At 38.1% G+C, this 139,708-nt stretch overlaps 13 protein-coding genes, 1 long non-coding RNA gene and 1 other non-coding gene across 27 annotated transcripts in view; 9 read left to right on the top strand and 6 right to left on the bottom strand.

Moving 5' to 3' along the window:
* The window catches only part of Gar1 (Gar1 ribonucleoprotein), a 1,115-nt gene extending 357 nt beyond the window's left edge, over window positions 1–758 (bottom strand). The window contains exons 1-4 of the mRNA XM_089861975.1: window positions 468–758; window positions 267–415; window positions 129–188; window positions 1–66 (exon numbers count right to left, since the gene is read on the bottom strand). The exon at window positions 1–66 is cut by the window's left edge and continues 357 nt beyond it. Coding sequence (XP_089718101.1) covers window positions 1–66; window positions 129–188; window positions 267–415; window positions 468–636 — 444 coding nt within the window. The 5' untranslated portion in view covers window positions 637–758. The remainder of the gene's footprint in view (window positions 67–128; window positions 189–266; window positions 416–467) is intronic.
* Window positions 759–2,061: 1,303 nt separating this feature from the next.
* Septin1 (Septin 1) lies at window positions 2,062–5,441 on the top strand. Its single transcript, XM_089861959.1, has 7 exons — window positions 2,062–2,082; window positions 2,919–3,024; window positions 3,100–3,186; window positions 3,255–3,378; window positions 3,456–3,708; window positions 3,772–4,019; window positions 4,095–5,441. Exons 1-7 carry the CDS (start codon window positions 2,077–2,079, stop codon window positions 4,375–4,377), a joined length of 1,107 nt encoding a protein of 368 aa, XP_089718085.1. The 5' UTR covers window positions 2,062–2,076; the 3' UTR covers window positions 4,378–5,441.
* A 133-nt stretch (window positions 5,442–5,574) lies between these two features.
* On the bottom strand, window positions 5,575–5,648 carry TRNAI-AAU (transfer RNA isoleucine (anticodon AAU)). Its single transcript has one exon. It is a non-coding gene; the product is annotated as a tRNA-Ile (tRNA).
* A 297-nt stretch (window positions 5,649–5,945) lies between these two features.
* LOC149588900 (septin-2-like) lies at window positions 5,946–14,542 on the top strand. 3 transcript variants are annotated; one of them, XM_089861963.1, is made up of 12 exons: window positions 7,478–7,801; window positions 11,430–11,514; window positions 11,608–11,694; window positions 12,038–12,161; window positions 12,227–12,361; window positions 12,469–12,586; window positions 12,665–12,766; window positions 12,830–12,926; window positions 12,999–13,155; window positions 13,223–13,304; window positions 13,411–13,571; window positions 13,653–14,542. In XM_089861963.1, the coding sequence occupies exons 1-11, from the start codon at window positions 7,712–7,714 to the stop codon at window positions 13,531–13,533; spliced, it is 1,200 nt and encodes a 399-aa protein (XP_089718089.1). In that variant the 5' UTR covers window positions 7,478–7,711; the 3' UTR covers window positions 13,534–13,571; window positions 13,653–14,542. The 3 variants fall into 3 exon arrangements, with proteins under 3 accessions (XP_089718090.1, XP_089718089.1, XP_089718088.1); XM_089861964.1 differs by lacking the exon at window positions 7,478–7,801 and adding an exon at window positions 5,946–6,472 and having other exon boundaries at window positions 11,428–11,514; window positions 13,411–14,542; XM_089861962.1 differs by having other exon boundaries at window positions 13,411–14,542.
* A 5,850-nt stretch (window positions 14,543–20,392) lies between these two features.
* On the top strand, window positions 20,393–56,443 carry Lnk (SH2B adapter-like protein Lnk). Of its 2 annotated transcripts, none has more exons than XM_089861954.1 (7): window positions 20,393–21,937; window positions 39,452–39,553; window positions 41,276–41,391; window positions 41,758–41,837; window positions 46,262–46,402; window positions 53,938–54,179; window positions 54,852–55,118. In XM_089861954.1, the coding sequence occupies exons 1-7, from the start codon at window positions 21,011–21,013 to the stop codon at window positions 54,966–54,968; spliced, it is 1,725 nt and encodes a 574-aa protein (XP_089718080.1). In that variant the 5' UTR covers window positions 20,393–21,010; the 3' UTR covers window positions 54,969–55,118. The 2 variants fall into 2 exon arrangements, with proteins under 2 accessions (XP_089718080.1, XP_089718079.1); XM_089861953.1 differs by having other exon boundaries at window positions 20,403–21,937; window positions 54,956–56,443.
* Ppt2 (palmitoyl-protein thioesterase 2) lies at window positions 56,385–64,027 on the bottom strand. Its single transcript, XM_089861974.1, has 9 exons — window positions 63,137–64,027; window positions 62,629–62,782; window positions 62,321–62,416; window positions 62,180–62,234; window positions 62,039–62,091; window positions 61,885–61,968; window positions 61,385–61,469; window positions 60,983–61,037; window positions 56,385–56,874 (listed from the first exon to the last, which is right to left on the bottom strand). The coding sequence occupies exons 1-9, from the start codon at window positions 63,275–63,277 to the stop codon at window positions 56,731–56,733; spliced, it is 867 nt and encodes a 288-aa protein (XP_089718100.1). The 5' UTR covers window positions 63,278–64,027; the 3' UTR covers window positions 56,385–56,730.
* Window positions 64,028–69,729: 5,702 nt separating this feature from the next.
* Window positions 69,730–70,455, top strand: LOC149588897 (uncharacterized). 2 transcript variants are annotated; one of them, XM_089861978.1, is made up of 2 exons: window positions 69,730–69,889; window positions 70,009–70,455. In XM_089861978.1, the coding sequence occupies exon 2, from the start codon at window positions 70,020–70,022 to the stop codon at window positions 70,359–70,361; it is 342 nt and encodes a 113-aa protein (XP_089718104.1). In that variant the 5' UTR covers window positions 69,730–69,889; window positions 70,009–70,019; the 3' UTR covers window positions 70,362–70,455. The 2 variants fall into 2 exon arrangements, with proteins under 2 accessions (XP_089718104.1, XP_089718105.1); XM_089861979.1 differs by having other exon boundaries at window positions 69,731–69,889; window positions 70,012–70,455.
* Window positions 70,456–70,711: 256 nt separating this feature from the next.
* Window positions 70,712–71,811, bottom strand: LOC149588896 (uncharacterized). The gene is made up of 3 exons (XM_089861976.1): window positions 71,674–71,811; window positions 71,378–71,601; window positions 70,712–71,309 (listed from the first exon to the last, which is right to left on the bottom strand). The coding sequence occupies exons 2-3, from the start codon at window positions 71,592–71,594 to the stop codon at window positions 70,816–70,818; spliced, it is 711 nt and encodes a 236-aa protein (XP_089718102.1). The 5' UTR covers window positions 71,595–71,601; window positions 71,674–71,811; the 3' UTR covers window positions 70,712–70,815.
* A 115-nt stretch (window positions 71,812–71,926) lies between these two features.
* On the top strand, window positions 71,927–73,011 carry LOC149588895 (uncharacterized). Its single transcript, XM_089861977.1, has 3 exons — window positions 71,927–71,945; window positions 72,027–72,158; window positions 72,220–73,011. Coding segments are annotated over exons 2-3 (672 nt in total). The 5' UTR covers window positions 71,927–71,945; window positions 72,027–72,156; the 3' UTR covers window positions 72,890–73,011.
* Window positions 73,012–73,722: 711 nt separating this feature from the next.
* AP-1-2beta (adaptor protein complex 1/2, beta subunit) lies at window positions 73,723–80,107 on the top strand. 3 transcript variants are annotated; one of them, XM_089861944.1, is made up of 14 exons: window positions 73,723–73,868; window positions 75,752–75,923; window positions 75,992–76,127; window positions 76,189–76,434; window positions 76,496–76,756; window positions 76,826–77,287; window positions 77,356–77,547; window positions 77,624–77,979; window positions 78,047–78,269; window positions 78,328–78,593; window positions 78,672–78,801; window positions 78,888–79,059; window positions 79,536–79,690; window positions 79,769–80,107. In XM_089861944.1, the coding sequence occupies exons 2-14, from the start codon at window positions 75,781–75,783 to the stop codon at window positions 79,841–79,843; spliced, it is 2,817 nt and encodes a 938-aa protein (XP_089718070.1). In that variant the 5' UTR covers window positions 73,723–73,868; window positions 75,752–75,780; the 3' UTR covers window positions 79,844–80,107. The 3 variants fall into 3 exon arrangements, with proteins under 3 accessions (XP_089718070.1, XP_089718068.1, XP_089718069.1); XM_089861942.1 differs by having other exon boundaries at window positions 78,035–78,269; XM_089861943.1 differs by having other exon boundaries at window positions 73,741–73,868; window positions 75,769–75,923; window positions 78,035–78,269.
* On the bottom strand, window positions 79,695–107,341 carry LOC149588890 (uncharacterized). Its single transcript, XR_016379753.1, has 2 exons — window positions 106,918–107,341; window positions 79,695–80,346 (listed from the first exon to the last, which is right to left on the bottom strand). It is a non-coding gene; the product is annotated as an uncharacterized LOC149588890 (long non-coding RNA).
* Zdhhc8 (zinc finger DHHC-type containing 8) lies at window positions 80,876–85,612 on the top strand. 7 transcript variants are annotated; one of them, XM_089861951.1, is made up of 8 exons: window positions 80,876–81,612; window positions 81,683–81,804; window positions 81,869–82,026; window positions 82,100–82,272; window positions 82,585–82,687; window positions 82,741–82,844; window positions 82,917–83,047; window positions 83,105–85,612. In XM_089861951.1, the coding sequence occupies exons 1-8, from the start codon at window positions 81,521–81,523 to the stop codon at window positions 84,397–84,399; spliced, it is 2,178 nt and encodes a 725-aa protein (XP_089718077.1). In that variant the 5' UTR covers window positions 80,876–81,520; the 3' UTR covers window positions 84,400–85,612. The 7 variants fall into 7 exon arrangements, with proteins under 7 accessions (XP_089718077.1, XP_089718078.1, XP_089718076.1 ...); XM_089861952.1 differs by having other exon boundaries at window positions 80,877–81,612; window positions 82,920–83,047; XM_089861947.1 differs by having other exon boundaries at window positions 80,901–80,994; window positions 81,223–81,612; window positions 82,917–85,612.
* Window positions 85,860–88,812, top strand: LOC149588892 (prolyl 4-hydroxylase subunit alpha-1-like). The gene is made up of 10 exons (XM_089861955.1): window positions 85,860–86,193; window positions 86,256–86,613; window positions 86,678–87,061; window positions 87,128–87,321; window positions 87,391–87,564; window positions 87,658–87,882; window positions 87,945–88,010; window positions 88,084–88,152; window positions 88,215–88,311; window positions 88,376–88,812. The coding sequence occupies exons 2-10, from the start codon at window positions 86,283–86,285 to the stop codon at window positions 88,444–88,446; spliced, it is 1,611 nt and encodes a 536-aa protein (XP_089718081.1). The 5' UTR covers window positions 85,860–86,193; window positions 86,256–86,282; the 3' UTR covers window positions 88,447–88,812.
* Window positions 88,791–89,987, bottom strand: mip40 (Myb-interacting protein 40). The gene is made up of 2 exons (XM_089861973.1): window positions 89,849–89,987; window positions 88,791–89,735 (listed from the first exon to the last, which is right to left on the bottom strand). The coding sequence occupies exon 2, from the start codon at window positions 89,693–89,695 to the stop codon at window positions 88,826–88,828; it is 870 nt and encodes a 289-aa protein (XP_089718099.1). The 5' UTR covers window positions 89,696–89,735; window positions 89,849–89,987; the 3' UTR covers window positions 88,791–88,825.
* kat80 (katanin p80) lies at window positions 90,091–134,485 on the top strand. Its single transcript, XM_089861945.1, has 19 exons — window positions 90,091–90,683; window positions 94,276–94,406; window positions 112,199–112,316; window positions 113,398–113,498; window positions 113,611–113,652; window positions 114,250–114,333; window positions 114,477–114,592; window positions 116,531–116,599; window positions 116,684–116,837; window positions 116,922–117,088; window positions 117,167–117,226; window positions 117,555–117,685; window positions 118,204–118,251; window positions 118,430–118,776; window positions 119,082–119,513; window positions 119,840–120,087; window positions 120,195–120,269; window positions 127,655–127,771; window positions 132,573–134,485. The coding sequence occupies exons 1-19, from the start codon at window positions 90,638–90,640 to the stop codon at window positions 132,703–132,705; spliced, it is 2,619 nt and encodes an 872-aa protein (XP_089718071.1). The 5' UTR covers window positions 90,091–90,637; the 3' UTR covers window positions 132,706–134,485.
* The last annotated feature ends 5,223 nt before the right edge of the window (window positions 134,486–139,708 follow it).

The raw sequence follows: 139,708 nt of genomic DNA, 5'->3' as shown, positions 1-139,708 counted from the left end.
GGGTGCACCTGGCGCTTTTGGTAAGAAACGGTCCTTAGGCAGCAGTTTCATGGGGTCAATGTAAACCTAAAAATAAGAATTCTCCGTTAAAAAGAGCGCCCGCATTTGGTATAAGAAAATTACGGTACTTTTTGCTCTTTGTTGAATGAACCGGCTTTCACTTCGTCAAGTAACGTTACCGAAACAAACTAATAATTAGTTTAGGTTAAGTGAAATAAGAAAAAGACTGTTGTTTGTCCTCGCGTTTGCTTAATTTAAAAGGATACAAATTCTTCAATTCGTCCAAATATTTCGTCTACTTTTCCAATGTGTTGTTTGTTGTCTAAATAAACTGGTGCGTTGAAGTACGGAACTTTGGTGTTTGAAACTCTGCAAACTAACTGGTCCTCGCATGGATGAGTGTATGATCCGAGTTCTAACGAATTATTTTGGTTTCATTAAGATACTTTCGGCAAATGATTACTTACCAACAACTTCTTCGGGCGGTCCTTGATCATAGCCAAAACCACCTCCTCCACCCCCTCGTCCCCTTCCCCCACCGCCTCGGCCACGAAATCCACCACCTCCACCTCCTCTACCCCGAAATCCACCTCCCCCGCCTCGACCACCGAATCCACCGCCTCCTCTTCTTGACATTTTAATTAATAATTAAATACTTCTAATTATAATTAACGCGGTATTTCGTTGCCAGCATTTGCAGACGCGAGCGAGCACGTGTACCGATCACTACTTATGGGAGCGAAAACGTAAGGCGGGTCATCTAGCGGTAGATTTATTTTGGCGGGAGTTTTAAAAGCAAAGAAGCGCGGAGGGTTTTATACGTGGAGATACGTTTTTGAACGATTAACTATTATCAACTCTGAATGAATTTAAGTATTAGGTTAATTTAATTTAATTAACTACTTTAGGGACCCTATCCTATATTTTGCTCACCCTGTTGACTGCGCGATAGTTATCTTGTGAAGTTGTGAATCCCATGGTGATGGCGAAACTGCGATACAGTCCGCCATAATGACGTCATCATTCATTACCCATGAATATAGAGTAATGGCACCACCCTGCCTTTGACCTTATTACGCTCTATGGGTATTTAACAAGGCGTGCCACTACTCTATGAACCTACTATGAAACAAGGTCAACAAATTACAATCACTTCCGTAAAAATTGAGCACGAATAAATATATATTTTTTTCAATTTAAACTTTTAAAGGTGAACGTTCGTGATTGTTCCTTATTCTTAGGTTATACTCTCGTGTAACCTTTCGTAATGTTTATTTCACGTTTTTCGCCAGAGAGTTAGGAAAACAAACCTTTATAATCCATTAGACGAAGGTAAGGTACGGTACACCTGTTCCCATGCGTTACTAACCGAAAGAGCTCATTAATTTCCGTAAGTTTGGGGTTAGACCGTATAGAAAAAAAACTCGTAAAGGTTCGTGGAATTAATTTTTAATTATTTTACGGAGAGTATTTTTTTTTCTATATATCTAAAACCGTCCCTGTTATTTAAGAGCATCGCGTGGCCAAGCGAGTTTGTATCCAATCTTTCTGAGAACTTTTAAAACTATAAAACGGTTTATTTTTAGTATCTTTTATCATTCACTATAGTCAAATTTACAAAGACAATGCCGCGCGTCATAACTCGCTCTAAAAAGGATTGATATCGTAGCTAGGTTTTTCAGAGCGGTTTATCGACTATATTTTGGCGTGTAAGCTTAGCTAGGTAATGGCCGGAAGCGGCTTTTAGTCTCCAGGTATGGAAGGGTAACTTCCTTAGGGAAAGCTTCTTTGATTGACATTTATCACGTGACGCTCGTGATGGGATTACGAAGACCCTGGCCACCTCCGCCGTTGGGACTGTCAACCCAATCAAGCTCTTCCTCAACGACGATGGTCAGAGAGGATCAGACGGTCAAGATGAAGGGACATCGTGAAACTACGGGGGCTGGAGGCAAATCGCCAGGAACCAGTAATCCTTACGCGATTACCACTTATTCAACTACACCCAAAATGAGTACGTTGAAGCCGTACACTACAAGATTCACCGTACTTTTTGCTAATTATTGGACATCGAAAATGGAGGTACGTAATGTTATCTTCTTGAGTTTTTAAACACGGCTTCCGCCGCGGCCATTTAAATGGCTTGGTTAGGAAGTTTGGACATGATTCAGCTGCTGACTTTAGTTAAATTGGAAAATGGGGTAGAGAAAATTTATAATTAATCATTTTCGTGAATCGTGACTCGAGTAACCGTGATTTTTTATAAGTTTTTGTTTCGTGGTTTACTGGAAAAAATTATTTCAAACCATCAAACATTTTGGGTTAAGTATATTTCATTGTTTAACGGGATATATAACGGTTGAGCGCGATTATTAGGCCTAGTCGGGAAAAATTAAATTTGAATATTAGTATAGCATTCGGACACAAGCTATTACGGAGCTAGTTACGTTTGCGTCTGTATAGTTTGGTTAGTTAAAATTATTTCCGCTAGTCTTGCGTTTGGAGTTGGTACGGTGTAGTTTTCGTTACGCTGATAAGGAAGACGTGAGTTTGCATTCTTTTGTTATCGTTTTGTTATTTTTCGCTTCTTTTAGGTATTATTTGAGATAATTTTTATTAAGAGTTATTTTAAACATTGTACTTATTTTATGATTTAAATGGCGGCGCATCCTAAACAGGTTTGTCAGGGGGTTTGATTTGAGATACGCTGTTTTGATTAGGCGTTGTCAAAAATATGGGCCTCTGTCATTTTTCCGAGAATATTCACGGTCCGAATTTTCCTTTTTTATCATTGAAATCTTTTGAATACCCTTTTTTTGAGTCATAATTCATATAAATCTTGAGTCACGCACGATATGTAGCTCTTCATTTTGACAGTTAGAAAATTATACTTACAATAAGTTACGTTTTACGTATAGTTTACAAATCCAGAAATGCCAGGCTATGTGGGATTCGCTAATCTCCCTAATCAAGTACACAGGAAATCCGTTAAGAAAGGATTTGAATTTACTTTAATGGTCGTTGGTAAGATTCCTCCCCCTTCTTAGTCTACCATGCACACATCTCACCAACGATTTTATTCAAATGTGTGGCTTTTAGGTGAATCTGGCTTAGGAAAGTCTACACTTATAAATTCGCTGTTTTTAACTGATTTGTACCCTGAAAGATATATTCCCAATGCTTCGGGTAAATTATCATAAAATTCCCAGCGTAGATTTAAGAAAAATATTGAGTTTTTAAGTAATGTTATTCAGAGAAAATCAAACAAACCTTGAAACTTGACGCATCCACTGTTGAAATTGAGGAAAGGGGTGTTAAACTTCGTCTAACCGTTGTTGATACTCCGGGTTACGGAGACGCGGTTAATAACACGGATTGGTACGTTACGGTCAATGTTTAACTGGTAACTAAGTTGGCTATCATTTTTCAACTAACACATCAGTTAAATTTATCAGTTTTCGTTCAATCATTCATTACATTGATCAGCAATTTGAGAGATTTTTGGCGGATGAAATGGGTTTAAACCGACGCAATATTACCGATAGCAGAGTTCACTGCTGTTTCTATTTTATTTCACCTTTCGCGCACGGATTAAAACCCTTGGATATTGAATTCATGAAGAAACTTCATACCAAAGTTAATATTGTTCCAGTCATTGCTAAAGCCGATGCTCTTACTCGCAAAGAAGTTATGAGATTAAAGAAAAAGGTTTCGTTTAATTTTTGTTACAGCCAAAACCCGGGACTCGTTAACTTGAAATTTCTTTTACAGATCATGGAAGAGATTCAAGAAAACGGGATTCACATCTATCCCCTTCCTGATTGCGAATCTGATGAAGATGAGGAGTATAAAGAGCAAGTTCGTCAATTGAAGGAAGCCGTTCCGTTCGCGGTCTGTTCAGCCTCTCAAATGATAGAGGTTAAAGGTCGCAAAACTCGAGGTCGACTTTATCCGTGGGGCGTTGTTGAAGTTGAAAATCCGGAACATTGCGATTTCATCAAACTTCGCACAATGTTGATGTAAGACACTCGTAACTCATTTTTTATCATTTCAGATTGTGTCGTAACGCTTAATTGTATTGTAAAATTTCGCAGCACTCATATGCAAGATCTGCAAGAAGTAACTCAGGAACTGCATTACGAAAATTACCGGGCTGAAAGATTGGCTGAACGCCCTGTCGCCATTGGTTTCAAAAAATCGGCTGCCGGTGACGAAAAAATAACGGAACGGGACAAAATCTTGCAAGAAAAAGAGGCGGAACTCCGTCGTATGCAAGAGGAATTGCAAAGAATGCAAGAGCAAATGCGTGCGCAAGATGATCCTTCCGCTACACCTTCCCCTACTCCCCAATTTCCCAGTTCCGCTTCCAGTTCATAAATGTTTTTATATATTATTTCAATATTGTTTTTATTACGTATTTTTTGAAAAAAACAAAAAAAAAGAAAACAAATTTGGTCAGCATTTCTTTCAGCAAAAACAAATTGCCTCTAGTCGTCTACTTTATCGCTTATTTATTGAATCCCCGGAGATTTTAAATTTTAATTAGTCGTTTTTAGTAAAGTGCCAAATTGCTGCACTTTCATAGCTAGTATATTCAACGCTAACGTAAATTAGCCTTATTCCTGATCAGCGCCACCTACCCATAGCGGTGACTTTGAGAACTACTGTAAGCGGCAAGCCAATCAGATGTCGCTAAAATCTGGTGACGTCACTGACTGGCACTCTCGGGTCTTACCAAAAATGACGTCACCAGATTTTAGCGACATCTGATTGGCTTGCCGCTTACAGTAGTTCTCAAAGTCACCGCTATGGGTAGATGGCGCTGATCAGGAATAAGACCGCTAATTCACTATTAATAAAATTGAAATGAAGGTTTAGGTCAGCCAATTTTAGCAATTTGGCGACCTTTGGTTGAGACTCAAGAGCGTAAAAGGAAGAATTTTAAAATATGAGGTTTCATAATCACTTATTAATTAATTTATTAATTTAAAGTCATTACTTAAAAGGAGGGAATGAAATTTTAAGGTCACACAAAAAGTAACAGTCCATTTAATAGCACAATCAGATACATATAATTTAATCAATACTCCGTATTTGTTTTGAGGACCAATATATTTCATAAGCTATCATTTTTTTCTGACCTTAGTTTCTGACCAAGTGTGCCTTTCCTAATCTTCTTTAATTTAATTTAATTGAGCATACTCCGTTTTGTTCTATTTCCATATATGCCTAATAAAGTAAATATTAAAATGGTCTATTTTTTATCTAAAGGAACGTAAAAAAAATGAAAAAGAAGTATTGAAAGTATCGGAGGATATCTCGGGAGAGTATTATTAACTACGCGTTTAGTGGTTTAATTAAAATTAATCATAATTTATAATTATACATTTGGCAATAATTATCCATTGTATTTCCTAGTAAAATGTGCGATTTTTTAAGTATGAAGGTGTCTTGTTTTGATTTAATTCAAAAAAATTAATTTCCTTTAATATTTTCAGAATTCAGAGGTAAGGAAAACGCAACGCGTATTAATTATTTAATTTATTTAACCGATATTTAAAAAAAAATTTTGTATGGCCCATGGGGGGATCGAACCCACGACCTTCGCGTTATTAGCACGACGCTCTAACCAACTGAGCTAATGGGCCACGAGAGATCGTGACGTTATAATCGTACCTATACCGAAACCTATAGACACACCCTTCCGAATAACCAATCAGCTTACAGCCTACGTTTTTGGCGGGAATTCAAATATAGTGATTCCATAGCCCACTCGATGACGCGCATCACGACGCAAGCTGCTCGCAAAATAAACTACGATGCGATTTAGTTCTATACTTTAGGTTATAAAACAACAACCAAGGGGGCAAATAAAAAGATTAATATATATATATATATATAAGAGTTAAAAAGAAGAACAACGTAAAATACAAATTACATTTTTAATTTCTACAAATTTAATTATTGGCAAAACAAAACAAAATGGCGGTCACTCGCGGGCGGATGTAAAGGTAATATTTAATTTCCACGTGACGTGATATTATGACTCATTTGGCCAATATTTTCAGTAACAAGTTTGCGTGTTCCGTTATCACTCGAAAGTACTTTAACGAGGCCTCGGAACTGGGAAGGATCATCTGGAGGAGATTTCAACGATCACCTAGCATCCGGCGTGTATCGTGGGCGGCGGCGAATGAAAGCGCCGTTGAAGGCTGCCATGGACTTTCCCGCCCTACAGCGGCGTTGTAGGAAAAGCCGCCCATTTGGAAACGGATCGATTTGATAACTGTGAAAGGCTGATTCTTCGTCTCTCTCTCTCACTAGCGTCATATTTTTACCGACTTCAAAAGCCAGTCTAAAATAATAGACTTAATATTAATTTATTTAACTACGGTGTTTATTAAAATGAAAACGGTTTAAGTAGCGGCGAGAAGCACACGGCGTAACAAGATGCATCATTCAGGGATGTCAGGTAAGCTTTTCTTTTTCCTTTTAGTAATGGTATCCCTACGCAATCATAATATTAAAAGTTTTAGGCTTAGCTATTTAATTGAAGTATACGTTGTTTTTATACAATTTAAGTTAATGTTCGAGTAACTAAAAATACTAGTGAAATATATGAGAATGTTAATAACCCGAAAAGTTGTTGTTACTCTTAACCTAATGTAATTAACATTAATTCTTAATTTAAATTTGCGTGCAAACAACAAATGGAAATTATATAAATACAGAGGTAAGTTTTTAAATTATACATTCTCTACAATATTTTTGGGGTTAACGAACGTCTCTCTGTCAGTTACGACAAAAGGTCTGTCCGCTTGTCAATTGCCTCCAATTTTTTCTTAAACATAGACGACAATTGTTTAATTGAAAGATAACAGTTATTAAGAAAGCTGACGTATTTCAATGATAGTAGAGGATTAATTTTTGCCAGTCATATTCTTTTAAATTTGGGCCAGAAGGACTCGAAGCTACTTTACATCTGGCCAACCGGAACGTCTTTTTCAGTCCCCTAGCTAAGCTTTAATACAGGAATCAGGGGGTAAAAATATCTAAACAAGGCGAGAAAGTGGTATCATAGTTTGTTATACCTAAAAAGAGACGCGCTTGTCGGAAGGAGAAAAAAACTAGCGCACCTTGAAATCCTTTCTCGTATCTTTAAAAAATGCTTATCAATTCTATAGGGTATTTTATTTTTTTAATTTAATTTTAAATAAATCCCAAATCAAGATGTTCCAGTTTCAACTACGTAACTAAATTAAGTATGCCAGCATTTATAAAACAGAAACAAGTTGGTTTTCCCGTTCACCTCCCAGTTTAGCCAAATGATCCCTTTCAATTGCTTATTTTCTACACTTATCTTTTTCGAGTCTTTGTCTACAGCGACAGTTTTTATTAATAATATTAGTTTCAACTGCGCAATCTCGCGGGGTGAAGCTTAATAAAGGTGGTTTGAGTTACTACTACTAGAACGGGGAAACGAGCTAAAAATCCATCTGGCAGACTGAAATCCTCGTATCAAAAATGCCGAGTTGGGTTAGGAATTTAGTCGTAGAAGCGAGCGGGAGTGTTTTTATTACATCGTCAGTGTTTTGGTAGTCGCAGCCGTTCGTTATTGTTTTATTTAACTCGGGAAGTTATCGTTTCAATTACCACGGCGTTGAGACGTATTTTGGAGGAGGTCAGCCCCCAGAAAGGCTTGACCTTAGCTATGAAATTAGAAAGGACCAGAGAACAATTAGCCGCTTTTCAATCGGAAGCCGAATATTTATTTTGTAGTAATGAGAATGCCAGTCATCAGGTATGGACATTGAACTCTGAACTTTTGGACCAGTTATACAGGGTGTTTCTGAAAGTCTACGACCATTTTCAAGATATGTTTGCGGAGTATTTTGACCCCTAAAAATTTAATGAAGACAATGCTAATTCAATTCAGGGGTCATCCGTAAACACTCCAAACGTAACTAGAAAATGGTGACCCGCGGTCGGCAATATATCATCATGGAACATTTTCAGAAACACCCTGTATATCAGAGTTGAAACTGCTAAGTTGTAGATTTAAAGAATGAACCACCACGTGGCTCATGAATTAAATAGGGCCTTGAAGGTTTAGTCAGTCGGCTAGTTTTAGAAAGTTGTATGATAGTTTTCTTGACCCCAAGGTCATAAGTGCAATCCCAATTAATTTTTTTAGCCCAAGTTCAAAACATAATAACCTAGCTTAACTAGAAACTTGTCAATTCCTCAATATTAAGTACTTAATGATATCAGAAGTATATAATACTTCTCTTCGGGAAAAGTGTGCCACAAAGTGGGGTAATTGTAACACTATTCTTTCCAAAAGCGCAATTGGTAATCTCGACTATCTAACATAAAATGTATAGGGCTTTCTCGAGAATAAGGTTGAACTTTGACTTTAAGGTATCCGAGACACGTACGTTAATAGGTGTAAACTTTTGTAAAGTAACTGTAATCATTGCTTAAGTAAGCGTGTAATGTTTATTGTCGTCTTCATTTGAGCAAAAATTCTCGGGAATAAATTGAAAGGCAAGAATTTAACTCGGATTTATTTTAGCTGCGGCGTGTTCCTTTTTTGAATGGACAATGTAGCGAGAAAAAATTTCAAGAATGTTGAAAAATGAGAATTCTTTTCGCTTAATTCGAAGGCGCTAGACTATAAGAAGGCGAACAACATAGCGACCCTCTGTTTACTGCTAGAAACATTTTTAAGATATGAGCGGGTATAAAAAAATTTCGCGACGTAACTTTATTCATTTTCGAGCATTGCCCCTGAGATGTTAGTAAAGAATCTGGTTAAAAAAAGTAAATCCACTTTACCAAATAGAATAAAAAGGACCTCTTTGTCCCACAAAATGATTTTTTTCCTTCTTCTTAAAGAAATTAACCGTGGGAGATCTCGTATCAAACCCAAGTATCTGTTTGCCCTATAGGACACTGTTGGTTTTACCTACCATTATAACCGCAACTCCTTACGTTTATTACACCAAGTTGCGTATATGGGACCTTACTTTATTTTAGTAAAGATTTCTGGCGCCAACTTTTGGATGCGCGTAGACTGTGGGTGCAAAAAAGAGATCAATTTGAAATAGATTCGATAGGAAAAGTGATTTTATTTTTTTTTCTTGGTAAAACTTTTTCTACGTAAGACCTTTCTGTACTCTGTATTGTCAGCCTCCTTTTATCGATTTGCTTGTAAAAATCGCGTCATATTGAGTTAAACGAACCAACCATTTCCTTGAGAAATACACAAAAACAATATTGTTGACAAAGAACTTTTTTGTGTGTTTGTTCGTTTTTTACACTTCTATGTCTTAGATGTTTCACACATAACCGAAACTGTCAAGGGTTTTTTTTTCCCGTTTTCTGGGGGTGATGTCAAAGAAGGGTTTTTTGTTTTAGGCCCTATAGTTTTGAGTTAGATGCGTTTAGATGTATTTCAGGTTTATGACCACGAAATTTTAAGAATTTTTCAGCGATGTGACGTGTGATATATTTTTTTTGGTATAAAGTATGATTCATATGTTAAATAGCCTGTAAATTTGAGAGGCCTGGTTTGAGAGAGAGGTTTTTGAGATTTTAACCGAGGGGTACTCCGACATTTACACAAAATCCCGTAAGCATCTCGCGATATCTTTCACGCAAAATCACGAAATATTTGAGGAAATTCCGAAATCTTTGGCGAAATTGCGAAATCAAGAAGAAATCACGAAATCCCGTGCGATTTTTTTTTTGGGAATGTCGGACCCCTCGTTTTTAGCCCTAAAGAACCAGACCACAAAGTTTAGTAAGGAATGTGAAATTTCCAAGTAATTATGGTAATCGCACTCTCTTTTTAAATTTCCAAATTCCCTTCATTTAATTTATGTCAAATTATCAAAAATATACTGGGGCGTGTTGGGAAAATTAAGGACCAGATTGTAATTAAGCTAGACTGGCTGCTGGAATACGAAAACACCAAAGTTGTCAAACAAAACTCAACAACAAAAATATCTCTCCTAATAGTTTTTGAAAGTTTGCCAAAAAGTATTTTAAAACTTTTTCTCGGCTGAGAATTATTTGGATTTTGCTGATCTTGACATATTTATTGCGTTGAGAAATTTGATCTTTATAGCGTATGGCGGCGCCTTCCAAAACTTACTAAAACTAGCACGTGTCGTGCGTTTCCCGCTTCTAAAAAAAACCGCGAAAACCTAATGAGAAAACCATGCCGGATGAAAGGGGCAATATTTATCACGTCTGTTACGTAAGTTAAATACGCGAGATGCCCCTTGGGTTTATGGGTAATAAAAGCGGACGTCATTTAAATAACATTATCTTAATCTTCTTCACGCTCTTTCTTTAGAATGATGGAAATACTCGTTTTGAATTTTACTCGAGAGCCATTGTTTTCGGAAACTTTGTAGACAGCTTAAAAGTTTATATACCCGTTTCCGGTCTTTGTTTTTGCTTCGTAATTTGAGGCGGTTTTTAAATATAATTCATTTGATATACCACGACTAAGTTGTTTTTGAGAAACGGCGATTACAATACGTAGTTTCTACTAAGTAGGGTTTTTTCCCCCAGTGTTGCCAGGCCGTTTGTGAGTCAAGATCAAGAGAGAAAGTATTGTAGTTCAGTTTGAATCAGTATTTGAGCTCCATTTGACTCACAGAGGGGTGACAACGTTGCATTTAAGTTTAACCTGAGAGAGGGAGAATAATTTTCTATATTATACTATTTGAGCGACTTGGAAGCGACCAAACTACCGTTTTACGCGTTCAACTTCTTGAAAACTGATTTATTTTGCTCTTTTTAAGCTACCTATAGAACCCCTAAAATTTTGTCTATGGAAAGGAATGGTTCTATTTTCCGCTAGGTATATTTATATAAGCTTATCACGTTTCAGCAGGGATGCTATGATAAATTTAACTACAATATAAATAGCTCTCAGTGGAGTAAAAACATTAATTCCCTGGCACGTCTCACCAGCACCCCAAGATGGTAAACACGGTGTCTGTGTTTTTTTGGAGTTTTGCGGCAATATTTTTTCAAGTATTTTAGTAAACGAAGATGATCAAATTTTCTATAGTGCATTGTGATTTAAGAGAGGGTGCATACAATGACATTTTGACCTCGTTTATCAAGAAAAAAGTTCCGATATTGATAGGGTAAACCTTCTTTCCCCTGAGGTTCTGAGCTCCCTTTTCAGCCAAGATTTCAACTTTTTTCTCGTTAGGGTATCGCGAGGGGTTGGTCACTGTTGAAGAAATTAATTACTTATTATACAATAGTTCATGGGTAGATATTAGAAACTTATAGAGTGAATTGCCTCTTGTCGCCTCGCGTTGCCCTCAGGGGTATTAGTATAACTTGTTTAATTCTTTTCATGTCCTGGTTTCTGAATATTCATGGTGTTCATCTACTTACAGGGAGAGATCGGGTTTTCCACGTTACCCGAACAGGTACACAGGAAGTCCGTAAAAAAAGGATTCGATTTCACTCTTATGGTTGTTGGTAAGTTTCTTAAAAATAGCATCATACAGTATAATTAAGTTGAGTGTCCTTGATCATACCTTAGAATAAATGTAATATTCGCGTGTATTCAAGGTGAATCGGGGTTAGGTAAATCTACATTGATAAGCAGTTTATTTCTAACTGATTTATACAAGGAGAGAAAAGTACATAGTGTGGAAGGTTAGTGAAGATTTTGACGTAATTACATTCTGCCAATATTATACCATAAGTTTATAAGATATGTTCCATAAGTATGACACTTCCTATACATCGTAATGCTAGAGACTTACAACTCGAGCTAGTTCTAGAACGACAAGCTAGAATTGACTATACACTCTATTAGTTTTGGAGTCCATCTTACTATTTAGTCTGTCATAAGCCTTTGACAGCGCTTTACCTCGAATCTATGACCTACGTCGCTTCGTGACAAGCTCCAGTTTGTAACCAGAATTTACAAACTTATGGAAAATCTCCTATAAGCTTATGATTAGGCCTACACTGAAAGGGTATTTTTACTTTTAAGATCGCATTGACAGAACTGTAGACATAGAAAAGAAAACTGTAGACATTGAAGAAAAAGGGGTCAAAGTTCGATTAAATATCATTGATACGCCCGGATTTGGAGACGCTGTAAATTGCGAAGACAAGTAAGTCAGTGGAAACGAATTAAACTTCGTGTCTTGACCAACATGCATTGGTTCGTTGTACGTAGCTGGAAAACGATCGAAAGGTATATCGACGAACAATTCAACCAATTTTTTAAGGACGAAAGTGGGTTGAACAGAAAGAACATAGTCGATAACCGAGTCCATTGTTGTTTGTACTTTATTCCTCCATACGGTCACGGGTAATTACGATTCCGTGGCTTCATAGAATAGACCCACGATTTTAATTAACCGCAGCTAGACCAATTTTTTGCTTTTTTGTTGTCTTCTTAATTTGGCCTTTTAAAAGGCTTCGTCAAATAGATATAGAGTTTATGAAACGGTTGCATCAGAAAGTCAATATAGTACCAGTTCTAGCCAAAGCCGATACTCTCACTTCGCACGAAATTAAGAGGTTAAAAGATAGGGTAATTATACCAACGTTAATTGTTTCTTAATTAAGCTTACTTTAATATTAAGCCAATGAATTTTTATATTTGAAACAGGTTCTATTAGACTTGGAGGAAAACGAAGTAAATATCTACCAACTTCCGGAGTGCGACAGCGACGAAGATGACGAATTTAAAAGACAGGACAAAGACCTTAAAGTAAGTTGATGACGTTTCATCCGGTAGGCCTAGTCACTCCCTAAAAAAGATGTCCTCACTTAGGATTCGATACCTTTCGCCGTCGTGGGCAGTTCACAGGTCATCGAAATCAATGGACGAAGGATACGGGGGCGTAATTATCCGTGGGGAACGGTCGAAGGTATTAATTATTTAATGATAATTAAAACTATAGCCAAGGCTTAAGAAATTAATTAATTTAAACGTTTTTCAGTTGATAATCCGAAACACAGCGACTTTCTGAAGTTACGGACGTTTTTAATCAGTACGCACATGCAGGATCTGAAAGACGTCACGAGGGACGTTCATTACGAGAATTACAGAGCGCAATACATAACGAAAATATCTCAACAAGCAGCTAGAGAAAGAAAGTCAGTAGAATTAATTAATTATTTTAATTGATAAGTTGAATTTTTGTTAATGAATCAATTTAAACAGTAAACTACGACGAGATTCGGGTGTGGGTAACTTAGAAAACCCCACAGAAACGGACAGACTACTTCAACAGAAAGACGAGGAGGTAATGTGTGTCCATTTTAAACTGACCCCCCGAAACTTCTACGGATAATTATTAATTCCAGCGCCATTTAAATTAACAAAGCGTGATTAAATTAAATTTAATTTAGATTCGAAGAATGCAGGAAATGCTGAATCAAATGCAAGAGAAACTTCGCGCGACTGGCGGCACACCCGGAGAAAATGGCAACGACTCGGACAGTCGGAAAGATTCGGACAGTATCAATGTCTAACCCAAGCCAAAGAACAGAAGTGTATGAATACGAAAAGAGTACGTCGAGTGCCACGACAAATGATTCGCGTTCCAAGTATATTGTACAAGTTGACTGACTTTTTTCATATATATTTCCAGTAATCGCGTAAAGAAATTAATGGACTCTTTGTTAACGCGTTTCTTCAAACACTCGAGTTTAGAGGATTATCAACGTTTTTTGGGCCTAAACGTATAATAATAATTAAGTTATTATATTATATTATACTATAACAAACCCTACCCTAATTAATAATAAATTAATATTAATATTAATATTACCCGGTGTAAAAGAAAATATCAATACTGAAATTAAAATTAATGAAGAAAAAACCAAGGAGGATCTAGAGGATATATATTCGTAACTGGAGACGATGAAATAAATAAATAATCCTCTTTGCTTAATTAAACCTTATCGTAATTGGCTCTCTAGAAATTAAACGTATGACGTCCGTAATTAATTAATTAACTAACGTGGTGGTTTTATTAATTTAATTTGCACTTGGAATTACAAACAAACAAACGTAATAAGGCCTAAAATGTGTAGACCGATATCACCTGCAATTCGTTTAATTTATTTGCTAAAATGATATCATCAAGGTAAATGTGATATCGGTCTATTTGAAGTGACGAGATTTATTTCGAAAGTAATTAAGTTATAATATACTTATTAATGGCTGGGCCAGTGCATTTCTCGCTATAACCTATATACAACTTAACAAGTTGGGTTTTTTAAATAAATAACTAATTAATTAATTATGAATAATAATTTAAAAGTTTCGTCCATAAATAATTAATAATTAATATTTTTTACGTTTTGTTATATTTTTAAATCCCCCCCCCCCCCGAATTACCGGTAACAAAAATAACTTTAAATCATTTAAAAACGTCTAATCAATATAGATCTTAATTTATAACGCATAATTTTTATATACAAATTGGCCTAAAATAAAATTGTCTTAACTTTATTGTCATTAAAAGGTTTTAGCCTATTTTTGGTCTATTTTTTTTATAACACTCGACGTTGAGTACGTCACTTGAAGCTAGCTGCGTGTGTGTGGGGGGGGGACGGAAATTAGTTGCGCGCGCACGCCTTTTAGAGAATACCACGTGACAAGATCGAGTCAGTCACTTTCTTAGTTGATTTGACCTGACTCATTAGGCCTTTGTTTTTTCACGATGCCAGTTCGGAACTTCGGGTCACGTGATGAGAAGGCGCAACGGGTGTCGTCACTGTCGTGTGTGTCGCCGGTTGAATTTTGATGTCGTTACAGGGGTAATATACAGCGATCTGGATGGAGACTGCGGTCACGTGTGTGTTGGTGTACCAGGACCAGTACCAGTACCGTAAGGTATGTCCGTTTTCTTTTTTTCAAGTTGAAAAATTATTCATGTATGCGCTCGAGTAGCCGAGTACTCGCTGGTAAAATTGCCCGTAAGGGATTTGGAAGCGTCAAGGGGGGAATTCTTTATTGGTTTTGATATTGGTTTCGAAATGACGAATGAGAGTGGTGGCCCAAATGGGGGGATTTCTAGAAGCCAATATAACGAATTTCCATAAATTTTCTTATAGAGTAATCTGTCTATTCGTCGATCAATAATTCCGATACCATGCAGTTAGGGTACCCGGTCAGCTAACCCTATTTTTGAGGGGTTAAACTTAGAAATTAATATCATCTGACCGCCATCAACGTTATTAGATTTCCTGGGACGCGATTTAAATTTGGAATTTTGTGTCCCGCTTCGATGTTACCGTTCCCACTTTTACGGTCATTTTTCTAATAAATTTTAATTTGGGCTTCTGTCAAGGGTCTCTCTCACGTTCGTTGAATCGTTGACCACCCAATAAGAATTAGCTACCGGTTGAAATTGAAGGGTTAGGCCTACATCGCATTAAGAAATTTCCGTTCATAATTGTAATTTTTTGTGGAGGGTGAACGGAAATCTGTCCCTGCTTTAAATAATGGAAAGTAGGCCATTTTTAGACGAGTTTACAAATGCGCGAAGTCGTTTTAAACTTGATAACGCCGCCGTGTATGTTTTTTTATCTGTCAAAAAATAGTTTTCGTTAGTCGCGGGTCAAAGTTGAACTTCGCAGTCGATTTTAAAGTTTTTCCATTGTTAAATTTTAAACCATAGTGTTTACAAAGTTATTGACCCATAGGTTATATCTACTTATACATATTCACGGTACAACTTTTAGAAGATACAGTTTAAAAAAAAAAAAAAAGCGGGGAAAACAAATTCTCTCGAAACTGAAACAGGCAGTTTTAAAGATAACCCCCACCAACAACCAAAAAACAAAATGTATTTTAGACAATTCTAAAAATTGGTTTTTCACAAGCTCTGAGAATTTCGTGAGCGTAGTTTCACCAAATAGTCAGGTTCCTCCCCCCCCTTTAAAGAGGTTAAAGGTCACGTCTTTTTAACTGTGTATCATTGCACTAATTCCTGAAGAGAAGCAAAAGGGCCTTCTTGGGTTATTTTCTTATGGCCAAAAAGCACCGCTAGAGGCAGTGCGAGTCGGCTAGCTTCCCACGTGTAGTGAACTTGGGCTCCGTCTGGTGTTACCTCTTGGTGCCAGGGGAAATAACCTAAGATGGCGGCAGCCCGCAGGTCATTTGGTTACTCCGCGAGTTTTTTAATGGAATGGTCCAATTGAATTCGTTATTAACAGCCTGTTCTCAATGATAAAGGAAAAGTAGTCATAAATAATTGTAAAACGACACGACACTGTCGCCCACGAAATTGAAAGGACTTTGGGATGAAAGGACTCGTAACTCCGTTCGCTAGTCGCATTAGAATGATAAAAATAAACAACAAAGTCTGTTAAAAACGTTCGCCTTCTTTAGATAAACCATACGCATTTTCGCAATTTGTCAGTGGCCCTCTACCATGTCACTGAAAAAGAAAAAGATCTGCTGGAAATCTCGCAGTCAAAAACAAACATTCGGTTGGGTTCCCCATTTTCCGAATTAATTGTTCGTCCGCCATGCGAAGAGCCAGCTCTAAATCAACGAGTAGAATTTATATCCCCGCTTCTACGTCCTCTATAAATCTAGTCTGTGCTTTTTTTCATTCTTTCGGTTCTTTTTACTTTTCTTTGCTTCACCGAGATGCTTTGCAGCTCGTTCACCACCTTCTTTGGTCTTTGGTATAGGGGTCGTTTGGGGGGGGGGAAGAAAAGAGTCGAGGTGTCATTAACAGAGCTCCTCTTCATTTTCTGCTTTCGCTTTTACCACCATCTACCCTTTTTTCGGCCTCGTACGTCTTTTATTCGCCTCTCTCTCTATTCTTTGGACGCACGCGGCCCCTCTCAATGTAATCGAGGCTATACAAAGACTAATGACTCTGACTATCTAGAGATGGAATAGGACACCCTGCTCTAAGGCCCTCGCTCACTATTTTAATCTTAACCCAAATACCAGGGTTTTCCGGGGTTTTGATTTAAACAAATGTAACACGTAAATCGAAACTTTGTTTAAAGGGTAAAGAATAACCTTTCACCTTCGATTTCACGTACATATTCTGAGATACTAATCAAAACGCCCCACTTGATTGAATTCTCGATTTCTTTACGAGTGTAATTAGAGGTTGGTTCATAAGATATCTTTCGTAAGTTTGTCACTGGTTACAAACTGGAACTTGTCATGAAGTGATTGAAGTAGGTCATAGATTCGACGTAAAGCGACGCCTGGTGAGGCACTGTCAAAGTCTTAGTACAGACTAAATAGGAAGATGAACTGCGAAACCGAATTAGTAAATGCGCGAAAGAGTGCGCTGTGTGTCTTTAAGTTGGCCTGAAGATCTTGTTCCTTTCAGTTTCTAATCCGATCGATTTGACTTATTTTAAAAAGAGTCCTGAAAAGGGATTTTCTTGTAGACTAGGATTAAAAATTTAATTCGAAAAGTTCTTCTTTCGCCTATGGGGCATTTCGTTGCCTTGCCAACTGAAAGAGACGGTATAAATCATTTAATTTTTAATGCACTTTTCTCCTTTTCATTCTATACCACTCCTGAATTTGAATCGATGCAATTTACACTTCCAGCATAGAACTTGGGAAGACATTTTTCACGAGAGCTTTACGTCTGAATATATTAACAAAAATCCCCAAAAACGTGATTACCTACCGACGCTTTTATCGCGTATAGTTAGCCAATCAGAAATGGATGGAAAAGTTACCCAAAATTGCGCTTTATGATCTAACCAACCTTCATTTGGTGGTAGTAAAGGGTTATATCGTTTTACCACGATGTAAAAATTCAGGGATCTTTGTAATAAATAACTGGACGATGCGAGCTCGGTGACGCTCCATCATGCACTTATATTCAAAGATGCGGTGTTAAAGAATAGGAATTTTTTTTTTTTTGCATCTTTCAAAGACGTGACATATAGTCAATTTCCCGGCCTTTGATTGACTGCCAGACGTTGGTAGTATCCATTCTTTGGTTCCCGTATCTTTTATAAAACCAAAGTTAGGTTCTTCCAGGAATCAATAATGTTAGCACTGCGGCTTGATATAACCCTGGATATTTTAATAAATAGGACTAAAATGTACTCAATGGAATATGCTACATCGCGAGTAATGTTCTTCCAAACTGCGCGTGCTTTGCAAGGGAGAAAGGTGGTAAGATGGAGTGGTAATGATGATGGGCTACCCGCGGCAATGAAACTCTCCCCTACCCTTCGCTAGGCTATTGTTAGGTGCTGCTGTCGCGTAGCGCTATTGTATCCTTTATTTTTAATACGCGGGGTCTAGCTACCATACGACCCTACGCCCTACCTAACCGCTGAGGATGCTGGGAGAACTTCCGTTGTCGTAGATGGAGGTTCAGAGGCAACGTTATAGGTATGATACTTACTGCTCCATCTGTAACTCCTTCAAGGTTTTGCAAATAGGTTAGTTTTTGCGTCGCAAGTCCGTTAGAAAGTCAATAATTAGGCCTTAATGAAAGCAACATTTCGCGTAATATATTGAATTCGAAACTAATTAACATATATCGAGATAATTAATTAATTAAGTTAAGAAGATTCTAATAAATTAATAACGTATATTAATTTTAATGAGCCTCTTGATAAAAAAACTGTCTCCCCCCAGAGGGTATGTGAATTGCGATAACTCTATTCAGATTTCAACTAGAGAGAGAAAGTAACTGGGGAATAAATCAACTTCCAAGTTTTTTCTTCCGCTGAATTTTTTTTTTCGGAAGTGAGGAAGGGTAATAAAAAGGATAGGGACTAGAATAAAGAAGAAAAGCTTTAAGGGATGAGCTTGGGTAATACCAGGAGCTGATGATGAATTCGAGATCCATTCGTCTCTCTCAAGAGACAACAGATGGCGTTACAAACGTAAATGATCCATCAAACTTTTCGAGTTGGTTGATTCGGAAACAAATTTTATTCGGATCAATTCCTTCAAAAAAACTGATGCGAAAGTTTTTATTTTAGCAACTTCCTCATCGTCAAGATTAGTTCTCGCTATTATCGAGAAAAAGTTCGATAAAGAAAAAAACTCTCCCTCAAAAATTCGCGATGAAATTTGATGGTGATAACTTGATATCGGGGTACATTGGAAAAAAGAAATTAATGATGAATTTCCTTCGATTGACGGTTACGAGGCTGTAGGCCTATATGTTCCGGTTCTAGTTGTATATATTTATTATTAGATTTAACTGGATTTTCTGGAAACTCTACAGAAATGATATTTGAAATACAAACATTAATTTTGTAATAGAATTGGAGTTATAAGAGAACATCAAAATTGTTCTCTAGACATTTCATTCTCCCTTTAAGGAGAAAATGTTTGTAATTGGTTGTAAATGAGTCTTAAGTTGGGTTTCACCTATTTCACGACACGCTTAACACGGCATTGATGATGCTAGGGTATCAATCGGAATTAGAACTTAGCGTAGCCTGAGCTATGCTCTTAGTGCTGCAGCTTTGAACTGTACTGATTTAAGTTGAAGTCTATGCCTCTATGAAGAGAAAGAGATCCTCCGGAAAAAAAGCTTGTCCTTAATCCGTGCAAGATACTCTAGTCAATAGCGCATCCGAAATCCATTAAGTCAGCTGACGGAGTGAGGGTAAATACACATTGTTTAACGTTGAAGATCGCGTTACGTTATCGGCTCCAATAAGTTATTATGAGCGGGGGTGGATATATCTTTTATAATAGTGTCTTCTTGGAAAGAATTCTTCAATGACGGTTAATTTCCTCGCCATATTAAGGCCAAGCGTCAGAAACAGTTGGACGGACGATTAGTTTCGTTTGTGATGTTACTTATAACGCGTCCTGTTTGTACTTGGTGCGTTCCTAAGTATATCCAGAAAGCCTATGCCCTAGATAGACAGCGTATGTCTTGGTTCGTCGGAAGAACAGTGTACTATTTTAATTTCTTATCGCGGGAAGTTGCCTATAATGAAAATTATCTGGAAACGTATATTAACTAAAGGTACCTACGTAGTGTGGGTGTTTCCGAGAATAAGCTAGGTTATCACCCAAATCCGATAAAAGTTGCCAAACCAAAGGCGCACCTAGTTTCACGTGGGTTTATTTAGTTTATACCGTTCGTCACTCGTGAAGTTTTGTAAACAAAGGTAAATTAATATTTTCTACGCCTCTGTCATTATGCGTATAGTTTTTGGGGCTAGGAGGATTGATACCATTTACAGTAGGAGGCCCGGGTACTTGGCGGACAAAGCGCGATACTAAGTAGCCTGACCTCCTGCAGTGTAAACGGTATCAATCCTCCTAGTCTGAAACTATATGTATACCTAGAGAACAATTACTAGGAGAAAAACAAAAACAACTTGTTTTTAAAAACAGGATTGTTTATTCGTCTAGAATTGTGACATAGTGGGTGTGAAAGAATGTGTCACTAGTTATCCTCCCATTGTGTAAAAGTACGGGTCATGGTGTTGTCGCGGTTAGCGACAATGGTTTTAAGATATTAAGAAGCAAGGAAGTGGTGTATGGAAATATTTACTAAAATTTTGCAATCACGTAAAATAATACGAAAGAATTATCGTACTTTTTCATTCTGAAGGTGCAGTAGTATTGTGTAGGGTATTCCCCCGCTAAAATTACTATTGAAGAGCGAGAGACGCAGTTTTGGGAGGGAAGAGAGTAGGGGGGTGGTTTCTCTTTCATTCTGGCATATTTCGGATTTATCTCGAGCAGGAAGCTAGTGGCGTCTGCGCAGATGCCTCGGATTTTGGTCAAAAGAGCGTAGAGAGCGCGGGATGATGGCTGCTAGTAGGGAGTTAGAGTTCGTCGGCTCTTGTCTCTGGTCATCCACCGACGCCAGTCCTCGCGGTACCGACGTCGGAAGACTGTTATTTACAAAGTTCGAATACCTACGGATAAAACCGGAAACGACGAATGACCTTTGGAATCGCGTCGGTTCCTCCTTAGTCTCCCCGAGTTAATCGAGTCGTCCGGGCCTCGGTCGCGCGGGACATGGCTGCTACGACCAACGGGGAAGCCGCCACCGCCGCCGCCACGACAGGCGATCGAGGTGGAGGAGAGGAGCGCGCGCTTTGGGTGGAATTTTGCGAAAAACGTGGACGTCTCGCCGCTCAAGAATTCGCTCAAAGCTATCGGGTTTTCGTTAATTCGCACTCGGGCTCGCGAAAGAGCTTCCCTTTACAAGAAGCTTGTAAGAAGTTCGTCGACGCCTTCGCGGAATGTTTGGAAAGCGAATATAGGAAGAAGAATGGAACTGTCACGTTGTCTCTGGTGGAAGGAAACGCGAATAAGAACTCGTCGAACGGAACGGCGCAAGACGTCGCGGTTCCGTCGTCGGCTTCGTCGTCCGCTTTACCGTCTTCGTTTAGCTCGTCTTCCGGCGGTATGACGGTGACGAGCCAATCGCCCGCGCAACCGCTAATAAATAGCGCGCCGCTGGTCGTCGCCGTTCCACCGGTGTCCGAAAGCTCCGGCGGAAAAGCTAGAACTATTCCTAAAAGTCACGACGCTTCCCAAGAGAATTTGAGGGGGGCCGTAGCCAATCACGAGGACTACAGCGATCTGTCCGAAGCGGAAGCCGAATCGCCCAAAGTTCATCACCGGCCCTTCTTCCGTCGTCTGTCTTTCAAAGGCTTAAAGAAAGGTAAAAGCCTCTTCCACAAGCAACACTCTGACGAAGTGGAACTCTCTCATCACTCGCACCACTCTCACCATCACTCGCACCACCACCACGAGCGTCGCGGCAACAAACACGAGAAAACTAAATTGGCCAAAATAGTCGTGGAATGCGTCAAAGAAGGCATCGTCAACTATTTAACCGGCGATAACATGGATGGCAAAGAAAAATGGGAAAGGTGCCGGCTCGCTCTAGTCAAAACAACCGGTGGTTACATGCTGGAATTCTTCTCTCCCCCTAAGGTGAGTTCGTTACCCATCCTCTTTCTATAAATAAACGCACGCTCCCGACACTTCCGCTAATTCCAGCCTACTCACTCTACGGAGCCAAAACAAATTCGACAAATATACCTTAATATAAATCCGCTCCACCTAAAAATATCTGTACGTGTAAAAAACCATAAATATACCTTTAGAAATACTTGAAACGCTTCAGAGAGGCTATTTTGACTGCAACCGTAAACAATTTCAGAGTTCCAACTGCAATGTACCACTTGACATAACCCGAGAACCCCGATTTTATAGGGTTTATAAGATCCTCTACAAGAGCTTTTAAAGTAGAACTCGGGATGACTCGGATAGCTCTCGGAATATCTTTGACTTTAGTTTACCCTTTGTGGTACTTGTCCTCGCTTTAATTCCATTGTCACTTCGATAGTTATGTCCTCGAACAACAACATAATCCTTGTAGAAACACGTGACAACATACGATGAAAAGCCAAGTGGACCCCCTCTAAGTCATTTAGTCGGATCAATACTATTGACCCCGCGTGTGCTCTTAATCGAATTAGTGGAAAGCTAAGTTTGTAATTTCCACCCCGTTACTATAGCTGCAGTTTGCCGCCCCCCCGTTCCCGTGTTCTTCCCCGCCTTCGTTAATATATGCACTCCTGAAATATTAATTCTACTTCGGCGATGCACCTGCACCTGCGCCACGCATCGAATTCAAATAGGGTATTCCCATTTGAGTGCATTGCATGCGTGAATATAACCTAAATTAATTAATCATAACCATCTATGTATATAAGAAGAAAAAAAAAATATTATTGGCCCATTTTCACTTGAAAATACATATTTTTTTTTCAGACTAGGAGCGTTGATACCTTTTACACCAGGAGGCCTGGCTACTTGGTACACTGTACTTTGACTGCCAAGTAGCCTGGTCTCCTGCGGTGTAAATGGTATCAGTTATCCTAGTCTGAAAACTATGTATAAAAATTAAACAAGCGCTAATATGGCAATGATGAGGGGGAACTATTTATCGCGTATGTGATTCGGTTTAGTAACCTTTTTCTAAATGTAAAATGATGTTGAGAAGAATCGTGTCCCCGTTTTGTGCTGGTACACTTCTCTCGAGGAGAAGTATTATATACTTCCGATAAAATCAAACCCTTGGAATCGAATAATTGCAAAAAAATTAACGAAAATTCACGCGTACATGCTTTGTATTTTTAAACAGAGAAGCGAGGCGTAAGGATACATAAATATCGGTTATTGAAGGACACGCAAATTCTTTATAAACAACTTCCATATAATAATTTTATATTTAATGTTTATTTAAAAACATGTGCCTCATATTTTTGTTATTCAATTGAATTAATCACGCGGTCTAGAAAAACCTTGAATCCGGACGTTCGTATTAAAAATAGTTAAAAAAAATAAAACTCGTAGGGTTTATTCTCCATTGATAGAACCGGTTTCGAGTTAAATTTAGCTTTAAACGCCAAATAAAAAGTAGATCTATTATGCAAATTTTCTTCTTTCATATTATAATAAAAAAGTTTTTATATTCGGAATTTTACAAAGAGAGGTTGCGTTGAATATTTCAAAGGAACCCTTGTTGTAGGCCTAATTATTTTCGAGCTTTTCTTCGGCTGTTTTGGACAGCAAAAATTGGCAAGGAATTTGCAAGCATAGTCAGCACGCGGTTAATTAATCAAATCGTATAGGGTAAACCTTGAAAATGTTTTTGTCAAGCGTTGACTGACATTTTTTTATCCAGGTGTTAGTGACGGAATGTTTAAAAAAAACTTATTTTCCTTTTTAACCATTCATTAATCTTTCGTAACTTCATGTAACCTTGTGAATAAGTCCTGGCTGGTTTAGTTGAAATTGTCACTTAAATTAAGGGTTGCGACATAATATCAGGTTTTATATAAAAAATAAATACTTTCCCTGTGGAATGTAATTCATTTTGGAAAGTATTAGACTTTTTCTGACCACTAACACCTGGAACGGAAATAAGTAAATTTATTCCTTGGCTTTTCATACATTTCTTATAAACTTATGGTATCGTGAACTAATATAACGGAGTACCGCGCTGTGGTTGGGATAGCTTGAAATCTTTTCTAATGTGAAACTTTTACACTATAATTATAAACTCCTGAAACTATAGATGAACTCAAAAAATAGAATGTCGGAAATAAGCCAAGTTTTTGTTAAGTACCGACGGGAAAACGTGGTATGAACGAAACAGTCCCGTCACAGTCTATTTTTAATATTTCAAAACAGTTGCGTTTAAGGACAACCCAACCTCAAAAACAAACATTTGCCTAGACTAAACAATTCTTTATTTTGTTTTTCCTGCTGATGCAAATGTTTTTATTAAACATCCGGATTTTCACGTTAATTATCATACGCTTTAATCAAATTTTGACAAAGGTTTTTCCCTATATTTTGAAAAACATCGTTGTCGTTCATTCGTTTTAGTCATTATATTGTTCCTCATTCATCTTCTGAATTAATGTAAAGATACCTTAAAGGTGAAGTCTTATTAATGCGAAGTAGATAGCTAGACTTGGCCTTTAATGATCATAGGAATATATACGACGATACGAGATCAATGAACTTTCTTTTTTCCCTCTCAAAACACTTGTAATTTAAGATACTGTTGTTATTATTTTGTTGCGAAACAGAAGGGCGCAAATATTTGTTATTTCCAAATGGCATTATGAAATCACAAAGGTTCGTTATCGGAGAAAATCTAGTGTTTAAAACAGGGTTAACTTCCAAAAAAGATAATATTTCGTTTGAAATATCTGTAAGCAAATAGCCCTTCGTTAAATTGATGTGAGTAGATTTTTCTTCCGAATCAATTTCAATCAACCGCGCGTCAAAAACGTAATCGAACTAATTTCATTTATCTATAAGTTATAATAAAAAGAGAGGGTATTTGTTGGGCGTTAGTTTAAGATCTGTGGAGGATTAATCTCTTGAAATTCCATTTTCTAAAGTAATAGCGTCCCCCCCCCCCTTCTTTCAGACGTTGCACTCCCGGCTAGCTCACCGGTAATCTTACTTCCAACTATAACAGGGGCGAGACCGGGCTTCTTTCGCCTCTATACAAATAACAAGATAAGCTATGATATCGTAATATTTGTAGCTACGTGTGTCCGCTAAGTTTTCTATTTACTCGGGCCCTGATTGTTATAACCAGATATATTAAGTATCATTGTAAAGTGGAGAAATAGAGTTACGAACTTCTGCTCCAATGTACCCCATCTTCACAGACACACACACAATGACGCGGTTAAGTGCCACCCAAACTCCGTTTGTAAAGTTTACGTTATGGTCGTTTAATCACGCGTAGATATAAAATGGATCTCTAATATCGAGCTAATACAGTTTATTTTTCGACACGCTAAGCGCTTAAGAGAAGAAATGTCTCAGACGAGAGAAGAAAAAAAGCTGTTTTTAGAAAGGCGTAATCCCAAAAAGTTCCAATATGTTTCCCCGTTCCCCCTAAGGCCGATTTAGAACTCGCTCTTAATCGTGAGTTTATTCAATTTTCTCCGTAATATTTCACTTATATGGCCTCGGTAAGGGATTTGATCCCAATCGCGTAACTCCGCCAAGTAGTCGCGTAATAAAATAAGAGTATTGAATTAATATTCAAGGGTGAAGTAAATAAACTCTCTTTTGGATCGGGGTATTAACTATCTGAGCGAATAAAAAGCTGGAAGCTCCAAAATAAAAACATTTACACCCGGCTTATTCTATAGAACGAAGCTATGGTAGCGCTTGGAGAATCCCGAAAAATCCGTTGATAAATTTTGCTCTCGGCGAGACTGATAGGTTCTTTTCACTGTTCTCTCTCTCTTGCCATTCCTTTTCAAAACGTCTATGGAACATGTTCAACCCTCCTTGACATTTTTTCGCCCAAGCTTTTTATATTGACGATGTTTTCATAGTTTTGGTGCTTGCTTGCACCGAGTGCCAATATCTGGAAATCGGGTTTATGGAGCCACGTAATTCCTAGTCTGTCTGGAATTCGAAGAACGCGTCTTTTCTATTTCTAATTCTTGTTAAATTACTTAAGAGGATTTTCACATCATGCTCGGAAACAAATAAATAACACGTCAGATTTGGTGCGGAAAAAACCCCCTCTAAAGCTTGATGTACATTGATCAAGATTGATTTCCAAATGTTTGAAATTCGTCCTAAGACACTCGTTAAGTTTTCCGCCATTTTGAGGGAAAGGGGAGGAACCATTTTGTTGGGAAACGCGATGGTCGCTACTTCCACGTGGAGATACGTCAAAATTAATTTCGTTCAGTAGTACGACCACGGTTACTGATCCTTTATAAGGAATTAGTATCAAATTTCTCATAAATTGGATATTTCTCTTTCCATCGGAATCGTTATAAATTTGGGTTAACAAAGGCTTAGATTAAATTGGGTCCAGCAAATTTTGCTGGCGTTTTCAATTTGCCAATGTATGTAGTCAAGCTGATCTCTGACTGTAGTTGCGGAAGGAATCTCCATGGTAACATGAGCGCGGAAAGACGGGCTAGCTCTTAATTCGAATTAGGGAGCTAGCCGCATCTTGTTTGACCAGTTGCTATGGTAACACGGGGGTTTTTTTTTGTCCCCCAACGGTCCTAGTTTCTCCCAAACAACATAGAGTTATCTTCCTTGCCGTGATATGGATTAGTCAGTCGACGAGAGCGGGGGTGGCACTCTAAACGATCCAAAAGCGGCGCTATAATGGGTTTTTGTTGGCGCGTCAATGAGGGAGAGCTATGGTCGCTCGAGCTCCAATTAAAAACAGGCAGTAAAGTTTTCTTTCTCCGTTTGCTTTTTATATTAAACCCAGAATGATTAAACAATACTTGAAATAGAGTAGTGGCACTCCATGTTGGTTACTAATAAACCGTAATATAATCAAAGGCGGGGAAGAGCCATTACTGTAATCATAAGTACAATATCATCTTGGATTTGAATGTGTAGGCCTAAATAAAAAAGTGTCAATCGTGTTCTAATAATTTATAATTTGGGTTATATAAAAAAAAAGTCACAGCAGCTGTGACGTACGTGACTCCGTAGGCATTTCCTTTTTCATATTTCGTGTCGAGCAGAGCGACAACCGCTACGCCAACCAAAATTTGGCTCCCGCGCAGTCATTTCAGTTGGCATGGCGTGCCGCTACTTAGCTTGATTATTCCCCAAAGCTTTCAGGCTCGCCATCAATTTTGGAGCTAGTTTATGACTCCCATTGAATAGATACAACGTTTGCCCACCACGACCGCGGCCGTCTCACTCTAGACTGGTGGTGCTGTGGTAATCGCGTAGTTAAGGGAGTGTCGGAACGTACTCTCTTAAAACCGGAAATAGCTTATGGAATGCCATTCAGAAAATCTTCCAGGCGAAAACGGGGGACGAGAGAGAGCGTAGAGAGTGGTTGGTTTGAGAGGCGAACGTTCATTTCTAATTTGACCTTTTCCAAGAAGTGGCGGCGACTAAGCTTGTTGATTTCTTAATTACGTCGGAATGAAGTTGCTCTTTTGTTACTCCCCTATTATCTTTCTCTATCTAACGAATTCCGCTTCCATTTTCGGAGCTTTTCAGCGAGAGCAAAACGCGTCGCGTCGCCAGACTTTGTCCTCGAACCTACATGGGCTTTGTTTTAAGGCTCTCGTAACATTAGCGTAGGTTTTAAAACTATTTTAGCTTATTTAGGTCTTCTCGCACGACTGACGTTCAATAGAAAGCGCTCTGCTGGTCGGACCAGTAATTACTTTATCTTTAATACAACTATACTATTTCATCTCTTTGCGAGCTACCAAAATTCCATAGAAAAACCGGTTTTTCATAGGGGAATTTTCATAACCCCCGGGGAAAATTTTTGTCGTAACGGTTGCTGACTATTTTTGAATGGTTCTCTTTTGACCTTTCACCTTGTTAGTTTAATTAAATTCTATATTTGGGTGAGGCATAGTGAATAAGAAGTCTTTGTATGACAGAGAGAAATGTTATACAGGGTGTCTGTAAGAAAGTATGGGGGTTGTTGTTCGTGTCAAAAATGTTCCTTGACATTTTTGTCGTTCGGACCACCCTTAAATTTAATGAGAATTTAGTAAACTTTTCTCAACAAAATCTTAACTTCAAAACGGTGACCCGATCTTAAAAATGTCATAGAAGTTACATTTTCGAACGAAAACGTCTTAATTTCTTGCAGACCTTTTAGAAACACCCTGTATAGTCTTATCTATGTTGGCAGTTCCGAACTACATCGGGTTCTTTGACTCTTCGACGGCTTCCTTTAGATTGCGAGATATCTAAAACAATAGTGAATACAACATTGTACCATTTCATACAGGGCCAAAACTATGACGTGGCTAATAAATAATTGTTAACTTGATTTATTGACCTTAGTGATGTTTTAAGTATAAGTTAACTAAAGTAATTAAAAGTACATCATTCGAAGTAAACGCGTGAGTTGCAGGCTTCTACTTTAAAACATAATGACAAAGCGATTGTTTCCTAAGATAAGATAAAGTTACCGCTCGATCGATATTTGTTATTTAATACGAAAAATATATATGTAGGGTGTCCGTTTTGTGTTTGCGAAGGGTACACAATTACAGGGGTATTAAAACTTTAACTACTACTATGACCCCTATTACTTACATTCAATCTCACCAGGAGATTATTATACGGGGGTTACGAAGAGCGATACTTTATATTGTGACCAACGTTGGTGATGAAACTCCCAGCATCCTCAGCGTTTAGGTAGAGACGTACAGTACGAAATCCTAAAGTTCTCATACAAATACAATGAAAGTTTAGGTGAACAATTTTAGGGACTTGTGATGAGAACTTCGGTTGGGGTTGTGTGCTCCTGAACTGGCGCTATCTCTTCCAATCGAGATGTAATCCCTTTTTCCTAAGTCCTTTCCGAATTTATATGCCTTGTAGTTTCGATAAGCTCGTATAGTCGTAAAGCTTTTTCTTCCCTTATTCAATGGTGTGAGCTAGTGGGTGTTACGAGCACCTTCAATTAGACGTCGTTTCATCTCGTACGAAGGAGGCTACGACAGAGTGAGTGGTACACGTCGCGAAGGGAGTTTTCTACGCGTCTCAACATCTCCCTTGTACCGGTACTCTGTTATTAAAAGAAAACGACCATCGTCCGTTAGATCTCGTGTAAGATTCTTATACCCTCACCCATTTGGATTTCCCCCTTTTTTTCCAGGCGGTCGTCTTATAAACCTAATTACCAAGCCACTCAGCGAGACTAATTAGGGAATATAATTGAGGAGTCTCTAGCTCGCTCGCTTGCTCTACGATATTTCAGTACCCCTACCTCACTCCCTATCTATTTCGGTACATGTCAGTGTTACAAACTGTTAATGAGTCATTCGGCAGACGACAGTCCAACGCCCCTTTAACCGTTCAACAGCCCGAATAGAAATAAACTTCGACCCGAGGATTAAGTTTAGGAGGTTATTTGTAATTAACACTAGCTCGTTTTACTCTTTGTTATGTTCAGACATCTCCAAATTGTTAGTTTAAAATTTTCCAGGCCTTATTTTAGTGGTCGGGAGGGTTAAAGAATTCAGGGTTCATACTAACCGGGAAAACCTGGAAAAATCAGGGAAATAAATAGTTGACAAAAACCTCAAGGAAAATTCAGGCAAATCAGGGAAATTTGCGTCAAACAGGGACCGAGTAATTAAGCAAAACGTTCATAAACATCCCCTCCATTACACTATACTTTGGAGGCTCGTAACTCTGGTTATATTTGAGATACGGGGATGTCCTTTGAGTATGTTATAGTCATATTTGCCCCCCCCTCCTCCTTCGTTAACATTTGCTCCATAGGATACTCCATATACGGCGGGAAAACCTGGATAATTCAGGGAAGTATATGGGGAAAAACCTGGAAATCTCAGGGAAATAGGTTTTCCAAAAGTTGTATGAACCCTTGAATTGTCTAAAATTGTCCTCTTCTCAAGTCCAAAAAATGACTTCAAAATCTATATTACCATTTCGGTTCCTTGACCAATGCCGATGTGTGAGACCATCACGCACGCACTCATCTCAATTTTTCACGTCACTCTTTTTTGGAAGATGTATCGCGCAATTTCTTGAATTACCTCATCAAATCTCCCAAAAAATTTTTTTTTTACTTTGGTAACTCGAGAGGCGGCGGTTCAATTGGATTTTTCGATTTAGCTTTGAAGTTTATTCCGGCAAATATATAGGCCGTAGTATAAGAAAGAAAAAGGAAAAAATGAATCATTTTCGGAAGAAGAAAATTCGATTGGCTCGACGAGTTCGAAACGTCGAAGCTTCGATTTTAAGTATAGAGATCCGGAGGAAGAAAAGGTTTTTCTCCGATGTTTGAATATAAAATTTTTTCGAGAGTGCTTGCTTGGTGATGGGGATCGGATACTCGCCTGTATTTTGACCACGGGCTAAGGTTCCATTGTGGAAAAATCACTGCCAGCTAGTGCCTGACACCCCTTTTACGTAGTCCAATGTGAAATCTTTAAAAAAAGATTCTTCAGAACCTTGGGGAGTCTTGTAAGAACTCGCGAAAAGAGAAACCGTCGGCGTCGAACCCAACTCCTTGATAAAATTGCCGACTTTTCGTCTTTTTTTCTGGTATACCTTTCAATAGGGAATATCTACGGTAGTGTCTACTTAAATATTACAACCAATATAGCTATCTTTTCGCCCCAGTTTTCTTCTATAGCGCTATCAAATAACGTTGGATATAAAAAAGAACCAGTAGCGAAATTGTTGAAGTAGACAGTTTCTCCAAAGGAATCTGTGTATGGACCGAGTTTGAATACACCACCGTATATGTACGTTTGATCTCCTAGTATACATTATAGAGAACCCCGATATCTAATTTTAAACCTTTGTGTGGAAATTTCGCCCCCATATCGGAACTAGCGAGTTTCGTTTCAATAGCGATGAAAGAAACCAAAGAAATGTTTCAAAACGTATTACGTGCCTTTTCCGGGATCTTGGAAATGCATGCCGCGACTTCTAAGTGGCAAATACAAACTTTATTGAATTATTTACACTATGTGATAGATTTTAGACGCCAATGCGTGGTTTATTAAGTTAAAAGAATCTGCAAGTTGTAAGATAATTCTGTTCAGATGAGGCACGTAAGTTCATAAGATATGTTCCGTAAGTTTGTCACTGGTTGCTGCGAGCTTGTCATGAAGTGACGTAGGTCATGGATTCTTCTAAAGGCCTGTCAAAGGCTTAGTACAGACTAAATAGGAAGATGGACTGCAAAACCAAGTGTGGTCAATTCTCGCTTGTCGTTCTCGAGCTATAGCACGAGCATTACGAAGTGTCATATACTTAGGGAACGTATCTTATAAACTTATGGTATAGTTTTTAAATCAAATTTGTAAGCAAGCTGATGTAAATCACATTAACAACTCTACAAAGACTGGCTTTTTAAGCCCCGCTCACTTAATTACATTTTTGGAAATTTTATTAAATTTGAAGTTTGTATAAACCTATATACAAACAAATTAAGAAATTCCTTATTTCAAATTTTAACTTATTTAAATTAATATAGCTTGAGCTTTGTACGCTCTCTCTGCGTCTCTCTTTCGTCAATCCTAGGGGCCCAAATCTTATTTTGGAATGTTAGCTCTCAGAAATAAAGCTCGCGTACAGCGTAACGGTGCGTGGTAAAAGGGGCGCAGAGCTAAACCGCGCTATTCTGAAATGACACTGACAGATTTTCGTGATTCTTAATCAAGTGAAGGCCTCCCGTTGTTGTCTCTCTGTACGCGGGCCCGCAGTTTCAGTGTATTAGTAGTATCGAAGCGGGCAGGGGCCCTAGCTCCATCGCCTTCCCGAACAACTGTCATAACTTGACTCTCGACCGTCCTAGAGTCACGCGATAGTACCTCGTGTCCTCCGGCACGATTGTTGCTCGAGATTCTCTCGGCTTTCTCTCTCTCTAGAAGATGGACGAGAAAACTCGAGTGCCAAGGATTTTTTTACATATCAGAATATATTATCTCGGAAAGTATTAGTCTAATACAAAATGGCTGGCTGTCCGCATTCATTTTAAGTAAAATAATCCGATATTCTTTCTTCTTTGCACCAAAGCAAACCGAATTACGCGCTGTAGTTCCGCATTTTCGTTTATGCAAAAACATGGAAGAGATTTAGTTTGTCTCGGTAAAACTGTACCAATAAAACGCGCGATAATACACCATTCTTTGTAGCCCTTCTAATAAAAACTGGAATTAGCTAACTTTTCACGTCCTTATCATGACTTGTTGAGCGCGAAATGCGTCTGGAATTTGAGTTAGCGAGGATGTTCTTTGTTCTCCGATAGGTTTTGCGTCTCTTGTTTGGTATTCCCTTCTCTCTCGGGGTTCTTATTGGGGTAGAATAAGTCGTCGTCTAAATCTATCTGCCAAGGATCGATTTATTTTCGGCCAAGACTCTCTTCTCTAGCGGGGCTTCTTATAGATTCTTCAACACGCCATTGGCCTTTTTCTATAGATGGCCCCCAACTTCCTAGAGGACTTAACCAAACTTTGATCGAAAACGGAGAAACTAAAAGGAAAGGGGGCCGGGGGTACGAAAAGAAGCGCAAAGGAAAAGGCGACTTAAGGGTCTCGCACTTACGAACGTATATGGTTGGCATAACGAATCGCTGGGTATCGTCCTTACGTAGTTTTCAGACTAGAAGGATTCGTAGCTTTTACACAAGGAGCCCTGGCTACTTGGAGGACCAAGAGTTCTGCCTCCAAGTATTCTGGAATCCTTGTGTAAATGGTATGAACCCTCCTAGTCTGAAAACTATCGCGTTTGCAACTTCAATTCCGGTAATGCTCTTTCAACATTCTTCAATGTCAATGTACCAACGATATAAGCTTACTCATCTTCTAACTTAGCTAATTTATGAGCCTTATGGGACGCCCGTTTATTTTAAAGATAGACTTTTCCAAAGGAAGCCATTTTTACTAAAACAGGGGCGTCCATTTTCCCTGGTTGATGTACCAGCGCGTGAACCTTACGCAGTTTCAAGAATTTAGTTTTCAGTTCAGGTTACTATAGACTTCGTAAGTTTTTTATATTTACTTATGATTTACGGTACGTTAGATTTCTTTTTTATATGATCAGGGGCATGGATCGTATAAGCCTTTTGTCGTTTTTTAACGCATCTCACGGAATCTCCGAATCTCCCCTAAATCGTGACTACCGGATACTCTCCGGATTTTATTTCTGTAAATAATTCACGCAAAGGCTTAGGTAAGCTCTTTTCGGGGGTCTAGCCGAGTTTTTTTTATAACGGTGTTATATTTTCGTCAAATCAGGTTCTGCCCCGCTTTTTTCCGAACAACCCTTTCCATAGAGGAAGTACTGAAATTCGCGGTTCTGTTGTGGTGAATATTAAGGTCGGTTAGGTCAATAAAACATGGTAGAACAGGGTTTGTACACGACCTGGAAATCCTGAAAAACCTGGAAAAGTCAGGGAAATTGAAAATGGGCCTTAAAGGTCAGAGAAAAGTCAGGAAAATTGAAAATGGGCCTTAAAGGTCTGGGAATAGGCAGGATAATTGAAAATGGGCCTTAAAGGTCTGGGAAAAGGCAGGGAAATTGAAAATGGACCTAAAAAGTCGGGGAAATGTCAGGGAAAAATATATTGGAGGGAAATTTAAAGTCTGAATAACATAAGGGTGACCAAAGATGTGTTGTCTGAGACTTGAGCAGAACCGCAAATTCGCGGAGCTCGCTTCGCTCGCTCCGGTTATGCATATGGTCAAGGAAATTTGTGGAATTTAGTCAGGGAAAACCTGGAAAAGTCAGGGAATTTCATTCCAAACATTTTGTACGAACCCGGTAGAAAAGATTGGACAACTCTTACTCCTTGTCTAAAAGCTAATCAAGAAATTGTACAATGTTTTTTACGAGTTCAGTCCGCGTCGATAACAACTATCGTAACGTTTATGAAGGGTGTATTACCATCTTGTTTTTATACTTCGGCTTAGGAAATGGGTTCGGTTAGTAGCTGCAGGTGGCTAAGCCTAACGCGGTGGATAATATAAATTTCCAATGATCGATTGATTCGCTTCTTTTACTTTTCCTACACGACTTTATACTTTCAAGAAGCAGCACCACACGTATATGGTTTATTTGACGTGTCAAATCTGTCAAAGAAAAAAGTTTGAGTCGCCGATCGGGGTCGCCGCGTGGGTGGATAGGTGACTCCCCTTGTTCCCAAATTCTTTACTCGGCGGCCGACCGACATGCCTAATCGATAAATCTATATATTAACTTATATTAATCTCCGCAATTTTAGGTTGATTTCGGTTTTATTTCTTATCTATTTATAGTATCTGACGAAATATTCCGTCGAGAGATAAGGACTAGTTTTACAAATTTAATTCGATATTGGTTTTTTTCTTCTCCTCCTTGGGGATGTGTGGAAAGAGTTATAGCTCGGGCTGCTCCGAGTAAATCGTTTTTCAAATTCAAAAATGGACTCGGAAGCTATCGGAGATTGCAACCTCGTGATAAGATCGATTTTAAAATAACCCGAGAAAAGAATGAAATTGTTTCACTAGCTCTGAGAAAAACGCGCAAATTCTGTTTTAACTTGGAAGAGTTACGAAAGAAATGGGTCTAGCTTCATCTCGTTCAGTGGCAATGCTGCCGAACCTTACGACAGACTTATACGACGCATCATAGGGCTATGGCCATCCTCAAAACACTTCAATCGTAACTCGTAAACGGTGTCCCTTAGGGTATATTTCGGTCCTATAATTAACCTTTTTGGAACATAAAGTAAACGATATCGAATTAAATTCCCCGGATAGGTCAAACATTGCCCGAGAGTCTTTATCATCGATGGATGACCTTAAGCGCGTTACCTGACGCTGAACTGCGAAAAATATAGTGCAGCCCGGGGGTTAGATAGGCCGACACGATCTTCATCCTTGTTGACATTATTGGTTCTTTTTTAAGAAAGCCTAGATTGAAAAGGTGATCTTTTTTTCTGGAAACTCTTAGACAAAGGACTGATCTTGTTCTTAGCGAACATAAATCCAAAGCGCTCGTTGTTTTTTATCAGACATCGGCAGCGCCGGCCAGGGTATGTATACGCTCTGGGGCCAACCAAAATCCATCTTCCCCGTTAGACGTTAATCTCGAAAGCCCAGCACGAAACCCTTCCTTTTGCCGCGACCCCTATCTTTCAGCCTAGCACGCGGTTAAGTGGAGTTCAGAGTTCTCTACCGTCCCATAAAGCGAGTGGAAACTTTGTCTTAGGGAGTAAACAACATTTATATAGATTCTTGTTTTATTTTAAGAAAAGAGGCCGCCGTCAGGGGGGCGTTCTCCCACCTTCAATTTGATGCTCCTATATGGTATTACCTCGCGAGAAGAAAATGTTTTTCACGGACAAACGTCAACGGAGAATGCGGTTGCTCTTCGTAACAGAAGTTCATATAAGGAAAAACATTGCCAAGAAAACCTTTCTCCTTCTCTCATACCATGCAGCGGGCTTACGTGTCAAACGTGATATAGATCTTGAACTGAATTGAATTGAAATTTCTCCTCCGCAGAAATTCTCCCTCGTCATACCTATCTCTCGGTCTGCCTGTTTTTCAGTTCTCCTTTAACTATTGCACTTCTGGTATTAATCTAAGCCTGAAGATCACGCCTTTTTTTCTGGCAATACACGGGAGTAATTTAATTTCGGAGTTTCTCGTGTTTTTTCTCCGTGTTTTTTTGTTTAGTTTTCTTCTTGCCAATATCGAGAAACGGTTTTCCATCCCTCGAAATCGGTTTCCCAGCTTTTTTTCTCGTACATTTTATAACGTTGCGAGTTTATTATTATTACTGCGGGGGTGGAATCCAGAGTTTTGTATGGCGGATGATGGTACGCGCTTGAATGGCGCGGTTAGCTTACGGTGGTCCCGCGCGAAAGGCATTATGGATCATTAAGGAGAAGGCGGTGAAGGAATTACGCGAAATTACGAAGATAATAAAAGTTTCTGCTATGTGTTTTAAGAGTCATAAAGATCAACCAATTGACCCATTTTTGGAATTACGGCGGGCGGACCATTTTTATCTTTTCTTAAATTTCACGATGAAAATAGTTTAATTAGCCATTAACTAACTGCGTTAGTGGGATTTTTCAAGCCTCAGTAGGTAATATAAAACGAAAATTGAATGAGTCATTTTAAGGGTGTTTTAACAAACTTACTTTATCCCTAAAAAATTCACTTTTTTTACAATAATCGAGTCAAACATTCTGTAGCCTTCGAGTTATATTGACTGTCCTTTTAAGAGACATTTATTTTAGAAAAGTTGTGTCGTCTAGCGGCGAACTACCGTTGGACATTTATCTTTTGTAGAATACCTATATAATTTATAGGATACGCGGGCAACTTTTGGTGAACTTCATAAATAAGCTATGACAAGTTATACGTCTTGCTATAGGCCCTAATTTAATAGTGGACGAATTTTGGAGCTCGCGCGCATTTATTTCATTTTATATAAAGCTGCGGAAAAAGCTGGCCACGCAAGGACTTCTATCACTCAATGTCATTAACTCCTTCCCAATTTTAGGAAAAGGGTACTAAAAGTTTCCGCCCTTTATAACGCCGTATAGGTCGGGCGCGTTCAGGGTCTTCTACCGGAACCTACATAGCTGTACACGGTACTATCCGTGGGGAACGTTAAATTTTATTGTCCAATACGATCCGTCGTCAGTAAAGGACGATAAATACCTATTTCGGACGTCGAGAAGGGAAGTTTTTCATTCCTGGCTGTGAGCTGGCCCGAAACTTCTGGCGCCTTGAAAAATTGGGTCCTTCTTTTCTATTAAGGCGGCAGATGCGCGACATTCGGCGACAAATGAAAATCCCGTATAGAATAGTATCTCGAAGATGCTGTTCGCTCACCCTTCTTCGCCATCGACTATACGCGGCTCCATTTATAGTGGGTACCTCTATACTTACACAAATCTACTTAATCTATAGCCCGGATGTTAGTCTGTGAGATGGCCTGTGTCTGTTTTAATATATTTCATCTTACAACTTCATTTCCTGCGTGGAAACAGTCCCACCTTAATGTATAAATAAATGCTCTAGTCTTACCTGCAGTTTGATTAAGGTAAACCAAGGTTAGCTGGTTTATGTAATAATGTTACGTCAATTTGTCTGTCTTTTATATTCGACGTACTACCTTTCGATCGTGGTATAAGAAAAGAATGTACTTAAATCATTCGACCCCCAAACATTTGAGAAAAATATGTGGTTGCTGAATTCTGGCGAATGGAAGATTATCCAACAGAAACTGAACACACACACACACACAGTCAATACGAAAGTTACTTTTTCCGTTCTTGTTATTTATACTATATCTCCCAACGGTGTGAATAGGAAAACTGTCTCACCTTTCTGGTAGTATTGAGGGGGGGATATAGGCGACAGGCCTGGCCTTTTTAAAGATTTATACGAGGGATTCTAGCTTGTTTCCTTTCTTATACGCACTTCCTTTTCATCTATTATTATTTATCCGCGAACCGAGTTTCTACCGGGACGCGGAAGAGCACTGGGAGTTTGGAAGAAAACTTTTTATACCTTAGTAATTTTTGATTCTTATAGCTAGCGCCGGCAACCCCGGAATTCTCCTGTCAATGAAAAATGGGATGGCACGTTGCATCCTTTAACATTTTTCGATACTTCTATGTAGTTGAAACTTTTAGGAATGACTTTATTTCAATATGTCTCCACGGCTAATACCGGTATTTACGACTCTTCTTATTGAAAACTGAAAAGATGTGTCGTTAATATATGTGAATGGATATTTACGCGACATGGAACATGATTAATATTCAAAATTAAGTTTAGTAATTACTAAAGCCACGTTCACACTTTCATGGGAAACTGGTTCGAAGCGATTTAAAACGCGCTCCCAAAGTTTAGTGTGGACAAAACTGTTCAGGGTTGTATCACCTGTGGTGGATCACCAGCCTTAGCAGACAGACACCAACGGAAGCGTTTTAAAGTTCGAAAGTTGAAATCGCTTCGAACTGATCGTGGAAGTGTGAACGTAGCTTTAGGCAACCGCGCTGAAACCATATTAGACTTGATTAAAATTTCAAACTCTCGAAATTTGGATATTACTAGTTTTTAATAGCGTACCTATATACTTTTGTATTTTCAATTTTAATTCCCCGTGATGAATGGAACGGCACTATTTTAACCCTTCTCATATATTTTTCCATGCCATATTTCTTGGAAGAAAATGCTGTTGGAGGCAAAGTTATTTTGATAAAAGCTGCTTGCTGGTGGATTACCTAATTCCATATTTCTAGCGACGCTTACTATTTTTCCTCGTATAGGGAAAAAGCCACTTTAAGCTATTCAATAATTCAAAACTCTTTCCCCCCGGCTGTCCGGCTGGCTTTCTTATATGTTAATAGCTTACTTAATATTAACTTTACCGTTACGGTATGCGTACCAGCTAGGTGGAAGCGTTTTCTTATACCGTTGTATTCTTTTTAAAGTATTCCGGGGCTCTCATGGAAATGAAAAAAATATATATGTATTTTTGGCCATAGTTTAACTGCGTGGGTTGAAGAGTTTGGTGGATTTTTCTTGCAAAGTTCCGAAATGGTTTTCTCCTTAATGTAGATAGAGTGCTCCAAAAACGTATTTACATGAAAAATATTCTTATTTTTTATTTTAAAAAATATATACGTGGAATATCCTTTGAATATCTAATGGTATTTTCTTTATCGCTTATTCTTTTCCCTGAAATTTTACGTATAGGAAACCTCCGCGCCCCCTTTTCAACCAACGGGGTGATATTATTCTTGTTGTTTATCATTTGATTAAGTTTAAGTTGTATATTGTTTTCTAAAAATGTTACGAACGACGTACATATCAAATTCGGTTTTCTTTTTTTGATCTACGTTTATATTTATGGACTTCCAAAGCTTACTTTATTTATTCTTGGCACAGTTTGAATTCGCTTAAAAAATATACTCCATAAAACACGAGTATATACCAAAACAAAAACATTATTTAGGCCTATAGTAAATGTCATTTTAGATTTGCGTTAACTTTTAATATTTTGCTCGATGAAAAGTTTATGACCGTAAATAAGACGAAAAAAAATGTATTCGCTTTGCGAGATTCGATTGACCAAGTTCAAACAAAATTTATATTTATATTATCAGAAGTATATAATACTTCTCTTCGAGAGAAGTGTACTACCACAAAGCGGGTAACATAATTTGTCCAACATCCCTTAACATTTGGAGCCAGGTTACTTAAACCGAATCACATCCGCGATAAATAGTTCCCTCATCATTACCCTCCCTAAGAACACATCCTTTCAATTATGGCAGACTTATCAGAAACACCCTGTACAGGAAACTTTCACTGTTTATACATATTTGACGAGCTTTTGTAATATCGATTGTGCCGCTTTACTAATAGCAATGTAAATTTTATCCTCTTACAGTCACTGAAACCTCGGAGTGGAGTTTTCTGTTTTCTAATCAACGAAGCGAGAGAAACGACGGCCCTGGAAATGCCCGATCACGAAAATACTTTTGTACTCAAGGTAATAACCAAAGTTACTTTGGGGATTAATCGCGTGAAGAGAGAAGTATCAACCAGATATCATCCGAGGACCTCGAAGCAAACTGAATTACAACGAAAGTTAATTGTACCTTCGGATCAGATACTAGTCTATTTTTACAAGGAGCTAGATGCTCATATGTGTGTTAATTAAATTAGGGAAGGTGACTTTGACGTTTGGTATGGGCAGTGTACTGACTTCCCTCAGAGGTCAATAGGTCACGTAACCATGGTGGGGAAACCTTTGAGGCTGGCCATTTGGGTGTCTTTTAGGACAAAACTTTAACAAAAGTTGATTTGATCTTGTCTCGTAGGGTGAAACTTTAGAGGTGCATGGTGTTCACTTACACCCTGGTAGATCTGAAGTTGAGAGATTACTGCAGGTTACTTAACTGATTAACATAGATCAACCGTAACTATAATTCCCGAAAGATTTAGACCACATAATCTAAAAACAGCGCGAGATCTGGGAGTGCTTTTATGGAAAAGTTTTCGTTCTCGTGGCCATAGCGGCGAGCTAGCTGGTCATCCGGAAGCTAGAGGCGGTCTCTTAATAAATCCCGTGGAAAGTAACTTCTTCCCAGAATCCCTCTTAGTTATGTAATGGAGAGCAGCCGAGCTAGGTTAAGATGGAGAAGAGGGAAGGTCTCTTAATGTATCGTATAGAAGCATTTCGCGAACACAAAGGCAGGCCTGACGCGGGGGCAGGGGGTGAGCGCGGCCGGGACAGGCCGTCCTGGTTCCTTTTGATCCCGCTAAGTTGGCGTTAGGGACTGCTAACAACAAAATCTATAGATTTATTACCGGCTGTTTTTATTCTTCCTTCGTGTTTCCTGTTTATACGAAAAGGCCCAGCTCCCCCCCCCCGATCCCCGCCCAACTAAGCCTCGTTCACACTATTAGTCATCGGCACTAGTGCCTTACATTACATCACGGTCGGTCTCAGCTGCCGCTACTCCATGCATCCAGCTAGCGTCCAAGCTGGACCAGCCCACTCCGTTACCGGTTATTAATGAGGGTTTAAAAGGTTTTAAGCCATAATTCGGGCCTCTAATATCACGGCTTGTTTCACTTTGCGGTTGAGCCAGATTATAAATCGGCTAAAATTTCCGACCCGCTTTTAATTTGTCAAACTGACACCTATGATAATTAAGGCTTCGCTCGACTTTGATTAAATTTTTGCCAATTAATAACTAGGATTAGAGCTTTGTCTCGCGGTGATTTTACACTACGTAATTTTGCAAAAGGAGTTTATATAGGCCTAGGGTTTTTGCCGCCCCGGTTCAAGAATGGACTGTAGCTACTGAAGATTTGACCATGGTTCATTGCTCATTGCAGACGGCAAATCATTAATGAAATCTTGTCTCTATGCCAGATTTATTGTTCAGTTGCGCCGACTGCAAAACATACCGCGTGTATTGTCAAATTATTAACATTGAATATATATTTATCAATGTAAACGGGGCCACTGAACACGCGATGGAAAAAAAGAGAATGAAATGGAGAGTTTCCTGTTTTTGAGTGCTATCACGTCGGGGCCCCCACTTCGCGCCATTATTTCTTAATCTGGTTTAAGAGCCCCGGTTCATGATTATGACGTACCATAGAGTTAGTCTCGTTATTAGTATGAAGAAGAATTTTGTTTGCTCGCTTCGTAAAAAAGGTCATTTGTATTTATATTCTTTTGGGGTTATTTTTATTACAGGCGGAAAACCATATGGAATACGTAATTGAAGCTCACGATTCGGGGGACATGAAGTCCTGGTTGTCGACTCTCAGGTACTGCATGAGGCATCTTGGAGACACTAGCGAGGAAAACTCGTAAGTAACCTGTAGCGTTGAATGAGTCATTATACTCGCCATAGGTTTATAAAATATGTTCCATAAGTATGACACTATACTTCGTAATGCTAGAGACTTACAGCTCGAGCTAGTTCGAGAACGATGCTACACTCGGCTTCGCAGCCCATCTTCCTATTTAGACGGTACTCAGCCTTTGACAGCGCCTCGCCAGGCGTCGCTTTACATCGAATCTATGACCTACCTCATTCACTTCGTGACAAGCTCCAGTTTCTAAGTTACCAGTGACAAACTTCTGGAACATATCTTATGAACTTATGACTCGCGAAGAAACTGCTTTTAGCGTTACGAAAGACGGCCGTATAATATTTAAATAATTCATTATAGGCCTCGCCTGCAATCGAATAACTCCAACAGTTTACCTCGGTTACGGGATCGACAAGTTTCTTCCAATACCACCGCTAAAAGTAAGTCTTTGTTTTTTGTCTTAAGTTCCACCTATCTTAGATTTTTGGGCTCTCGCGTCACACACACTCTTTATGGCCTAATATAAAATTCCACCCATTTCGATACCAGTATAAAGAAAGGTTTGAAGAGAAAGGCTGGCCAAATCCAAATAGGAATTTTGTTTCTCGGTTCGACTTGAGGTATATATATTGGTAGAAGTCCATTAAATTAGCCTAGGAAGTAACCAAAAGCGGAGTTTGGGACACACTCTCTTGTGTAGCAATAGTGAAGAAGGGCGACACATTCGCCACCTCCGGTTTAGGCGCGACTCTTACGCCAAAATTTGCCCTATTGGCTATTGGCGGAATATAAACACTGGAACTTTAAAGGGACTGGAAAACGCCCACTTCCACTGTAGTTGCGACACGCCTTATTTAATAGACCAAAATGTCCTCTTTAAACTAGTGTTCTCGAATTTTCCCTAATTGCAAAGCATTCTCCCCAAAACTGTCCCAAATAAATCAAAAAAGCAATCAGAAAACGGAATATTTCCATAATTTTTGAAATTCCTTTTGTCATATCTCCGGTTGTAAACAAGATGGCTCCTTGCAACACGCCTTATTTCATAGACCAAAATGTCCTCTTTAAACTAGTGTTCTCGAATTTTCCCCAAATTGCAAAGCATTCTCCCCAAAAGCTGTCCCAAATAAATCAAAAAAGCAATCAGAAAACGGAATATTTCCATAATTTTTCAAATTCCTTTTGTCATATCTCCGGTTGTAAACAAGATGGCTCCTTGCAACACGCCTTATTTAATAGACCAAAATGTCCTCTTTAAACTAGTGTTCTCGAATTTTCCCTAATTGCAAAGCATTCTCCCCAAAACTGTCCCAAATAAATCAAAAAAGCAATCAGAAAACGGAATATTTCCATAATTTTTGAAATTCCTTTTGTCATATCTCCGGTTGTAAACAAGATGGCTCCTTGCAACACGCCTTATTTCATAGACCAAAATGTCCTCTTTAAACTAGTGTTCTCGAATTTTCCCCAAATTGCAAAGCATTCTCCCCAAAAGCTGTCCCAAATAAATCAAAAAAGCAATCAGAAAACGGAATATTTCCATAATTTTTCAAATTCCTTTTGTCATATCTCCGGTTGTAAACAAGATGGCTCCTTGCAACACGCCTTATTTAATAGACCAAAATGTCCTCTTTAAACTAGTGTTCTCGAATTTTCCCTAATTGCAAAGCATTCTCCCCAAAAGCTATCCCAAATAAATCAAAAAAGCAATCAGAAAACGGAGTATTTTCATAATTTTTCAAATTCCTTTTGTCATATCTCCGGTTGTAAACAAGATGGCTCCTTGCAACACGCCTTATTTAATAGACCAAAATGTCCTCTTTAAACTAGTGTTCTCGAATTTTCCCTAATTGCAAAGCAGTCTCCCCAAAACTGTCCCAAATAAATCAATAAAGCAATCAGAAAACGGAATATTTCCATAATTTTCAAATTCCTTTTGTCAAATCTCCGGTTGTAAACAAGATGGCTCCTTCCGCCACGCAAATCTAATAGACCAAAATGTCCTCTTTAAACTAGTATTCTCGAATTTTCCCTAATTGCAAAGCATTCTCCCCAAAAGCTATCCCAAATAAATCAAAAAAGCAATCAGAAAACGGAGTATTTTCATAATTTTTCAAATTCCTTTTGTCATATCTCCGGTTGTAAACAAGATGGCTCCTTGCAACACGCCTTATTTAATAGACCAAAATGTCCTCTTTAAACTAGTGTTCTCGAATTTTCCCTAATTGCAAAGCATTCTCCCCAAAAGCTGTCCCAAATAAATCAAAAAAGCAATCAGAAAACGGAATATTTCCATAATTTTTCAAATTCCTTTTGTCATATCTCCGGTTGTAAACAAGATGGCTCCTTGCAACACGCCTTATTTAATAGACCAAAATGTCCTCTTTAAACTAGTGTTCTCGAATTTTCCCTAATTGCAAAGCATTCTCCCCAAAAGCTATCCCAAATAAATCAAAAAAGCAATCAGAAAACGGAGTATTTTCATAATTTTTCAAATTCCTTTTGTCATATCTCCGGTTGTAAACAAGATGGCTCCTTGCAACACGCCTTATTTAATAGACCAAAATGTCCTCTTTAAACTAGTGTTCTCGAATTTTCCCTAATTGCAAAGCAGTCTCCCCAAAACTGTCCCAAATAAATCAATAAAGCAATCAGAAAACGGAATATTTCCATAATTTTCAAATTCCTTTTGTCAAATCTCCGGTTGTAAACAAGATGGCTCCTTCCGCCACGCAAATCTAATAGACCAAAATGTCCTCTTTAAACTAGTATTCTCGAATTTTCCCTAATTGCAAAGCATTCTCCCCAAAAGCTATCCCAAATAAATCAAAAAAGCAATCAGAAAACGGAGTATTTTCATAATTTTTCAAATTCCTTTTGTCATATCTCCGGTTGTAAACAAGATGGCTCCTTGCAACACGCCTTATTTAATAGACCAAAATGTCCTCTTTAAACTAGTGTTCTCGAATTTTCCCTAATTGCAAAGCAGTCTCCCCAAAACTGTCCCAAATAAATCAATAAAGCAATCAGAAAACGGAATATTTCCATAATTTTCAAATTCCTTTTGTCAAATCTCCGGTTGTAAACAAGATGGCTCCTTCCGCCACGCAAATCTAATAGACCAAAATGTCCTCTTTAAACTAGTATTCTCGAATTTTCCCTAATGCAAAGCATTCTCCGGGAAACGCTTTTAAAAAAAATCAAAAAATTAAACGGAAAACTAGATATTTCCATAATATTGAAATTAGTTTTGTCAAATCTCCGGTTGTAAACAAGATGGCTCCTTGCAACACGCAAATCTAATAGACCAAAATGTCTGTTGGTGCTATATAGTGGGATCTAGCCCGTTTTCTAGTCCCTTTAGAGATCTGTTGTTCATGGGCTGCAGAAGTCAGGCCCCGCTCACGTGAAGAAAGACGAAGTGTCATACTTATGGAACATATCTTATAAACTTATGATATAACCAATCGTAAATTTCAATGACATGGTCGCGTGGATGGTAGACTGCCTTTTTTCTCTCTCCCCCTGGCTTTGATTTCGATTTGGAGCCGTGCACCTCTGCGGCTCGACCTCGAATAGCCTTTTAAATTTCAAAGTAAGTTTTGTGGAACCGATTTCGATTTGGTTAAATTGGCTTCTCTGGCTTTTGGAGTTATAGATTGGTCACCGGACTGGGGCCGTTTACGCTAAAATGCTTCAGTCTCCGGGGGTTTCATCGTGTTATCCCTCGGCTTATTTTCTTGAAACCGCACACTCTGAAGTTTAGTTTAAGTATGCCGTTTGAACTGGAGAGTTTAATTTAGGGAACCTATTGTATACTTAATTCTAGTGACGGGGGGGGGGACCTTACTCGCAAATATTACGAAAAAGTATTTAGTGTGGGCCATTTGCACCAGTCCACTCTTTGACCTTTTCCTTTTTTAATCTCGCCTACTATTGGTCTATTAATGCGAAAGAATTTTAACGAATAATTAATTAACCTGTTGATATACATTGATTACTAAACTAATTACCATTATAATTAAAAACTTTCCCATGGCTATGAAATCAATAATTAAACGTAATACCTAAGGTTTTATATAAATCATGTTAGCCTAATATTGGTTAGGGAAAAAAATCCATTTTGTTTTTTTATGGATTTTCGTCGGAATTCTGAGCTGTAATCACCCTCCTAATGCTATTAGAAAACAGATTAAAAAGAACCATTGGAAGTGAAGTGAAGGGTGCTGGGAAAAAGTGTAGAAAACATTAGCGCTGCAGTGTTATTCACCAATAGGGGAGCCGATCGTCTCTAGTCCGGCCTTTCCTTAATGGAATTTTTTTCCTTTCCCGCATTGATTTCTCATGGTCTTACACCCCCCCCCCAAAAGCTTCATTAAAATTAATCGAACGCTATTAATGTTCTTCTTGTTCCGAGTATTTTTCTTTCTAGATCTTTAGTTTGAATTATCGGATAGCTAGAATTTTTGTAAAATAATATTTTTTCTTTTTTTGGGTTTGAAAGATTTCTTGGGTCAGAAGTAGATTCAGAGATGGTATGTTACCATAAGTACTTAAGAATATAGTAGGTTTCAAAAATGTCTAGCTTTTATTATTGCGTAATCATTGAACGAGGCTAACTAACGAACAAGGACTTGATTTTAGTATAGAAAGTTTCGGTCATTGCACCAATTGATAGTTCACACACCCTTTACTTTTGTCCTCCAGGTAGCCTGGCTCTCCGGCCGTGTAAATGGTACGAATGCTGAATGTGTGTGAACTAAATATATTTGATAAGCGTCGCCTCTCCACTTGTTTATTTGTATTGACGATTAACGACGTTCGTGTCTTGATTATCTTGTTTTTATTTATTTGGTTCGAACAGAAACGGAAGATAGGACACCGGATGCGAGTCCGGACCCTCCACCGGACTTACCGCCCAGGGGCGCCGTCTTCACCGGCACTTCCGGCGGCGGAACTAACGGGTCGGAAGTGGGCTCCTCCCCTCACAGCGTCAGAGACTTAGGTAAGCCAACGCAATTTTTTTCTTTCCATTTTTTTTTAAATTTTTTTCCCGCGCTCTTGGTGGTAAAATGTCTTACTGATATCGGCCATAAACGTGATAAGCTCGAGAACGAGTACACTGCAGCTTCTGTGCTTTTTTTCTGCCAGAAATTTTTCTAGAATGAGAAGTCTTTCACGTCACTGATGAGTCAATTTTCAAAATCTGGTGTCAAAATGGACACTTTTTGTGCCAGGCTCTTAGAAAAAAATGTAAAAAGAAAGTTTAAAACTCCTTTCATCGACTCAAATCATATGAATTTGTTTGCTCTTCAATTTATATTAGAAGATACGCAATTCAGAACACGTTAATAATAACGGCATTTAAGTTATTTCCTTAAGTATTCCAAAGTCTAAATTGTTTCGTGTCCACTGGCTTAGAGCCAATTGAGAGACGACGTTATAAGGTTGATCCGAGGGGGTTGACACTTGAGAACTCAGGTGTACAATATGTCTTGAACTCTATGTACTCTCAAAGCTGAAGTGTGAGTTCCGAAGGCTTTGAACTCAATGCACTGTCAAAGCTCAAATCTTTTGAACTCAGGTGTACATAGACATCCAGATCGTCAACCCCCTCGGGTTGACCCAACCAACATTTGGGTCAATATGAATTTTATAGCAAGGCACTAACCACCGTCCGGTAGACGCGTGTAGATTAATTATGGAATAGTTTTAGGGACGGCCCCCGTCTGCTTTTATTATAAAGTTTAATCAGGGAATTACTTTATTGTAATCGCGTCTGTTTACCGGTATGTCGACCGACTAGCTCTTAAGTTAAAAGGTCGGCTCCTGCAGTTTTCTTTTCGTCTTGTTCCGTATTAAAGTTGAAGGCTTGGCGACTCCCGCTTGTATTAAATGTCAGACTAGCACGCTAACAAACTTTTCGTGCCTCTCGTACATTAGGAAAGTTTCATAACCATGCCCCATGCATCGACTGTGTACTTTCCTTAGCGTGAATAACGTCGACTTTAACGCGAGTTCTCAATCATAAACGCACTATTGGGGTTAAGTTAGAAAATCCTGTTAACGTTAAGGGTTTAACTATCTCGGTTTGTTTAGTAATTATGTCCCATATTCCCGAGTATTTGTTCTGGTGACTGTACTAAACTCTAGTGATAAGTTTAGTGAGTGAAACTGCAATGGAAAAACTTCCAGTTATGTTGAATTGAGGTTTAAAACTGTGGAATGAAACTGGGTCAGTTAAAATTGCGTGTTTTATTTTAATTTTTAATTAAGGTTTCGTTTAGATTTAATTTATATGCTAACGCGGGAATTAAGTACTCGCCGCTTTTCTACTGGTCTTCAATATTTGTCAGCATCTTTATTAAAGTGATGTACACAAACCGATATGATGTCGGTATCGACATCGGTTAATTTACGATTTCGTATGATACCATTCTTGAAGAGAAATATTTGATAGTTGCCATTTTAAAGTGATAAAATCTTTATACAGTAGTTGCATGGTTTTGTCATTCCATTGATCATTTCGGGAAACTGAATACTCTCCCTTTTCTTTCTTTATGTTTAAAACGCAATCTGACGTTTCAATAATATTCCATTTAATATATTTTCGGATTTCGAAGCGGCTTTCATCCACTCCATAAAACATAAACTATAAACTCCGCATCGCTATATTAAAGAAAGACAAGTTGGGAAAACCAAAATATTACCTCTCCGAGTCACGACGACTACTTACAAACTTATTTACCCAGATATGGAAATGTTTCTTAAGTTAAAATTTATGAAATATTAAAGCAGTATACAAAGCATATCAAATATACTGTAAATCAGACGACATTTTACATCCAATAATGATATACTTGTACACATTAAAATCATCCGATGGGGTAAAAACGGGAAATGAAGAGATAAAACTTTGGAGGGATATTACCTTTACGTGTTTGTAAAGGCCCGATTTTCTACTCCTCAACTGTATGCCCTCTATGTTCAAAGCCATATTCACAACAGGGTTGCCATGTAAACACTATCCTCTCGTTTCATCTCAACGATTTTCTTAGTTTGTCAACATGACTGTTAACGTTACATAACACCAAAGCTTATTTGTGGCTACACACACTGAAAGTAAATGCGTACCATAAAAAGCATGAAAACACGAAGCTATTATCCGATTACGATCAGACCTTTGACTGGTCTGGGCTGCGTTCAGCAGAGCTCACCAAAAAAGACAGCGGATTTTGGAAATGTTTACCGGTGAGGTCTGTCGTCATAGCTTTTCTCCGGTCATCGGCGTTTTATAAATGACGCTAGCGCAATAAAGCGTGCAAGGTACCAAGGCTTAACAAAAATTGTATGATAACATTTTTATAGAGATAGCTAACAACTTTTATAATTAAACTAACATATCTCTTAAAATTCTCGCGTGATCAACTGGTTTCACGCCAATTAAATAGCTATAGTCCCATAGAGCTATTTGTATTAACTCCTCCATGGTCTTTTCGCCAAGCTGAGAACTACGCGTTTTACGTCACGTTATCCAAAAAGCCGACTATTTTCTTTGAAGACCGCGCTAGCTCAGCGCTATGCACCGTGACGTCAAAATTCAAAAACAAAATCCCGTTATGTAGGACACTGCTAACAGCGCTGAGCTCTGCTGAACGCGGCCCAGATTTCCACCATGACCATAAAATCTAAGCCTAATTATTTATAAGTGTATTTAATTTTCGGCTCACTCTGAACCGTTAATGTCTCTGCATTACAGAAACGAAAACCAAACTCAAGCGTTTACTTTTTGGTTCACTAGGCCTATTGACTAATAAAAGTTCATTTGACCAACATAGTAACGTTGTGCTTGTATTCACTTTAGAAAGGATTATGCTATAAACAGATGTAGTATAGCTTAAGTAATATATAAACATCCATTTTAAATAATAATATTAAAAAAAATCTTTGGAATATCAAAATGAAATAGAGCTTTAAAGCTACAAAAGTACTAAATGCATCATAATTACGAAAAATATTTCCACATTTTCACTTTATATTAAGGATAAAGGGAATATTATGGTTCAGTAGGATTTCTATACACATCAAAACAAAACGAACTTCTAACGCAGCGCACTACTGTAACAACGGACGGACACACACAGACAAAAACATAGACTGCTTTTTAACTCTTTCCGTATTAATTTTGAATTGAGAAACAAGATTATCTTAAATTTTAAAATAAATATAATTAATATTTAATATTTTCTTCGTTAGTTATTCGCCTTATTGAACCTTACATCGTTTTAAAAAAGAACAATTAAACATTCTTGAGAGACTTGACTAATACTGGCGTTTGAAATGAAGCATACGCCGGTTGCTTCGCCTTAATCAAATAGGTAGTATATAAGGGTGTCGAACTACAGCTAAAAGCAAGAACAACCGCAATTGCGAAAACCTATCGTGGACAACCCACCCTAGGGAGGCTAGACGTTTCTCGTAACCCTAGCTGATCGCCGCGAATGTCTTAAACTCAACGAGGACGATGGAGTAGAAGCCAGGTGTGCAGACTGGTGTCCATGTGGGATGGACAAAAACAAAGACCAGAAGATGGTGGTGTCGAAGCCAGGTGTACAGACTGGTGTCAAGTGGGATGGACGAAGACCAGAAGATGGTGGTGATTAGAAGCCAGTATGTACAGACTGGTGTCCAAGTGGAATGGACGAAGACCAGAAGATGGTGGTGATTAGAAGCCAGTATGTACAGACTGGTGTCCGTGTGGAATGGACAAAGACCAGAAGATGGTGGTGTGAGAACTCGAGTAGAGGAGCCATTTCCGAGACTGTGAATGCAGTTCGGAAATGGCGAACACGTTTGCTCCGATTTGGAAATTGCGAACGCGGTCACGTGGGTGTAACAACAGACACACACACAAACACACAAACACACAAACAGACACACACGATCGTTACAGAACCTCTCCGTGACATACGTCACTCGGAGAGGTAAAAACTCGGAATTTGACAAAGTAGCTTTTCAGCGTTTTTACAACGGCTAACTTACGTTCGTTCCACAAACACGTGGCACTTAATTTAAAGATTGAAAACCGAGTCTGCTACGAATATACGAAGAGCTATAAATAGTTCATAAAAATGCGCATCCTTAAAAAATTCTTTCTTGGTCCCCTTAAAAAAAGGGGAGTATTTTCACATATATCCTCCAAAACGAATTATACTACGTTCGACTTCAACCGAAGCTAATATTTTCTTTATTATACTGTATAAACTGCAACCCGGGGGGGGGGGGAATCAAATGCAGTTATATACTAGCTGCAGCTGAACGGTATACATCAGTCAGTTAAGCCTGTGATCCAATCATACACTACGAATTTTGTCATATCTACCAAGAGTATTAACCCGTGTGGTTTTGATCGAAAGAATTTTTATTCAACATGATGACGATGTTTGAATTACAAAGTTGATGATTCCACGATAGAAATTCCCTGATTACATTTATAATTATCAAGATGCGGTACAGAAGTGTGCTGCTGAGTCAGATGGATGGTCACTCTAATCATAACTCAAAAACGGTGGCCCAAACTGCAAAATGTCACGGAACATTTTCGACTCGAAATCGTATAAAGAATACTGCCCTTAATTGCTGACAGACCGTTCAGCAATAACACACTGTATGTTATAGGGGGGGGGCAGTGCACTGTAATCTCTTGGGGCCTGTAATGCCGTACCACTGCAGTCATTATTTCAAGATAGAATTGAATAATTTCATGATGGTATAGTATATGCTAGAAGAGAAGACGCACTTAATTTTTTGAGGAGTTTTTTCTGTTGGTGTTCTTGGTTCCGACGTCTCTATCTATTACAGCGAAATGAGTGGAAAGGGAATTATTCTCTTTTTGCGGAAAAGAGTCCCCGCTCGACCTTTTTTCTATAGCTTTTTCTGCTAATGGTATTTTTTACTGAACTTTCACTTTTTGCCTGAGATTTTTTTTTCTTTCTATGCTTTTCCGTTTTGGCTTCCAGCTTTTAGGGGGTTTCGTTCTCATACGCTTTGCTGCTAGGCCTAGACTATTTTTGTCTTTCTTTTAAACTTCTCACGCGTAAAGAATGGACGATTTACTCTATATACCTTCCATTAAAATATAGTTTTGTCCAAGTATACGAAATACGTTTCCCATATTTTATTTGGTAAAACCAATACGGGGTTTCGGAAGGTCCAAGGTAGACGAAAGTAAATTTTAAATATTACATTAGCGTTCTTGGGACGGATGAAAAAAGTAACTTGGTAAGAACGGCGCTGTTAGTAAGATGATAATCAAGAGAGTGCGATATCTGCCGTATATAACCTTAGGTTAGATGTCTATAGCGTTTAACTACGTAAGAGTAGAACGAGTACGCGGTCTTATCTAAGAGCAGAATCGCTTTATTTTACGGTAGCTTGATGGCTCTCTCGCTCTCTCTTTTCTAAATGGAGTCCGTGTATTTTTTCTGATCCTAAAAGGGAGTCATTATGTAACTTTTCACTCCCGGCCAGCACGAGAGACTAGTATACCCTTTCGCAAATTGTCTCCTCCACGGCAGATGCACACACCGCCCGTGTCCTTTAAGACCTTAAATTACGTGTAGCCCTATTATTTACCGAGCCTACATTTTCTAGACTTTCCTCGGGTTCAATTTCAATGCCTATTATTATAATAAGTCGAAGCGTTAAAAATTCCATGCCTAATTGCATCCGCTATAACTCTCCCGAGATTCCGGTTAAATGTAAGGATAGCCATAAGTTAATAAGATATAAACGTCATAAGTATGACACTATCTATACTTATTAATGTTACGAGAATCTGTCACGTTCTACCTACGTTACTTCATGACAAGCTCTCGGTAACCAGTGACAAACTTATGTACTTAATTTATGGCAGACTTAGGCCTATATTGTTTTCAGAAACGTTTATTTATAAGTTCTGTTCTGTTATTTTAAAATATAAGGGCTATTTTATTTAAAAATCAACGCTCTTCTATGGCCTTCGAGTGTTTACGTATTTTAATGAATATATAATTAATTGTAATTAAGGATGTACAGTAATGAATCGTCAAGTTCATTACTAATTGAATTAGCGTATCTGTAATAAATAAGGGCTCGGGCAGCTTGCTTCGTTGAAGTTAAACAAGGCCTAAGGCAAAAATTCCCCGGCATAAAGTTCGCTTCTGGAATATTAATTAGTATATTTGGTTTTTGAGTTTCATCAGATATCTCCGTCCCTACGCGTGTAGATTCCGATTCGACCTTGTATCAAAGTTAGCTAGGAAAATTTGTTTACGACGAACGAACGAAGAATGTTTAATCTTATCAGTTTTGCTTGGAAATTCCGTTGTAGAAGGAAATTAACGTAAAAATAACATTGTTTCACGTGTACGTAACCATTCAAATGGTTGCCTTTAATTCTGTATGATTTATTCATTATCTGTTTTTCAGTTATAACTTTGTTGTTTTGTTTATCTGCCTTAGATATTTTAATCGGGTTTCAAAATTATATATTCAGTTCTCAGTAAGTTATCTGACAGGTTTTTATTGCATTAATTACGCTAGCATATTTTCAACTTTTGATAAACAAACCAAACCAAACCGTAGCATGCCATGATGGGTGGAATTAGGTCGAAGCTATCGGGGTGCTCTGATAAACAACGTAAGCTTTTATTTTGAAATTATTTGTTCAGGAGTCAATTCATTTCATTGCATCGCGCCAGAGAAGAGGGTTTGTCATAGATCATTCCATTAAATACTTGCGTAGAAAATAAAGCCCAAGGGGGGGGACGCCATATTAGGTTAATCCCCTCGCGATAAGAGGCAACGCCAGGAGGAGCTCGCGTTCGCTACACGCTGAAGGCTAGGCGAGGTGCTTTTTGGCAACCCGGCTCCTGTGCTATTTGCTTTTTCTATGGCATTACGGGAACAGTCTGTTGGGAGGAGACCTTCGTGAAAATGTGAACAAAACCTAGAACATGGTTCCATTAATAGTGTAGAGAAGGATGACTAATAATATTTTCTTTTCCTATCCATTGAGTGGGACGACTCTCTCGCGACGGATAAAATTGGGTTAGGTCCTTCCGTCCCACTTCTTTCAAAAAATCCACTCCCTTTCCTGCTGTCTTTCTTTTCTTTTTTTAGCCACAAGGGACCCGACGGACCCGCAAGAAAAAAATATTATACATATAAAGAAATCAGAGTTTATGTTGAAAAATTCCCATGTCATCTATCATAAAAATGTATAGGATAATATCCCTTAATTCGACTTGGTATTTTTTATCCCCGGAACGTCTCTTCGGGTTAATTACCCCTATCCAAATACTGTAAGTTTGGTACGTAAGAATCTCCCTCTCTCTCGCGTCAAAGAACTTGATTTCTCTATTCACCCAATATTTTGATTGAAAAAAATGTTACTTTAGTATTTGATGGACCAAGGCTTAAAGGGGTTTATTCATTGTGATGGGAAAAATATTGGTGCGGAAAATAATTCTTTTCCACTGTTTATTTTCTTTTCTAAAGACGTGACTTCGTCGCCAACGACAAGCTTGAGTCTAGGGGCTGTATCAGCCGGCCCTACTAGTCCGGACATCTACCAGGCTCTAAGAGATTATCCTTGGTTTCACGGGACATTGTCCAGAAATGACGGAGCCATGATGGTATTACGAAATGGTCCACACGGACACGGTGTCTTCCTAGTCAGACAAAGCGAGACGCGTAAAGGAGAATACGTATTAACCTTCAACTTCCAAGGTAGAGCTAAGGTAAGTCTATTTTTGGTTCCTTAATTAGTTCTTAGGCGCAACGTGATGCGTGCGCTGATAGCGATTACTTCTAAGCATGATTGTTGTTGTCCAGTCTACCCTAAACACATTTGAGGACATTTTTGAGAATGATTTGGCTGTTTCTGTTCTATTTAGGGGTGGTTAAATGAATTGGGGTTTAAATGTTGATCAATCGATTAATTAGAACTCGCCATAACTGATAGAAAACCAACCCACTTGTTTACCATTTCGAGTGTTGAATGGGGCGGGTTAATGTGGCACTCTTTATAAGTTTGTAATGTACGCCAAAGCCTTAGCACGTTGATGGGTGTTTAGCGCGTTGGAAACCGCGTATTGGAGTAATTCAAAATGGGTTTCCTCTCTTGTTAAGGTAAACATTCATAGTGCTTGTATCTTTATCTTGAATTCGTCATTGACTAGACTGCTTTTTTATCGTCTGGTGAACGGCTTTGCTAATATTGCTTTTTTTTCCTGAATCTGGTTATTTTCATTTTTACGCGCAATGTTTTCTTTGAAAAAACCTGGACTTGTTTCGCCATTAGCATCTCTTTCGCGTTATCAATATCCGCTTCCTTCTTGTTATCGAATTTTTAGATTATGAATTTCAAGATGATGTTCTTAGAAAATATATGAAATATTCATCCCGAATAGTTGCTAGTCCTTTGCAGGTGTTTCCTGTCTTGGGTTATGGGCACGCATTTCAGCTTCAAGGACTCTATTATACGAAGGAAATATTTCTTAAAATTGAATTTTAGCACTTGCGGATGACCATTAACCCAGACGGTCAATGCCGTGTTCAGCACTTATGGTTTCAAACAATCTTTGACATGCTCGAGCATTTTCGTATTCACGCCATTCCCCTGGAGTCCGGAGGCACGTCGGACGTTACTCTGTCCGATTACGTGGTGAACGTCGACAGTGGTCACTCTTCGGGTGTTCCGGTCACGACGGCCCCTCCCGTTCCACCACCGTCGGCCGCTCGCCTATCTCCGTCTCATTTGGACGGCGCCCTGATCTCCACGGGAGGCGTGGCTTCCAGAGGTATGGACTCTGTCGATGGTCAACAACCGATCCAACCTAGGGCGCCAATTATTCTACAAACTCCCGAACCAATTACTTGGGGTGGATCAGTACGACATCGTACTCAATCCCTGGAAAACTTGCGGTCTCAGTCCCCTGTACAGGGTAATTCTCACGGCAGGGCCATCGAGAACACTTACTCCTTTGTTTGACAAATAAGTTCGCTCTTATAATAGAGCGTATGTGTCAATGTTTCGGACCGCGAACCTGTACTCGAGAAAGACGGCGGCAGGTAAAATGTCTAATCCCAAAACGCTCCGTTTCTTGCCACCATCTTTAATTGTCAATTATTTTAATTAAGAAACGGGAGATAAATATGAAAGGGTCCTTCCTTATGTCAGCCGCCCTTTTGCTGTAAAATAATCCGCGGTTATTTGGATGAAATACGGAATAATTAATGATGGCAGCTATTATTTGTTTCGGCTACACATTTTCCAAATTTACTCTTTCGGGGTCACTTTTGATAACTGTTATGATTCGTAGGTCAGAAATAATTCTAAATATGACACGTTGCTAGAGAGAAAGGTCAAAACTGCCCCGTAATTACGATTGACTCGCGGTTGAAGGGATAAAATGAGGTTTAAAAAAACAACAAATTTCAAAATATTCATTTTGACGCTGAAAAATACAGGGGCAGTTAAGGAAAGAGTGACAGTTCAAGGGTCAACGCTTGTTTTAAGCTTTAAAGGTCAATATTCTTTGAGAAAATTATAGAACTATAGACGACAGAGGGTTGGTTTATTGATGAGCGCTAATTACGTTTATTTTTATCGATGGTTAATTTGCTCGGTTCGATGCCATAGCTTATTAATTAAACGAAACGTTAGGGAATTAATTACTCTTGGCAAACAAGAATACATGATGGCTTAAATTCACTGTTTTCTGTTGAGTAAAGGTTTATTTAAACGAGCAGCTATACCTAAAAATACGTAAATTGAGAAAGTTTGCAGGACTAAATGTGTGAAAGAAAAATATTTGTAAGTGCAAGTCCGTTTGGAAAACACGTGGTTGTTTTTTTATTATTATTATATAATTTTGCCCAACACTGAAACATGTGTGCTGTACGTGATAATAACAACAAATTATTAATAATTATAACGAAGATGAAGGATGAAATTATTTATTGTTTTTCCATATGAAATAAAACTGTTTAAAAATTGAAATATTTTTGTCTTTCGATCGTGACCTTTCGAAGAAGCCAAAATTCCGTACATAACCGAGTCAAAAAATGTTTATTTTCAGTATTCACTCGAGAAATAAATAATCTCGCGACGTACCAAATGTTAAAACAATCCCTAGTATTTCTTTAAAAACTGAATATGTATATAAGAAACTATATTTTTTCTTGGCGCTGAATGATGGTGAAATATACGATTCTTTTTTGAAAGTGCGCGTTATCTTATGTATGAAGGAGAGTTTATGGCTAAGCCTCAGTCTTCGAAGGAGAACTTCAATCCAGGAAGGGGAGTACGGCCCGATCGAAGACGGTTCTGTTCTTGTGCCAGCTGAAATGATCGATTCCTTTCATGGTGAAGAGCATCAAGCGTCCGGATTGATCCAAACTTCGAAGCCCGAAGCTGTCATCCAAGTAAACCTGCGGGGAAAGGAGCCAGTTACGTCATTTCTCTTCCTGATACACGTATTCTGCGCCAAGATACCATATCCCCCTCTCTACATCTATAAACCATGGTGAGATAGTCCCGGGTATTGATCATCGTCCTAAATACAATCCGTGTGTGTTTAATCACTGTTGGTCGTATAAACCCTCCTAATGACTGAAAGTGAATATTCCGACTATACTTTCAGCATAAGTTCATAAGAACATATCTTCCGTAAGTTTTGTCCCTGGTTACTGAGAGTTTGTCACGAAGTGACGTAGGTGAAACGTCACAGACTCTCGTAAAGCCACGCCTGGTGAGGCGCTTTTCAAAGACTTAGTATAGACCAAGTGCAAAAACCGAGTATATTCAATTCTCGCTTGTCGTTTTTGAACTGGCTCTCGATAGCGTTACGAGTTATAGGTATTGTCATACTTATGTAACATAAACTTATACTTTCAGTCATAAATTACTACTCCGAATCATGACACGTGGTTTAACTGAGTGGGCGTGGCTAAAAAAACCTCGTAATTTTATGCCGCATTAGTATACGTTTTTCAGTAAGTTCATTAAACTCTCTGATTAAAGAGTAGCTCATTCGAGGCTAATTAAAACGTCTCGAATTTTCCCTAGAATCTTAATTCTTTTATGCTAAATTAAAGGATACTAATGGTCCTTTAGCACGTGCGGCGGTATATACGTAAGCCTTTGTCACATTCCCTGAAATATCTCCCGGCGAGACTGCAGTATAAATAATGTAAACGCGGCAGCTTGTTGATTGCTCCGGTTTCCAAGCGCGCCTCAAATGAATAAATACGCTCTTTTCAGACAGGTTAAATGATCCTTATTTCGTCGTAAGGCAGCTGCCCATTAACTGCTAATAACAATAGCCTCCTTTTGGCGTCTATATATACACCATCTTTTCCCGTAATTACAATACAAACGGAACGAAAAACAAAAGTTCCCTTATAATCTTGCATTGCATCTTCGTCGAGCAACTGGGCCATTGGCCTCGCCACTGCGTGGCCTCGCCTCGCTATGGACGAAAACGAATCTCTTCCATTACTTCCTTAGCGACCAACCAAAGAATCGGAAATCGACTTTCATCTCTGTTAGAGAGTTTGTTCTTTGGCTTACATGAAGGTTTAAAGAAAGCTAGCTCGGCTTTTGAATCAATTAATTTGAGTCTTAGTCAAAGTCTTCTATTGTCCCTCGGTCAACCAAATAATTTATAATAACTACGGTAAGATTTGTAGACAACCTATTACCATAAGTTTATAAGATATGTTCTATAAGTATGACTATACCTATGCTTCGTCATGTAAGAGACTTACAGCTCGAGCTAGTTCGAGAACGACGGAAGCGAGAATTGAAGTCCTACACTCGGTTTTGCAGTCCATCTTCCTATTTAGTCTGTACTAAGTCTTTGACAGAAGAGCCTCACCAGGCGTATGTCGCTTTACCCAGAATCTATGACCTACCGCATTCACTTCATGACAAGCTCCAGTTTGTAACTAGTGACAGACTTATGGTGAACATATCTTATGAACTTGCGCTATTACTGGTTGAAACTCTTTCCGGAAATGGAGCCCAAATTGGGAAGAGCCCATTCGTATCTTTAGCGGTGACATATCCTAAGTGAATCGAATTTCTCCTTTTCCGAAAGGTACTTCTTGTTTAAAACAAGGACAGATTGTAGTAAAGATTTTAACTCCGATTCTTGGAAAAGGTGGTGTAACTGGGAATCTGGGATTGCAACACTGGGGGGAATGAGCTTTCGCCGTTGAAATTCTTATTGATTCCATTCTCAATTAATTCGCGAAGGACTCCCCCGAGCTTCACGACCCCTTTTATAAGATTTTATGGAGTAATAATGTCAGGCCGTGAACATCACAAAGTTTAACCGCGACTTAAGTCCCCCATGCGGGCTATTTCCTCAGTTTTAGTTGGCCCTACGGTGTAGGAGAGCAGAGAATCAACGGATAAAGAAAATTGTATCGGGTATTGAAACTATACTCCCAAGTCATGGAGGGCTCCGCATTACGCTGCCCAAATTGTGTATTTTCTCTTCCATGACCTGTTTTCTTTGGTTGGGCTCTCGCCCCCCCCCCGGTGACTAGTAGCGTTACCTTCGCTTTGAGCTTTCCCCCGTTCCCGAGTCCCTGGCCAATGAGAGGGCAGAATCTACTACCGGCTTTGTTTTCGTCCCCATTTCCTATCGGTTGTTTTATCCCAAACTGAATTACCGCTTTTGTGTAAAGACTACTACGACTCGAGCGAGTTCAGTACGGGAGACACTAGCGTGGGAGTTCAAAGTTTTAAGCTAGGGGGTTCTCTCTTTCAACCAAGCGTACTTGGAATTTTTCCCATTTTTCGTGGTTCTTCGCGTAACAAATCAGAGTTGCCGGGGGAATTTCCCCCCTGGCTTAAAATCAATTTTAAAGCGCGGGAAAGGCGGTCAGATATTTTTGCCCCCGCGCCGCTTATCATATTTTATGCAGACTCTTTTTGTTGCAAATAATTAAATTCTTTTCAAAAATGAGATTTTTTTTCCTCTCTACCCCTTTTCTCGTTTTATGAAATAAACGATTAAATTTTATTATCGGTTACGAGTAATGTTGAGATAAATTTAATTAACGAGAATTTGATTTTAAATTATAGAATAATATTTCGGAATTCTTCACGCCGATTTTATTCAATTAAATGGTTTTAACTTCTTAATTAAATTAAGCGGTCATCCGTAAAACACTAAAATCATAACGTGTCCCTTCGGGTAAAGTGTCATAGAACATTTTCTACTCAAAGTGACCCATAGAACCGACTGTACTTAAGTCCTACCACTCTCTTTGGAGCCCCCTGAATTTAAGGATATTGATTCTCTTAACAGTAGCCTAATATTTAGGTGACTTTCTCCGCGACTAAACCGTGGTAGTTTAAACAAACAAAACGTGATTGGTTATAAACTAAGCCGATATTTTAGGCGCAGTGCACGTACTAATATTAACTTAACTTCACCACAGCGCCCTGTTTTCCCGCTCGCTAAAGATTTGCCTAAAACCAGGTCGATATTTTTTCTTTAACCCTTAAGCTCGAGTCAAGTTATTACCAATGTTTACCCTGTATAAACTAAAGATTCTTAAAATTTTGGGCAAACCATAATCAAATATTCCTTTGAAGAAGCTATATTTAATGTTGTATATAGCCAAGCTTTAAATTACCCGCCGCCATGGCTTACCCCGGTAAAAGAACACGATGGGAAATGAGGTTATTAATTATTACCAGATGCTTATATAACCCCACCGAAGTTCGCATCAGAAGCAGGGTTGGCACGTTTTTGCCAGGGGTGGAAAAAACCGCGGTTTTTACCTGGAAAAACCCGGGCGGCAAAAACTAGTTTTTGCCGCGGTTTTTTCCACTTTATGTGGAAATAACGAACTAAATTTTAAAAATAAAAAAATTCGGATTTGAAATGAAAATAAAACGTCCAAAATTCTACCATAATTATATAGGCTTATGAAGTGGGTTACATTCTCATTATAAAATGGAGAAAAAAACCGCGTGGCAAAGAACGTTTTTGCTTTGTTATACAAATAAATGAAAAATTTGTCCTTATTTTTCGCTCAACACTATTTTTTTCAACTCGCTAATTTTGAGTTTTCGAAACAAATTAAAGCAAGAAACTGCTTAAAAATTGTTTAGTTATCAAATGCGAAGCAACCAGGATCATTGGAATGTGAGCAAAATTTCGTAAGTTGTAAGTTAAAAGTGGATTTAGCTCGAACGTTTAAAACACAGTAAATGTTATAAAACTGATTAAGATTGAGACATATTAGCTGTTGGAAGACATATAATAACACGAATGACAAATACAAAGCCAAAGTTAGTATTTCTAATTATCATTTCAATAGGGAAAAGGTTTTTTCCAATTTTGCCGGTTTTATCCGTTTTTGCCGGTTTTTTCCACTTTTTGCCACGGATTTTTGCCAACCCTAATCAGAATCCCCTAAGAGCTCGGCGTTGGCGATGAATTTTATGCAACCCCGGTCACAGCGTAAAGCCTCTATTGCACTTAGTAACTGCCATATAATAAACTCTCGTTATTACCTGCTGTTTTTTCATTAGAACAACCTCTTCATTTTCATCGTAGAAGCCAAAATGACTGAAAAAAAATGAGCCAATATTCTTAAGCTTCTTTAATAGAAGTTGCCTTATCCCCGCACCACCTATCTTCCATCTCTTTACCCTAACTTTTATAACAAGTATATTACTTAGCTCCAACTATAATGAGCGCCACGTTCTTTATTAAAATTGAAAATCCCAAGTATTCGTATTTTTATAGCCCCGAGAATGCAGCCCAAGGGTGTGTTTTTGGCCCTCCTTTCGTAGAACATAAGCCTGGGTTCTTTAATTTATCTATCGTGGCCTGTTTGCAGAGTTTTTTTTTAAGCTGAGAAGGAAGACGGCAGATTCCCATTTAATTAATGAATGAAGATCTTATGGTCTCACCTAGATTGCCACGGAGCAACTATACCATCATCAGGTCCTCCTACCAGGACAAGTCGTTTTAGACGCTTAAAGTTTGCCTTGCTTTCTGTAGAATTTGAATTGTAAACTTAATTAGTTTAAAATATATCGTGGTGATTGATTAAGAGGAACTCTTGATCATTGGCTACGAATTATTGTTAATTCCTAATAGGAACGTATACCGGAACTGCCCTTAAATCCTTGTTCATGACTACACTCTTTAATCTGTTTCTATACTGTATAAAAAGGTCTTTAGTTCTTAACGACTCTATGGTCTTTCTTTCCTTAAGTACAAACATGGACTTCCCCTTACAAATGCCTTGGCAACAGAGACGGACAGTATAGCTAGCTCAATCTTACTCAATCTGAATGACGGGCACCGTGCTAAGATAAATGAAGAACTGGGGAATGGTCTATTAATTCAATGGGTTACAATGAGGCGGAACCATCTATTTCACTCGACTCGCGGCCAGCCAACTTACGCTCTTTGTTAGGGTGATCTATGACGTTGTTCACTAAAGGCAAAAAAGCGCTCATGTTTCGAAACAGATCTTGGTGATGGGGATCTGATAAAATTTGTCATTATTAGAGAGATTCTTATCTGGAGATATATTTAATATCAAAAAATTCAGTCACCGTTCCAAAAGTTTCCTATGGAAACTAGTTGACCTTCCAACGTATAAAAGAACCTGTCAGAAATGTGGGGGTTTTTTTTGGTGATATTTCAAAGAATGTTGTACGTATAGTGACGTACTGCATCCAAAAATTTAGGCCTACTTATATGCGTATTCTTTCACCAGGGTTGGGAAGTAATTGTGTAGAAAACCGGCGTCTGAAAAAGGCGGAAAATCCAATTTAAAAATGCATTGCTTTACGTCTAAGATTAACAAATGAAAATATTCCATTTTCTATATTTACTTCCATATTGACCCATCATTGGAGCGCTAAGTGAAATGAACGTTTTAATGTCGTGATTGTTCGTCGATTCAATTAGTCCTCTACCTACTACGCCACCTATAATAATCGCGTAGTTGTTTAAAAGGTTTGCCCCGTGGTTAGCCTATGGTCAATAATAGCCCTTTTCCCGCCATTTTGTCACTTTCGAATCTATTCGTAAGGAAAATCTATATCCTTTAAAAATGCAACAGTCGAAGAAGACTAGCGTTTGGTAGGATTAAATTTTACTTTAGTGTCGATAAAATGAAAGTGATCTCTTATTTTTAAACCTTGAGAGTATCCTATTAAATTGATTCCATCGATGCTTTCGTTCATTATTAACTTTAAGTACTTCTTGTAGTCGTTCACTTGACTCCAAAGTGGGGCCAAACTCTTCCATCCGTGCAGGACATCCAGAAGAGTTACGTTAGTTCCCGGGTGTTTCTAAAGACAAATAAGGTCACTCCAATCAAAAGAAAGACTGACCAAAGCCCAAAACGAAAAACGGTCATTGGATTCTTTCTTCCACCATTAGCTTCTCCCTTCATTTCTTTTATCTTTACCTTGAATCGGAAGACGGTAATCTAAAGTAAAACCTTTCCTAATTCCCCACTAAAGATGGTGGGGCGAGACAAGTTTGTAAAAACATAATACTATAACTAGTTAAGGGAGTTTATCAAAGAACATATCCTCGTTCTTATGTTCTATAAGAAAAGTTCTCGTCTCCGAAACATTTTACTTCGATTAATCAACGTCGTTTGGGGTATCGAGGTCTAGGGACTATGTTCCGGTACCTACCTGCTGTATGTAGTTTTTAAGGTCATCCAATCCGTGCGGACTGTCCAGTAAACCGTGTAGAATGACCACGGGTCGATATCCTCCAACTACGATACTCTTACTAAAAAATAAAACGCAGCCCAAGACTACGAAGTTCATCATCTTACGGCGATAAAAGCCAAACAATCTTAAGTTTGTTGTTGAAACTTTTTTTATACTCTTCTCTCTTTGAGATTTTCTCGGCGCGATCTGCGCGGAGAAAACTCGAGAGTCGAAGTTGCTATAGCTTATCTTGGGGGGTTATCGATGATGATCCTATACCGTCTCTTCAAAAATAATATATCGAATAACTTGAGCGCAAAATCGCTTTCGAACATCATCTACTTCGGTGAAAGATGGTTTTGCTCGTTTCTCGAACCGGAATTTTTGAGGGCTAAAATTTTAGGCCATGGGTTCCGTAAAGTTTAACCTGAAAAATAGCGTTTTCTTTGTTGGGAGGGATAAGCCGTGAGAATATCACGAGCGATGATGAAGTAATCCATTAAAGGGAATATAAATTCCGAGCTCAAATCCTTGACGTGGCCCACGATTTTCTCGGGGCTCGTATAAACATCGGACGATTATTTTGAGATTTTTGACGCGATAGGAATTTTCATTAATGCTTCATTTCGCTTGTCCCGAGAGGAATACTCATTGTGTTGGGAAATTCTTAAGATAAGGGAATTTTGCGTGGCCTAGCTTTTACGAGATAGCTGCTTATATCGAAACTCTCTTCTTTTTATTGGTATCTAGAACAAAATACGCGTATTCGGTAAATATTTAATCAATCGAGGACGCGCGAGATACGTAATTTAATATTTTTCGTGGTAAAAATGGCTCCGCTGGCGTATATAGTTCGCGTTTTCAAAATAAATATTTCAACTATGTCACGCTTCAGTAAAATTTATTTATTAATTTTGATTTATTTTCTAAAAATGCGTCTTTCCTAAAAATGAATTATTCATGGTAACGTTGGGATTTATTATTTAAAGACATGATTTAATTAGAGTAAAATTTTATGAGCGATGAAAGTATAGGATTTATATAATAAAACACTTCATTAAGAAATAAATTCTCGTATTCCCTAATCTTTTCAGTTCAAATTTTATTTATCTTTCCTGATTTTCTTTAAAGGAAAAAGCCGGGTTACGTAACATAACAGAGCGGCCTTTTTTCTAAATATAAAAGGAAAAATAAAATAGAAAAAATAAATATCTTATTACAAAATAATTTTCATTGAATTAGTCTTAAAAACCATCTAAAATCACACCACCCACCCAGTTTGAACCAAAACTGCGTCGCAGTTATTACGTCATTAATCTATTGGTAACACGTCTCTTCTCCACTACTTCAAATAATTGGACTATTTATCCATATTAAACTAAAGGTAGCTTTTGTCGTTATCAAGCGAGTGTTGAATAAAGAGAAACACTTTAAGAAATAATATGTTTATTAAATGAAACTGACAAATGTTCTTTTCCGTCTCGTTGCATCGCGGTAAACAAAGACAATTGCTCTTTTCAGCCTGAGATATTTCTGGGGACTTTGAAACTTATTGTTCTGTCGCTCGTTAAGTTTATTCTCGCCATTATGAGGGGAGGGGGAGGGAAGGGGGGAATTGCCAACTCTTAATTTAAAAGGGCATTCTTCATCTTTTAACAGAAACAAAACCTGAATAGATCGAAGAAGCTAAGTTGAGGTTGCTATGGAAGGAAAGCTTAATTCCCTCGTTTCTTCTAATTACAGATAGCTAATGAGTTTCGCGTTCGGGTACTCGGGACTACCGAAGAAAGGCCTAAGATAGACCAGAAGGTGATAATAAAAGGATGTATCCTCTAAATACTTCAGTTATGGGACACGGTTCTTCCCGGGCTCACCCTTTATGATTGCTCTCCCGCTCATCGAACTTACAATTACCACGCCCGCTTTGTGGTGGTACACTTCCCTCAAAGAGAAGTATTATATACTTCTGGCTAGACCTATCGGGCCACTCGGGCGCCATAAAGGGATAACATCACTAAAGTCTAAAGTATCTCCCCTTTCGATTCCTCGAACATTACTGCGCGGCAGAGAAAACATTTCTACAGGCGTCCATAGAGAATACATTAGTAACGTAGCCCCTAAATGTTAGCTTTTTTCGCAATAAAAATCTTTTTAAAACATTAATATTTCAATTTAAAAATCTATAGGATAGTTATTTCGATTCTTACTATTACAAGACTATCCCTTTAATCGATTGGGAATGCTTCGTTTTCCTATCTGCAAAGAACTATAGTCATTAAGCGGCTTAGTTTGCCAACCAATCGATGGGCTATAAGCCAAACCTCTTAACTCAAAATAAATCGGAAAATAATAATACACACATTTTGGAAATTAATAAAAATAATATGAGAGAATGGGGGGGGGGGCGTTCGTTTTGAGAAATTCTCTTTGGTCTAGAATTTGAAATAAATCTAAAGTTTAAGTGGCGAACGTATCGGGAAAACAATTAACGTTAGCGAGATTCTCCCGGTAAATGAGAAGAAAGAATAAGGATTAAATCTATTGATTTTTGGAACTCTCTTCTGCTTCTACTTCTTCAGTTCTTCTTCTTCTTTGGTCATTCTCTTTGCCGCCTTAATGAAACAAGCGATTTGCTCTTAAAGAGAAAAGTTCTTCCCATGCCTATAATTTATTTCTTTCAGGCGCGGCCTGTTCGTTCGAGATTCGATTGCCGCGTTGAAAGAAACCCGAGGGACACTAGCTCGACTATTTAGGTCTACATTCTAAAAAAAAGGGTTATACATTTTCTCTCTTCTCTTTTTGAAAAGCCCGAAGCGTCCGTCCATCCGCTTTGTTTGCTGGTGAAAAAAAGAAATAACTAAAGAATAACAAACAATGCATCAGAATTGTTCCGCACTGAACCAAACACTGAAACTTTGAAATTCTGGATGGAGTTCGGTGCCGTAGGTGGAGGGGGGTGGTACAGAGCCAATGTTAAGGGTATGGTGGTTTTACCACTCCATGCATCCCTCTCTCCTTCTAGATATTATAGCTCTTAGTTTCCGCGGTGAACTTTAAACCATAAAATTGTGACCTCCCTGCAAAAATACAATGAAATACTCTAGTATAGCTAGTACGAACAAGACTTCGATGTCCCTTTTAAAATTTTGACGAGAGAAAAGGGGAATTTGTCCTCAAAAGTTTTAGAAATGAAAATCAAGTGTACCTATAGTGGGCGGCAAAAAGTTTCGAGGAAGAAAAAAAAGGCTGTTATTTTTTCCCTTTTCTCTCTCTCTCTCTTCACTGTAGGAATAAAAAAAAGCAAGGTAATTGTAGCTACACTAGCCGTTAGAGAATGAAAATCTCATTTAAGAGTCGATGGCAAACCTCTCTCTAACATCTGTGGCCATGTTACACCCTTTTACGAGAGAACATCGCTTCACGAATAGTTCCCCCCTTAGCGTTTTTCGCTTCAGAAACTAGCCACAACTGCCTTCAGCGTAAATTACGTTCAAAATTTCACGTCCTAGCTGGTCTACACCGCGCGCGCGTCTCGATCAATATCAAGAGCGGAATTATTATTCAAATTGAACCCCTTAAGATTTCCCCTTATTATACCTGAGAAAGCGGGGGTGGCAAGCGAGTACGCGGTTCCACTTGCCGATTCCAAAAATCTCCGTTATAATGGAAATTTTTTTCATATATTTTCTTAAAAAGAATTACGGTTGAATATTGGTAGGTACTTTATTAGAAATTTTATTTTGGAAGCTATATGGCGCGTGATTATGTCACGTGACAGGTTTTTCGCGCTCTTTATCACGAGTACTTCTTCGATATTGACTCCAAGACCACGTGAATATTAAGAAAATCCCGTCAGCGATTTTCTATTTATACTCAAGGTTACATTACGAGGTGGATGATTTTTTGCGAGTTAGACCCAAGGTTTCGCGACCAAGGGGGTACACTTTTTGAACAACCTAGCTTTACAGCACTAGCAAAGGCTGAAAAGTTAATAAGTACTACGCGATTAACGTAAATAGCGACTAGGGTAGGGATGGCCTCCATTTTTCAAGATGGCGGCAGCGGATTACAAAAATATTTCTTAATGATCTTCTACTAGTTAAGAATAACGTCAATGCGAAATTTCAACTTCCTAGGTAAAGCGGTTCAGTCTGGGCGTTAAATTATAAGTCTGTCACGATACAATTGTGGATGGAGCTAAAAAGGAAGTGTTTACGTAATCTTTCCGCATTCTATCGCGTCTGTTTCCGGTACCATTTTTCCGCATTCCCAAAATGGCGGTCTCTATTGTGTCTGTCTGAGGAATGCTACATTCTTGGGGAAAACCCTCTCCAACCCGTTGGTATGTAGTATCTACACTGTTAAATCGGCATCCTTGAAGTTTAGCCAGCCTCGCAGCTGGGAAACCCCACCGCACTTGCGCCCGGCTTCAAAGCTCAAAGGTACCGCCGCGCGTGCGCCTTCCCTTCCGAATACCGGGGAATCCCCATGAAGTATACTATATTTGGAAACATTGTTAGTTGACCGTAAAACCCTATAAGAAGTTGATGATTTAGGCCTTCGCGTTAGAGACAAGTTTAACGGGAATTTTGCAAATAACAGTATTTCTTTTCTTTTTTTTTTAATAAAAATAATAAAATTGTATCGTAATGGTTGTAACATTTCCAATCATAACAAATGTTTGAACTACGCGATTAAAACCAAATTTCTCATATCGATTAAACTTAATTTCAAACTGCAATACATTTAATAATTTCTAATTTCTGTCCCTTTGTGGGTTTGAGAAAGTGTCGCCAAGGATAGTGTATAAATGCAGTTTTTTAAGGACTGCGAAGCTAAACTCGTTTTTGTATAATTAAACTCTAAGTGAAGTTTAGACGTACCCTAACTTTAATATTTTATTTAGTCTTCCAATATTCAAAAGGGAAATATTTGGAGCGGAAGAGCGAACCACTAAAGTTGAACGGGGAATTTTGAAAATGGAAGTTGGCCCGCTCATTTTGTCCGTATAGGCCTTAGAATATAAGGCGTATTTTCTCATTTTTAAAGTCATTTCCATATTTACCACAATGGAAACACAGTCCTCCGTAAAACGCCAGAAAAGAGAGAAAATTTGAAAAGTCCAATTGAGAATGAGCAAATTTTCGGAGCCCCGACGACTGTTTAGGGAAATTTATGTATTGAATCGGGCTTAATCCTTCATACTTTTGAACTGGCTTCTTTCAACTCCGCTCTGCTCCGCTTCCATTCTCTCGCCAGTCGCCACCCGCTCCCTCCTTCATGAATAATTCAAAGAAAATTTTTATTCTTTCCTTTTCCCCATCCCCCCCTCCTTTTAAAAACACTTTATAGTAACGAAACGATGGGAGAGACTCGCTATAGCTCTAGTGACGAACTGTTCATTTCAAAATACCCAATGAAATCCTGTGTTATCTTAGAGAATACTTATCATTGAATACCAATGAGAAAAAATTCAAAATATATCCCACATTCTGAAGTAAAGGCGTCATGAATTTTTTTTAACATAGATTAAAGGTGTTGGCGTAATGACGTAATATGAACAACAGTTTTTGTATAATTTTATTAATTTATTTTTCACGATACAGTAACTATTAAACATTTCATGAAAATGGGAAATGATTTAAAACATAATTAATTTATAAAGGTAAGTGAGTCTTGAGATTATAATTATCATTATGAGCGGTGAATTACTTAATTTAAAACTTCTTGAAGGCGCTTAGTTTGTCTTTATAGGTTGGTCTGGACTTCTTGCTCGTACTTGGAAGCAAAGCCTCGTGTCCTTCCGGAATTCTTTCGGGTATTGCTAAACGATGCACTTTCTTATCTTGTTTCCAAAAATCTGCTACAGCCTCTTCCGGATTTTGTGCCCTGCAACATTTCTCGAAGCCATTCCAGCAACACGCTAGGCGACGGTTTTCAACTAGTACTTCGCACTCTTCGCATCCAAATATGGCCAACTGACCCTCCGCGACAGCAACCAGGAAAATGAAGCCCAAGAAAGCCGACAATTTTAACTGCATTGTTGTGATTATGTATTACTAATAATGTAGTATTTGTGGGTAGTTTACCGTCGACTTTACGGGTCAGGCCTAAGTAAATTTGTGGCTTAACTTCGTTAAAAAACCTCGCACGTCTTATCTAGTTCAACAGATTTCTTGGGATTTTTATCATAAATATGGGAGAATTTTCAAGTTTTTGGAAATTTTTGCATTCTTGCATTTTTGACCGTACATGTTTTCCAAACTTTTATATTTTAGAATATCTTGAGAAAGAGAGAGAAAAGTGGCACCAAAGCCGAGCTCAGAATGTGATAAACGTTTTATCATTATCATAACGTCTGGTCTTTCTTTCGGTTGACGTCATTCCTTTGGTTTTGCAACTTTCATGTTGGCTACCATGTAGTTTTCAACTCTATAGTTCATTGGCATCTATTGTATTCAACCGTTGGTTTTTTCATTGGTTTTTCTTATCATTGGTTTCGCCATTGTTTACCCACTTGCGAACTGAGATGTCTGGTGGTGTTTCCATAAATATTTGAACTTTGGGGTGAAAATGGTTAAATATAAATCTTCGAGTCTAAAAATCACTCGACATTGACCCTGATTTCAAAAGCAAACATTGCAATCTCTTTGTATTTAAGAAAGATTTTTTTCTATCAACTTGGCAACCATTTTGCTAAAAGGGTAGCATTGTTTCGTTGCGTTCCACAAAGTAAGTAATATTATTTGGATCTTATTACTTAGTTTTTAAACCTATAATCTAGAACACTTCTAATTTTAATAATAGGCATATTGAGCAGTGTCTTAATCCTTAGTTTTTTAATTGGTTAGCAGCTTCCAAAATGAAGGCCGTATTCTCTTTTTTCGTAATCGCCATGATGGTTGCTTGTTACACCGTCTCCGCTCAAGTTAGCTGTTTCCGATGCGATGAACTCAGTCGGCAAGACCGTCTCTCGTGTTGCAATGCCGGACTCTTCAAGGACAAGTGTTGTTACAATTACGTTCTTCCTAACACCGGTCTTTACGAACGCCCACAATATCCCGCACACTCTGGAGGACCAGGTGGTTACCACGGAATCGGATACGCTGGAGGAGTTGGATATCCGTATCCGGGTCAACCCGCCGGACCAGGATATCCCTATCCTAACCTCAACCTGTATCCTCCTCCCCCACGTTCATATTAAAATCTTTAATTAACTTCAATGACTGATTTCTTTAATGTTTAATCTTTGAAAAATTTCATTTGTGGTCAATAAAATCTTAACACGTCTTTATTAATATTTTGTAGGCTTTATTTTAATTGGATAATTTATTATTGAAGTTTTAAAATAACTATAGTTTTTCTGCCTAGGTGAATGAGAATTATTATCATAACTTTCACTTGGTTTGTACATACGTTAATGCCGTTTAATATTTGCATTTTATTTATTACTAATCCTCAATTTAATTATAAATAAAAGTTTTATTCAAGGTTTAACGCGTCAAATCAGATGAAGTAAATAGGCTTAATGTCTAATTAATAATAGCATAATAGTTAGATAATTTAAAACAAATTTTATTTCATCAATTTACAGACTAATCGGAGTTCAATTATAAAATCAACTCTTTATTTATTATTTAATTTAAAACAAAAATTGTTTATTCCTCCTCGTCTTCTTCGAAGTAGGATTCCAGGTCACTTACTCTAGAGCCACGAGTAGGTTCAGGACTTTCGGTCGTGGGAGTTGGGGTCTCGGTACTGGTTCCGTTAATCTTCCTTAAGATGACGTCAGCTGGTCCGTAAGGGTCAACGACGACGGGTGGGGGATAGACTCCTTGATTAGGGTATCCACCTGGATAGCCTCCTGGATAACCACCGGGGTAACCTCCTGGATTTCCACCGGGATATCCGCCTGGATTTCCACCGGGGTAGCCTCCTGGATTTCCTCCGGGATAGCCTCCTGGATTTCCTCCGGGGTAACCTCCTGGATAGCCCCCGGGGTAACCACCGGGGTAGCCTCCCGGGTAACCACCGGGGTAACCTCCCGGGTAACCACCGGGGTAGTTTCCTGGGGAACCTCCTGGGTAGTTGCCTGGAGGAGTGTATTGACCGTAACCTCCATCGAGAGGACGGGGTCCACCAGAAAAGTCGCCTGTTAAGAAGAAAATAAGTAATGGTATCAAATTTCTCAATTAATTAACGCGAGTAACATTGTCTTACCAGGATAGTGTCCACCAGAGTATCCTGGATAGGTATCGTCGCTAGGAACGGCAACCTTGCAACATTCAACCCATCGAGGACTAATAGCGCAGCATTCCCTTCTTTTCTCTAAAGATAATCTTCCACAATATTCACATCCCAGAGAATTTGGATGTTGCGGAATGGCCGTGGCCACGACGAAGATAGCAACGAGAAAAACCGCGGTAATGTAGCTCATTATTGAACTGTTAAGTATACGGAAAAAGGAATTAGCGGAATTTTGCGAACAACTTTAAGAGGAAATTCCGACCACTTACGTTTCCTGATATCTTCCAGTAAAATGATCACGAAACGGGATTTTTTTCCAAACTTATAAACGAAGTGTGTACTTAACGATTTTTATCTTTCAGGCTACTATGATTTCGCGTGAACTCCCATGTTAAAGTATTTATCTGTCAAACAGTTATTTTACCCCTTTGAAAGAGCAAAATTGCGCAGTTTGCACGATACGCGTTTAAACTTTGTATCCAAGTTGCAATTGCGCAATATATAAGTTGAAATAGAGATTGTGATGTTAAATAGTGCTTAGGTAAATAATTCAACTAGTATATCAATTGATATGTAGGGTTTTTTTTTTTAGTACCCAAATTTTTAAATATACACAAGATAGACTTTAATGGAAATTAAAGACGTCACTATGGAAATATTGCAGCCCTATCTCGAGTTAATATTGACATAAATCAATACTTTCTTCTTGGCTGTTAGAAAGAGAGGTTGTCTATTTCGCCATTATAAAATTAATGTAAGTAATAATATATTCTTGAAAAATTTGTAATTTAATATCGATATTTAAAATTTTGAAGGCGTGTGGCCATGCGCCTATTACTAGTGTTCCTTGGATTGGCTGGGACAGCTTTGGCTTGGCCCCATCATCATCATGAATGCGCCCATTGTGGGTACCATATGCTGAAACATCTCCGACTAGCATGTTGCAATAAGGGATTCTACAAGGAATCATGTTGTTCGGTGTACGTTATACCAAACACACCAGCTTACGCCGGAGAATTTATACCACCCCCACCACCACCCTTTGGAGGAAACTACGGTCCTCAATTGGGTCCCTTCAACAATCCTGGACGCGGTGGTTACCGTCGTCCAAATGGAAATGGATTCACCATCGTGCAGACCCAGTTCAACCAGCAAGAAATTCATTCTCAGTTTGGTGAACTCGGTGCCGCTGTAGGAGTCAAACCTCAACGCCCAGTCGATGACACTGAGAGAATCGTGGACGAACCTGAGAGGAATAGTGACCGTAACGAAAGATTGGTAGACGAATCTAGTTCCGGCGCTCCACCGGATTACGATTATATTAATGATCAGCCATATGAAAATGAAGGTAAGCCACGGGAACAAAAAACTCTGAATAACAGAGGCGGGAAAAAAGACACCCGCAAAAACGAAAAGATCACCTTTCCTTTCGATGACCTTGATATGATGACCGCCGATGGTCTCGAAGCTCGCAGGCTTCATTAAATGAAAACACGCGTTGAAGAAATTTTTGAACTCTCCAGTTGTTTTTTAAGTTTTTTATTTGAAAACAAATTTAAAATACAATAAATTCCATGAAAGTTCAAAGTGTTCATGGTTCAGATTAACTTTTTCGTATTACTTGACTTTAACATGTTTCGAAATATTTCAACTTCTTACAGTGTTATGGTTTTCTTTGTTTATTTTATAGATAAGATTTATCAATAATCTGTATTAATTTTCATAAGCTTTCTAAATTTTAAAACATGTCCTTATATATCTTCAAGCATGGGTCCATCGACTGTGATGGATTAATTTACCATTAAAATAGAATACAAGATTTAATTGGGATGAAATATGTTTTATTGTATAGGAAACATTCAGAGGAACATTAAAATTAACGGTTGTACCGCAAATTCATCATTATTTGCATCAGAAAAGGACCCCATAATGAGAACATGGCGAACATTCGCAGGCCTCGTAGTATTTAAATTCAAAATACGTATTTTTTCGGTTTGGCTGAAAGACCTTTAGAGAAAATGCTGCCTTCCCGTTCCACATAATCACCTTTCGACCAAGTCTCATAACCTTAAAATGTCGTTTCACCAACTGTCATAACATCGACAGTTAATGGATCAACTGTCATAACATCGACAGTTAGTGGATCAACTGTCATAACATCGACAGTTAGTGGATCAACTGTCATAACATCGACAGTTAATTGATCAACTGACATAACTTCGACAGTTAGTTGATCAACTGTCATAAATTCGAAAATCATTTGGCCAAAAGCTTCTGCTCCCCAACTTAATTCTCCCTGGCCAAAGACTATATGGTCTAGTACTCGACTACCACTAGTTTTTCTTTAGTGTGTGCTTTAAACTGGAGGGGAGTTGTTCATTTCTCGCGCTGGCTTCTTATTAAACCGTTAGTCTAAATATTTTCGTTGATCCCTTCTTCATTCTGGTGTAATTAGTTAAATCAAGTAAGTAAATAACAAGATTTTTAAAAATCAATGCTGCATTTCTTGTTAAACAAGTGATTTTACAAACCAAATTAAAAACAAACGGTATGCCTTCTAAGCCTTGGTCTAATCTGTATGTCAGTCAGTGGCAGGGTGGGAAATAAGGATTTTTTTAAAACTGGACATTGGGCCAGCGACCCCCCTGGTCTGGAATAAATAAACTGGTCCATGAGCATTGACCAGGGCGCGTCGTCTGCTAAACTTAAGAAGTGGATAATTAAAATAGTTGAGATAATGTCTGGACTCTGGTTACCCTTGAATTTTATTAGTGGACCACTGACCCCCCTCTGATTAAATTTTTAAAGTGGTCATTTGCCCTGTGCCACCCCCTTATTTCTGACGCTGGTCAGTGGGCCCGGTTCAGGGCTGGAAATAAGAAAAATTTCTTATAGGACATGTGTAAAGTGATCCCTCCTTGACTAGAAAATTTATGACATTGTCCACTAGAGTGTGCAAAAAAACCGCGTACCTCTAGTTGAACCAGAGTTATGAACTTCCAAAGATGGGTGTAATGCTATTCCTATGGAGGGGGGTATTTTTGAAAACATTTTGCTTAATTACTCGGCCCCTTTTTGTCTTAATCCCAAGTCGTTAGTATGGTTGGATGGGGGGGGGGCAAATAGGACTATATCATACTCAAGGACATCCCGGTATCGCTAGTAGAACCAGAGTTATGAGCCTCCAAAGTTGGGTGTAATGCTATTCCTATGGAGGGGGGGGGTATTATTGTCGTAGCCCTAAGTTTTTAGTATGGTTGGATGGGGGACAAATTGGACTATAATATACTCAAAGGACATCCCCGTATCTCTAATATAACCAGAGTTACGAACCTGCAAAGTATAGTCTAATGCTATTCCTATGGAGGGGTTTGTTTGTTTACGTTTTGCTTAATTACTTGGCCCCTGTTTGTCGTAGCCCTAAGTTTTTAGTATGGTTGGATGGGGGACAAATTGGACTATAACATACTCAAAGGACATCCCCGTATCTCTAATATAACCAGAGTTACGAACCTGCAAAGTATAGTCTAATGCTATTCCTATGGAGGGGTTTGATTGTTTACGTTTTGCTTAATTACTTGGCCCCTGTTTGTCGTAGCCCTATGTTTTTAGTATGGTTGGATGGGGGACAAATTGAACTATAACATACTCAAAGGACATCCCCGTATCTCTAGTAGAAACAGAGTAACGAGCCTCCAAAGTTCATTGTTAAAAAATCAAAAGTAACCTAATAACAATAAGTCAGACCAAAAATAAGTTGACGAAGATATTGACGTAGCCTCAAGTTTAAAGTATGGGGAGCAAAAAGGACTGTAACATATTCAAAGGAGATGCCCGTATCTCTAATAGAACAAGAGTTATGACCCTATAAAGTTCACTGTTAAAAATCATAAGTAACATAATAACAATAAGTGAGATGATACCAAAAGTTGACTAACATTTTGCCTAATTACTCGGCCCCTGTTTGTCGTAACCCTAAGTTGTTAGTATGGTTGGATGGGGGGCAAATAGGAAGGACAAAAACGACTTAACTCCTTTGACTAGAAAATTTATAGGACATTGTCCACTAGAGTGTGCAAAAATAGTATCGCGTGTTCATGGTTAAGCTATCAAAACTTTGGGAAAAGTTATTGGTCAAACTGGACAGTGACCCCCTTAGTTTTTAAAAACATTTTAAAATGTTATTGGACAATGTCCTGTGCCCTGGTCCGATTTTATGGCCAGGCGCCAGGGTGACAGGGTCAGTGGGCTCACTGGTTTTAACCTTAGGGATAGGGGGTGCCAAGTTGAATATTGGACATGAATATTAATGATTGAACCGTGATTAGTAATAATTAGAGCTTATAGGTCGTTTCACTCTGAAGTCAGCCAAGAAGATGACTGATGCCAAGTATTTTACCACCACCAAGAAGGGTGAAATTTTTGAGTTGAAGAGCGAACTCAATAGCGATAAGAAAGAGAAGAAGAGGGAAGCTGTTAAGAAGGTTATTGCCTCTATGACAGTCGGCAAAGATGTCAGGTTTGTAATGAAATTAATTAATGGTCAACTTGGCGGATTTCGTAATAACTTTGCGCTAAAACAAACAGCGCACTTTTCCCTGATGTTGTAAATTGTATGCAAACCGACAACCTTGAGTTGAAAAAACTAGTTTATCTTTATCTTATGAACTACGCTAAAAGTCAACCCGACATGGCCATTATGGCTGTGAACACTTTTGTCAAGGTATTATGCTAAATATATCGACGTAAGATACGTTATTGACAAGTTTTGTTGGGTGTTAAAGGACTGCGAAGATCCAAACCCGCTGATTCGCGCTTTAGCCGTTAGAACTATGGGATGTATTAGAGTAGACAAAATTACCGAATATTTATGCGAACCCCTTCGTAAATGTCTGAAAGACGAGGATCCTTACGTCAGAAAAACCGCGGCCGTATGCGTCGCTAAGCTTCACGACATTAACGCCCAGCTTGTAGAAGATCAAGGGTTTTTAGACCAGTTGAGGGACCTACTCTCTGATTCTAATCCAATGGCAAGTTTTATCAGCGTTGATGATAGATACCGGAAGTTGTTAACGAGATTAAATTCGCTAGGTTGTAGCCAATGCGGTAGCTGCGCTTTCCGAGATAAACGAAACGTCTAGTAGTGGTCAAACACTGATAGAAATGAATGCTCAAACCATTAACAAACTTTTAACCGCGTTAAACGAGTGCACCGAATGGGGCCAAGTCTTTATTTTGGATTCATTATCGAACTACGTACCTAAAGATGAAAGGGAAGCTCAGAGTATTTGTGAACGTGTGACTCCACGTTTAGCTCATGCCAACGCGGCCGTAGTTCTCTCGGCTGTTAAAGTAATTTGATCCTTCCGTTAACTTTGGTTCGTCAAAGACTTAATTAACCGTGGCGTTTCCCAAAAATAGGTGTTGATGAAATTCATGGAGATGATGAGTTCCTCTTCGGAATTTGTCATCAATCTTACTAAGAAACTCGCTCCGCCATTAGTGACTCTTTTGTCTAGCGAAGCCGAAGTGCAATACGTTGCTCTCCGAAACATCAACTTGATCGTTCAAAAAAGACCGGATATCCTGAAACACGAAATGAAAGTGTTTTTCGTCAAATATAATGATCCCATCTACGTCAAATTAGAGAAATTGGACATTATGATTCGACTGGCTTCCCAAGCCAACATTGGTCAAGTCTTGGCTGAACTGAAAGAGTACGCCACGGAAGTCGACGTGGATTTCGTTCGCAAAGCGGTTCGAGCCATCGGAAGATGCGCCATTAAAGTAGAGCAGTCGGCTGAGAGATGCGTTAGCACTCTGTTAGACCTCATTCAAACTAAAGTTAACTACGTTGTTCAAGAAGCCATCGTCGTTATTAAAGTACGACTCGTTTCGACTCGTACTCGCGTGAAAACGCGTCATCTCGAGTAATTAATTTAAATTTACAGGACATCTTCAGAAAGTATCCCAACAAATACGAAAGTATTATTTCTACATTATGCGAGAATTTGGACACTCTAGATGAACCGGAAGCCAGGGGATCCATGATTTGGATCATTGGAGAGTATGCTGAACGAATTGACAATGCCGATGAACTCCTCGAGAGTTTCCTCGAAGGATTTCATGATGAAAATACTCAGGTATAACAAATGGCCAAGGCTTACCTTAGGCCTTGGCAAGATTGTTCGTCTGACGAAGAACGCGAATTATTTCTAGGTTCAACTACAACTCTTAACCGGCATTGTCAAACTGTTTCTTAAACGACCGACTGAAACCCAAGAACTTGTTCAACAAGTACTTAGTTTGGCTACCCAAGACAGTGATAACCCTGATTTGAGAGATCGCGGTTTCATCTATTGGCGTCTGTTGTCAACTGACCCAGCCGCCGCCAAGGAAGTGGTCCTGGCTGAAAAGCCATTAATCTCGGAAGAAACTGATCTGCTGGAACCAACTTTGCTGGATGAACTAATATGCCATATTGGTAGCTTGGCTACCGTCTACCATAAACCGCCTTCGGCCTTTGTTGAAGGAAGAGCCAGTGTCCGAAAGTCTCTTCCACCGAGACAAAATTCGTAAGGATTGTATTGCGCGTTTATAAGAGTCCAAATACCTCTTTTGTAAAATCAGGTTTGGTCTTAGGATTGGTTCCACCGAAGAGGCGGCGACTGGAAGCCCGGCCACAACAGCGACGACTGCCGAACAACCAGCCGTCATACCCAGTGCGGACAACCTTATCGGGGACCTCCTTAGTATGGATATCAGCGCCCCTCCCATACATCCTGTCGCCCCTGTTGGCTACACCGCTCCGACAGTTACAAATACCGCCGCTATGGACTTATTGGGTGGAGGACTCGATAGTTTGGTAAGTTGAATGACGCCAATAACCTAATCTTATTAGATTTCTAACAAGTCCTTCGCAGTTGGGTGATGTCCCGAGTGTCACGTCAGTTCCAGCCGCGCCAGTGGCTTCAACAACCGGAATTTTGGGTGACATTTTCAATATCGGTACTGCCACACCGTTCTACGTACCACCGAAACAAATATGGCTACCAGCAGCCAGAGGAAAGGGTTTAGAGATAAGTGGAACATTCTCGAGAAAGAATGGACAGATTTATATGGATATGACCTTTAGTAACCGCGCTATGCAGGCCATGGCTGGTTTTGCCATACAATTCAATAAAAATAGGTAAGATTGACGATGGCGACCAGTCTTCGGAGTTTCTTTTATTAATTAACCTACGCGAAATTAATTAAACTGTTTTAGTTTCGGTTTGGCGCCCGCTCAAGCCCTTCAGATACCAAATCCAGTTCAACCTAATGGTAATTTGGATTACAGTTTACCTTTAAATACGATGGGTCCTGTTCAAAAAATGGACCCCCTGACTAATCTTCAAGTATGGTTTCATTCTTTCTTTTCTTTTCTTTTGATCCCGCACCTTAGAATAATTGTTTTGGGTTTGGTTAACTTAACTCTTAATAGGTGGCAATAAAAAACAACGTGGATGTCTTCTACTTCAGTTGTTTGGTGCCGCTTCACGTATTGTGTACTGAAGATGGGTTAATGGATAAAAGAATTTTCTTATCGACATGGAAGGATATTCCGACTCAGAATGAAGTTCAATATACTATTGATAACATCTCGTTAAGCGCCGGTAATTATACAAATTTGAGGGTTCTTGGTAATTAGTGGGACATAGGGGCTCGCGACTACTGGGACGTCGGGGCTCGAGAGTACGGGGACCTCGGGGCTCGCGACTACGGGGGACGTCGGGGCTCGCGACTAACGGGGACGTCGGGGCTCGCGACTAACGGGGACGTCGGGCCTCGCGACTAACGGGGACCTCGGGGCTCGCGACTAACGGGGACGTCGGGGCTCGCGACTAACGGGGACGTCGGGGCTCGCGACTATTGGGACCTCGGGGCTCGAGAGTACGGGGACGTCGGGGCTCGCGACTAACGGGGACGTCGGGGCTCGCGACTATTGGGACCTCGGGGCTCGCGACTAACGGGAACGTCGGGGCTCGCGACTACGGGGACCTCGGGGCTCGCGACTACTGGGACCTCGGGGCTCGGACACCTCTATTTCTATTCCAATATAATTATATAAAATTTTATACTAATTTGAAAGATCAAGCTTCGAGTAAATTGCAAAACAACAACGTCTTTACCATTGCCAAGAGAAACGTTGATGGGCAGGATATGCTGTATCAATCTTTGAAGTTAACCAATGGCATTTGGGTCTTAGCCGAGTTGAAAATTCAACCGGGAAATCAAAATTACACAGTAATAAGATCGTACCTAAATAATTCTTTAATTTCATGAAATTTTCATTTCAATTTTATACGCGATAATTTTCTTCAGTTGTCGTTGAAATCAAGAGCTATGGATGTCGCTCCGACCGTTCACCAAACGTACGAGGTTCTTCTTCATGTTTAGAGGAATTTAAGTTTACTTCCGGAAATGTATTTCACTTTAGAATAGAGTGTTAAGAAAAAAAAGAAAAAAAAAGATAATGTATTATGCCGAGTCTTTGTATCGTTTGTTAATAATTTATTCTACATTCCGTTATTACTTAGCTTTACAACGTATTTAACCGATTATCGCGTACATTATTGGTCTTAAAAATGTGCGTAGTAAAGGAATGTAAACCATTTTGTGGTTTTACAAATTAATTAATAAATATATCCCATTAAATGTTAATTAATTAATGATATGCTTTAATCAAATTAATAGCGTAGCGGTCATCAAAAGGTGAGTCCAAAAAGCATCGGCAACTCGCTCAATAGGGACTTGGCAATTCGGGCTTAACTCCGCCCCCAGCGCCATTATGGTATGTTTTTTTTAACAGAATGAAAGCTACATAAGCCCCTCCTCCTGGTATGTTTTTTAGCACTAGTGGAAGGTAGCCTGACGTTGCGTGACGTAGTACTGCCAAGTCCCTATTTAAAGGAAAAGATAATATAACGTAACATTATGCCTAAATTTTCTAAATATAAAAGGAATTAAATATTAAAATTAAAATAAATGATCTCTTATTACAAATGATAATTAACATTTAATTAGTCTTAAAAATAATCAAGGACTACCGCGCCAACCGCCATTGCTATAGTGGCGTCTGCTAGCCAGAACCCCTTATCCCTCCCTATTGGATGGTTCGATTTAGCAGACGCCATTAAACCAATGGCGGATGACGCGCGGTCGTCCTCGGTTTTAAGACTAATTATTTTGTAATAAGAGAAAAGGGGCCAAGTTTTCGGTAGAATTTTGGTAGGCCCCTATATGAATTTATTTTTTCTAGTTCTCAAAAATGCGAATGCGCCTTAGGCAAAGCCTTAATGACGTCAGAAGTAAAGAAACTTTATTTTTACACCTATAGTGACGTCATTACGGGCAACGCCTACGCAATGCCCGACAACCAATGAATTGGCTTTAGGGAGGGTGGGTCGAGATAAATCTCACTGCGGGACAAATTAGATAACCTATGGCTTCATTATGAGGGTCGGGCGAGGGGCGACCATCGAAGGCTATCGTACCACCGGGAAGATTTTGACAATTGATATTTTTACGCCGCAGTATTCCGAGTAGAGGTATTTCAATATATATTTTATATAAATCGTTTCAATATTCGATACGGTGGGGTTATAAATTAATCATTCTAAATTTCTGTCAAATCGTGTAAGATTCGCGTGGCCTTTTTTTAATATAAGCCTTGGCTTCATTAGCATTGCATTGCTAGTCGATAAACCCGCGGACGGTAACCCAAATACCATCCATCCCCTGTCCTTACACGCTTGTTACGCGAATTTCTTTTCCAGTTAAAGAGTTAAGCGATTAGAGGAGGGTAATTAATGTTATTAAATCATCATGATTTTTAATCACCACGCGTTCGTCGTAAGATAGCCGAAGGAAATGTGTTTGTTTCCATTATACGTACAGCCAGTCATTGTCTATAGAACATTGTCATGAATTTGATAACAGCTCAATTAATGTATACGAAAGCCTAGAAATGTTATTCCGATAATTTAATTTAAAAAACACTAGGCAAACGTTAATTAGTTAATTAATTAATTAATTAAAATTCGGGGAGGAATTAAAAGCGATAAATTTGTAATCATGCCCGAGTGTAAATCAAAGACTCGCGTGATACCAGCGACGTGCGCTTGGACACTGCTCATAACTGCCACTTCGTTATTTTTCGCGTTTCCGTGAGTTTCCCAGGATTCTTTATAAGTTTCTTATTATTATAAGGGTTAACTCTCGTTGGGGTTTGTTTAGATGTCCATTTTTGACTATTCAATACCATATAGCGGTACCGATATGTCAAGGAGTTATTACTCTTTTGGTGTTGGCAAATTTTACATTGGCAACATTTATGGATCCCGGGATTATTCCCAAAGGTGCGTGTTAACGCCAGCCCCCAATGATGAGAGTATCCTTTATGACAAATTTTAACATTGGTAGCTGGACCTGATGAGGATAAAGATGACGATTTTCGAGCTCCTCTTTATAAAAATGTAGAAATTAATGGTATAACGGTCAGGATGAAATGGTGCGTTACGTGCCAGTTTTATCGACCACCGAGATGTTCGCATTGTAGCGTTTGTAATAGCTGCATAGAGGTATAGACTAGTCTACACTTTTATCGAACTTGGAGGTTTAGGAATAATATATTGGAAACTTGTCCATTTTTAGACTTTCGATCATCATTGCCCCTGGGTCAATAATTGTATCGGAAGAAGGAATTATCGCTATTTTTTTCTGTTCCTTATATTTTTGAGCATTCACATGATTTCTATTTTTTCTTGGTGTGTTATATACATTCTGCATAAGAAGGATAACCTAAAGGAACACAACACTATCGTTACGTATCCTTTGACGAACTTATTATTCGTTTAGTCTCAATTAGCGTAGCTTATTCCTGATCAGCGCCACCTACCCATAGCGGCGACTTTGAGAACTACTGTTAGCGGCAAGCCAATCAGATGTCGCTAAAATCTGGTGACGTCACTGACTGGCACTCTCGAGGGGGGGGGGTCTTACCAAAAATGACGTCACCAGATTTTAGCGACATCTGATTGGCTTGCCGCTAACAGTAGTTCTCAAAGTCACCGCTATGGGTAGATGGCGCTGATCAGGAATAAGCTACGCTAATTATTTTTCTTAACTCTGGGAATCAGTTTAGTTATAATCGTAATTATAGCTTTACTTTTTATTCCGATTTTGGGACTTTCGGGGTTTCACGTGGTGTTAGTATCTAGAGGCAGAACTACGAATGAACAAGTAAAATTAGTTCCCGTAGAATGTAGATAGATAATAGTTCCATAATGTAACAGTTTGTTTTTAAGGTGACTGGCAAGTTTAGAGGGGGTTATAATCCTTTTTCGAAAGGATGCGTCATGAACGTGTGCACCATGTTGTGCGGGCCCCAGTACCCCAGGTAACTGTTATATAGGGGCGAGATTCGTTTTAGTAAAACTCCGAATTTAACATGGCGCGTTTAATTTACGAGAAGGTATCAAGGGCGAAAGAAGAGGAAACCCAAAAGTATATCAATCCCCGCACCAACGGTTTCGGCGCGAATGTCCGAAAACCAAATCAAAATCTACATGGATAACAGCGCGGCCAGCCGACATCCTGCCAGTAATTCTTATAATAAAATGCTTCAAGGTCCCGCGGATTTATCGGATGTTGATGTAGGGATGGATTCGTTCGAAAACTCTCAAAGCCAGTCTCGAGACTGCGAGCCCTCACCACCCCACCACGGATCAAAAACGAATTTCTTCAGCGGGGGGACTGTCATTCAAGAGACGAATTTGTCTCACCTACCCAGTCACCCATCTGGACGAAGTCAATATTCCAGCAGCGGAGGAGTGGGAGCCCCGCCCATGGCTCCTCGTTTGCCAAGGTCGTCAGCGAGTTCTATGGATAATCGTGGCTCCCAAGCTCTCCCACCCACGCCCGAAAATGGCCATCCTCAGTGGCCAGCGGTGAATAGTCCTAGAAGCTCGAGAACGCCGCCTCCCCGCAGTTTAACCAGTCCTACTATAAATAGTCCCGAAAGCAAAGCGGCGTTCAATCCTAATAGTAGACGCTCGAGTCCCGGCTCCCCCATCAACGCGTCTCCCAGCCCTTCTCCCGTTGTGGCTAAGCGTCATCCCGCTGGGGCAGTGCAAGTTTTACCGGGAAGAAATATTCCAGCCTTACCCTATTACGGATACGTATCCGCCGCTGGAGGACCCACTTCTAGAGGCAAAATTCCCGCCAGGAGCATAAGCCCTAATAGAAAGTTTGCCTCGGAAAGCGAACTAGTTAGAGTTTCCGCTGATCAGATGAATGGGAACTACGGTCACCGCGCCATTGGTAATCAAACCACTGATAATTTGCAGGATTTAGCGAACAGAACCATCTTAGCCGGGCATTGGGGAGGCGAAAGCGGAGGCGGACAAGCGCCCCCATATCACAGAGGAAGCCGCAGAAACTCCCGTCCAGAGCAAGGGTCGGGGCCTAATACCCCGACGTCCCAAGTCCCCGGTGGTGGTGGTGGTGGTGGTTATCACTCTATGGGCGTTGGTAGCAATGCCGGTGGAACTGTTTCTGTTTCTTATCCGCGCCATCACGGTTCCGCCTCGCCTCAATCGAAAAGAGCGGGAGCCGGACGAGCGACGCCTCCACCCGGCCACGATACGTCACCGGCTAGTAGCCGTCCTCACGTTCGAAGACCAATGTCGTTTTTGAAAGCCCTGGAAATGACGGACTCTTTAGATAAAAACAAAGCCGCCGCCGCTTCTTCGGGAGGCCAACATTCTGGTCCGTCTAAAGCGGAGCATAGACATTTAATATATGGTCATCCTAGTGGTCAAATTAAACATCAACAAAGTTTATCCCCCACAGCCCCCTTACCACCTCAACAGCCTTCCAGGCACGAACCCCAAAATGACCCCAATGCCGATAAAAGGAGCTTATACGAAATGAATTACGAAATCTCAGTGTAGCCCCCTAACTTTTATTAGTAGAACACACCTCCCCCAACCCCCCAAAGTTCCCCCCCCCGGTATTTTAGAAGTAATTGACAATTAATTAACTTATCTAAAAAAAAAACTTAAAAAGGTACGAGCTGCGTAGGCTGTATTATGCAGGTTTCCCCCCCCCCTTCTATATACGTGTCGTCCTTTTTGAGTGTACTATTTTAATTATGTCCCTAATTAGCCTTATTCCTGATCAGCGCCACCTACCCATAGCGGCGACTTTGAGAACTACTGTAAGCGGCAAGCCAAACAGATGTGGCTAAAATCTGGTGACGTCACTGACTGGCACTCTCGGGTCTTACCAAAAATGACGTCACCAGATTTTAGCGACATCTGATTGGCTTGCCGCTTACAGTAGTTCTCAAAGTCACCGCTATGGGTAGATGGCGCTGATCAGGAATAAGCTACGCTAATTACCCCAGTTTAATTTTATTTAATCATGTTTTGAGGCTCAAAAAAGTGTTTTTTTTTTTTTAATTAGAATAGTTAATGGTTTTTACTTATTATTTGTATTATAATAATAACTATTATCGAACAGGTTATTTTTATTAACCAAGTAGCGTACGTAATTTGAAAACGCTATAACCCAAACTCATATAAACCAGTTATAAAAAAAGAAATCTTACAAAGTATTAAAAGAGAATTTGCTTGTGAATATTTGTAAATTAAATTTTCTCCAGGATAATCATTTTTAAAACGAAAAAAAAAAAAAATTAAAAACGAACTCATCTTTCATCTAATTCATAGGAAGAATTTATTAATTTTAATTAGGGAACATAATCTAATTGACAAAAATAAAAAGATTACGACTTGTATCGTATTATATAGGACATTGGAAAATTTACTCCCAAGGGCGGCGTATTTTAGGTTTAATTTTAAAACTAATTTAAGGTTTGTATTTATTTAAATTAAATATTTTGGGGTTTTTTTTTTTTTCATAGTCTGGGAGATTTATTTGCACATTTTTGAAGTATTTGCACGGGTCCCGATGATTTGGTTAAACCTACATACCGACAAGAGAGAAATTGTGTTGAATGTTTCTTACGTAGGCCTATTTGTATTTTGTACATTAAAAGAAGAGGTATATATAATATAAAAATTCATGTTTTAACGCGTTATTATTGTACAGAGCATTTTGTGTATTGTTAATAAAAAGGTTTTGTCATTCTTGTAAATTTAATTCGAGCGTACGTTTCTGGTTTTGGTAAGTGTACACTTCATTTTATTTTATTAAATTTCTGTAGCAGAACCTATCCCTAAAACATTTCCGGTGTGGTTCCTTCCAAGACCTTTTGGGCTAACGTCTAATCTTTTTTTATTTTGTCCTAAACGTTTGATAAGAAATCTGTGACAAATCAGCGTGAAAAAGACGAAGTCTGGAAAAACAATTAAGATAGTCCCCTTCGTCTTGAAGATAGGTTGACGTGAAATGTACGCGGAAAGTGACTCGTGGACAAGGTAGCTTGCCAGTACAAGAACACGGCTTCGTAACGATTGGAGTGCCTACGTGACGGCATTGACTCGAATTTTTCTACTCCGTCTTTGAGTTGGCCCCCGCCCGCTTCACCCTTTTTTCCTTTTGAGGAAGTTGAGGAATCGTGATAAAGGACTTTGGATTCGGAAGATGGAGATGAAAATCAGATTATTCTAATTAAGAATCTAGGAGATTTCGCTCGCGGCATTTATCGCGTATCCGGTGATGTGGTAATTAAATACCATGGAAATATTACGGAATAAATAATTTTTTTTGGTTGGTGAATCGTAAGTACTTTAGTAGATTCGCTTCAATTACAATCTACGAACTAATCTTTTTTCATAATTAGGTTTTAATAATACTTAAGTAATCAGATATGGGATCCCTTCATATACTCTGCAGTTTGGTTTGCGCCTTTGGCATTTGTTTAGTTAACAGCGAGATGTTCACCGCTGTCGTAGATCTTGAGAAGCTTCTAAAAACTGAAGCCGAAATAGTTAAAACCTTAGAAAACTATATACAAGCCGAAGAAAACAGACTACAAAAAATTCGAAGACTAAGAGAAGAATATGGTAAAATATACGAAGCAGCGAGTGAAGATACTACGAGCTTTTTAGCCAATCCAGTCAACGCGTATTTGCTCGTGAAGAAGCTTACTTCAGATTGGAAAGCCGCGGAAACTCTTCTATTAGGTGGTGTTGGAAAAGGTAAATGAACATTTCACGCTAAAATACTCGTGACAGTTGAACGTATTTTATTATTTTTCTATAGAAATCATTGAAAACATGACCAGAAATAGTCAAGACATAAGGTTTCCAGATGATGAGGACCTGAATGGCGCGGCCATAGCCCTTCTTAGACTCCAGGATACTTACAAATTAGAAACTTCGGCTTTGGCGCAAGGAAAAATCAAGGGCACTAAACAGAGTCCGGAATTAACGGCTGGAGATTGCTTCGAATTGGGCAGACAATCTTACAATAATGGAGATCATTATCACACTGTCTTATGGATGCAAGAAGCCCTTGATCGGGTTGCCGAAGAGAAGAATCTGACCGCTGATAAGTCGGAGATTTTAGAATATTTGGCGTTTTCTACTTACATGCAAGGCAATTCACGCCACGCTCTCAAATTAACGAATGATCTCTTGGAATTAGGTATAACGTTATAAAAATGAAAGACTTATGACGCGCGGGCGGGTTTGTAATAAAAGGTTTTTCCAGTTCCTGACCATCCAAGAGCTCGAGGCAATAAAATATACTTTGAGGACAACAGCCAAAAAGCGGAAGGAAGAAAAAGAGGAGATGACGGTGATGTGCCAATTGAGTCCAAAATTTCATTTACTGATACAGATTCCACTAAAGACATTTCTGAACGACAAATGTACGAGAAGCTATGTCGTGGTGAAAGGCCACTTGTAAGTATATAGTAGTAGTACCTGATATAGTGAATTGCGAGTGAGAATGAGTGAATTGTTTCGTTGCAGAGTGCCAGCGACCAGATGAAGTTAAAGTGTAGATACAGAACAAATAATCATCCATTTTTGCTTTTACAACCGGTGAAAGAAGAAGATATTTTTTACAAACCAAAGATCACAGTTTATCACGAAGTCATTTTAGAAAATGAAATGGAAATTGTCCGTAATATGGCTCAACCAATGGTAATATAATTACTTTATCCTCCCGCCCATGGCGTGACGCGCGTCATGATGACTTACTGATCAATTTTGTCAAAACATTTCGCATTCTTTTAGCTAAAACGCGCGACTGTACAAAATTACAAATCGGGCGAACTAGAAGTTGCTAGTTATAGAATAAGCAAAAGCGCGTGGCTCAAGAACGGTGACCATCCAGCGGTAGCGCGAATTAGTAGAAGAATTCAGCAAGTAACTGGACTGACAATGGATACCGCTGAGGAATTGCAAGTGGTTAATTACGGAATTGGAGGACACTATGAACCTCATTTTGACTTTGCTAGGGTAAGATGTAACCGCATCGATAAGTTATTAATGTTAACAGTATAATTTTTTTTTTGGTTCAGAGAGAAGAAAAGAATGCGTTTAAAAGCTTGGGAACAGGCAACAGAATTGCTACTTGGCTTTCTTACGTAAGTATAATAATAAATAATAGAAAATTCAAAATGTTGCAGTAATTCTAAACATTTTGGTTATTATTATTAGCTAAGTGACGTTCATGCTGGTGGAGCGACAGTTTTTCCTCAAATTGGAGTTGCCATTTGGCCCAGAAAAGTAATTAGGTCGAAGCTTCGCTTAATTAATAAATATTATTAACCAATTATTATTATTATTAGGGTTCCGCAGCTTTTTGGTATAATTTACATCAAAGTGGGGAAGGAGATATGCTAACTAGACACGCGGCTTGTCCCGTACTAGCCGGATCCAAATGGGGTAAATTTTCATTCAATTACTTATAAAAAAAGTAACGTCATCATCTTTAATATAATAATTTCAGTTGCCAATAAATGGATTCATGAAAGGGGCCAAGAATTCCGCCGAAAGTGTGGTTTGAAATTTAACGATTAGCTATAACTCTCTTCTTATTAGTTTATTTTTCTATTAATGATTAATAATATAAAGGTTCCTGACATGTGTATCTAACATTTAAAAAAACAAAAAACAGTCATAATCGCTTTTATTTTTAAAGTAGTTAAAACTAGCTGTATAGTTTTATTTTATCGACAATCCTCGATTAGGATTTGGAAGATTTGAATGTTCCATCATAATTCTCCATTTGGCGGAATATAGTTAGTAAATAATAGTAAGCTTTCGCTAACAGATCATTGTTTAATAGTGCCATAATATAGATCTTTACGTGGAAACGTCGTCAAGTGTTTGTAACTTAAATAGCTAATTGCCATAAAAAGTAATTTCTACTTGTTTTTAAAACAATTGCATTTTATTTTTATTGACTTTGATTCTGATTGGGGGTTACAGGATAAGATTCCTCTTTAGGAAACGCGTTATCGTACATTGTTTTCAACATTTTAGTGCTTTCTACGTAACGTTTTTCGTTAATAGCCGAAGCTTCTTTCCATTTTTGACGAACTCCTCTCCATCTCAAAATGTGATTTGATAGAAGATTTTCGTGACTGGGGGCGTCATCACCGGATGATATAACCATTTCTTCCGATTTTTTAGGTGGGGGTGATGGAATTCTGGGGCTTCTATTAGCGTATTTTGCCGGTACAGGTGTGGGTGCTGGTAATTGGTAGACATTTTTGTTAGGTTCAATTGAACCATCTTCGGTTGATTCTTCAATTGTATCTTCCGGTATAGTGGGAGAAGGGGTTCTACTAAGACTACGTCCGCGTCTTGGGGAGCTGGGGGATTTATTTCGTGGTTTGTTTCTAATCCAAGCGCGGCAAACTGGATATAAAGGAGTGTCAGGGGCAAAAAGTGCTAGATCAACGCTACGGTCAAACAGCTTCAAGATGTAGCTGTTTTTGAGGGAGTATTCATCTTTGCTCTTTCGTTTTCGGCCTGGTCTTCGAATAGTTCGTCTAAGTGGCATTATAACGTCGGATAAATTTGTCAGATCTTCTCTCTTAACTTGTATGTCAATGTTTTTCAAGCTTTCATCCGATGAGGATGAGCTTTCCTCGGCTTTCTCCACCAAAACCTGTAATGCTCCATCTAACTTCTGCCTAGCCCCTTGTAATTCGCCGTCTATTTTCTCTTGTTTGATGTTAACTCGATGAAGAGCAATTTGGGGAACTCTCATTCCTTTCTTGATTTGAGCAATTTGCGCGGCATTAGCATTCTGCTGCTGCATTTTGCTTCTCTGTAAGGTCTGTTTTACCTTAGGCCTTGGCCTAAAAACAAGTTCAAGTTAGCAGCGTAAATTTATAAAAGATTATTAGCATTTAGGGCATGCAAATCATTAAAAAATATAAACAGTAATTAAGATTCACTGAAAATCTCTTACTCGAGATTTTAATTGATATTATTATCTAATATTTTTCTCTCGGGACGTATCCACCTCAAGGAAACGCTTCAAGGCGAAAAAATGGCGATGGCGGGATTAATTGAATTGTAAACCAATGAAAAGACCGGAAAATTTAAATCTGAAACCTTATTGGCTAATTCAAATATTTCAGTACTTGCGCGGTAAGACATTTCCCATTGAACATAGACGTGATGCAACGCCGCCTAGATATAGTCGGCGTTGCGTGATGACTCTTTTTATTTTATTTTGAAGTGTGCTTGTGTACGTGCTATCGGTCGATTAAGAGAGCCGTGCCCAATTATTGAAAACCGAATTTAAAAATTTATTTTATATCGCTGTAAGTTAAAATTTCAACTAATTGAGACGGTGAACGATTAAAATAATTTATTGTGAGTCTAAATGCTTCGAAATCGAAGCGCTTTGTTAGCTTAACAAATACGTATAACCGTTGTTACGGTAAACTTAAGTCGGCGTCAGTTGCGAAGTTAAGCCTCGGTCAACATTCAACAGGAAGAAAATACGGAAAAAATACTTTGAAACTTCTTAAGCTTACGTTCATCAAGTAGATAATTTTCAAGAATGCGAAGAACAGTTTTACGACAGTGAAGTGTTTAGTTTATTCAGTGTTTTTGTGAGATGAATGGTTCATTGTTTGTTGAAATACAAATATAATGGCATCATGCTGATGGTGACATTGTCAATAAAAAAATAAGAAGTGAATGTAGGAATAAAGTTCAGTGGAAAATACGCGACATCAGCATCAAAAACATGGCAACAACCAATATGATGCCAACTAAACGCTTTTGGAAGCTACGTAAGTTTAAATTTCCTTTTAATTTTAGTTTAATTTAATTAAGAGCATTTGATCATAGTTAAGATTGTTCATAAGAACCCTAACTAGCCCGGAGATAAATTATCAAGAATAATTGAATAGGAGATTAGTAAAATTGGTTAGTTACTTTGACACACAAAAGGAACCCATTGTTTAAATCAAAAATGTATTTACATAAAGTATCGAGTTGCAATTTAAATTTTAAAGTTTCAACTTACAGTCCTGGCTGGATTGAAAGATCTTTATAAGTGCTCAACAATTTTCAAAAAGTTTTTTCTTGTATTTGGGAAATTCGAGTATGCCATTCGATTATTAATGCATGCTTGATCAGTAGTGTATAAGGGGTTGATGTCAATGTATCCGGTTCATAGTATACCAGTCCAGGACTTAATCAGGACTCAGTGGACCTTTTCTTAATATTAATTTACAATTTTTATACTAAAATTTATTTTATTGTTGAATGAAGTAGACTATTGTTTGGTGCATAAAAAGCACCAAAAATATGAGAGATATTGAATTTGGGTATCAGAGAAATTAATTAAATAGAATTAATGCTGGTATTAAATAGACTATAGATTTTTTATCTAGACCCGTTCCACTGCTAGTATATTAATTATAATCTACCAATAGTAGAGCCAGTCGGGTACCAGCATTATTATTTTCAAGGGTAAATGGAATAACTCGTTTAATACAATTTTAAGTATTGCCCTAATACGGATAAAATGACTAGCTTTTTTTTGGCAGGTAGTAGAAGGTTATTTAATATTAATGAAGTTTAGTGCACCACCATGAATTAAAGTAAATATCAGTTGGGAACTCCTTTAAAAAGCAGAACGAAATTAAAGTGATCAAATATATTATTAAATTAATTTGCCCCTAATCGCTGAGAATCTCTAGAGAGGTTGGACATCTTAAGATAATAAATTCTCATTACTTCAAGATGTATCGAGTATCCCGTCTCTCTAAATCAGTTGCTTAAGTTCTAATGATTTGATTAAACCGTTAACCAAACTGGTATATCAGGTTTTAAGTTTTTTTAAATTATTCGTTACGCGATCTTTTGAATTTTGATTCGCTGTCATTAACTGTTAATGCTTCTGATTATCAGTAAAACCTTTTAATCCCGAATTGTAATTAATTGAATATTAGTGACGGGGAACCGATTCATTTAAAAAAGAATAGTTTAATTAATTCGGCGCGAGATTGAGGTCGAAGATAACCCCCTGTATCGTCCGAAATGGGTCACTATTCGGGACGATCCCCTAGTACTTGCGGGTACACCGGTAAAAATAAGGTCAGAGGTTAGGCGGGTTACGGAACTGCCCATTTACTGCCCCCGTTTTAAACCGTATCGTATCGTAGCTGACTTTTAATTCTCCTTCTACCTGATTGCGTGCGAGCATGGAAGAAAGCCGCTTGTTTTCCGCTACACTTCAGTCAGGAACACTGAAACACTCCCTATTTTTAAATTGCCACCACTGGCTTTTATTTTTATTTCAATGCTATGCCCCGAATGGCATAAAATTTTAGAGCGTATTCGCGGTTTAGGCGCCAATATTCACGTACTCACATTTATGGGAAAATTTCACGTTATTATACATTTGAGTAAACTGAAAATTTCACGTGCTGCTTATAGATTTCAATAAACTGGAAATTAACAAAAAAAAAAAATCAAGGGTAGATTATAGGCGAGGAAACCGAAATATTAGGTAATTAAAATATATTCATCGTTCTTGGTGAATCAGTCCAGAGTATTTGCATAATCAGTTCTGTAATTAGATGCGAACATAAATCGAACCACAGACAACTAATACGCAATTTAAATTCGAACTTGTGAAAAAAGCATCGCCCTTTTTTTTTTATAAAAACTAACTCGTCTCGTAACCCCGCGTTACCTCTTAAACCCCTAATTACGCGCGGAAACGGATACACCCTGCCAAAATAAATTTAAAAGCGCGCAAACAAATTTCGGAAATTAACCCTTCTTTTCTCCGAAATACAAAAAAACGAGCCTACACAAAAATATAGCTGGTTGCACTCTAACTAGGCTTGAGTTTCTATCAACCCCTGAAATATATAGTACTCAGGGTTCATACAAACCTGGAAAACCTGGAAAAATCAGGGAAATAAATAGTTGACAAAAACCTCAGGGAAATTTAGAATTTTTAGTAAAATTCAGGGAAATTTGCGTCAAACAGGGGCCGAGTAATTAAGTAAAATGTTCATAAACATACCCCCTCCAAAGGGTTAACATTGCAATATACTTTGGAGGCTCGTAACTCTGGTTATACTAGAGATACGGGGATGTCCTTTGAGTATGTAATAGTCATATTTGCCTCCTCCTTCGTTAACATTTGCTCCATTGGATACTCTATATACGGGAAAAACCTGGAAAGCTCAGGGAAATTTGTTTTCCAAAAGTTGTATAAACCCTGGTACTGTAAAAGGTCCAAAAATGATTCAGTCAAAGGTACGCCGCGTCAGTCGACCAACGCGCGTCGGGACAGTCAATGTAAGTTCGTTGAAACGAGATTCCCATTGTTTTAATACAGTAAAACGTTTTGTTTAGCGTGAAAAAATATTCTGAAAAACACGGTAGATCGTCTTCAAAGTGAATAGAAGCCCCCGCAGTCGAATGACCGCCCCATTATCGAACCATCCCCCGGGTTTTCTACCTGGCAAACGAACGACTGCTTCGCTTCGATTAACTCGTACACTCGCTCCCAGCAGTTACTAAGCAAAAGGGAACTGTTAAGAACGGTCATCAACTTACTCGTGGCTAGTTCAGACGGTCGGCAGCCTTACTACCGCGTTACACAATTCTTTATCAGTTGTTTTTAATATCAAAAAATTATTAAACCAAACGCGTCAATAATTGTTTTGTGCTCCGTTATTATGACACCGCTTCTTGGATTAATTGTCGTCGGAAGTGAAATTAATTTGTGTTCTTCGTTAAAATTTTAATAAAAATCATCTCCCCATGTTTTACAACGGATATAAAATGGCTAGTTCCTTGGGTAATTACAATACCAATAGTTTTAGGCGACAAAAACGTAAGGAGATTAAGGAATGGTCCAGAGAATCGTCCTACACCGTTGGATGGGGTATGCCTTACTTTTGATTTGTTTGTCACACGTGGTCATGGAAAAATTACCCCCGTGAGATTTGTCTTAAAGTTGAATGGTGCAATGATCATTTTGGTACTAGGACTAGTTTGATCAGTTGTTTCGATCAAGGAGACTTAGTTTAAGATAATTTGAAACCCTGTTCCATTATATGAACCCAAGTGTAAATGATTTTGAAAACAGTGTGCATTTAGAGGGGCCAGATAAATTTCGAACACAGTTTCTTAACTTTAACCGCGCCTCAGGGTTGCCAATAATTTGTGAGAGCGTCTGTGCAGGTTTGGAACTGAATGGTTCTTTTGTAGATAGTTGTTGAATTGCACTCTCAAATGACTGGCAACACTTGTCCGCGCACTATCTATAGCATAGGTGCTTTCCATTTCAAATGTTTTGAAAATTTCTAGTGTTTTTTCGTAGACTTATATTTTAACGAATGGTATCTCTTACAGAGGAATTTGTGGCTCATGGACAAAGCGTCAACTGTCTGGCTTTGGGACGTCGGTCCGGCCGGGTCATGGTCACCGGTGGCGAGGATAAAAAGGTCAACTTATGGGCCATCGGAAAACCAAATTGCATTATGGTGAGTTCATTCTATCTTTTTTCTCTGTGTGTGGTGGTTAAGAGGTAATCTATATGACAAGCGAAGTCGAGGTTATAGTTATACCCGGCTTTTTGTGAAAGGTCATGGTCTGATGATTGGCCTGATCTCATTTCAACCCGTTCCTTTTTTTATGCCACGCGACTTTAGTGACTCAGGGTGAGTTTATACTATATTGTAGTTATTATGCGCGCGCTATGATATGTATTCCAAAATTCCCATTGGAAAGTACTTGAGCCACCAAAAGAAATTTAAGAGTCCAGGAAAATTGTCTAAATAACGCGCGCAAACCAGGAATATCTCGCGAAATTTGGGAATAGAATAACGATACCCTGTCCCTGGTAATCTCTGGCAAGTGTTATTCGAGGAAAATATGCAAAATAGTTTCGCGGTTATCAATTTCTTTAATTACGGTAAATTACCATATATATCTTTATCTTTAAATATTATTTGAAAATGGTTACGGTTGGTGTCATCTACCATAAACGCGTCAAACTCGGTTGTTAAGAATTAAACAATTTTCGCAGACAGAGAAAAGAGAACTAAGCAGTTCAGAGAAAATCTTCGTCAGGCCTCGATGAGGTTTTTTTGATTATTTTAAGATATATTTGATCTTGACTTTACTCTGTAATTTAATTACCGCTATCATTACAATAATCAAAACAATCAAACTCGTGGCATGGTTCAGCAACATTTGAAATTACATTTGGCCCCTCAAATATATGGGTTATATAGTGAGATACTCGCATCCTCCGAGAGTTGATATCTCTTGAGAAAATTAGTCATTTTAGGGTTTTTTTTTCGACGCGATAAAGTTCACGGTTGGGTAGTGATGTCGCCAATTTTGTGGACTAGCTGGTGTCTTCATTACCCGGTGATGTCATGCAGAAACGTGATGGGAAAAGAAAAATAATCCTCGTGTCTTATAAACCTCTTTTCGTGAACACCTTTTTCTTTAGGGGGCCCCTTCGAAATTCCCAAATAATTTAAAAAGGCTAGAAAAATCAACCCTTCATTTGAATTGGTAATTTAATTCATTCCCGGGTCGGTGGTTGTAATGTTTTACGTCTAAAAGATTTGAACCTTGGATGGTTCATTTCAGTGTACGTTTATATTTCGGTTTTACTTTTAGCGAACTAGGTATTTTGAAATTCAGTTGAATTTCTCACCTATCTGTTAAAACTAATACAAGTACACCCGCCCGTGTATATAATCCTCGACGTTTAGGGCTTCCTTTCGTTTGCATTCAGTTCAAGGGCTGAATTTTTTAACTCGATTATAGGAGTTGCTTGTTTTTGAAAGAAAAATCGCCGTCCTGTACTGTGGGTTTGAAGAGAAGTTTTGAATTTAGGGATGGAAGTTTTCTTAACCCTAGCTATAACCCCTGATATTGATTGGCAGTTGCGCAATGGCCTTTTGATTGGCCCAAAGTTTGTTTGGACGGCAAAATGGAGATAGAAGTTACGTTTTCCACTCAAAGTGGCCCAAAGAACATACCCCTTAATTTACGCCAGACTTATATCATTATCAGAAACACACTTTGAACCTAGGCGAGGGAAAATCAAATATAAAGTGTTCAGTTTAATTCATAACGTCTGTAATATGTTAGTTTCTTGGAAATAATAATTTGGGCTTAACACGCTAAGCATTCTTAACGTTATGTCAACACGAAGTTAATTTGTATTTGTCCCCAATAACGAGAATAGATGCAGATGCTTTTTTCTATAATCACCCACGTGTTCACCAATGATAGCTTTTCGTTTGCAGTATTTTTGATTTAGCCCCTAACTGTCTATCTGAATCACTATTGCAACAACACGAACTAATCGGGCTCGATCAATTATACCGTATGTTCGAAGGGAGGCGTGTTATGGTGTACACACACAGAGAGAGGGCCCAACTCGTTAATTTCAATTCCTTATCGAACATTTTTATAGTAGTCTCATTCTAGAAACATCTTTAACGTAGGTATTATACCTCGTGGAATAGGAATTTCTTATTCCACTTTTTGGGCATGTTTTAAAATACCTACGCAAAAAGGGAAACCCACACGTGTTACGGACCAAGTGGCGCAACCCTAAACACCCCTTTTCCAGTCAGTTTCCTGAAGCGGAAACGATTATTTCCTACCCCCTCTTGGTTTTTACTTAATACTTAATTTCCAAGTTCTGAGAGAGGTCGTCTTTTCTCGTAACAAGTAGCCCCCTTATATTTTTTGGAGGTAAAATTTTTTTAGGCAAATACTTCAGTAATTCCTACGCTTAGTGGCCTGGATTTCAATTTGTTTTTATTCTACTATAGCTAAGTTTTTTTTTTACTCCAAGATAAATTCGCAAATTATGAAAATAAACTGTCGTGATTTCAACAGAATTAGCTTTTAAAGAGTTTAGCGCCTTTTAAAGAATGCCGACAAGTTTGCGTTGAAAATAAACTATAAAGTTTTTGATCATATTCTTGATAAACGTTTGGAGACGTTGTTAATTATTAAATTTGATTCTTTTTTAATCGAAAGAGCTTGTAAAATAATCAATATATCAATTGGAACCTTGCATCTATCTACAATATTAGAGAAAATACGAGCAAGTTAAGTTTTAAACCCCCTTATGGTCCTTTAAATCAAATTTGTTATGGAATGGTAAAATTGTCAAGCATGGTTAAAGATATTTCCATATTTTTATATCTTACTCGCTCTCTCTCAAGAAGCGAAAGTAAGAAAAATCTACTTGTTCTTTTGAATAAATTATTTTCTTAACGCGTGAATAGGTATGGAAATTTTCTTTCTTAAAATGATACAATTTTGTATCACGACCAAGGCTTAAGAAAATTAATTATTATAACCTCGCCACACTTTTATATAATCGAGCGTACGTACGTACACTTAATATATAACCCTTTCTTACGAAACGTCCTCGTACCAGGAAAAATATGGGAGTCTCTCTTTTAAGAATTATTTAAATTATTCGTCAAAATGATCTAATTGGAACACGACATTAATTAGCGTTTCGAATCGAGCCTCCCTTTTTTAATAGGTTCAAAGGAATGCCAAGAAAAAATATATAGGCATAAGCGCTTCTCATAATTTTTGACGGTAACCGATGAGAATGTAAGAATTATAGCGAAAAGTGTATAGTAACAACAGAAATATATTTAGTAGAAATTATGATATTGACTTCAGAATTTAGACTAGTTCACCTTAGTCTTAAAAATGTTACGGTGGAGGAAAGTGATATTAACAAGGAGCCCAGCGACCCTATAATTCCTATAAAGTAGTACATTTTTGAACCTGCCCTATATTATCCTATAATTTCCTATATTTTGAGAGATATATATATTGGCTGAAATCCAGTAATGAATATTAATATATACAAACATAAAAATCAGGCTAATAACTTCGTGCTAACCAACTTCTCATAGAGCAATTATATAGATTGAATATTGTCCTTTATATTCTTGGAAATACTGTACGTATTACTCTTTCGATTTTTGCACGTCGGGGACCAACCCTAAAATCCTTCGTGAATACTGATTAATGTCGTAATATTAAATCTTTGTATCTTTTTGCTATTTCCCTCCCCCCTCGCTTCTCTGGAGTCCACTTTATTTTATACGGCTTCGGCCTCTAGTGGTCACTTTCGCGTGAAGGTAGACTGGGGAAAGAGGTGGGTGGGGACTGTCCAGTCTACGGCCATTGACCTTCATGGAGTGCCGCTTCAATCGTAAGAGTTTTTCAACTGTATCGGAAACTTGTGTTTCATTTTTTTCTAATGTTTTTTCCCGCGCTTTCTAGGCGCTATTACGTAGTTGGCTGGGCTCAAAGGGCACTAACCTTATACCTATCTGATTTTAAATGGTCATGGGTGATGCTCTTCTTGTATTGTATAGTTTAACTCGCAAAATTGGGAGTTTTTTGGAAAGAAAAGTATGGGTTTTGGTTTAACCACGTTGAAGTTAATGTTTGAAAAATCAATTTAACCCTATTAATTTTTGAGATTATTCTGGGAGCCCCGATAACACAATTTTCTGTCATCATCTAAGTCTATCTTAGTTATAATTTTGGTTTTATTCCATTCCATATCTCAAGAGTCTGGAACTCTTTTAGATTTCTTAAAAAAAATTTCCCTTTCTCAGTTTCAATCAAAATTTTATTTTAATATATGTTCCTTATGCCCCGTTTTTTTATTATTATTAATCTGAAGAATAGATATCATTCAGCGAGATACCCGGGGGGGGGGGGAATCAGTCATAATAAACATGTTGTGAACAAGGTCAAGTAATATCTTCCCCAAACTTATAACAACGGGTTTTTTACATATGTTTATTATGACCCACATTTTCTTTTTTTTTTTTTTTTTTTCCATTTACTTTGAAGCGGGGTTAAATAATAATGTACGGTTGTAAAAAATATATCCTAACCACGATTGTATATATATGCACACTTATACAGGGTGTTTCTGATAAGTTTGCATGCATAAATTAAGGGGGGTATTTTTTGGGCGAAATTGAGAGTTGAAAGTGTAACTTCTATCTCCATTTTGTTTGACCAAAGGGACACTGTTTTCGAGTTAATTAAGTGTTTTAGGAATCGGATAACCCCTTTAAATATAATTAAGAAACTGATTAAGACAATTATTTCTAATTTAATTCAGGGGCCATCCCTAAAACACCCATCAAATCTTAACTTCAAAACAGTGTCCCTTCTTTGCAAAATGGAGATGGAAGTTTTTCACTCAAAATCGTGCACCCAAAGAACATCTCCCTTAATTTATGCATGTAGTCTTATCAGAAACACCCTGTATACATATGTATAAATGTTACGTTTGCGTTTCCCTTGTGAATCTGACAGGACAGGTGTTTATATTTTTGAAACGGTAAACCTTGAATATAACTTAGTATTTTTATTATTTGAATTTGGGTCTTCTGGAAGTGTGTATTTATCCCATCCGAAACCCAAATTTGAAGAAATGTAAACTATAATTATTAAAATATGAATTATACGTGTAAAGACGTGAGCGTGAGTTTCCTCAACCCTACATCCAAATTTTTTATTTTTCAACTTTCTCAGTTGTCATTTTTGTTTTTCTTTGGTACCCCCGAGTCTACTTGAAAATGAGGCCGCGTCTTCGTTAGCATTGTATTGTTTTAAAACTTGGCGTACTCACACGTCAGAAAAGATAGAAATCTTCATTGTACAGGGTTGTTTTGCCACCCGTATATGTCTTTTCAAGTTGAACTAATTAATATATTGTTTAAACCTCCTTTTGGTCAACCCTTTTTCTTTTTCATTACTTAAATAAAATTAAAATTAACGCTACAATTGCGGAGAAAGCGAGGCAGAAATTTGTCTTGGGGAATTGACCCATTTAAGGTCACACGTGGTTTTTCTAGCGCCAGTTTATTATTTTTAAGGTAAAGAGTTAACGTTTATAATCATCCTCACATACTCTTCTTGTCCCATAGCTATCGGCAAGGGCTCGCGTTTTAGCGCGGTTTATTCCTTGTTTCGATTTTTATCCAGTTCGACAACTGTTCGTCTTTATTCGCAAAACCAGTTTAAAATTTCTTTACCCTCTTATTAAGTTTCTCGAAACTGGTTTCGGTTTTCTTGTGTTATGGTTTTGCTTTCGATATGTTTAGCATTAAAACCTTTATTGAATATTCTATTTAATTTATTTTTTTAAAGAACGCGTTTATACATAGTTTTCAGACTAGGAGGACTGATACAGTTTACACCAGGAGGCCAGGCTACATTTTACTACACTTCGTTTGTTCATCATGTTGCAAGTTCATTTCTAGTATTTTCATGCGCCTCGGATAAAACTGGTTTAATGTTTTGATTTCGTTATGCGTTCATTTGTAACTTAGAAGAACCATCGCGCGCTTCACATCCCGGTAATTTAAATTCATAAAATTTAATTATAATCTGTCACAAAATTAAAAGCCCACGTACGATCTACAAAGCAAACGGAAGTCTTCAAGAATATTACTATGATATCTTTCTTTCCGTAAACAAGTGTATGTTGTGTGTTGGTGGCAATGTCCTTTCTAATAATAGCGTTTAACTTCTAAAGCAACTGGTATTAATATTATATGCCTACATAGTATAAGTATTATTGTGTGTATGCCTTAGGAAAAATGTAGATGCATAGCGTAGCGTGTTGAGTTAAAACTACGTGTGGATATTCCGTTCTTATAGTAATTGCTTCTTCTTTATTCTGGATCACGAGAAGTTGTGTGTTGTGGTGGTTCTCCTTTTTGGCATGACTCGAGGCAACCCATGAACCTTCTTTTTCTAACTAGGACTCCTTGTAAAGTTGTCGAGGTTTGTGTACAGACCCAAACCAAGGTCATTGACATGTCCGAGAAATTGATTTCTTTTGTATCAAGCGATGTCACTTCCTAGGAAAAACCCCTTCTCTCTCTCTGTCGCTGTGTGTCTTAACCCTTCATAATTTTCTCCCTAATTTATTTCCGGGTTGGTATAGTTATATATTTCCGGCAGGTGTTGATTGTTCGATATTAGATTAGTATTTGCGAAATTGAAACGGTTTTTATAACGCGATGGTATCAGATTTGTCCCTCTTTAATCTAAGTCGTGTTTTGGAAAGATGCGTGCGTAGTGACGTCACTTTTATATTCGTTTCGTGATCTCTCGTAGTCACGGGTCGGTTGTTTCACTCGGTGCAGGCTCGTGGTGGTTGTTGAACTTGGCGTATTTTTTTTTACCTTTTTTATTACATTGGGGATTGGGGGAAACCTAGGCTTAACGCGTTTAGTTTAATCTTCAGTTTTATTTTCAGTGTCAGCAGGGTTATATTAAGTATTCGTCGTGTTGGTGGTGGAATTTGTTTTTAAAATTCTTTTCATAGCAATAACATCCGTTTCTATCTATGTGTCTCGCTCCATAGGGGTTAGTTTTGAAATTAATTAAATCTCTCTAGAGTTTTAATGTTTTAAGTTTAAATATATGGAATTTTGCAAATAGAGTTTGCGCTTCTGCTAAAATGAACTTTAAATTCATGTTGATAGATATAGGGTAGTGTACTTAATTTAAAATTATGTTGGAAGGTTTAATGCAGGTTTATTTAAAGCTGCAAGATGTCTCGTTGGGTTAAAAATAAAATTTCTGATTTTCTAAGACTGGGAAATTCTACCCAAACGATTCCATATGGTTTTTCGAGCGTATCAAGAGTAGAAAGCGGCTTATTTTTCTTTTTATTTGGCAAGGTGCGCTAGACTATTAAACGAGCTTGGGGGGAAACGAGCTTTGAAATACAAAAGAGTAGTTGTAGGCCCCTATAGTCATTGTGTTCCTTCAACCAGTTCCGCCGGATTTTCGGAAGACGTAGTAACCGGCCGAGGAAATTGACCACTTTAAAAAAGTCACGCTGGCCACGATTTTATACCACCCTCTTCTGGTTAATGTTCGTTTTGTTTTGAATACGGATGCGAAATAATCTGATCTTTGTACAAATATGAGGTAACGCGATGATGGTTTAGTTATAGGACCACTTTGGGTCGACCGTCCTTGACCTTTAGGCAAATGTATTTAATAAATCTCCGAAATATTCATGATTTTATTTTCCTAAAAATATTAATAAGCTATTTTCAGATGAGTAATTAAACGCGTTTAGGTTTTGCCATGTAAGTTATTGCAAATGGTCAGGGTAATTTATGGTCAGGGAATTTCATTCGAAATATTTTGTACTAACCCTGGAGACAGAATTATAATACAACTTTGAAAAACAGGTGTTTTCTATTGTTGTAAAGTCTCGTATGATACAATAACTAAATTTATTATGTTTTTTATGATAATGAAAGGTTTTTTCACGTTATGTTCATGGCCAGCCGGGTTACTTATGTCTACCCCATAGAACTTTAGAATTTAAGACAGTAAGAATGACTATTATCAGGAGTTCATAATAACCCGAAGTACGAAACTGGTTAAAAAGCCCGTAACAACAAAGTTTCGCCGTAAAGCTCAGCGGATTCATACACCGCTTAACTCCCAAAGAAATAGTTACCCCATTTTTTAGCGCCCACGCGCATTAACTTACACACTTCCGGTTTAGCACTATTTTTATCTTGTGATTTTGGGAGCGAAAATGGCTCACGTCTGCTTCTGTCGGAACGGTGTAAAGTAAGCCTTGGCTAAGAAGTTGGCTTTTAGTCGGGGTTTCTAGTTTTCTACAAAACATTTAAACGATCGTCAAAAATGTTTTGTTGTGATATGAGTGAGTGAGAATTCCGTGGTTAAATTAAAACGGTTTGGACAAATTTATACGCAGTATCTTTAATATAAGAATTGCAAAGTGTTTCTTCATCCACCATATCGCCATTTTTCTTTTCGACGGAGATCCCAGCCAACGGAAGTTTTGGAACGAAAACCAAGGAGCATAGATACCACTACGATATACTGTAAGGTTGTATGTCCATAAACAGGCTAATCCTTTCTATGCGCAACGACAAAATCTTGTTGTTCGCGATTTTTACCATTAGCTCTATGGCCAGTTTCATACTTCCCCCGAAGGGGGGTTATTATGAACTCCTGCTATTATCAAATAAACTCTAGTGTATAGTTGAAATGTTTGAGACTTTACCATATTAAGAGCTTAGATATAGTGAGTCGATTGAATTTTACGAAACCTTGACGTCTTATCGTCAAATTTCGCAAGGTTTTTATGGTTCCACCACGTCTCTCTTTTTATGGCAGTTATATATACGTACTATATTGTATTAAATTCCGGGTATATATATATTAATGTCACGATCCGCATTTCTTTCGGTAAAATATTTGAAGGCGTCCTTGACTCTCTGGAGTCTTAACTTACAAAGTGACTTATTCTTTTACAATGCAACTAATTTAGGCACGTTAGAAATTGATGACTAAGCAACGTACGACCCTGAGATTTGCATCGCGTTTGACCTTTGTGAGTTTTGAGTGTACCCAAGTATAGGCACGGAGTCAACGCCGTTACGTAGCAAAAATTATCTACTAAGAAGTAACCGATGATGGCAGAAATAATCGCTTTCTTTGTGGACTTCCCACGTTCTAAATTTATAAATTTTGTACGCTTTTGTTTCCAAAGGCGTTAAGTAAATTTCAACCCTCAACCCTTTGGGTTAACGTATTTTTCCTCGTAGACTGCGTGGCTTTAAGTGTAGGCAATTTTTTACCTCGAAGGACGGTTAATTAATTAAATATTGTGAAGTTTCCCTCACCTACATTGAGATTTAATTACCGGCTTTAAGAAACCTTAAAGGCCGAGTACCAGCGAAGTAAAAACCGAGCATCGAGACGAACAATTTTCGAATCCACATTGAAAACCGTGCTACGTAGTTCGCTATATGTCGGCCTTTAAAGGGAGATTGAAATGGTCTGACAACCGTGTTATAATTCCTATAAAACCATATATTTTTGAACCTGTCCTATATTATCCTATAATTTTGTGAAAGGTCCCATAATATCCTATATTTTTTGACTTAGTCGAAGTTTTTGTGTAGTTAATATTTTAATTAAGCTAATATTTTCAAAGTAAAATCTAATTTCTTTAGATTTATTACTTGGTTTTAAACAAAATAGTATTATATATAAATGAGCATTTTTAGTCCTATATTTTCCAATAAAAGGATAATATTCTTTGTCATTATCAAGTCCTATAATTCCGGGAAAATAAATCCTATTTTTCCTATAAGGAATTTTATTATTTAATTTTAAAAAATTATAAGCTTTATTAATGATTTTGTCAGACCATTTTATTCTCTCTTTAAGCCCATTTTATTTTTTTCACCTGTGTTTTTATCTGTTTGTCATCTACGAAACCAAATTAACGCAACCACTAAGCAGGTGTTATAGAATTATTCTTTTCTACCTGGGGTTCACCTTTTTTCACTCGAGGTTTTTTTTTTAATTAAAGAATTATATTTGTTTGCCGCTTGAATATGGGTCATATCTGAATACATTATTTTATGGCCGTAAATTTCTAATTTGCGCGCTTCACAACTGAACCCTTTCAGTTAGAAAAAGAAACTTTTCCATGGAGTTTGTATAGTGAATAGTCAATAACCTCATTTTTATCGCCGCCAAGCTTTCACTAATCCCCACTAGTTTATCACCGACGTTAATATTGACGTTACGGGGTTTAGCTATCAACGGGAACTGCCCAGCCTGTTAAAGAAAATCCCGTCTCTATGGCAACCGCCGTGTCATTTTCTGTGAAAGGAGAGTACTACTACTACCATAAGTTTATAAGATACGTTCCGTAAGTGTGACACTACCTAGACTTCGTCTAGGTGCTATTTAGTCCGCATTACTGAGCCTTTGACAGCAGCGCCTCACCAGGCGTCCCTCGCTTTACCCAGAATCTGACCTACCTCATTCATTTCATGATAGGCTCTCAGTAACCAGTGACAAACTTATCTTATGAACTTACGCATACTGTAGAGTGTAGTAGGGAGGTGTGAGACGTTTTAAATGCCCTGGGAGTAATTAATACTCGATTAAGGCTAAGCCCTATGTAAATGATACTAAATATTGATGTGATTTTAAAGGAGCGCCCTTGCTTTGTATTTCAAATTAACTAAATTGAAGCCTTTCTTATATTGTAAGTCTGTATTTCTCAAGCGTAGGGTAACGATATAATTGGATAAAGGTATTAGCCAGTATCGATTTTGTATCAAATCGGTTGTACCGTTTTTATTGATCACGCTACTGACGTACGTTTTCCGCTATATATATACTCTTTGTTAAGTGGTGTCTTCTCAATTGTTTATCTTGTTTTTTACGCTAACCTGCCTGTCTTGCAGAGGTCCATTAGCAGAGAAAATATAAATATATTTATTGGCTGTCGAAACTTCTTTTTAGACTAAACTAAAGTTTGATTCTATAAATCTTATCATTTTTCGCTCACAGATTTTAAAATTTTCTTTGAAATTTTTTCGTCTTCGCTCTCTTGAGTGTAAGTCACGCGAAACGAAAAGGAATTTCTCTCACACGACCTTGAATTTTTTTTCGACTTAATTATGTCGAATTAATTTGACATTTAGATAAGCTTTGCCATTACCTGTCTCTACATGGGATTAGTAACAAACGTTTTGGCACCATTCCTAACCTTCCTTTCGCTTAAAAAATTAAAATAAATAGCATTTGAATGAACTTCCTCGCGCGTGTATTTGCCCCATTTTAAACTTTTCAATTAAAACTACACCCAAAGATACACTACTATTGTTTATAGAGGCATTACTTAATTCGTATAATTATAGTTTTAATGTTTACCGTAAACACTCTAATGTTTCTTAGTACCGGAAGCTGGAGATAGATCTACTTCGTGTGTTTAATAACAGAGATGATGATGATGTTGATGTAGTTTATAAATTCCTCATCAACGGCCTCGTGGATCACGAAACTCGCGCTTGGTAGCGCGTGACTTTTTTAGTCGTACCATAAGTTTATGAGATACGCTCTATAAGTATGACACTACCTATACTTCGTAACATTAGAGACTTACAGCTCGAGCTAGTTCAAGGGAGAACGACAAACGAAAATTTACTACAATCGGTTTAGTAGTCTAGTTTCTTATTTAGTCTGTACTAAGCCTTATCAGGCGTCGCTATACGAGAATCTATTAAGTTTCATGACGAGCTCTCTTAGTAACCAGTGACAAACTTATGGAACGCGTCTTATGAACTTATGATCATACTGACTGAACCGAGTCCTCCCACCCGTTAGATTAATTTCGTTTTAATAATGCCTTCCTTTTGTTTGATTGGATATTTGGTAGCCCTTTTTCGCTGCGCCCGGCCTCTCTTAACTTTATTAAAATATTTTTTATCATTCTTTTTTGCATTTCGCGGCCACGCGGCGTACTACAGTTCTTTATTTCTAATGGATTTCACGCCTTATTCATGGACAAACCCCTTAACTCTTTGCGCGGCGGGGTTATTAGCCTTTGAGTTAAGAGAATGTCCCCTACCACCATCAATGTCATAATACATTACCGAGGCAGGCTTTGTTTAATTGAAAAGATAGGATTAGGGTTTGATATTAATATTAATATTTTATGGAAGAATTATCTCTAGTGCAGGACGTGGTGCGAAACCTAAGGTCAATGATATTGCGAGAGAGTGTAAATCAATTCGTATATTCATGAGGGAAAACGTAAGAGTGCAAACGACTTATCTGAAACACCCTGTATAGTACCACGGTATGTTCTGGCCACCATTTTTCAAGATAGCTGACCATTAAAATAAGCTTTCTTGCCATACCAAGAGTCATGTTTATCGCGAAACATATCTTAAAACTACTACTGCTACTATGAAACGTTACTTTTGGCAATACGCAAAAACAAATAATTTACTTGTGATTAAACTATAACTAATATTCAATTAAATGGTGACTACTACTAAAATATACTAGTACTATAAAATTACATTACCCCCAAAATAATAACATGCAGCATGCGCAGATACTACGACGCGTTAAGTCAAATGTACTCACCACTTATCGTTGGTCTCGAGGCTTGAAGAATTGAAGAATGTAGTTTTGTAGAATAGTGGTGGTAGAGTTCAAGAGTTGAGATATCACGATACGAGAGTTAATACGACTACGGTGTGGCAAGGCACGACTGTTCATGTACTTCTGGTGTGATGACTGATGAGAGCTGCTCAGGATTCTAAGTTAGTTTTTCGCGGCCAGCGCGGAGACCAAGTTCTTTTTGTCCATCCTTGGTCCAGAAGAAGTTTTTAAGTATTGAGATGTTACTGCTTCGACTCACGACCTCGGAATGATTTTCTTTATTTTGTTCAAGTTCGAATCCCCTTCCTATTTTTGGCTTCCCATGACCACCAACATTGGTCCCAAATGAGACCTCCAATTAAGTCGCCTGGCGCCAGGTTTTATTTGACGTTTTTCGCGGTAACGCGCTAAAAAAACGGGTTCCCACGAAAAACGGGCTACTATCAGCTTATACTATCATACATGCATTGGTCGGTATAGCGCGTGCTATTCAAAAGATTAACCCTAGGTATGGCTTTTATATTATAAAGAGGAAAAGGAGTGGTGACGATTTACGGGGGTTCTTATGGCGACGCTAAGGTATTGAACCTCGACCCGGTATACAATACGCACCACCCTTTTATCCCATGATCTACGGATTTCCACTATCTTTCAAATCTATAAGTAGGCATGGGCAAAATCAATTATATATATATATATATATATACAGATGGAAAAACCTATTTCTTGGAATTTAAGAAATATTTCGTTACAGTGGATTTCCCAAAATTTTATTATATCTATGTATAACCCTTTATAAAACCAAAAAAACATGGATTCCTTTCCCACTCACTTGTCAACCCTAAAACATCCAAAAGTGGGATGATAGAGTAAGCTTTACGATAGACGAAAAATTCTTAGATTACTTGCTGAATAAATAATGTAAAGAAGATCGCGTGACCTTTTGACCCGCGTAGGTTGAACCATTATCTTCTTCTTTCATTTGTTAACACCTTTATTCGAATTTCTTTTTATGACTAAACAATTTTATATCATTACAATATTATTTGTCACGATACGCAATAGCGAGCGAGGTTTATAACCCTGTATTTTTAATTCAGTATATTTAAATAAGATAAGAAATGAAGCGTGCTTCCTTTTGGCCCGCTGTGTGTGTGAACTATATATTCACTTTATAAAAGTTTGGCGTAAAAACCTGGGATTGTTTAAATGCCCTATATTAGGTTCATTTTTATTTGCAATTTTTACCCAATTTTTTTTTTTATTGTTTGTGTGAAATTTGTTTGCGTTTTTTGTTATACTTACTAACTTTCAATTTTTTTGCATACTTAGCTGAAAAGTTGTGTTATTTTGATCCCAACTTTTAAAATGCATCGTTGCCTACCTTTTTTATGGTTTTAGAGTTATATTGTTATCAAAATAGCTTCAATTTAACTTTTAAAAAAAATGGAAAAATTGTACTTGGGCTAGACGTCTCAAATGGTTTTTATTTTAAAATTTAATTATAGCAACACACTAGGTCACTGAAAACTTGAAGTTTTTAATTTATTAAAAAGGATCTAATCAAAAATTTACTCAAATGAAGGGATCATATTGTGGTTCTCATCTAGAATGCTTAAATAAATAGGTTGAGATATATTAATATCTAGGCTAACTTCATCAACTATTGATTGATTTTAATTTTAATTTTAATTATTAAGTAAAATACCATTAAGCTTTTGAATAATTCTTTTGAATACACACATCCGTAAACTACGCTTGTCCATTTGCAGTTTTTAATTTGGTTAAAACGTGCAGGTCCAGATATTATATTAATTTTTAAATTAACCTAACTATGAATCAAATATTAGTCTATTGAGGGGCAACTTCGCGACAACACGCTTTATCATTACAGGAAGAATTTAACAATGAACCCAGAGAGGTAATTAACCCGGTGATCCTCGCAGTAACAAATACATTTTCATATGTTTATTGTCATTTAAAATAACTTCCTGTATACTCATCGTCCTCTCTTCACTAAATGACACAGTAGGCGGACGAACCAGTTCCATTTTAAATTAATTCAGTATAGAGATAGTTTTTACGATTGATTGTTAGGCCTTGGCACCAAAAATTTGACCCCGGCTTATTTTTTTTCTTCTTGGTCCACTGGACGCCTACGGATCAATTTTATTAACCACGCCACTCTCTGATATGCTCATTCGATAATGGACTGTCTTCGCGAGTATCTATTCCGATTGCCAGTGGTTTAGATTTGATATTTTAACTATTCAAATAATAATAATATATTTCAAGGTTTAATGAATATATTCGAAACTGGTTCATACCCCACGCTTTTTAACAACTTGTGGAAATGTTATTGCAAAGTTAGGAGTTACTCGAAGACCCAAACTAGAAGTAGAATTATATAATCTATCATAAGTTTATAAGACCGCCAGACGTTGCCTTACCTCATTCACTTCATGACAAGCTCCAGTTTGTAACCAGTGATAAACTTATGGAATATATCTTATGAACTTGTGCTCTATAAGATACTGCCTAATTTTTGAAACGCCAAGTGTTCAGCTGAACTTACTTCAAATAATGTTCTTCCTTCTGTGGGAATTTTTAAAACTAATTTGAATATTCCCTTAATTAATTTCAACGTATTATCTACCTACTCACGTTGGCTCGTAGATTTTTTAGCACCGTTGATTATCTCGGATTCAAAAACTAATGAGTAATTTTCGCCCTTCGTTTCCTGTTTAGAAATATCTGAAATTAACGTAGAACAATCTTCCCCCCTCACGCAACTTTTCATTTTTATTATTTTCAATTTCTAATTCATTTCCTTATAATAATTACGATAATATTATAAATATAAAAATCGGGATTTCGTAATGGTTTGTTGTTAGCTCGTTTCAAATAGAGATTCCCGAATCCCGAATCTCCCCCATTTTAGGGCCTCAAATTGCAACATTGGTTTTGGCTTTATTATTGTATAACACTTGCTGGAGCTTCGCTAACGCGATTTCGAAATAAGAGTATCGTAACTATACAGTATAACTATATATTGACCTAAATGCCGCCAACTCTTATGTTGGGATTTTTAGAAACGGAGTGTTTATGGAAGAAATATACTTACTTAAAAATATCATTATTTAAATATTTATTTTATCATATACTTTTTTCTGTAAATGTATCACGATTTGCACGATTTCGACCCCTTGATTTTTCGTTGTTACATCTTTGCCTTTAAAACTATATTTGGCGTTGAATTTGCTGTATTGTTGGGTGTTAGGTCAAGCGGTATAAGGTGAATACACCATAAATGAACAAAGTGAATTGGTTGAAGGGACAGATATTATTTAAAAAATTTCATATTTTAAAATGGCTTATTTTTGACTATACAACTTTGCAAATTAATTTTGTTTTAGACTGCAGTTTACTTAGCAAACATTAACATCCGTACCAAAATATTTCCACGGAAATTTCGCGTCAGCTTCATTTAGAAAACTATGAACTCCCATAAAACTACAGGACCGTTACCTACCTTACGGGTTTCCCTATTCCATTAGGCCTACCAGTAAACCTATGAGCCTTCCTTTTCCACTTTCACGTGAGAAAAGGCTGCCTAAATTGCCTTTCAAAACTAAATAGCTTAGCTTGATTTCGTACAAGGTTTTTGTACAAAATACTAACCGAAAAAAGAGTTGGTCGAATATTTTTAACTCATTAAAAATATATCTCTGTTTAACCATCGATATCTCCATACTAATGTTGGTAAAATATATATTTAGTTTAACTTAAAAAAAGTCTTAAAAAACTAACGCATTTTGTGCCTATTAAACCGTTACCAAAATGTTACCATAAATTTTCTCAAAGTGTTAATGATACATTCACGAAAAGGTTTTAGTTTACTAAATTCCTAATACTCGGTTTTTGACTTGGAGAATGCACTGAAGTTAATGCGGTACTGCGGATTTATTTCGTGCGTTGTTAAAGGGGTCAGTATCATCAACTTAAGAGTGAAACCGGAATAATCGATGGTTATAAAATATAAGTTAAAGCAAGTGGACCTCCTTTTTATTTGTTTTGTCCTGTGTGAAAATTTGATAACACCGTCACGTAATCCCATGGACTGCAGCTTGCATTTTTTATATATTACTTACGTGTTCGCATTTTTAGGTCATATTGGTTAGTTTATGGACGTAGTAATTCGTTATTACTTTCACTTCGGGGAAAAATGGGCCATCGAAATCCTAAATTTCAAAATTATTCCATGCAGGGTGGGTGGGGCCATTCCAACCAACCCAACTGGACTTACTCTTGGGCTTTTTTATCGCGAAGTTTCTGTCAGGACCACCCAAACCGTTCTTCAGTGATATTAATTATATTTTCGCTAATTAATCTTTCTTGATGAAAAGTGAAATATTAATTATATGGTTCGGGTTTAAATTGACATCCGTTTAGTTTGGGTATTATACTCTGTTTTTTTATACAAAATATTGGATTACCACGAGGAGTTTTTGATGGTTTTTCGTTGACCTCGGGGTTTGTTACATCCTCTATGCCCGTCTTTCGTGCAGTTGAGTTTAAGTCAACTACAACTAGAGCTAGCTTTATCTAAATCCATGACTCAATGTTTTAATAAGTTACGGAAACTTTTAAGAGTCCATCAAGATTAAAATAATAATGATTATTAAGTCCTCCTTAAACGTCTTAAGCTATGTAGGTTAGGTCTGGCTGGGTCTTAGGGTTCAACTCCTATATAGTTGGGCTGACCTTGCTAAGTTTATTAAATATTTTGCGAAGAAACGACCCATTTTTGTTCAGAGACTCTATCTAGCGATTAAGCTCGACCTCGCTGCGACAGTTTTTCCAAACCTTGAATATGAAAGATCTCCTTGATGCGAAATCTATCTAAAATTAAACGAGAAAAATTAAACTTTTTTTATGTATATATTTCAAATTTTATGAATGTTGTTTCATTCAGGATTGAGTTTCTTTTTAAGGGTTTTTTGCTAAAATATTTTGTTTGATATGCCTGCCTACTTGAGGCAAACACGTACGGGTACTTACGGTACTTATTAATAAAGGACGTTTATTTATTAGTTGCGAAGGATTTGGTTGTGATTTACATAAATAATGTACGTTGGGGTTTTTTTTTTACAAAACTTTAGCACATTATGCACACACAAAAAGAAACATTTCGTTGTAATAAATAAATAAATATTATGTTAACTATATTAACTAATTATATTTATGTTTATTTAATTAACAGAGTTTAAGCGGTCATACAACGGCAGTTGAATGTGTCAAGTTCGGCCACTCGGATGATTTAGTCTGCGCGGGGTCAGTTTCTGGAGCTCTCAAAATATGGGATCTTGAAGCTGCTAAAAGTAAGTGAAAATCTCAACACCACCTACATTATCTTACGTGCCTGTTTTAAAGTGAAGTGTTCATTTCCTTAAAAAGTTTTTATGTAAATCCGTTAAAAGATACGCGTGTACTTGATACTTTCCTGGTTACGAAGGACGAACATATGACTTATTAAATATAGGCCTAGAGATATTGTTATTATCAGAGTATTGCATATTCGTACATGTACAAATACTGTTATTATAAAGCAACAATATTTATAAAACCCAAAAAATTCTACTCTGACCCGATTTGAAGAAACTGGACAATAGGCTATTTTATTAATTTTAAACAAAGAAATTTTATAATCTGCTCATTGTTTTACCCAAATTTCTCTAAAGACAATTTCTTTTCTTTTTGGTTTTATTTTCTACAATTGTTTCTCACATTTTAGGGGAAATTTTCCCTAGCGTGATAAAGACCGGTTTATTTAATTTATTTATCTTTTTTTTTGTCTTGAATTTATGCTAACGTATTTTTGACAAGAATTTTTTTAAAGCGCTGTTAGAACAATTGCGTGGGAGGTTTTTCCCGCAATCTCTATGAGAGAATCTCCCTCTACATATATACTTTCGAATGTTTTTCGACCATTTCAAGCACCAATGTCGGCAATAATTACCATTTGTTATTTATTTATTTTTTCTTCTTGACAATTCGTCATGGTTATCTGTGGAGAATAGTAATTTGAAATATTGCAGTTTATTATATATTAAATAAGAAATAGGTATGCTGCAATAATCATTCAATACTACACTATATTTATCAACTAATACCAAAAGTGTATAAATATAAAAACAATGTGTATATACTTTTGCTAATAAGAAAATGACATATATTTTACTATCTACTTCAAAAAGCGTAAATTTAACCTTTTTGACCATTGGTCAGTTACTAGAATGTTGAAAATTACATTGGTTTTTCATAGATAAGGGTGTAAAAATATAGTATCTGTAAAAAAAGGTCATTTTTCATCCCGTTGTTGAATGTTTTCGAGGTTTTATTGCCTTTTAATGTTTCACATTTTATTTACTAAGAAAAGAAATTTTATTTTCTTAATACCAGTTTTAAGGACCTTGACCGGACATAAATCAAACGTAAAATGTCTAGACTTTCATCCCTACGGAGATTTTCTAGCTTCGGGCTCTTTCGACACCATGATAAAGGTGTGTGTTACAAATTAATCGAATTAGATTTAATTATTAATTAATCAACCTTCATTGATCGAAGGAAATATAAATCAATTATTTTTGTTGATAAATAATGTTTTTCCTACAGCTATGGGATGTCAGACGAAAAGGATGTGTATACACATACAAGGTTAGTTAAAGAAAAACACTGTTTTTAATCTGGCACCCTAATGAAAGTGTTAGACGTGTAATATAATAGTCATTAGAATTCAAGGTGATTTGGGATAAAATTTATGTATCCTTTTTGGAGGCGGGTTAATTTCGGTGATATCATAAGTTATAAGAATAAGATCTCTTCCGTAAGTTTGTCACTTGCGTCGTTCTCGCTCGTAATAGCTCTCGTCATACGACTCATACCGTTCTATCTCTAAGCTCAGTGTCATCCCCCCTGCTGGGTGGTTACAGTATCCTCACTTACAAGATCAGGGGAGGGATACACAGCCTACACCCCCCCCCTCTCTACCGCGCCACTAGTCTATAGGAAGTGTCATACTTATAGAAGACATCTTATAAACTTATGATGATACCAACCAGCAGACTTGAGATAAACCGCACTGACGAGTAATTAACTTAGAGACAGTCATTATTAGGTCATAAAATGGCTCAAATTAATATTTTTATCATGACCCAAATTACTGTTCTTTTTTATTATTATTATTCCCTTTCTCTTGTTTAATTTTAATATAATTTGTACTTATTAAAATATACTTTTATTTTTATTTTTTAGGGCCATAATAAATCTGTCAATAGTGTGATATTTAGTCCTGATGGACGATGGATTGCCTCAGGTGGTGAGGATGGGACTGTTAAGGTGCGTTTAAGTACTTGTACTTTGATATTTTTTATATCTCGCGAAATTATAATTTTGCAATTTTAATACAGATCGATCATATTTGCCACAGTTTTTAAAAATTAATTGTGATTTATAACTTAATTACTTTAATTTTAAATTAGTTATGGGACCTGCCGGCGGGTAAAATGCTTGCGGAGTTCCAGGGACACAATGGTCCCATCACGGATGTTCAATACCATCCTAATGAGTTCCTACTAGCGAGTAGTAGCAGTGATAAGTAAGTAAAAAACCAGTTTTATATTTTGATTTACGGGAAGGTCTTTTTCTTAAATTTACTCTCAGAATTATGGTAATTAAATTTTCGTAATTATTTTAATGATTAATTAAGAAAGAAATATATACATATACAGGGTGTTTGTGAAAAGTCCATCAATAATGAAAGGGCGTATTTATTGGGCCATTTTGAGTCGAAAATGTTCTATGACATTTTGCCGTCCGAGCCACCGTTTTCGAGTTATGATTTGAATATTTTAGGGATGACCCCTTCATTAAATTAGCGCTGTCTTTCAATTTCTTAATTAAATTTAAGGGGTCATCCGTAAATTACTCCAATCATAACTTGAAAACAGTGGCCCGAACGGAAAAATGTCATAGAACATTTTCGACTCAAAATGGCCCAATAAATACGCCCTTTCATTATTGATGGACCTTTCACAAACACCCTGTATAGCCTTGCTTGATTCTAACACTCATCTCCAGGGTTTTGTAATTAATTTCCCCGAATATTATCAGGGACAATTTAAACTTAACGCGAATTCATTAATTTCCGAGTAAATAATTAATTACCTTGAAAAGTTAAGCTGCTGTTTTATTTGAAAAAATTATAGGTGAAATTCGCGAATATTTTTTTAAAATTTAATTTCTCTGTATAAAATTATGGTTACACCCGTTTTGCGCAACTCCTGGCGTACGCCTGGAACTCCTTTTAAGCGTTTATTGAAAGTGAAACCACGTTTTTTTATTCACATGATTAGCGTTGACAAAAATGTCATCGCGCATTGCATTTGGCTACGGTTCATTTTTTTTTCCGCGGAAACCTTAAACCTTCTGATTCTAAATTTTCTAACCTTGAAATGCCCAGATTAATAAATCATCTTAGCAGGTAGAGTAGGCTGCGTACAATGTGACAGAACAAGTGGGCATTTTTTTTTCCTTCCAAAAACCTGGCCCGCTTCCAGAACATTTTAACTTTAATAATCTTTGATCGTAAATTATGTTATTTTTGATGTAGTTGTATTAAACTCTGTTTTTCTTATGCACTTGTGTAACAGTAATATTAGACGTATCGGAATTTCGAAAGGGATTATGTTACTATTTAAGTCTGCATTCTCTTCGTTGCGCCATGGTCAAGTTTGAGGTTTCGCGTGTACAGTTTACATTTGTGTTTTGACAATATAAATCCATACATAGTTTCAATTAATCGGTCGCCTTCTGGTTTTTAATTAGTCGGACTCGGACCAGAAGTAGGATAAGGGACTAGAAGTAAAGAGCTCTAGCATTGGTAGTAGATACATCCTGCAGGCACTAGTGAACAAATTTGAGATGATTTTATGCCACCGCTTCCATCTCTGCGGCTACACAAGAGAGAGAGAAAAAAATTGGTCGAGTTCCAAAAACATTTCCTACCCCCTTTCCCTCAACCTAAAGCGGCCAAGCACGGTCTCGGCTCCTTGAATCTAGTTCGGCCGTCTACCGCCACGAGCCTCTCACGTTTTGGAGAGGGAAAATTCTGAAACCGCTACCAGAGGGCCAACCGTTGGTGCCTTATCAAAAATATTCATTCACTTTCGCTAACCAAGTGAAGAATTTGCTTAGCTCAGTACTTCTAGTCCCTTATCCTACTTCTGGTCGGACTTATTTCATTTGGACTCGGGTTTTTTTAAGTCAGTTTAAAATTTCTTGAAGGAAAGAAACGTATGTTTATTTGAATTTGATAGTTTTGACCTTGATTTATTAAAAACCTTGAGAAGTTGCGAAAATAGTGGACTTTTCCTGTATTGTAAAATAATATTCCATTCTTAAGAAACCTATTTCGAAAATAAAAAGCGAAGTTTAAGGAAGATATTTTAGGAAATATTATGATGGAGACGTACATTGCGTTTTTAAAACACTTTTCTTCGTATTAATTTTCCTTCTATTTCGTTTTCTACTATAGGTGTGTCAAATTTTGGGATTTGGAAAGCTTTAACTTAGTTTCATCTAATGATAACGAATTAGGTGTAAGGTAAGAGTTATTCCACGAAATTAAATGCTATTATTTTAGTAGGTATCATTGCCGTTATTTTTAATTAAATCTGTCTTCTTCAAGATGTATCCATTTCAACCCGGAAGGTGATTGCTTGTTCGCGGGCGCTCAAGACACACTCAAAGTATACGGTTGGGAACCAGCCAGGACGCACGACTCTCTAGTCATGGGATGGGGGAAAGTAGCCGACATGGTTACCTCCCAACAACAACAATTGGTTAGTTAGTTTGTTTAATCAATTAATTAATTTGTTTCAGTACTTCGTTAGATTTAAATATTTTAAATCCAAATGTTTTCGTAGATTGCCGGTGCCTTCTCTCTTACGAATGTTTCGGTGTACATAGTGGATCTAAAAAGGGTTCAACCGTTCTGGTCACCACCAAATAAATCGAGACAACAACAACAACATCATTCGTCTCAGGCTTATATCAATTCCACGTCTTCCACGGCTAATACCTTCTCTACGGGGTAAGATTAATTAAACTCGCCGCAATGCAATTTGCCAAATTTATTTACATTGTGTGTGTATTTTTGTTCTTGTTGTTGTTGTAAAAAAAGGACCCATATGAGAAGGAGTTTCTCCCGGGGTCATCCATCTACTGATAGGTAAGGATGACTCTCCATGTTCAGCTAACAATAATATTACACCACGCCCTTTTTCTTAATTAGCCTTATTCCTGATCAGCGCCACCTACCCATAGCGGCGACTTTGAGAACTACTGTAAGCGGCAAGCCAATCAGATGTCGCTAAAATCTGGTGACGTCACTGACTGGCACTCTCGGGTCTTACCAAAAATGACGTCACCAGATTTTAGCGACATCTGGTTGGCTTGCCGCTTACAGTAGTTCTCAAAGTCGCCGCTATGGGTAGATGGCGCTGATCAGGAATAAGGCTAATTAAATTAATTTATAAATGTTTTTTTTATAATTTTAGTGTGGAAATGAAAATTATGGAAGATACGGATTTCTCAGCACCGGAAGTTGATCCTGGTGATGACAAAGACTCATTCGCTGATATCAAACAAGAAGATGATTATAATGAAATCTTCCATCCTAGACAAGAATGTAAGTAAACTCGCGACACTACTTGTCTTGTTATTTCGTAGTTTTGGCTTTGGGCTACTACCACTACCACTACCACCTACACTGCAACATTATTTATAATTAGCGTAGCTTATTCCTGATCAGCGCCACCTACCCATAGCGGCGACTTTGAGAACTACTGTAAGCGGCAAGCCAACCACTCCAGATGTCGCTAAAATGTGGTGACGTCACTGACTAACACTCTCGGGGGGGGGGGTCTTACCAAAAATGACGTCACCAGATTTTAGCGACATCTGATTGGCTTGCCGCTTACAGTAGTTCTCAAAGTCACCGCTATGGGTAGATGGCGCTGATCAGGAATAAGCTACGCTAATTACAAAGTAGAAAAGAGTGGCCTATAACAGTGCAACCCGTTTTTGTTATAGTTACAATGTTTCACTTATCATATATTCACCTTAGTAGACAAAGCCAATAATTTGTGGTTGTTTTTTACGTTTCAATCATGTTTATCACATTGTTTTATGTTTATGTTACTCCAGTGTGCCGCACACCTCCTAAGGATGACCCTTTCCCGGCCCCACTTGAGGGTACGCACCTTTTGTTTTCCCGTGTTATTTTATTTTACGCCAAAAACAATATTAATTTAATTCACTTAGCTATTTAATTAATGCATTCGCAATTAATTAATTAATTAATGAAGTTAATCAGTTCAGTTTTCAAGACCGAATTCTAAATCTAAACATGGCGTCTGTTCTTTTGTTTTAGATTCCAAATCTTTAAAATGTAGTAAAGACTCTAATCCAGTTAAAATAATCCGACCCGAACGGTCAACGATAACGAAATCAGGGAGTACCTATGACGTCACGAAAATGGCGGCGGTGGTCTCAACGGGTTTACCACCGGGTATACAACAATCTCTGAATAATCTACAGCAACAGAGGACAAATTTTCAGTCGCAATCGCATATTAATACGGTTTATACGAAGAACAACAACAATAATAGTTCCTCTGATCTCAGCAGTCGAACTGTAACCGTTAATCCTACCGTGCTGCTCACGAATGCCGTTAAACCCATGGAGAAAAAAAACCATAGCTCTCTTAGACAGTCAACGGTAATTATTATTGGCGCAAATACCCCACGAACCAAATTAGCCTTATTCCTGATCAGCGCCATGTACCCATAGCGGTGACTTTGAGAACTACTGTAAGCGGCAAGCCAATCAGATGTCGCTAAAATCTGGTGACGTCATTTTTGGTAAGACCCCCCCGAGAGTGCCAGTCAGTGACGTCACCAGATTTTAGCGACATCTGATTGGCTTGCCGCTTACAGTAGTTCTCAAAGTCGCCGCTATGGGTAGGTGGCGCTGATCAGGAATAAGACTGCTAATTGAACCGATTATTATTATCGTTAACGCAGTTGGAGTCCACCACATCAACCATGACATCTTCCTCAACATCGGCAATTTCGATAGTCCGTCCAGTCATCTCCGAACAGCAACCTCAAATGATGCAGAGGTTACAGTTACAGCAACAGCAGCAACAGCAACAATTAGCCGCCGCCATGCAACAGAATCATCACCAGTCATTGCAAATGCAAAATCAGCAAACGATTATGCAACAAAGCCAACAAACGATGCAAATTCAACAGAATCAGCATCTCAGTCAAATGCATTCTATGCAGCAACAGCAATCCATTCATCACGTACAACAACAGACGATACAGCAGCAGCAACAGCAACAGGCGCTCGTTTTCCCCGAGCAACAAAACAGGTTGAACGCGAATTATTCCGATTTTATACCTCAACAACGAGATCAACCCGTTGGCTTGGAAATGGACGAATTTTTACCGGTAACTACTTTTATTATAAATAAATACCTAATAATTAGCGGTCTTATTCCTGATCAGCGCCACCTACCCATAGCGGCGACTTTGAGAACTACTGTAAGCGGCAAGCCAATCAGATGTCGCTAAAATCTGGTGACGTCATTTTTGGTAAGACCCGAGAGTGCCAGTCAGTGACGTCACCAGATTTTAGCGACACCTGATTGGCTTGCCGCTTACAGTAGTTCTCAAAGTCACCGCTATGGGTAGGTGGCGCTGATCAGGAATAAGACCGCTAATTGCAGTTGATTAAGAAATTAACGAGCGAGTTTTGTATTTCTATGCCAAAACAGAGACACCTTCAAGAAAACTTGAGGATAGGTGGTTCCCCTCACGTTCAAGTGTCCGAGGCGGAAGCCATTTGTACCATGTCTCAGGGACACCAACAAATGGCGGCGGTTTTGGCGCATAGGAGGAAGAATTTACAAATAATTTTGGCGCAATGGACGACGAAAGATAGCAAGACTGCTTTAGAAACCGCCATTCAAATGAATAATTCGAGTCTGATTGTTGACATACTCAATGTGATAACTCTTAGGCCGTAAGTATAAATATTTATTTATATACTTTTGTTTGTGTATCTTTGTACTATTTTTTATGTTAGTACTAATTATTATTATTATTATTATTATTATATTTTTTATTTAGGGCTCTGTGGAGTTTGGACTTTTGCCAATTATTACTTCCAACAATATACGAACTTCTTCAGAGCAAATACGAAGCGTAAGTCCATTTTATTTAATTATTATTGATATTATTATAAGTTTCATTCGCGTCTCCGCGTACCGTCCTCCTGGTCAATCTTTTAGTTGCCCACAGTGCCCACAGATGGCGCTGTTAAATGAATATAGTTTACGCGAAACGCTCATAGATGGCGGTACATCTATTTAGTTTCGATTTTGAGGTATGAGGTATCTCGTGAAAGATCAGGCAACCAGGGTGAGAAATAAGGCGGTGGCACTGGGCAAATGACCAGTTTAAAAATTGCTTTGACCAGTTTATTTATTAAATGCCTGGGGGTCCAGTGGTCACCGTGACCACTTTTTAAATTCCCCTTCTTTAGTAAAAAATAATTCCCAGAAGTGGGTTATAGAAATTAATGCTTATAAAACAAATAAACAGTATAATAAAACCATCCCTAGAGCCATTTCAGTGCAGCTCTGACAGTATATAGAAATATTAAGTGGTCATTGACCAGTTTTTTAATTAAAACCCTTGGGCTCTACTGGTCAAATGACCAGTTTAAAAATTTTCCTTATTTCTCACCCTGCAGGCAACGTTAATATAGTTCTTTTAAATTACTGCCTGCAGATGGCGCGGTATACCAATTTTAATATCGATTTTATATCTCTAAATATTTCTACGAAGCGTTCATAGGTGGCGCTATTATGTCTACGTAGTTTCGACTTATTTACCATACCAATATAGGCTAATGGCACCCCGTGTTATTTCCCCATAGAGCTTAATACAGTCGAAGGCAGAGGGCTGCCATTACCCTATAGTATTTAATATAGACTAATGGCACCCCATGTTATTTCCCCATTGAACTTAATACAGTCGAAGGCAGAGGGCTGCCATTACCCTATATTATTTAATATAGACTAATGGCACCCCATGTTATTTCCCCATAGAGTTTAATACAGTCGAAGGCAGAGGGCTGCCATTACCCTATATTATTTGAGAAATAAAAGCCAACTTTGTTTAAAAACAAGAACCTCCTTCCACGATTAAAGCTATTTAATATAGACTAATGGCAACCCATGTTATTTCCCCATAGAACTCAATACAGTAGAAGGCAGAGGGCTGCCATTACCCTATATTATTTAATATAGACTAATGGCACCCCATGTTATTTCCCCATAGAGTTTAATACAGTCGAAGGCAGAGGGCTGCCATTACCCTATACTGGTTCGTCCATACATTGGGAACCCGTAACATAAACAAAATTGTTTCCCCAATTTCATAAAATGGCCCTAAAATATCATATAGGCCTAAATATTTCAAAGGTCACGGGGGTCAATATAGATAAACTTCCCGTCATCGGAACAATTAAAACTTTAACACAACGTTTTAAAAATTAAGAAACGCGATTTAAAGCAGGGGGGTGGCCAAGTTATCTGATTAACATCTAATAAATGAGGGGTAATAGTGGGAAAACATTTATTATACTCTGTTTACGGGTGGCTCCAATGAAGTTATGACGGCGGTGGCGGCCCTCGCGTTTTCACGCTTCTCTCGTTCTTGTGTATTTTGATCTCCCGTGCCCCCCCCCTATGAAGTGTCGCCCCATTTCAATAGATAATCATTGATCCGGAAAGTTTGCTATTCAGCCCTTGAACCTCCCAGGCTACTGTAACTTTACTGATAAACCTTTTTGGGCTCCCTCCTCTCTCTCCTCCGCTACCAGAAGCCCCAGCATGCATTGCCTCGCTCCCCGTCCATCAGATGTTTGTTTTGTCACTTTTTTTCTTTTTTACATTTCACCCCGCGCTTTTATCCTGGCGAAAACGATAACCCAAACACGTTACACCTACAACTTACCGATGCTGCTGCTACGTGTCTAGCCCAACTAGGTACTACTTTCTTTCAATGCTTTGCCCTTAATATTTTGATCTAATAGATGATACCCCCGTGAAAGAGCAAAGCAAATATTAAACCCCACCACTGCTTCTTGAACCCCTTAGAGTAATGTTTATTTTATGTTATGTTTAACAAAGTGTATGAATGCGCAGTTATTATTACATGTGCAGTTTTTCACACGTGATTTTACATTTTTTTTCTTTCGTAGGCCTAATAGTTAATTTTTTAAATATCATATTTTATACTTAAAAATTATCTTCGAACCTATAATACATCGTTAAATGCGATACAAGTACAATTAATGGTACCACTCCGCGGTGCTATGCCCGAACTGCGCGCGCTTTACCGAGAAGGCTGAAAATTTGCAGGGACGTTATTCTTAAGTAGTAGACAGGCACTAAGAAATAATTTTCCAATCCGCCGCCATCTTGAAAAATGGCGGCCAGAATTGTAACACGAAAGTTTTGTTTATGGAATAGAGCTATTTCAATTCGGGGGGAAAGGAGAGCTTTTGAGGCGGGGTTTCGCCAGTCCCCGCCTAGGCGGCATATTGCAGGGCTCCCATCTGGTCTCTAAAATACCTAAAAGTCTCTACTTTTTGGGTAGGTCTCTAAACCACCCTAAAATCGCCATTTGGTCTCTAAACCACCCTATTTTCAAAAATTCCCGTTTTTAATATTCCATCTAAACATTTTTGCAACAGTAAAACTATTCTCACTCCGATCCACAGGGAATTATTAAACGCTATAACCTTTACAAATGACCTTGGCAATATCTCGCCAATTTGAACTATGTGTTTCCGGTTTTTCTCATTGGCTGGTGGAACTGTGTTTAGAAAGTAAATTCGTCTTGGCTCGGAGAGGTTTATTTTGGTTTCCCAACTTTTTTTTGTGATACTTCCGTACAAATAAAGATCTAATTTTGATTTTGAATTGGTCTCTATTTGGTTCCTATTTCCAAGAATTTGGTCCTTATTTTACCCTATTTTTACCGTGAAAGGTCTCTTTTTTCGCTATTATTTTAAGAAATTTCTGTGGGAGCCCTGATATTGTGCGGGAAATTTAGCATAGAGTTCTTCAGCGGCCCGCACGGAGGGAGGGTGAAAACCGGCTCCGTTTATTGGCAGGCCCAACTGTGACGTTTCCCCCCTTCAATTGATATAGCTCTATAACGTCCGCGCGTTTCTTATGTCATATAGATAGGCCTGGGGGGGGGTCGATTCACCGCCATCTTTTAAAATGGCGGCGCGAAAAGTAATAATAAGAATGTCTCTACGTTCTGATGGACAACACGTCCCTTCACTGGTAATATTATATACATTAGAAACCCCTCTTAAACCTGTCAACTCAAGTCAGGTTTTTATTTTCACGTCAAAATTTTAGCTACACTCGGCGCTAGCTAAAATTTGAGAATTTTCATATTTATACATTTAAAAAAACTCTATTATTATTACCGTAATTTTTTTGGCGCGAAAGTCCCGACACGTCTCTTGTCGTTGTATACCCCCTTTTCCCCCCCCCCGGGCCCAGAAATAACGTACTTCTTATTTCAAACACTGGACATCATTTCATTATTATAGAGATGTTAAGGCTGCCTGAAATATATATTTTTTGCAATCTGCCAGAAACGCGTTGCGTCTACATAATGGGGGTCCGTTCCGTATCTATTGAGAAAAAGTCCATATTTAGGGGGTGCCCCCATGCCTCCCCCCCCCCTCCTATAGCCGTTAAAACGAATTCCAACCCCTTGTAGGGGGGAGTAAGGCACCTTTAGAATAACCTCCGACATATTGTTATTCATCTAGACGACTTTTGTGCTTGGCGTCTTTATAGATATTTTTTGGGTGGCTTGGGGACCCTGCGTGGCGCGGGATGGGCATGGGACCCTTATAAGGGTGCCCCTTTTGATGTAGATATCATAAATCTTACGGGTTCTGTATTTTTCAATGGATATAGTGTGATTTTCAGTCTCGCTCTTCTAAGCAAGGATACTAGAATGCGAGCTGTTATTTTTTCGCCTTATTTAAGATTTTATTTCACGATAATGCCTTGCGCTTATATACAGTGTTATTTTTATTTTGTATTGAAAATGTATTGAAAATATTACATGCCTCCATTTTCCCACTCCGACGAATTCGATATGGTTTTGTTATAGACTGTTTCGTTAATTCAAAAAGGTAAGTAAATAGCACCACGCATGGGCGGGGTTAGGTTACGCCTTCTTGGGTTATATGTCCCTCGAGTTAAGAAGCGCGCACCGCTACAGGCGGAATATGGAATAGTCTATGTGGGGTAGTTTTTTTTTTCTGAAAAATGCAGGGTTCATACAAACCTGGAAAACGGGGAAAACCTGGTGGAAAAATCAGGGAAATAAATAGTTGACAAAATCCCGAGGGGAAATTTAGAATTTTTAATAAAATTCAGGGAAATTTGCGTCAAACAGGAGCCGAGTAATTAAGCAAAACGTGAACAAACAACCCCCTCCATAGGAATAGCATTACACCCAACTTTAGGGGCTCATAACTCTGGTTCTACTAGAGATAAGGGGATGCCCTTTGAGTATGTTATAGTCCAATTTGTCCCCCATCCAACCATACTAAAAACTTAGGGCTACGACAAACAGGTGCCGAGTAATTAAGGAAAATGTTCGTCAACTTATGGTATCGTCTCACTTATTGTTATTATGTTACTTATGATTTTTAACACTGAACTTTGAAGGTCTATAACTCTTTTTCTATTATAGATACGGGAATGCCTTTTGAGTATGTTATAGTCCAATTTGTCCCCCATCCAACCATACTAAATCATTTGGGCTACGACAAACAGGGGCCGAGTAATTAAGCAAAACGTAAACAAACAACCCCCTCCATAGGAATAGCATTACAATAAACTTAGTAGGCTCGTAACTCTGGTTCTACTAGAGATACGGGGATGTCCTTTGGATATGTTATAGTACTCTTTGCCCCCCATCCAACCATACTAAAAACTTAGGGCTACGACAAACAGGGGCCGAGTAATTAAGCAAAACGTGAACAAACAACCCCCTCCATAGGAATAGCATTACAATAAACTTAGGAGGCTCGTAACTCTGGTTCTACTAGAGATACGGGGATGTCCTTTGAGTATGTTATAGTCCAATTTGCCCCCCCCCCTTCCTTCGTTAACGTTTGCTCCATAGGATACTCCATATAGGGGAAAAACCTGGAAAATTCAGGGAAGTATGTGGGGAAAAGCCTGGAAATCTCGGGGAAATTTGTTTTCCAAAAGTTGTATGAACCCTGAAAATTACTATTGAATGGTTACAGGTAGCGAGGGTTTTCCTCTTTTAAAGGATTATCGTTATAAATGTCAGTTTAGACGTAGGGCTATAATCCCTTGCAATGGATTAGAAGTACCTATAAACGACTTATTTTTAGTATTCAGAAAAAAAATAAAAAAAAAACCGAAAGTGTGAAGAAGAAGAAAACTTACCTCTCTTTGTTATTTACGAAATATTATCGTAAACTTTAATTGTACTGGTAATTTAGGATGTGGTCTTTGGAAAGAAATTTTAAGAGAAAATCGTGGATGTTAGGTCTTTCCCAGAAGCTATTGCTTGTTACGCTTCGCTTGAGAGAATGTTCTGACCAAAAACTGCAGTCTGGACGGGTACTGACTGATTTATGATCGCTATCGGTCCTATAATTATCTTAACGTTTGCCGAAGACCTTGATCGTTTACCCACGACCACGAAAAAGATTTCTTTCTTTTTTAGGCCTTTTCACTCTTGTTATATCGACCAAAATATTATTACATTTTCTTTAGCGACTTTTGAGAAAATGCTGAATTTTGTATCGATGTTTTGTGTAACAGCAAGAAGTGATATCTAGTTTATTAGGGAGAAGGTATAAGATTCCTAAGTATTCGCGCGCGCCATAGACCTGCAGTCCCCCTTTCAAAATACAAGGGGGGGACGTAAAAGGAGGCCCGGGCTATTTCTCTTACACTCTCCTCAGTCGCGAAATGTGACTATAATTTTCCTCATTCGCGTCGTCGCACTGACGTGAGTTTTCAAGAACCAATGAGATGCTGGCTGGTTGTGATTTAGAGGCGGCGGGGATTAACTTCGTCCGGACAGGCTACGTTTGTTTGGACTGGAGATAAAGAGCTGGAAATGTGCAGGCGAATTTATACCTTCTCCCTAATAAACTAGATATCGCTTCTTGGTGTGACATTATTGGTTAGGGTTTCCAAAAGTCAGGGAAAACGTGGTAAAGTAGGGGAATTTCAAAATGGGCCGTAATAGTCGGAGAAAAGTCAGGGAATTTTTAACAATTTGATTAAAGTTGTTAAATATTTCTACTAACCTTAATTCAAAAGATTTGACAAAATAATATTCGTAGTTTAGGAAAGATATTAATAAATATTGAAAGATTGTAGGTATATTTTAAAAAAATATCATATCGAACTTATAACCGTTATTTAGATAAGTGTTTCAGTCCGCGGGCACTCATTGTAATTCCACAATCTCTCTCTAAACACCGGTTTATGCATTTAAAATAAAAATAACTTGTAATTCTAGTACAAAACGTTTTTCGAGAATTTCAAGTTGAAAGTAGGTATTCGGGGGGCCAAATCGTTTACGCGCGTTTAAGCGGGTACCCATTTTAGCCAAATTATGCGTCTCGCGCTTGCTTGGTGCCTTATGGGTCCTCTTCTTCTTGAATTCAAGTGGGGTGTGGCATTTGGGTAGGCTATATATTCACCGTTTCTGTTTTCAAAAAACCCCTAATTATGGAATTGTAAAAATAAAATGTTCACCCCAAAATGCTTCGAGGAACCGCACCTTAGTGTTTGATGCTTTTTTTTCTTTTAAACTATAACGATTGCTGTTTAGCTGCACCCTCTGAACTGGTGACCTTATAGTTTTGAAGAAAAAGAAACAATGAAATAAGTTTTCTTTTTTGAAATAGCCCTGTTATTTCGGAAATTGGGATGAATTGTTCAATAAATTGGACCAATTGTCTTTGATATATATCTTTTTTGCAGTCGTAATAGTATATAATCTTTATTTTTTTGAAGATTTGTTGTTTATTGTTGTCTATGTTGTTTGTATGAAACAAACATTTTATATAAAATTTTATATTAGACAAAGGTTAAACGGGCTATAGCGAGGGGCTATTCACTGTCAGGCAAAGATTGGGCGTTATCGCTTTAGTACAGTCAAAGGTACAGCCCCGTACACCGATTACACTGAGTTACCAGCCCCTTTTCCTTGCCCCCCTCCCCGCAAAGTTCGAAATAACAATGTTCAGGAAATGTCAGGGAAATAAATTGTTCACTTTTAAAAATTCAGGGAAATTTCTTAGAACCAAACCATTAGTGCAGTTACTAGGTAGCCTTGCACCTGGAAATCTCGGGAAAATCTCTTTTCCAAAAACCCTTTATGAACCCTGATTAAGCGCTTATCTTTAATAGACTACTGGATCAAGTTTCACACCTATGGGGAAATTTAATATTTATTCTTAATTTTTCTTTCCCTCTTAACAGGTACATGGCTGCGGGCTGTAACTCGCTAAAAGTTATCTTGAAGAATTTCGCTTCCATGATAAAGTCAAATATATCAGCTCCACCTGGAGTCGGCGTTGATATCACCAGAGAAGAAAGGTAAGACTACGTTTTTCTTTAGCATTTTTAAGTCTATTATCCGCTCAGGTACGGACCCCCTCCTCCTTTCACCCCCCCCCTTGACTGTTTTTATTAATATTCGCATCGACACTCCGTTAAAATTTCTTGAGAACCTTTTTGCCTCCCATAAACTCGCTCGGGATGTTTTATTATTGATCATATCGATGCTTAAAACGGAAGGAAACTTCTTCTTCTTCTTCTTCTTCTTCTATATACCATATCAATTATTTTTTTACGGGGGCTATTTCTCGACAATTAAGATAATTAGCCCGAGTTGACGTTCTTTTAAAACTTGTTTGGGAAAAGCCACCCCCCCCCCTCCCCATTTTCCCAAACGTTTCTTTCTTTTTGAATATTTATTTTTCAGGCTTACTTTTCGGGATTATAAATATTTGCGAGTCATTTTAATTTCTTAAATTGTTGAGGGGATAATGGCTCTAGAACAGGGTTGCCACGGGTCAGGGAAAACCTGGAATAGTCAGGGAATTTAAAAATGGGCCACAAAGGTCGGGGAAGTGTCGGGGAATTATAAAAATTTCAGAAAAGTCAGGGAATTTTATTTTAGTGGGTAAAATTTCTGGGGATAAGTCTTTATTGAAAGAGTAATGAAAGTTTCTCCTCATCCTCTCTTCTTAACACAAAAAACTCTAGAGCAATCCTTGAAAATGCTGTCTAGAATTGTTTTTACGAAGTAAATGCCTTCAAAAAATCTCTTAGGCTGTTATTTATAGTTAAAATATTTCTTAATCATTTTGGTGCAACAAATACATTGGAAAACTTAATTTAGATCGAGTTTATTTAATTATAAGCACTAAAAACGTGCTGTAAACATTTACACTCTTGGCCTAAAGGGTCAGGGGAAAAATCTCAGAAAAAGGTCAGGGAAAACATGGAAAAGTCGGGGAATTTGGTTCTGAAAATTCCGTGGCAACCCTGTTAAAACAGTCAAGTTGTCTATAGCATTATTAAATATATATATAGAAGATGAAAAAAAGTAAATAATAAGTCGAAACAGGTGAGTGACTATTGACTCCCCTTAAGTACGATAAAAACGTTGCAAACAGCTGGAACACGCGTGGGAAATGTATAAAGAAATTATACCCTTAATAAAAATAAACCTAACGGTATAACTTTATCAAAGCGAATCGAATCGAATCATTTCGAACTATATCCGCGTTTTTGTTATAGCCAAAAAAAAAAAAGAAATTTAATTGCCGGTGTCCGTTTACGTATTCTGCCATATCGCAGGTGACGGCAGCTAGTTTGCGTCAAAGAGTATGGCACCGATGAAAGACAATAGTTTCTTGCGTGATCGTAAACGATTTTACTCGATAGAATTTTAACTTTATATATATTGTAAGGTGTAACGGACACTATCCATATATTGGATTCAAAAAACAAAGCTTTCGCCAGGGGTTTTTAGAGGAAGTTTAGAATCACGAAACGAAACACAAACTTCCATGCTTGAACGAGAACGGGTAAAAAATCATAGTAGGGATTATATCTATATATCTATCTGTATGTATAAAAACGCGATCTTGAAATTGAATTAGTCGAAAACATTAAAGCGAGAATATTTTTAACGCTTCGCTTGTTTATTATAGTTGTGTAACGGAAATACGCCATTTAATACGCGTAATCGTTTATCCATTAAGGAAATTTGAAGCGTGAACGACGGTGATATTATACCCAGAAAAAAAAGTATTGGATAGAAGTTGAGAACGCGTAATTTATTAGATAACTTCAATCTTTGATTATGAAGCGTTAATCTAAGACGTTAAGCTTTCGGTCAAACTGAAACTCATCGCGTCAGCTAGACCTATGCTTTCCAAATTTTGGTCCTTATATTTTTATCGTGAAATGAAATGTCCATTTTTGTCCCTAAAAATTTAGGCAAATTTATAATTTTAAGTGAAATTCAGGGAAATGCGTTAAGTTTCAACAACAACAAAAAACATGCTCCCGTTGTTAGTTATTCCTCCAAAAAATGAGTTGTATGAACCCTGTAGCCTGTAATGTAATTACCATAAAAGAATGGAATTGGTCGAATCCGTTTTGCCCATGCGCATCCCTCGTTTACAAAATGTTAAAACAATGATTAGGCCATCTTCAATTTCATTCGGACAACATATTTATGTTTCCGTTAGTGGCGGCGCGTTACGCTTGAGATACTTACAACCGAAAGGTAAAAAGAGGAACACGAGCCGACAACGCGGGTTACGTGGCCCTTTTAGAGCTTAATATAATAAACATAGTCATCTACATAATTAGGAGTGAATCTCCATTTGTAAGAGAGCGGAACTTCGGTAGCGGCCCGAGGAGCTACGAACCAGACGGCTGGATCCGAACTCGAACCCTACATGTCAAACGTAAACACTTAGGTGTACTAAAAGTATATCTATGTACTTTTGGGTGTTCCTACCCTCTCGGTTCTAGTCTATCCACAATACGACATATTTAAATGGATTTCAATTCAACGATGGGTCGCTTAACTGGTAGTTCTTTTAACCCTCGGGCTGGTTAATCATACTGTTAAACCAAGCGAGAAAAAGTGTACGGGAAGATGCATGCTTGCTCGCTATCTGATACCCAAATAATAACTACCTCCCTCTAATAACTAATTGTATAATAAATATAGAAGAATACCGCTTATTAGGGGTGAAAACAATTGCTACTAAACACGCGGTTAAACATATCGGGGCCACGGATGAAGTCCACTTATTGTTATTTGCATATGGGTACAATGAACGGTGAATTTCGTTTACTAATAATTGAAAGGTTCGTATAATATGAAGTAGTTTAATTTGAACTTATGAAAATAGTAATAGACAACCGTTACTTCTAGAAATGAGCTTCTGTCTGTGACAGAGAAGCAATCTGTCCGTTGTCTGTTGTCTTATTTAGTTATTTTAATTTAATTTATTTCTAAGAAGCTCCCTTGGGCAAATTTAGTGATCATTTGATTTGTCGTACTGGTACAATTAGCAGTATAACTCAACTGATAGTAAAAATACCAAAGATGTGTTTTTTTTTTTCTTAGCACGTTTTTGTGAGTTGTCAAAAATTCCGTCATATCTGTTTCAAAACAATTATAGCGGCTTAGCCCATGGGGATCTCGTAACCCGAACATCCGCTAGACCTTTTTTCTTGTACTTAAAGGCCGACTTCCAGCAGCGAAAAGAGTTCTAGCGAACTGAAAACCGACCATCGAGACTAACAATGGACTGAGCGACCGTGCTGATTTTCGAATCCCCGCTGGGGGGTAAAAGATGGAAGGGTTCTAGCTAACTGAAAGCCGTGCTATGTGGTTCTAGCGAACTGAAGATACACAATAGAGAATTTCCTTCAGGGGAAAGCAAAAATTCGAGAGGATATAATTTGTAAAGGATTTCTATTGTTCATCTTCAGTTCGCTAGAACCAACCACATTGCACGGCTTTCAGTTAGCGAGAACCCTTCCAACTTTTACCCCAGCGGGGCTTCGAAAATCGGCACGGTCGCTTCATTGTTTGTCTCGATGCTCGGTTTTCAGTTCGCTAGAACCCTTTTCGCTGCTGGAAGTCGGCCTTTAAGTCTTCTTAGTCTCGGCGATCCCCTTCTCGAGATCACCAGCATCGGCAATCAGTACCGCAATCACGTTTTGTTTCTAAATCAGATATTTTTTTTTCTTATGGGTAGGTAGTCAATATTTTTAATGTCGTATTTTTCGGGGGTAAAAAAGAAAAATGTTTCACGAATGCCAGAGACGTATTTTGGTAGCTTAAGGGCCCAAACATTTTTTTTTTGAACGCGCGCGCGCGTCTCTTGGTACCTTATATTTAAAAGAAAAAAACTTTGGCCCAAAACGTAGGGCCGGGACCTGGAATTTGTGGTTCAACTGGCTATCTACGTTGCCCTGCCTCGAGACCTTTCTAGTTTCGAAGAACCAGCAACGCGGGTTTAAGCTTTTAGCTTTAGCGGGCGAAGGGGAAGAAACACAAATTTATTGATAGATATCGGAAATAACCGAAGAATATTTTGATTAATCATCCCCGTACTTGTTAGTACCCTACAATTAACCCAAAGCTCCCCCTACCGTCGACTATTATAGATCGGTTTTTCACTTTTTTTTTCGGTATTTTCACTTCGCCGCCCAAACTAGCACTTACAAACGGTATGTATATGGGGCTTACCAAAAAAAGCTTAGCCAAAAAACCAAGGTCAAGTTTCAAACCGTCCCCAAGTGGCTAGCCCCATAGTGGTTGTTTTTAATAATGGTTCTATAGTTTTTAAACATCGGCTAGACTAAATAGATATTTTTATAGGGCCGTAAAAGTACCCAGGGTTGCCGCACGGATCAGGGAAAACCTGGAAAAGTCAGGGAATTTGATTTTAGTTGGTAAAATTTCTGGAGATAAGTCTTTATTGAAAGAGTAATGAAAGTTTCTCCTCACCCTCTTTTAACACAGAACACTCTAGAGCAATCCTTAAAAATGTCTAGAATTGTTTTTATGAAGTAAATGGTCTCTAAAAACCTCTCAGACTATTATTTATGGTTAAAATGTTTCATAATCATTTTGGTGCAACAAATACATTGGAAAACTTAATGTAGAGAGTTTATTTAATTATAAGCACTTAAAACGTACTGTAAACATTTACACTTTCGGCCTAAAAAGGTCAGGGAAAACCTGGAAAAGTCAGGGAATTTGGTTCTGAAAATTCCGTGGCAACCCTGGTACCCGTCTACATGGCGTTTGTACACAATTCTCACAATGTTTTTCTTGATTGTTTAATTATTTCAGGTACAATAAATGTATGAGTTGTTATAATCAACTGCTGTCCATAAGAGCTTTTCTATTGAAACGTCAGACCATGCAAGGTAAACTTGGTCAAAGTTTCCGAGAGCTCCATATTTTGATGCAAGCGTTTGAATGACCTTTATTGAAGCGACCTTTAAAAAGGTTTGCCACTAATAGACTCGTCCTCTTTCCTGGTGTTGTTCGACAATTACCCGTCTCCAATCACTAATACTAACCAAAAATAAATAAATAAAATAATTCAGTGCCTAAAATTCAAAGTTAAAGAAGGTGATAAAACAAAATATTAGACTACGATCTGAGCCTATAACAAAATTAATAAACGTGTTTCAAATGCGGCCGTCCATCTGGTGTTTTTTCATATTGAATTGGGACCAAGCTAAATGACTGTAATTGGTGACTTCGCGGTGTTTAACTAGGGCCTTATGATAGGCAATTTTGCCAAACAAAATCCTATAGCTTTCTTCTATTACAACATCGTTAAAATTCTCTCTTTAAGTGTGTAATTAAAATTGAGATTAGCCCGTGAATTTAATGGTTAATTAAACAAAGATGGATCTGTTCAAAACATCTCGCCAAAAGTAATAATTCCAAATTGTATAAGCAATAATGACGCGATTTCCAAATTTCTCTAGTCTGTTTTTACGAATCCATTCCCCAAGTTGGGTCCCTCGTAATCGTACTTTATAGGAAATGGACCCAATTTAGGGCGCGAGTTACGACTATTTCGTAAAAATAGTGATCTGGTAATGGAACAATGATAACTTTAATCGTGTAATTTCGCGAGGAATTATGGGCTTAGGTTAATGACGTATTATGTCGTGATACATTTTAGCCGACGACTTTGTCCGCCTACGTTTTAAACCATTAAATTCAAAAATACGAAATAATTAATTTGAAGTAATTTCTCTAATTATTTTTAATCTGATTTCAAAATTATAATAAAAATTGAGGCTCGTAATGCACGCTTGTTTACGTGCCAATAGAATGTTTTATTTTGTAATTAATTTATTGTTTAGTGTCTGATTTTTTTTTTTTTTTACCTCCTTTTAATTTCTTTTACGATTAAAATAATTTCCCCCCAAATATTGTTTTTAATCGCCATATTTTAAATTAATGCCATTTTTTTAAAATAAATATTAATTTTCGCGAACCGTTTCGTGCAATAATAAATATAACACCAAGTTCAAAAAAAACTACGTGTGAAGTCATACTTAAAAAAACAAAATGTAATACGCTTTATACCTACGTAACCCCTTCCCAAAATCATCATGTCATAATAACTCGATCTCGCTAGAAATCTAACCCAAACAAACAAATGAATAAATAAAAACAATTGTAAATATTGTAGTTTCTTGCTCACGAATTACGTAAGGATAAAAATATTTTTAAGGTACATGATATTAATAGCGTGCTGCTGATCACTCTACTGCCAACCTAAATTTAATTAACCCTCGTTGGAGTTATCACTAATTGTGATATCAAATGATGTAAAGAAACTTTCGTTTTATAAAATATAAAATTAACTAAATATAGGCCTAAGTCGATCGAGTGTGACCAAATTTTCTCTCGAGTATTAATTAAAATATGAACTAACAAAAAAAATATCGTGGTCAATTATGTTTAGAGAGAGAATGAAAATTAAAATTAATCAGTATGAAATACCTTTTTAATTTATTAACTAATATCAACGTTTGGTTATTTAAAATAAAACAAATTCCCAACGTTAACATTTTGTCTGTTTTTATTATTATTATTTTCAATTTGTCAAATATCAATGCGCGTCCGAAATTATACGAATTGTCGCGCCAACTGTCGGTTTTTTTTAAAAAAAATACCAAAATTAAGAAATGAACATTGATTCTTTCATTAATAAATTAAAATTTGAAGAAAAATGATTTGAAAAGTTTATTTATTTATTTTATTATTAATAGGGTTCAGTTTTTAATATAAATTTAGCTCTTTGTTCCAGGACAATTTTACGCCGTCTCGTGTTTTAATCGCTACGTCTATTTTTGGCCTATTTTTTATGATGAGTCACTAGTCGCGTTTGGGCCGCGGTATAGTCGAGTTCGTTTCTAATAAGCTCGAACGTAATTTCTGAAAGTTACAACGTCGCCTGGAACGAAAGGAATCAACGCATTTTGGAGGACTAAACGGTGTTTAAATTGGTAAGTTAATTTTTATTATTATTAAGATCTTTTGGATTTAATGTCGGAACATTCGTGGCTAGAATTGCGATGTAGTTTCAGTATGTAGCTGTCAACAGCACCGGTACATAATCACAAAAAATCTTGGAAAATCTTTTAGTATCAGTTGATATTTGAATATTACTTGATATAAACCCTTTAAATGATAGTTATCACGAGTGATAACTCACAAAAAAAGGTTAAATAATTGTCCCCAATCCCTTAATCCTTCAATTTACGAGATAAATGTATAAGATTTTCTCTAGAATTTAACCTTTGTGCAAAAATCTAAAATCCTTTTGCAAAGTCACGGGTTTTTGAGCTATCTGAATTTCCCCTGTCCAATACCTTAGACTTAAAAGCATTATCTTAAACCCTGAGCTCAAATTCCTTTAACTGAAAGAACCTGGCTTTAGCTTTAACTGAACGACGTCTCAATCCGGTAGCGTTGACAACTTCTGTAATGCCAACTAAAATGTATGACCTTCTATATCCGAGCGCTATTATTACGCTTCAATTGAAAAGGCTATGGTGATACGCTCCTTTTATACGCTACTTTACCTTTCCCCTCCTGTCAGAAGTGCACCGTAAACCCCCAAAGATACGGGGACCCCAGGACCCAAAAACCTGAGCGACCTAGCTTCCCTGAAAGTTTTTCTTACACTCGTATATAAATGGACACGAATTGAATAGATATTCATAATAAACCTATCCTTTAAAGTCAGATTTGATATTTTCACGGTCTAGCACAAATAATGAGCTGACGGATTAGTATGGCTTGGTATACATCTTTAGCGCCTTGGCTTTAGCGAACTAAGGCGCTCAAAAACTAGTTCGATATTTTGCTTGATCTCTTGAGCCAAAGGTAAAATAATTTTTTAACACCGTTAGTCAGGAGCTCGTAATTGGATAGCGTAACCCTTGATACTTCGCCCGTTACGTTGCGTATTAGGGGTATCATTTCCCCTACGTTAGAGTAAAGCTTAGAGACTGAGTGACCACGAGGTTTAGGGGGAGGGCGTGCGTTCAAAAGGTCACGGACGACTACGCAACCTTTTCAAAGTATGAAAAGAGAAATTCGAAACGGAAATAGGTGCGACAAAATGGTGCCGGGTCACGCAAGCGCACTAAGATTCGCGTACTCTATAACTAAACTACTCGAATAACCGTCGAAAATAGAATTTCTCCCCCCCCCCATAGACACTTTATTCCATAACCGATTACGTATCCCGAAAGAAACCCTTGAAGGAAGGCTCTTTCAACTATTCCTCTCTCCATATATTTTCAAGTTGAACGTTTGCAGACATGTTAGTAGGTAGACTCGATGGGTTTTTACGAGATGACAGATCCTGGGAGTTCTTAAGATTTCCCGGCCGACGACTACGACAAAATGAGCAATAATTGCCGCGCGATTCTACAGAAATCACAAGAAGTCCTCGTCTTTTATTCGAACTGTCATCCAGGGAAATTCGAATGTCGTTTCAAGCGCTCTTCTCTCGACCCCATATTTGAAGTGTTCTCCCCGGTTCACCCTCTATATCATCAAAGAGAATACGTGGGGAAAAGCGCAAGTACCTCCTAGCTCTCTTCAACCCAAATAAAGTATAACGTTAGATCAAACAGACGCTACTCCTTTTCCTTCTTCTCTACGCCGTATCCAAGAGATCCCGATCTATTTTCGCCTAATGGCTCGCGCTGTATTGTAGAACTATCTCTCCCCCCCCCTTCAGACCAATTTTGAGTATTTGACGCGATGCGTGTAAAAGCGGGATCATATTTGAATTGTTATAGCGCTAAATATGAAACAGATACGATCCTTGTTTCAGTTACCTTCTTTTATGTTTTTTTTTTATCCAATTTGTTGACAAGTACCTAATATGGACGTTTAGTTCCGCTTTACGCTTGACAGCGTCGTCAACCAAGCCTATCCTTCGAACGCCCACGGTATCGTAGACTTTTTCGCGAATGCCCCTGTCGAACATTGTCCCGTAATTACCAGTCCCTAATTAACTTAACATTGGACAGTAAAAAATACGCAACCCTAGATTTTCATACAAAAAGTCCATGTTGACAGATACGTTCGTAAATAAGCTAGAGCATGCGACATAGAATATTAATAAATGGATCCTAATCAGCTAGTTAACAATTTAAAATTTTTATGGTACTGAGAAAGGAGCAGCTACGGGGACGTGACGTCAATAATGGTAGCCTAAATTGTATGGCCCGAGTTGACGACTTCCAATATGGTCGCCAAAACCGAGGTAAGGGATAGGAGGGTGTGACGTCACGAGGAAGTTCGTAGTAGCATCGGATCCCCTCGAGCTATGGTCCTCACTGTCCAAGTCCTGTCATCACTATAGTTTTAACGGGACCTTTCGGATTTATTGTAACTCCGGGAGTTTTAAAATGCAGTGTTAGTCCGGGGTCACGAGAGGTGGAGGAGTTAGGATGACGTTTATGGGAGGGTTGAACCGTAGGGCCCCGAAGGTCCCGCTCCCATCGTGCACCAGCACGTGCCGACCTGCAGGCGGCTCAATAAAAAAATTGGGCATGATTTCCCAGACTATATATACACGCAGCTTTTTACTATATCATTATTAACCCGGGGTGCTGTCTATACTATAGCTCTTTTCGTATATATTTTTGGGTGCCAAATTTTTATAACCGACGAAGTTGAGGTCACGAAGAAAGAAGCCGAAACCTTAGCTCCACGTGCGTTTTATAACTTGGTTAGTTTTCTTCGAAGAGTTTATTTGTTTTCAACTTCCAGAACAATGTTGGTGCTCTGTAAAGATTTAATACGTAACGGAAACAAAGCCCAAATGTTTTTAGAGAAAATTTGACGGCTTCCATATTTGGGTTGTTTAAGCTGAAGTGTGCCAGGATGTTAAAGTAAAACTCAAGATTATTATATTCAATTAGAAGCATGTGTACTGAAGTAAAACGCTAGAGTCGAGACCCTCTCTCTCTCCTCCATTCTATTAATGATTTATAAAAATCATTATAATTCAAATCATGGTCGAAATTCTTGGAATTTCTATAGGTCCCGCGCGTTTCCCATGTCCACGTGTTTTATTTATAAAAATCTGGACTGTCTTGTTCAGAGTTAAAATTGGCACCGTGCTGGTACAATTCCGCGTCTAATTAGGAAATAGTCCCTGTAAAGTTTGGGGACACACTGGCACGCGTAGTGCACCCACGGTGCGTCATTCTTTGCAGAATAGCGCCGGGCGCGCGAGCGAGAGAAATCTTTTCAATTGATTTTCCATCCACCCCCAATGATGTAACCCTGCAAATTTTACAATGGGCCGGGTTTGAATCAAACTTTTTTTAGTTCGAATGTAGAAATAAGGATTTTGCAATACCCATAACGTTTCTGACTGAACGTCGTTGGTTTATTTGTTAACTAGGGGGTTTTTACGGCGTAGCGCCCCTGTTTCCCCAGCATGACGGTTGGCGACGTTGCCTTAGTATTAAACTGGGCCACGTGTCTTAAGAATTTAATTGCGCCCTTTTTCAAATTTTGTCTTGCCTTCAACTACCACGAGTCCACGACCCAAACGGAGACGAATTTTTGGGGGGATTGGACTTGGGTAGGAACATTGGCGTAACGAAGGCTTTGAGGCAACGAGAGTTGACCTTTGGAGCTAATCCGTCTGTAATGATGGCTTATTTGGAACTTTCCCGTCAACCTCGCGTAACGATTTTGAATTTTGACAAAAGCACATGGGCAGCGTTCGGGAAAGGCATCACCTGTTGGCCGTGACTTTCAATTTTTTTGACGGATTTATCCGAAGTATGTAAACAAATTTGGAAGTGCTCACCCAACCACGTAAAAGTTATCCAAGCAGAGGGAGTGATGCTACCTGTTTTCAGTCCGTTCTTTTACCTTATCCGAAACTACTCGCGTGTCACCTAACGTATTCGTCAGGTTAAGCCCCGGGCTTGAGCGTGAAGTGAAACTCGGTAGTAATAAACTTGCTTCCATCTTGTTCGGGTTTTTAATAAGATACGAACGAAGAAAAGCCCAATTCGTCTTGTGTCACGTGGCCAGGTTCCCCATCCCGCGTGCCCTCATTTTGTGTCAAAATTTTACAATGCTCGATCTGGAGAGCATTCTACCGGAAGTTATTAAGACGGATTTTCATCCCAGAAAGATGTTGATTCAATAAGATTCGACTGAACGTCAAAAGATGTGTTGATCAAAATTTTTGAGGGGTATTTTGGCATATCCAAATTTTCCAGACTTTTTATGGTATTTTGGGAATAAATAAAGCGAAGAAATACGCACCGGGAAAACTTTTAGAAACGGTATTATTCAGTAGTTTTATCAGTTCTTCTAAAAGTGGGGTCTCTTATTAATTTTTAATTACTTTTATATTATAAAATGCGCGTCTCATTAAACCCTTATCAAAGTAACAAAGTTGACTGCAGCTAAAACTGAAAATATTTTTGTAAACAAGCAAATTCCAAAATAGAAACTTGAACTGAACTGAAAGTCCGTTATATTTGCTTTTTTAGCCCTATGGTATCGGATTTACAAACAGTCTAGACTCCGTCCAAGCACGCGCGCGATAAAGAATTGCGGGGATTGATATCAATCCTGGAAAGGGTTAGATTAGGCGGAACGGACTGCCTGTTTACCAGTCTCCTTGTTTTTCAGCTCAAAAAAATCCAAAATAAAAAGGCCCCTCAGTCCAGACATTCTAAAGCTCTCCAAGGTTCAAAGGCTCACCCCTCTATAGAGAAAAGGGTTGATCGACAAACTCGGAATAAGGGGAAACTATTATTAGAAAATGTTATGGATTGGTGCTGAAGATCTTATCAGAATTGAAATGTTAGAGAGGAAAATTTTTAGCAGATTTCTGGCGCGTGCTCGAGCCACGCGCTGCCTCCTCTACACCCGATACTAAACGCTTTTTTTCGGGGTAT

The sequence above is a fragment of the Phalangium opilio genome, unplaced genomic scaffold (assembly GCF_054372755.1).
Source record: "Phalangium opilio isolate 3A_F unplaced genomic scaffold, DU_Popi_V2 ptg000528l_1, whole genome shotgun sequence".
NCBI classification, from domain to species: Eukaryota; Metazoa; Arthropoda; class Arachnida; order Opiliones; family Phalangiidae; genus Phalangium; species Phalangium opilio.
This window is presented reverse-complemented; position numbering and strand designations above follow the sequence as displayed.

Coding starts and splice junctions, on each gene's coding strand:
- Septin1 (XM_089861959.1), top strand. Junction 3,025..3,099: donor ATTTACTTTAATGGTCGTTG/GTAAGATTCCTC, acceptor TGTGGCTTTTAG/GTGAATCTGGCTTAGGAAAG. Junction 4,020..4,094: donor AAACTTCGCACAATGTTGAT/GTAAGACACTCG, acceptor AAAATTTCGCAG/CACTCATATGCAAGATCTGC.
- LOC149588900 (XM_089861963.1), top strand. CDS start 7,712: ATGAAATTAGAAAGGACCAGAGAACAATTAGCCGCTTTTCAATCGGAA. Junction 7,802..11,429: donor ATGAGAATGCCAGTCATCAG/GTATGGACATTG, acceptor ATCTACTTACAG/GGAGAGATCGGGTTTTCCAC. Junction 13,156..13,222: donor CAAGCAGCTAGAGAAAGAAA/GTCAGTAGAATT, acceptor CAATTTAAACAG/TAAACTACGACGAGATTCGG.
- Lnk (XM_089861953.1), top strand. CDS start 21,011: ATGGCTGCTACGACCAACGGGGAAGCCGCCACCGCCGCCGCCACGACA. Junction 21,938..39,451: donor AATTCTTCTCTCCCCCTAAG/GTGAGTTCGTTA, acceptor ATCCTCTTACAG/TCACTGAAACCTCGGAGTGG. Junction 41,838..46,261: donor TTCCAATACCACCGCTAAAA/GTAAGTCTTTGT, acceptor TGGTTCGAACAG/AAACGGAAGATAGGACACCG.
- Ppt2 (XM_089861974.1), bottom strand. CDS start 63,277: ATGATGAACTTCGTAGTCTTGGGCTGCGTTTTATTTTTTAGTAAGAGT. Junction 62,417..62,628: donor TTTAATAGGATACTCTCAAG/GTTTAAAAATAA, acceptor CGATTATTATAG/GTGGCGTAGTAGGTAGAGGA. Junction 62,092..62,179: donor GTGAAAGAATACGCATATAA/GTAGGCCTAAAT, acceptor CATTTCTGACAG/GTTCTTTTATACGTTGGAAG.
- LOC149588897 (XM_089861978.1), top strand. CDS start 70,020: ATGAAGGCCGTATTCTCTTTTTTCGTAATCGCCATGATGGTTGCTTGT.
- LOC149588896 (XM_089861976.1), bottom strand. CDS start 71,594: ATGAGCTACATTACCGCGGTTTTTCTCGTTGCTATCTTCGTCGTGGCC. Junction 71,310..71,377: donor CTCTGGTGGACACTATCCTG/GTAAGACAATGT, acceptor TCTTCTTAACAG/GCGACTTTTCTGGTGGACCC.
- AP-1-2beta (XM_089861942.1), top strand. CDS start 75,781: ATGACTGATGCCAAGTATTTTACCACCACCAAGAAGGGTGAAATTTTT. Junction 76,128..76,188: donor CTGTGAACACTTTTGTCAAG/GTATTATGCTAA, acceptor TGGGTGTTAAAG/GACTGCGAAGATCCAAACCC. Junction 76,757..76,825: donor TAGTTCTCTCGGCTGTTAAA/GTAATTTGATCC, acceptor TCCCAAAAATAG/GTGTTGATGAAATTCATGGA.
- Zdhhc8 (XM_089861946.1), top strand. CDS start 81,521: ATGCCCGAGTGTAAATCAAAGACTCGCGTGATACCAGCGACGTGCGCT. Junction 81,805..81,868: donor TCCCGGGATTATTCCCAAAG/GTGCGTGTTAAC, acceptor TAACATTGGTAG/CTGGACCTGATGAGGATAAA. Junction 82,688..82,740: donor GCAGAACTACGAATGAACAA/GTAAAATTAGTT, acceptor ATAATGTAACAG/TTTGTTTTTAAGGTGACTGG.
- LOC149588892 (XM_089861955.1), top strand. CDS start 86,283: ATGGGATCCCTTCATATACTCTGCAGTTTGGTTTGCGCCTTTGGCATT. Junction 87,883..87,944: donor CTCATTTTGACTTTGCTAGG/GTAAGATGTAAC, acceptor TTTTTGGTTCAG/AGAGAAGAAAAGAATGCGTT. Junction 88,153..88,214: donor TTGCCATTTGGCCCAGAAAA/GTAATTAGGTCG, acceptor TATTATTATTAG/GGTTCCGCAGCTTTTTGGTA.
- mip40 (XM_089861973.1), bottom strand. CDS start 89,695: ATGCAGCAGCAGAATGCTAATGCCGCGCAAATTGCTCAAATCAAGAAA.
- kat80 (XM_089861945.1), top strand. CDS start 90,638: ATGGCAACAACCAATATGATGCCAACTAAACGCTTTTGGAAGCTAC. Junction 113,499..113,610: donor CTTTCGACACCATGATAAAG/GTGTGTGTTACA, acceptor TTTTTCCTACAG/CTATGGGATGTCAGACGAAA. Junction 117,089..117,166: donor GCTAATACCTTCTCTACGGG/GTAAGATTAATT, acceptor TTCTTGTTGTTG/TTGTAAAAAAAGGACCCATA.